Source organism: Rhopalosiphum maidis, chromosome 3, assembly GCF_003676215.2.
Source record: "Rhopalosiphum maidis isolate BTI-1 chromosome 3, ASM367621v3, whole genome shotgun sequence".
Classification (NCBI taxonomy): Eukaryota; Metazoa; Arthropoda; class Insecta; order Hemiptera; family Aphididae; genus Rhopalosiphum; species Rhopalosiphum maidis.
The window spans coordinates 1814766-1949301 of record NC_040879.1 but is presented as its reverse complement, the minus strand read 5'-3'; the positions used below and the strand labels follow the sequence as shown (position 1 = coordinate 1949301).

Below are 134536 nucleotides of genomic sequence, written 5' to 3'. Positions count from 1 at the left end.
ATTTATGTTGTTACAAAACTATGTTTGATTAATTTAGAAAACATGTTTAACTTGGGACTATAGAATAAAATAAATATATTCCTTCTTACTACGCTAATAAATAAATAATTTTCATTTTTCACACTTACTTTTCATTTTTACTCATAACTGTATCGGCAGAAGAGGAATCGTTATTCTTCAGATCATAGAAGTATTTTATAAATAATTTAAACTACCTATAATGTTCTTTAATTTTGTGTAACTTTCTTACTTTGTCTTCAGTTTTCATTAGCGCTAATATATTTCCCGGGTGCTTTTTACGCCTCGATAATAAAACCTTGGTTTTTTTACCTTTTCTCCAATTTTTTGGATTATCCATTATGAGAAATATAAGATGTAATATAAATATAAGAATAATATTAGTTAGTATAATAAAAATCCGAAATACTGTAGATGCATCGAGTCTAATATCTCAACGAGTAATGAAAGAAATTCATAATAATAAAAATAAACAACCGTTTATAATAATAATTATAGCCTACAATTGCGGGTGACAGAAAATAATATTGTTTTTATTACTATTAACATTGATTATAAATACCATAGATCGCTCACTGCCGGGCAAAATGTTCTGTGCGTTATGTGGCGTTTGCCACTATAATCCGCTGCAGTCTGTTCTAAGTACCGGCGTTTCACATTTGAAACACCAGTGCGCATTGATCCCACCCACCAAAATAAATTTATTACACATAAAATTGTATTAACGAAGTGGACGCAAGTTGCACGCGTTACACGTATTAATAATAATATTATTATTAATTATAATAGTCGTATAGTACTTATGAATTATAATCAATGATACTATATGTATTGTTATACAAAATTATATGTTTATCCGTGATTGTTGCAATCACAATGATTATGCGTCGTGTGGCAAGAATATATTTTTGTTAAAATGAATAATATAATACATTTTTTTTTCTAATATTGGAGGAGGGGTGATATAAAGGAGTTATGACTTCAACAAGAATAATTTATTCAATACATTCACGTTTTTTTTATGATAGTTATTAATTATGGTCAACACTTTTTACAAACTCGAGTAGAAATTTGTTTAATGATTATTAATTTTACGGTTGTGATTTGGGTTGTATTTTTTGTAAAACAAATTATTATTTTAATTATTGATTTATAGTTGAAATTTAGAATTCAAAATTGAGACTAACCTCAATTTAAATTATGCTTTAACAGTACTAAATAAATATCACGGAATAACTTATTATATAATTTTATTAATATAATATACTAGACCCTCGTCAATTTTTTTTTTATTCGACTCACTTTTTTACTATCTATAAACTTTTTGTGACCAATGTTGCGACTTGCAACTCACCGGTTAAAGACCGGTGTAATATTGACAATCTACTATACTATATAATAACTACCATTTTACCTTAAAATGATGTTTGTATTTATCACGATTTAAATATCTTATAAAATGTTCACATAATATCAAAAGTGCTCGAATTCCGAGTGGGGACGTGAAGAGCAAAAACGTATACATTATTGAATAATAATATAAGAATTATAATTATTTATACTCGTATACATAACAATTTCATAATTGTATTATTGTAAGACGCGAAGGTTTTGACTGTCTATTTTTACCCATTAATTTGTAAGTTATGTTTGCATTCTATCGTTGATAGTACAGGCATAGTATTTATAACAATAATTGTTATAATTATTATAACCAGTGTTTCTATTTAAAACCAAATAATACTTTTTTCAATTGGTAAATTGTACAATGTATACATTTGACTACCAAATTTCAATTTAGTGTGTCTTTGATGTTCTATCGTTGTGATACTACGAGTATTTTAAAAATGAAATGTCCGAAGGCAAATGTGACTATTTCGACTGAAAAAATAGTCGAAAGCACTTTAAAACATTAAGTTTTCATCATTTGGTAAATGATGAAAAATTATCTAAAATATGGTTAGGAAATTCAGGTATGTATTATACTTAAATAAATTGATACTGGGCTGGTTACTTATGAATATTTGCTTGTTTTGTATTTTATTATGTTTGATAAGATTTTGAATTCCTGACTTGAAAATCCGACTTTTTTAACGTCTACAGTTTTATCCCGCTTTTGGGTTGATATTTATATTGATGTCGAATCCCCTTAATAGTATATGTAATAAACCTCACATTTTTAAGAGTTTAAATTTATTTTTATTAAATGAACTAAATGTTGTTTTTAGATCAATTCAATTAGTTATGTAAACTTAAGTTGTGCCTCTAAATGTATTTTTGTATGCCCATTTCGTTCGATCGCAGATCGCCCCGCTGAAAGTGTATACAGCACTAGTCATAGTAATACTTATCAATTACAAAGACCTGAAGCTATAAGTAATAAATTCGATATTGTTCGACCACGAGGTATATCGGTGATAACTGATAATTATTGTGCCTACTCGCTACAATAACTTAATACCACATTACAAGTACCTAATTGTACTGTTACTTGTCACATGATGCAATGACGCATATTTGCGTGTTATATCCTTGTCTCCACTACAAAATACCTATGGGCGCGGAACAATACGGTGATGCCTGATTAGGCTGATTCATGATAATGTAAAAATCATAGAGTAATTGAGTAATATTACTGTATGGATATAATATACTAATTTTAATCAGCTGTTATTTGTATTGTTCTGTGCACGATCACAGATATCATTGTTCACGTTTACATGTAATATGTAAGTATACCTTATACTAGGTTATCGTGAAGCACATAGGTTATAAACTTATATAAGATTATAAGAAATAATTGAAGCGTCATGGTGCTCGTGTCGTTAATGTAAATAAAGTTTTATTTTTTAATATTACACATGTTTAAATTTTAATGATGCACTTATTATATAAAAAAGCTCAAGTAAAACGTTTTTGTATATATTTTTTTTTATTTACCATATAGTATATTATTTAATAATTTAATAAAGTAAAAAAGTACCTGAATTGGTTAATCACATATCAATTGGATACTTGGCGAGTAGGTTAGGTTAAGTTGTATATGTATTATGTACAATTTGTTGGTAAGTTTTACTAGTTGGTAGTTTCTACTATTAAATAAATCATAGAATATGTCATTAAGTTTAAACATTTTACTACATTATATATAATATTATTGTTATAAGTTTACCTTCTATAAGATAAGATCCTTGTTTTATTGAACAATTATTAATACAATTTTCAGTATTTTCATCAAATAAAATATTAAAAATTAAATTTAAATAACATTAATATCACTGAATAAAATATAAATATTTAATAGTAATAATATCACGAAAAAAAATACAATGTACGAACCAAGATCTATAGATCTCTATAGATCTTGTGTACGAACAGCAGTTATCATCTATTTGGCCGTTCACGGTTTTTTATTGAAGTTATAAGTTATATTTTTGAAGTTTACAACTCAAGTATTGGATACTGAATAGAGATAATCAATTGAAAACAATGTAATCTAATAAAAATCGTATCGACTTATAATTTAAGTTATGAACAATTTGTTCGTAAAAATGTTGAATTCCAAAATATAACCTAACCTTCACTAACCAGGTCCTTTTCGGAAGTCTCGATTAAAATAATCAAACGTAATTTGACCGGCACAATGATCGTCCGTATGTCGATGATTCACTGCTGTCATAATAATATCTAAACATTATAAATACCTATAACCTAATCATCGTCTCGCTTAGACGTCCATGTATAAAAGCGTAATAACAAGATTTATAAACAAACAGTATTATATCCTTAAATTTAATGTGGTATTCGTCTTCTTGTGTGTTTAGTCATCGTGGATAGAACCAAAGATTACTGTCCACCGTTACCAGACAAATATCTTAAAGTGATAGTGTTGGGCAGATTCAATCCACCGGCAGGCGGATGTGCTATTATGCAAGCATACAATGGTAATATTGTAACAGCGTTTGAAATGTGGCTGGGTTATCTCGATTACAGCTTTGGAAGTTACGATCAAGAGGAAGAGGGTACGTATAATGAATTATTATATTGTTACAGTACAATGGTGAGGGGCGTGTTCTGTGCTGCGTCCGTGACTCTAGAAAGCTCTCCCTATCTAAAATCGTGTTTTTGTTAAATATATAGTCAACATCTCTCTTACATAATGAAATACACGCACAATTATCTTTTGATATCATCTCAACTTGTACCACGTCCGTGCCGACAGGAGTTTCCGAAAATACATCTAAGCATCTACTTTCTTTCTTTCTTTTCGTGATTTCGGCCTTCAAATTTTAGGGCTTTTATGTGGTTCGAAATTTCCTCTATCATTCGTTTAGGACATCTTTCTTTATTCGGTTTTTTATTCCCAAAATGGAATGGATTAATGGATTTCCTGCAGTTCCTACACAAATCACAAATTTGACATATATATATTGTAAGTTACATTTCCATGTGTGTGTTCTTTATGTATACGTTTGTCATTATCAATGTAACGAGATATGTAATAAAATACAAGTAAAATCGAACGGGTTTATATTTTCCTGTTGTGTGAAGCGATTGATTATCCTCTTCGTTTTACGCCTCGTAAAGTTTATTTGTATTTTTTTTTTTTACTTAATACTGCAGTAGTGAAACTATATCAACATTATTAAGTTCATCCATTCACCCATAATAATACATTCAAAACATATAATAACAATAAAAATCTAAAATATTACTCAGAATATATTTTAAAGTATTTTAAAATATTTTTATCAATCGTCTGCAGCTCTTATACATAATTAAGTTTCCTTACTAAATAAAATATGTTTTGTAGGAATAAAAATCTTTTTCGGAAAGCGCAATATTATACATTATATTTTATTCGAATGCTATATAGTATAAATTATAATTCATTGTACATTTTACCGTTAATTGACCTATAAATATCCTCAAATAATATATATTATACACAATTCTTGATTGCATTTTTATAATTTAGTAATATAAAATCATACAGGTATAATAGTACTATAATAGTAGAAATACCAAAACACTATAATATCACAAAAACAGATCCCATAAAAATTAAATATTAATAATAGATACTATTAAAATCATAATTCTGATTACCGGTCTTGTAAAGTATTGGAATACCAGTATTTGCATACAAATATTTAAATACATTTTGAAGTATTTTTATGGTATTCCGATTACATTTAAAGTATTTTTATGGTATTCCAAAAACATTTTTTTAAAGTATAATTTAAGTACTCTGAATACATTTTAGAAGTATTTTTAACAAAATTTGAAAACTTGTATTTAAATATTATAAAGAAATCAGTTTTATCAATATCTTATAAAAATAAATTTTAAATATTAAAAAAAAGATCACATAACAATTTTGAAAAAAAATACTATAAAAGAACATTTTTATAACTGTTTTGACCAACATTACCTAAAAATCTTCAAAGACTAAAATTGATTATAATATTTTTTAAATTTACAGTATTAGGTATCGTTTAGGCTTACGTATGTATAGGTATTTGAAAAAATAAAAAATACATATATTTGTATTTTAACAGTTCATGAGTATTCGTAAAATACATTGTTTTATAAGTATTTAAAAATATTTTTTATAAGACTCCTTATAACTCATGTATTTGTTTTGTTTTAGTACTTTCGGAAATGGAGCATTATGTGTTCAAGTGTTCATCAAAACATCCATTCATAGAAAACGAAAATATTAAAGGCTGGTATATACAGCTATACAACCAAGAGGCCAAAAAAAATAACTACAGATGTAGTGTGAGTATACTATATTTAGGCATACCTTAGTTTTGATTAATAAATTAGGGCTGTAGAATGACGCATACAAATGACAACGCGATTTCTCATACATGCACCTGTCATTTGTACGTGGATAGTTGGTGATACAACACATTATAATAAGTGGATAATTCTAAAACATTTCGTACTTTTAGAGATAAAAATGTCCACGTTAAAAATTAAATTAAAAACCTTAAAAACGTCTAACAAGCGTATTATTCTTATCATAAATTCGTAAAATTAAATACCACTAACCAACAATAACAATGTCTAAATTTACCTCCCTTTACTTTACTTAGCTATAAACTTTAGATATCTATAATCCGCGCCACGAGAGAACTACCATAAAAACTTGTCCTGCTTCTATGTATCGAACCACACCGAACTAAAGCCAACCAGTCACGATCACTGAGAAACATCGTTGACATTAGTCTATACGTAGTGGAAAGCTTTATGCATAAAAAAAAATTTGCTACAGTTCAGTGGATGAATGTTCTTTGAATAGCCTTTGCAATTTTTGATCATCTAAAAACATAATTTAAAAATCAGTGGTAAAATGTTTCCATTATATTTTATCCATGAAAATCGAATCAATATAGCGCTGTCCATATAGTGGACACATTTTAAGATTCCATGCGCCTTCCATGTATAGAATGAAAAAAATTTCAGGTAAATTTTTAATTATTTACAAAGATTTTAGAAATGTAATGAATTTATAAATTACATCGAAATGCAATGTATTTGCTGTTTTTGTGAATCACTAAATACACTCTTCCAAGTAGTGGGAATCGAACTATGATGGAAAAAATCCTGCTAGCAGTGCTCGCGATCGACCGTTGATTACGGTCGTTCTCTTGTGGTGTGAATTATAATTAAATTCTAAAGATTCGTGTATAAAAACAAACTAATTCAAACGTTATTTGAGAGTTTGATCGTTTGTATTATATATTTATATATATTTTTTAATTAATGAATGTATGCGTCATGTAAGATATTTTGATGTCCAATAATCAGCTAATCTTTAACAAACACTATTCACTTATTAGGTAATTTAGCCTTTAAAAAAGAAATATTTAACAGGAAAATACTTAAAATTACTATAAATTATATAATTGATCAATGATTATTATTTTCTTTGTCATTATACTTATACTACTCACAATTTAACTTACGCCAAATCTTACAATTTTTACATTCAAATATACAATAAAAACTGCTGTTATCCTAAACATGATGTTAATGATTGGTGATAGGGTTGGTTCTCGAAGTGCTCATATATAATATGTATAATATATATATATATATATATATGTTCTACGTTACTGTGGTTAATCTATTTTTAACTTTTTGTTCACTTACTACAGTTGTACAAAATACTCGATGATAAACTACAAACAATCAAGATTGTGATTAGTGCGGACGAATGGTGTGATGGTCTGTCAGATATGTTGGGAAGAGACGATCACGAAGTACCAGATGGGCGTTCTACAAATGGTTCTCTTGCTCTTTTATTTGCTAAGAGTTGGGTACCGAATCCATTTCCAGAATATCCAGAATATGATATCTTAAGTGACATGTGCATAGAAAGGGGATTTTAACATTTCAGAGATTGTATTTTTAAGTCGTAAATGTGATATCACATAGCCACTACTATGTGAATATATGATTTCCAATAGATGTTACTAAAAAATAAATATAAAAATTACTAATTATTAATTAGTAATAACTAATAATAAATATATTATTTTTTAATTAGTATTTGACTGCTATAGCCTATGGGTGTTATTGTATGCGGAGTCGTATCGATATATCAATTTGCAATAATGAATTTGCCGAATGCGATATCCCAGAGATACCTTGATATCTTGTCATTGTGAGATAATCATCGTTATAATCTAAAAGCATTTAAAAATGGCTGCGTATGAGTGATTCCTAAGTACCTGTTTACCTACACCGATACCGTTGAGTTGATTCCCGAGTCATTATATATTTTTTTTGAATATTTAGTCAAATATTCAGCCAATTAGCGTAATCCAAGAGTTCTAAATTTAGAAAAAAACTTACGGCCAGGTTAATTTTAACAAACTATGGTTGATTGGTGCATCTGCGTTTTCAAGGATATTCGTATAAGAGGCTGCTTTTTAATTTTGGGCAATGTATATTATAAGAAAATTACATTGTATCTCTGAAGTACGAAAAAAATATTTGAAATATATACTGACTGTATTGAATATTTCCCACCCAATGCATTCACTACTCACCAGTTCTCCACGAGCTCAGTCTTTCAACGGTAGCTGTTAGAAGAGTTGACAGTAACTTGAACTTCCTCATAAAAATATGTGTTTATGTTGTATCACTCGTATACAGTATTTTAATGGTTTAACTATAACGAAAGGCAACAGAGGATACTTGTTAAGCACCAAGCAAAATAATTAAACTCGCATTGGATAAAAATTTATTGGATGGAAGTTATAGCCAGGTACAGGTCAGATATGTAAATTATGCTAGAAGAAAAACAATTTAAAAAATACCTAAAAATTCTTTGAACGTTCATAATTTATTAAGTGAAACCCAATGTTTAACGAGTAGGAACGAAAATTTCCTTCAATTTAATAGTACAGAAAAAGGTGTTATTATATTCTGCTGTAAAAAAATTTGAGGTTAGGTGTAAAACAGAAATTGTTTACATGGATAAAACATTTACGTATTACGTAAAGCATTTCTTGCAACTTTTCACTGTACACGGATACTTAAATGGCCATTACGTTCCTTTGTGTTTTTGCGTATTAAAAGATAAACACGTGTCATCTTATATTGAATGTTTTAAAACTATACCTAAATGAAATATGTTTATCCTATAATTTTGTTATTGAACCAAAACAAATCATTATTGATTTTAAAAAAAGCAATACACAACGCATACAATTTAATTTGTCCAAATTCGAAATTAATGGGTTGTAGATTTCATGATACACAAAGTTGGTGGAAATAATATAGTAAATTTAAAATACAAATCAATAAATATATATATTTATATATATATACCTTTGGAATTTATTGTTTGAGTCATCTTCAAAATTTTACCTAAATAATAAATTTTTTTATTAAATTAGTATTTTTATTATAAGTGTTTTGTTTAACTCTGACATTATACTTGTTATAATATAAATAAAAATGAAACAGACATGTTAAAAAGTATTTGAATATATTTAAAAAATAATTAAGTTAAGAAAAATACATTAAAACTAAAATTTTTAGAAATTTTCAAGCTTGCAGCTCTCATAATACTAATTGATTTATCTCAAATATAAAATGCTAAATTCCCAATATCTAAATAAAAATAAAAATATACCAATTTACATTTTTTTTTCAGGTAAAAAAAACTTACCGGTGGAATTTACATAAAAAAGGTCGCTAAAAAAGGTGGAATTTACACTATAACCCACGTGTGTACTGACTCTACTGGCACCAAGCCTAGGACAATGAACAATGTTCACATGGTCGCATTCATAGTGTTTTAAAATATTTTATTTTTATACATTTTCGACAATACGTAGATTTAGATACTAAAATTATTAATATTATTTTTTTCCAACTGGGGTGGCACTTACCTCCAGTGCTCCCCCCCTGAATCCGCACTTGGCCATATGGACATTTGTAGTTTTTGTTTTATAAACGTACAACATGGAAAATTTTACGTTCTTAATAATTAATTTTACTTTGTAATTTACCTTAAAGGAAAAAAATATTTCTAAAGCATCTTGTAGGATAATATTAATATTATTATTTTAACTAAGTTAAGTAGATTTCTAATTTTAGAAATTACATGCAAAATATTATGTTATTTCATTTGTTTCTTCTTGTAAGTAATACAACTTATAGTATATACCTTCAGTGCCCAACTAGATATATTCCTCCAAACATTTAATCAATTTTTTTGATTTTTTAACTTTTTCTTTTGCTAATTCATAAAATTATATAATCAAACAATGGCAAGTTTTGAAATTATTTACAATTTATGTCTGCTCCAATTAAATTATGAATATCTTTGATGCTACAGAAGATAGTATAACAAATGGTTTTTAAACAGTAATTTTTTATCAATAGAAAATCTTTGTGTTAAAAATTCTTGAAGAGAATATACAATTTGTTGTTTAACTGCTGCAAGACTTCTATTTTGTGTAACAAACTTATGATGGGATTTATGACGTGGAGTTTCTATACTTTTTATAGATATTGAATTTATTGTATTGTACATATCGGTTACAATTTCATTAGGGCATGGAACACCTCTAATTGCCATTGGTTAAGCCAGTATAATATTATCAGTAGATTTTTAATTTAATTACTCAATAATTAATGTAAACTAAGTGTAATTATTTATAGAACCTAATAGTATGTAACTATAGTAGTTTATAAAGGGATACATAATATAAATTATAATTAATAATACACGAATTTGAAGTAGGTAACATTACATATAACTTTTAGATTCTGAACGAAGTGAGAAATGTATTGAATTTATAATGATGTATGTTTTTATTTTTTGTGAATATGTCATCACGATTTGGAATAGAAATAATGCTTTGATTTTGAATTCAGCTCCTATTTGAAAAGGTAAATTCATTTAGTTAATACTTTGGGGTCAAAAGCGTCAGGAGAAACCCTAAAAAAGTAACGCAAAGACGGCAATTTTTACGCATTATCAATTTTTGACAAAATCGAATTTTTTTATTTTGCCTTAACTCAAAAACGAATCATTTTAAATACTTGAAATTTTCACCAAATGTTTAAGCTAGTGTTTTAATGATATTTTGATAGGCTGGATAAGTTAATGGTTTTTTTTAAATCAGTTAAGTTAATATGCATCAATAAGAATAAGTTAAAAGTTAATTTAATTTCTTGGTTAACTCAGTTAAGTTAAAAGTTAATACACATTTTTTCAACTTTTTATGAAGTTAAAAAAAAGTTATTTTTTTTATTAGTAAGCGTACTTTATTTTTTAACAATACACAACTAAATTATAGATTATAAAGACTATAATGTTTATACTTCATACAACATACAGTATTTCTATATAGTATGTCGTTTGTGTTTTATTTAATTTTTTTTCGTTTCGTTTTTTAAATAAATTCACAATAAAATATTTTTTGACACGAGAATGACTGAAATAGTGAATGTAAAAAAAAATAAATTAACTTAACTCATTTCTTAAAATGAAAAATAAATTCGTTAATTTCAAGTTAACTAAAAAATTAATTTAGTAAGTTAATTGTTAAGTTAATGAAAATCTAAACGTAACTAGTTAAGTTATTAACCTAAGATGAACTTAACTTTTAACTTATTCACTCTTTAATACTCAGCCTTGATATTTTAACCTTTTTTAAGCTATTTATAGACCATTGAAATTTTCGATTTTTCTAATTTTTTTTTTTTTGAAATGATTTTAAAAAAATATTGGCTCACCAAAAAATTTTTAAAATTTAATACAAGGTTTTTTATAACATGTACTTATCGCAGTAAAAAAAAAAAATCATAAATCGTTAATCAAAATTTTTGTTTATATGCATTTAAAGTTCAACAATTTAATAAATATGTTAAAATCGCAAAATTATTTACGTAATCTTTTTTTTTTTATTTTATTTAAAAATTGTACAATCTATGAATATTACTTTTACAATAAATACAAATGATATTTATGGTAGTAACACAATAATATTAAATTAAATAAACAATTCAATATTTATTACATCAAAGCAGTTTATGTTTTGAGAGAAAGATCCATTGATGGAACTTCATGGCAGGTATGGAGTTTGGGGTTTAGTCCTTTAAAAGGTCATTACACCGTTTTCGTTTTATTTATTTATTTATTTTATTTTATTTTATTTATTTCAACGGATCAGACGATCCAATTACAATAATTTAAATAACATAGTTCATAACTGAATATTAGAATACAATAATAATACAGTAATAATACAATAATAATAAATAATAAGCAGTACTACATACTTAAATACAACAAATTTTGTTTACATAATTATTAAATAATTCTATGGAATTAAAACTAAATAAATCAATGTTTAAATCATTTGCTATTGACATTATCCTATTCATAGGAGAAGCAGATATAAAATTTGTTTTATGTGTAAAAATATAAAACATAGTGGTTGATCTAGTTCTGCACTGAGGGACATAAAAATTAAGAAAACCTAAAATTTCAGGGCAATTGATGTAACCTATGACGAGCTTAAATAAGAATTTCATATCAAATATTTTTCTTCGTTCAGATAAACTACCAATATCAAAATAACGTAATAGTGGTTCATAAAGAGAATGAGGCATACGATTTAAATTACATTTGAAGGCCATAAATCGTAGGAAACGGTTTTGAATATTATCTAAACATTGACTTTGATAATTTAAGTAAGACGACCAAACAACAGTATTATATTCTAATTTTGAACGGACTAAACTAGTGTATAATGTTTTAAAAACAGCAGGATTAGTGAAATCCTTACAATTTCTAGTAATAAAGCCTAAAATCATAGAGGCTTTCCTAACTGTATGTAATAAGTGTTTATTATATGTGAGAGCAGAATCAAAAATTACACATAAATCACTAATATCATGAACACGTGACAAAGGAGACTGACTAAAATTATAAGATGCTATAAATGGAACCCGAGATCTAGTAAAAGATATAATTTTACATTTATCAATATTCAATGGTAGTTTATTAATAGAACACCAATCCAACAATATATTCAAATCATTTTGTAATAAAATTGCATCGTTGTGAGAATTTATTTGTCGAAATACTTTCAAGTCATCGGCAAAAAGAAGTTTTCTTGAATGTAAAAAATTTAAATCATTAATAAATAATAGGAATAATAAAGGAGCTAAGTGAGAGCCCTGAGGTACACCGGATGTTACAACGCAAGGATTCGATTTGTAATTTTTATACTTTATAAATTGTTTCCTGTTTGATATATAGGATGAAATCCAAGACAGAAATGGGTCCTGAATACCCATGTTATAAAGTTTAGATATGAGTATTGCATGGTTTACCTTGTCAAACGCTGTAGAAAAGTCTGTATAAATAACGTCGACATGGGATCTAGAAGCAAAGGCGTCTAATATTAATTTATGAAAGATTAAATGATTTGTAGTTGTTGATTTACCACTTAAAAAACCATGTTGGTCTTCACTTACTAATTGAGATAGCAAAGGAGTTATTTTTCTTGATATAATTGATTCAAAGATTTTTGGAATTATTGAAAGTAGGCTGATTGGACGATAATTTGTTACACTTGATATATCACCACCCTTAGATATTGGTGTAACAAAACTTGTTTTCCAAACGGTTGGAAAAGTACCAGTAGATAGGGATAGGTTATATAAATACAATAAGGGAATAGTTTATACAAATTTGCAGTTTGAAAAAAAAATACTGGGAATCATATCCGGGCCCGGATTAGATTTATAAGTAATTGTATTAAGTTCATTTAAAACATCAGTTATATTTAAGACTACAGAAAATAAGTTTAAATCTGAGGTTAAAACCGAGCGAAATGTAAGTGAATCTGTTGTGAATGTGTCTGAACTGACATAGACATTTTTTTTTTATATATAAAATTTAAGCAACTGATGCTCTGACTTTGGATTAGTTGATGGGAGGGGGTGAGCAAGTAGGTCACGACACCATTTTCGTTTTAAACGTCTGGGTGGGTTTCCAGGAATCGAAAGGACTGTAAGATTACGTATTAGCGGGTTGCTATTAGAGGAAAGACGGGGTTGTGGAAGCGTTGGTAATGAGTAGAGCCCGGATTTATATGCATTTAAAAAGTGTCAAATATGATGCAAATATGCAAAGAAAAAGTGGCTAAATATGCAATTATATGCATTATTTTAAACTTTAAAAAATGTGTTTTTTTTTTAAAAACCCATACTTTTACCCAAAGAAAATTCTAAATATTTTATCAAAAACAAAAAAAAAATTGAAAATATCCACTGCTATATATTAAATCAATCTAAAACTTTTAGGAAACTTAAAAAAGAGAATACAAATAAAAAAAAAACTAAAATCCTCTATAAATATTTTAGATCATTTGAAATTACTCTCAAAAAATAATAGATAACTTAAAAAAATTACAAATATTTTAAACATTAGTAAATAATAATATAAATTTTAAAACTTGTCAGAACAATATAATTAAAATATTAAAATAGGTTCTTTTAATAATTTTCAAAACAGTGAACAATAATATATTTTTCCATATTTTCTGATGTCATTGAAGTTCTTTTTTCAGTTAGAATTGATTTATTCGTACTAAACGACCTTTCCAAATCCACCGAAGTTATTGGTGCAAACTTCATACATGAACACATAGAAGGAGTTAAGTTTGATGGCATGATACTGTTTTCTTTCCCTGACAAAATTGCTGTTATCTGCTTCGCGGTTTGGAATCCAACATTTTTTTCAATTAAATAAAACAATTTTTCTTGAATTATTTTTCCTTTTTGTCCTGGTACTTTTTCCATAGCCAAAATAACATTATTTACAATTTGAGTAGAATCACACAAAGTTAAACTAGAATGTTCCAAATTTTTTATACTTTTCACTATTATAAAAAAATGAGATTGAATAAATGTAAGGTCACTTTTAACAGATTCCAGATTTAGCATATTAATACATTTTTGTATACTAACAACATTTTTATCTTCTAATTTCTCTAAAATTATTTTAAGATCATCAAAATGATCTGCACAAAAATTAGCTGCTTTAATCCATGTCCCCCATCTGGTTAGTACTGGTTCTGGCGGCAAAGGTATACTGGGCATTATTTCTTTGTATACATCTACTCTCTGAGGTGCTTTAAGAAATACTTTTTTTAAATTACTTACCAAAGTATTTACATTGGGGTACATTTCTCTAACTTTTTCTGCTAGACGCTGGATCATATGAGCAAGACATGAAATGTGTATCATATTAGGAAAAAATACGTTTAGTGTTTTACCAGCTTTCATCATATATGGCGCTGCATCGGAACATAAAAGTAATACTTTTTCATCATTCCCACCATGAGGCCACAATATTCTTAAGCTGTTACAAAGCGAGAAATTGTCGAATGATTAGTTTTATCTAATTTTTTGCATGAAATTAAAAACGGTTTACTAGGATTTTGTTCATTTAAAACACCAACTAAAAGGTTTGCAATATAACTACCGTTGATATCTGTAGTTTCATCAACGATTAAATATATATACGAGTCCCCAATTTTTTCTCGAATTTTTTCAATTGTTCTTACATAACATGGATGTAAGAAAGACTTTCGTAAAGTGTTTTCATCAGGAATGTGTTTTTTTGTATGATTTTGTAAAAAAACGCGGAAGACTGGATTTTGTAGCTTAAACCAAGGTATATTTGCTGCTATGAGGCTCAAACACAAATCTTCATTAAAACTTGATGTTTTTGGTTTGGTTTCATCTCCCAACAACATTTGTTTACTATTGTTAGAACTTTTTTTCAAACATTTCAAATGAAACTCGGTAGTTACATGTTACGTTATTTGAAATTTTTTGTTACAACGCACCTGGCGATCACAAACTTGACAATAAACTACTAATCCATTAGTGGTAAATACAGTTTTGTCACGATTGTAAAACTCAACCCATCGAGGTATGGATGAACTCAAATTAGATTTAATTTTTGGCATTTTGTCTTTTTTTCAAACGAGGCAAAACAAACACAACTGCGGACACACACATTGACAGACGAACGATGGTCGATAACTGCGTATTTAATATTAATTAATTGATATCGTGCCGGGTGGTGGCTATTATTAGGTGCCGGTCGACATGGCAGCCGAGAATTTCCGACCGCCGGTATATTGGAATTTAACAAAAGCAGATTTATAAATATAACTTATATAACGATACGCGAATACACGATGTCGATGTGATTATTTATAAAATGATATCGACATAGTAAGCTGAGACGCGAGTGTATATTTATTAATGGTTAATTTATTTAAAACCCATTAAATATTCATGTTATATGCATTTATGAACAAATATGCAATAACCCTCGAAATATGCAAAATATGCAATATAAAATTTGGAGTTTAAATTCGGCGTGTTATGAATCGTGGACATTTTAAAACCCCATAGACGTGCATACACTTAGTGCAAACATGCAAATGCATATAAATCCGGGCTCTAGTAATGAGCTATAGCTTCTTTGCGTACCAATTTCATTTTTAAATCAGTGTGAATAGTGTGGTTTGAAACGCAAAGAGGAGCATTTAAAAGTTTTCTAAGTGCTATGTTTTGAAAAGTTTGTATTTTATTTATGTTAGATTTTTTAGCATTACCCCATAACTGTATGCCATAGGTCCAGACTAGTTTGATTAAGGATTTATATATGAGCAGTTTTGTGTTGATATTAGTGAATTTGTTATTGTTAATAAATGTTTTAAGAAGGCGTAAACGAGAGTGAGTTTATTCGTTTAGACTTAATATGGTGGGCCCAGGTTAATCTACGGTCTAGAGTTAAACCAAGATATTTAACTGTTTGAGAGTTTGGAATAGAGATACCATGGATTGAGACAGCTGGGCAGGGAGTAGGTCTAAGGGTAAAAGTACAATGCACGGATTTTGTCTGGTTTATTTTCAACCGCCAATTGGTGTACCATTCTTCCATGAGGGAGAGGTGATTTTGAAGATGGCGGGAAGCAATAATCGGGTCATTATTTACTGAAATTATAGCTTTATCGTCGGCATAGTCGGCAACTAGCGTATTCGGGGAGGTTGGTTGATCAGAGGCGTAGATGTTGTAGAGCACAGGCGAAAGAATTCCACATTGCGGAACGCCTGCCGATATTTTGGCTATACTGGAGAGGGTTTCACCGAAACGAGTACTGAAATATCTGTCAGAAAGATATGATTTAATAATCAGGAAGTATACAGGATGTAAAAATGTTTTCAATTTGAAAAGAAGCCCTTGGTGTCAGACCCTATCAAACGCTTGAGAGATATCAAGAAAAACGCAAGTGCAATATAATTTTTTTTCTAGTGCGTAAGAAATTGCATCTACAACTCTATGAACTTGGTGGATTGTTGAGTGGGTAGATCGAAATCCAAACTGGGAGTTGGGAAGAATGGAATGTATAGTTAGGTCAGGCAGAATTCGTTTTAGTAAAAGTCTTTCGAGAATTTTAGCGAAAAAGGGTAACAGACTAATTGGTCGGTGAGAGGAGATGGAGTCAGGAGGTTTATTTGGCTTTGGAACAAGAATAATAATCGAGAATTTCCAGAGAGTAGGAAAATATGAGAGCCTGAGAACAGAGTTAAATAAATGTGTGAGGTGGATGATCGCTTTTTTTGGCAGGCATCTGGCAACTTCAGCAGTAATATGATCAAACCCTGGAGACTTTTTGAGTGGGTATTTATCAATAGCATATTTAACTTCATTCGGAGTGAAGTGTTTGACTGGATGTGTTACTGGTAGTGGGGAGTTTAGAAACTCTTCCACAGAATTGATGTTATTAGGAGAGGCAATATCAGGGTGAGGCTGAAAAATTTCGGATAGATGGAGTTTGAACAGTTCGGCTTTATCTGTATCAGATATAGCAAAGCTACCATCGTTTTTTTTTTATTGGGACGTTTGGGGCTTTAGTTTTGCATGCATTTTTTGTAGCTTTCCAAAGACTACCATCATTTGAGAGATTAGTTAGAAAGCTTTCAAGAGATTTTGTTTTGAGTTTGGCTAACAATTTTTTTAGATGGTTGGCTAGTTTGTTGTATTTTTGCTTGTGAGAAGGTAGGCGGGTTCGTTGGAACAGGGCCCTAGACCTAGGTTTTTCAACAATGATTTCAAGAATGTGAACTGGTATAGCAGGAGTTTTAGAAGGGTTGAGAGAAGTGACTGTAGATAACCAAGCAGCAGTTTGAATGAGGTTTGTGAGATTGTTAACAGCTAGATCCAGGTCGTCATAGGATTTTAATTTAATGTTTAATTTGATTTGTTGGTCGACAATGTCATGAAATTTGATTTTGTTAGTGGTGTGATTAAATAATTTCGGGGATTCCTGTCGAAGAGGAGGGGAGACATTCAGAGTTAGCAGTACAGAGGAATGGTCAGAATTTAAGTCGAGTATATTCTCTGTAGTACAGTGAATGTTGTTTGGGATTTTTGAAATGAAAATGTCAAGAATATCTGGGTTTTTACGAGCGGAGGTCGGCCTATATGTTGGGCCTGGTGGAGCAAGAACTTTTAGATTACCTCTAGTTACAAACTTGTGAAGAACCTGACCGCGCGGATTGTTTGCACGGTAACCCCAGGAAAGGTGTTTCGCATTGAAGTCACCGCCTATAATGCAATTGTTATAAATTGAGTTAAAGTAATTAGTATAATTTTGAATTGTTATCTTATGTTTTGGAGGAGAGTAGATGGCCGCAATAGTAATAGGAATATTATTTAACTTTATGATTAGGGCACATGATTGTAAATAATCAAAACAAAAATGTGGAAGAGGTTCAAATTGAATAGAATTTTTTATGAGAATAGCAGCACCACCATGAGCCGTGTTATCAGGATGGTCGGTTTTTAAAATCTTATACCCAGGTATATAAATGATGGAGTATTTGGTGAGATGGGTTTCGATAATTAGTGCTAAGTCAATGCGTGAATTGTATAGGACTGTTTGGTTTTCGTTGACGTGATTTTTTTATTCCGTTTGCATTGAATTGAAGAATTAAAAGTGATTTATTTGTAGCTTTGTCTGACATTTTATTTAGCAAGAAGTTTTTCGATTACTTTGGTGAGTAGGGATATTAGAGGATTTATCAGTGATTTGAAATCCTCAAGGAAGTTTGTGATGGTAAAATTTAAATCAGGAGCGGTTGAAGGAGTTGAATTATTAGCTGACCTACCAAAAGTAGCCTGGGCATAGGTGGGGGAATGAGGATCGGGCTGGATTGGGTGGGTGTCATTTATTGGATGACTATCTTTAACAGTTGTGGTATTAAATCTAGTGTTAGTTGGTACAAAGTTACTTTTGATATATGGTTTTTTGGCACGTTGAAGTTCCTTGTAGACGGAACAGCCTTTGTAACTTGCAGGATGATCGCCTGAACAGAGAGCGCACTTTGGTGGATCCGAGCGTTGATTTGGACAGTCAGGGGACTTGTGATTTAAGCCACAGCGGACGCAGCGTGAGGGGTATCCGCAGTAGGTTTTTGTGTGATCGTATTCCTGACAGTTGGTACATTGGCTGATTATTTTAGATTTGTAGGGCTCTTCGACTTTGATTTTCGTGTGTAACAGTGAAGACAGGTGAAAGATTTCAGCTGACTTGATTGATGGCTCTAAGTCTACGAAAAAGAGTGGAAGTGGAATTTTTGTTACTTTGTGGAGAACATTTGTAACACGTCTTATTTCAAACAAACGAACTTCGAGTTCTTCTTTAATTGTGTCAATATTAGTGGTTGGATGAAGGTTATGTATGACGACACGGAGTGGTTTATCTTGTTTGAGCTGATAAGTGTGAAATTTCGCTTCTTGTTCTTTTAAAAAGTGAATAAGTGCCCTGTATGATTCGGGATTCGAAGTTTGAATTTTTAAACGATCAGCAGTCGTTTTATAGACAAAATTATCTACACCAATTAATTCTATTAAAGCTGTACATAGATCTAAGTAGTTAACCACGCCCCTAACAAAAATAGGAGGTGGTGGTTTGAAAACATCGTCTGAGATATCATTATTTTGTTCGAAAGGCAGATGTTGCGAAGACGCGCTTAGGTCAGGCTCATCAAGTTGATTTAGGATTTCAAACCGATTTGTTGACTTAAACAGTTTAGTTTTTTTTGTTGCAATATTTTGTGATTTATTATTAACCTGATCGCTTATTGATGAGGTTTGAGAAGATGAAGAGAGATTTCTTTTACCTTGTTTTGTAACGATAGTATAATTGTCATTTGGATTTTTATTTGAAGTTGCGTCAACATATTTGGAATTATAAGCGTGAGGGATTGAATTATTTGGCTGACTGGACGTTGTTATTTTGTGTTTACCGATTTGCTGATTAGCTTTATTATTAATATTATTCATAATTAACTGCGGCGGCGGCGTGTGATTGTTTTATCTAGACCGCCTAGCGGCGGTCGCAGATAAGGAGAACTCGTATGCACTATTGCGTAATACGCGTAATGTGAGTACGGCGAACTTAAATAAGGATATTAAGCAACGATTTTGGAGAACTTATACAAGCGACGTAATTAAGTTTAACATAATAAAACCCTGCGTAGGTTGAAAATAAAGAAATTCTAAAGTACGACTAAGATTTACTCATAGTCACTGGACAGTGAACTCTAGTGAGTACGATTTAATTAATTACGAGAGGAGCGCACGAAACACGTGTGTATCGGATGGCTTCCACCGCGGAACTGACATAGACAATAGAAAAATAATGTGCAAAATTACTTACTATTTCCTCACCACCACATATAGACTGATTTTCGTAAGTCATCGAAGTAGGTAGTAAATTGTTTGAGCGTTTATTACTTAAAAATTTCCAAAACTGTTTAGGATTTGACAATAAAGAGTTTTGTGTATCTGTTATATATTTATTATAATCCACCTTACACTGAAATTTAACTTGGGCACGAAGATTAGAAAAAATATTATAATTAATTTGAGAAGGAGATTGTTTATATAATTTGTGAGCAATTTTCTTTTTAAAAATTAAGTCCCTCAATACAGAGCTAAACCAACCTGGGTATTTTCTTATATATATTTTTTTTTTGTACAATTTTTATCAATAATTTCAAAGATAATATTATAGAATCGAGAGACAGCACTGTTTATACATTGGTCTTTGAAAACTATTGACCAATCAATGGATGCAATTTGTGACATTATAACATTAAAATTACATACAGAAAAATCATATTTAAATTCATTATATTGTAAGGGAATACAGTTTTCATTAATAGGGAAGGTAATAAGTAGAGCTGGGTGATACGTATAATCGATTGGTAATAACGTATCAGTTTCACACGAAACTAAAACATCTGTTGAATTTGATAAAATTAAATCAAGCATAGAATTCTTACGATTTTTTATTATATTGAATTGTTGAAGATTGAGATATGAAAAATTTGCTAATACATTTGTTTCTAAATTTGTATACTTAAGTGAGTGAGGGATAATATGGTTATTAACAACAGACCACTGTAGACCAGGAAGATTATAATCTTCTAATAGAATAATTTTAGCATTACAATATTGACTTAATAAATTATTAGCAGTATCTGTATGTAAATTATAAACATTAATATCTGACTGAGGTGGTATATATAGAGTGCCAATTAGTAATATTAATGAGCCTATTGATAATTTTATGTATAATTGTTCAATTTTATTATCTTGAAGTAGGACGTGGTATGAATGAAAGTTAAATGAATATTTTGGTAATAGAACGTTAACTTATTGGACCTTAGGTGCCTTCTGGGGTCACCTGGAATCGTGGAAGTTGACAAGTCAGATATGAGAGGTTTTCGGTGGTTGGAGAGATTGGAGTGGAAGCGTTTATAAAATATTTTGGATGGTTAGAATATTAATATCTCTATGGAGAGTTTTATTAGAAACAGAAAAAGGAGCTTTAACAATTTGGCGGAGGCATTTTGACTGAAATGTTTGGATTTTATTGATGTTGGAGGGATTAGATGTTCCCTAAAGTTGTATACCGTAAGTCCATATCGGTTTAAGCAGGAGTTTGTATATAAGTAGTTTATTTTTGACATTAACGTATTTTGATGTGAGAATAGGATGGAGCTGGTGAAAACGATTATTTAGGGTGCGACGTTTGGTTTGGATATGGGTTGCCCAGGTTAGGCGTCGGTCGAGATAAATAATTTTTAATTTAAATATTTTTTTAAAAAAATGAAGAAATTTAATGACTTCCTTGGTCTTGATGTTGTTTCACCAATGAATCGATTTCTCTTAAAAATACTTCTATTTCAGTTTTTTATTTTTGAGACGTGTTCATTACCGAATATTTCTGAACATATATCGACCATACAATGTTTAATTAATATTTCACCAATATTATATGACTTTTTTGTCTTAGCAATGTGCATAGCTGCAATAAAAGAACATTTTAAATACACTTTGTCAACTGTGGTATATGATTTAATATTTGTTTTTATTTATCTTTAACACATCACGTTTTCTTAAAAAATATCTGTAGTTTTATTTCTGTATTCATTATGATTAGTTTCAAGATGCCGTATAAGTTAATTTGGCTTTAAAGAAGCATTTGCTAGTACAATACCTATATAACACATTGTGGCAAATCTACTCCGTTTTCATTTGTATAAGTAAACCCATAACTAATATATTTATCAATGTATTTATATGTGTAGTGATACAGCTACTGCGGTAGTTGGAGCTGAGTGTTCCGCGATGGGCCGGACAACTGGGAGTGTGCGTTTAACACAATAAAAAAATAAAAATACGAACACCAGTGTAAGTGCAGTACACATTATTTATTAGCACATATATATTCACACAGTAATTACTGATATCGCGCGCGGCGAATGACGGCACAACGACGGTAATAAAAAAAAGACAACGACCACAGTGTCGATGTACACAGCGTGTGGGTATGTTGAGGTCGTTGAATTTTCGTTTTACAACAACGAGTGAAACAAAACAAAAGAAAATTGGTACTCACAATTTTGAGAGAAAAGAAACGTGGTTTCAATAACTTTACTATTCCGAGTGAATAAAATAAACAGACATACCGTGTTGTCAGTGTGCCGGTTGTAGCAAAAAAGAGACCGATACCAGGTGGCCGGTACTCGTGCGAGCCGACTTGTCTTCCCGTCCCGCCCCACGCCTTTGCGGCGACGTGGGTCAGTTGACTTTGTCCGGCCGACTTTGCCCGTAGTGGTGGTTGATCAGGTGTAGACCGGTCGTTGCGGTGCCTGTACTTTTTTCTGGCGACCGTAACGTACCGTGTCAGTAGCTCATAGATATTTTTACCTTTTTTCTAGGTATTTCGTCCATCTCTATTTCTTGTTCATTTGCATTTTATTTTCATTATTTTTAACTATCACAGGTTTTATGAAAAAAAGATGAAAGTGATTTCTGTTTACTCATAATAAATGTTTAAATTTCAATAGGTATACAAAATTATTGGTCAATTTACGAATAACATTATACTAATCCTAACGACTATTCCACACTGGGTATAGGTAGGTTGACGTTAACCTCACGACTACACGAATAAGTATCATACGACGGTCACAACATTGATAATTGATTCCAAAAAAAATGCTGGCAAAAAATTTATCAAATACTATAACTTATAGCTATAAATATACTTTATCGGTTGACATTAACGGAAACGAATAAATTTGATAAGCTTCTATGTACCAATTATCAATACTGTGAATTTACGAAAACGGTTTCATTTATTAATTATAAGACTTGAAAATAAAAATATTATACCAACGTTTTAAATTTTAGCCGACCCATTTAAAATTATTGGAGACCCAAAATTGGGATAGGGTCGCGACCCTATGGTTAAGAACCGCTGTACTACTAGATAATATTGGAAAAATAATCGTTAATATTTTTAAACTGGAACGCGCAGGGTGCCATGGAAAATTAAAATGTGAAAACTGTTGTTTAAGGATAGACGTAAAGGTTTAATTATTTATTTTAAAGGGTAATAAATTTTAAGACTGTACGGCGTTATGATTAGACATTTTAGGTACACCCCTAAAGTCGAGGAGTTTTTTCTGAATATTATGTTGTGTTAAAATCTTTTAAAATCTGAAATAAAACTCATTATTAACATTAATCTACCACAGAAAAATTATCGCCTGTTAATGATAAAGAGCTGGACAAGAGCTCAATTGGAGAACTGAAGAAACTTGCTGGTTCAGTTACCTAAAAATGAGTTTTAAAACTGTATATTAGGGGAAAATATTTATTTAATGAGTAGGTATCAATCAAAATTTAAGATTATAAGTATCAACAATAAATATTATAGAATTAGAACTAAATCTGCTGGATGATAATTTTATCAAACACCGATATTTTAAACATCAATAATTGTAGAAACTAATATTTTAAAATGGTTATCGATATAGCAATAATTTAATTTTATCACTATAATAAAAGTGTTCTGTGTTCCTGCAGATGTTATAATAGTTCTCCACTGGTCTAGGTTTAAAATGAACCGAGCTCAGTTCCTTAATCATTTCTTCTTTTAAAAGAGATAGGGTTTTGATGTCAACAGCATTAGCTATACGAGTACATAGAAAAATGGTATAAGCACAATATTTAATTGGCTATTAATAGTTATTAACATTGATAAAAGATATTATTTATACTTATTTAGAAATCAAAATTGAATAGTATATTTTAAAAAAAATACTTTATTTACGTATTTGTCTATTAAATTTTACATAATTTTACATAGATACCTATTTCATTACCTTATTATATAGAGTATTATATAGGTACAATAATTATTATTTAATTGGATAGCTACCTAAATTATCTACTTTTAAGGACTACAATTGTGTACCTAGTGTTAAAAGTCAAGTTTACAATAAGACAATATAATCTTTAATATAATTCAACTTACCTTTAAATACTTCAATGTATTGCTACAAATCCCAAGCAATTAAAAAATCAACCCCATCATTATCGGACATAATAAACCGTTATAAACTTAATAACGCTTTAAAAATATTTAAATAATCAATAATTAATTAAATAATATAATATTTTTGTACTTTAAAATACTAAATTATTTTAAATTATACAAATATACAATTTAATATTTTACACGAGATAGTACGAGCATACCATACGATAAGTCATTGGACATTCGGATACCGAAAACAGGAGAACATGGATTATGGACTATATCATAACAGAATGGTTCTGGGATAACCCGTGTTTTCGATAAACGTATTATTATGTTATCACAACTAAAAATAGATTATATTTATATACCTATTTGTAGAAAACATTTTTCAGGTTTGTTGTATCTTGCATGATAGATTATATATTGATCGCATTACGATTTCGTTACGTTGTGTACGCTACGAAATGTGTTATGATTGTTAATTTGTGTATGGTTGTATACACCGATCATTATTATGTTGCCCAACTGATACTGATTGATATTTGATAGTATTTTTAGTTATTTCTGTTATAGGTGCTAAAGATTTTGTTATATTATTTTATCTAAATTTATATGAATTAATTTTTAACTTAAACAGATTACTTAGTTGTAACAGATATATACTGTTTAATATATCATATCTTATTAATTATCATATTCTGGTTGGATGAACGATTTACTATATGACAAAACAGTTTTGTTAATTTTGAAAAGTTATTTCTTTCAGTGACAAGCTGTAATAGAAATAACTGACTTTTGAAATAACTATTGTTCTAATTAATATTTTCAATTTTTTTTTTATTTATCATCAATAAATCTTAGTGTAACATGTATAATTTATTTTTTTTTTATGTTTATTTTTTAATACTGAAAATAAAAAAAAAATTAAATTAGCGCCGGTCTCCCCTAACTTTATTTTCATTAAATAATTCTATGAACTGTGGAATTGAAGGTATTGTACATATTTCTAACCCATAGTAACCGAAGAGGTCAACTTCTATAAATATATGTTCATTAAATTCGTACTTGTATACTTTTCACCTCAAACAGTTATCTTTTTCACAGTTTTCAGCTTTTCTTGTTAAACTTTTTATAACTGGTAAACTGTATCCCTAGGATCCCAACTGTATAATGGTGGCATATTATAATTTATGTATAAGCTCAAGTTTTCTGTTTCATTATTCATAGTTGAGCGTAATGGTGATTTTAATAAGTTGCTGGCACTTATCAAACGTTCAACATCAGCACTATGAAGTTTAGCAGCTGCCATTCTTGCCAACATTGTAAAAATATTTGGAAAATATTTTGAGCCACATAATGTTTTTACTAGTTTAATAAGATTCATTTTTCGTAATTTAGATATATTTTTCATTGATATCAATTCATCATACTCCAATGAAAATTATTTTATATCTATGTTTGCTCCAATTAAATTATGAATATCTTTGATGCATGCTACAGAAGATAGTATAACAAATGGTTTTTAAACAGTAATTTTTTATCAATAGAAAATCTTTGTGTTAAAAATTCTTGAAGAGAACATACAATTTGTTGTTTAACTGCTGCAAGACATCTATTTTGTGTAACAAACTTATGATGGGATTTATGACGTGGAGTTTCTATACTTTTTATAGATATTGAATTTATTGTATTGTACATATCCGTTAGAATTTCATTAGGGCATGGAACACCTCTTAATTGCCATTGGTTAAGCCAGTATAATATTATCGGTAGATTTTTAATTTAATTACTCAATAATTAGTGTAAACTAAGTGCAATTATTTACAGAACCTAATAGTATGTAACTATAGTAGTTTATAAAGGGATACATATTATAAATTATAATTAATAATACACGAATTTGAAGTAGGTAACATTACATATTTTAATCAATTACAACTATGAACTAATTGTGTTGCCAAATCATTAGACTTATACTTCATAATTATTATACAATAATTATAAAATTATTTTTCTCATGTACCTACCTACACTTGGTTAAGTTTTAAAATATATTTTTTTTTGTATAATTTATTTAAACAACTTACATTAATTTCTTGTCAGGTGACACTGCTGAGAGCCTTCCTTCTCTTTAACACGTTCACGGCCACTGCATAATTTGAGAAGTAGTTTAATAAAACTACAACATAAAATGCCTACAATGAATATTACTTATATCGTTATCTAATAGTCAGATTTAAAAACCAAATACACCTTTAGATTCGTAGAGAAGTATTTAAAAAAACCATAGTATTATAATATTTGTTAGAATAAACCAGGTTCCAATAAATCTGTATACAAAATAATGGACCTAATGTCAACTATGGTTGACACGTGGCCGTGAACGTGTTAATTAATGTTATATTCTTTAAGTCACCACACTTACTTATTATACATTGTATGTATAGATTGTAAATACACTTTTATTTAATAAAAAGAAAAAAAACAACTTACATTAGGTATTTCTGTAATTTATCCTAGCAGTGATATATATTTTTTCAAATTAGGATAAAATATGTTTAAAAAATTATATCAAATCAAAAAAAAATGTTGCTGAGTAGCCGCTCAAAAAGAAGACGCATAGCAGAAGAGGTATAATATAGTAAGACACCATTCCCAACATATAATATTAATATGTTGAATGAAAATTCAAGAAAATTCACTTGTAATATGTTTACCTACAATAGAATAACGTTTTCTCTCATTTAATGAAACCTAACAATATGATGAAATATTTAGAGCTAGAGTATTAAACTATTAGTATTAAGATTATAATATTATCAAATATTAATAAGTTATATATTATATTATATTAATGCAATTAAAACAACTAAAATCTAATATGCACGTTTTATGACAACCTAATTGAAAAAACAGTTATTAACATTAGAAAGTACATAATAATAAAACATTTCAAAGTATTTTACTATTCTGAACTATTATGAATATAATTCCATAAAAAATTATTATTATAAATTTATTTTAATCAAATTATATCAAATACCTCCATATACACCTTGATTTGTTTACAAAAACCAAACTGTTTCATTTCACGTCAATATTCCAAGTTACCTTATATGGTGTAATTAACATTTTTACAATACAAATATCACCAAATATACACTATCCAATATTGGATTTCATAAACAGTTACGAGGAGACGCGTACCTAAAAAAAAAACCAAACTATTTTTTGTACAAAGTTATTTATTTAATTTTTTTACAAAAAACATTTATTCGCCTTCAAAGTACTCTCTATTGGAGTTAATGCACTTGTTTAATCTTTTTTTCCAATTTTCTAAGCACTTTTTAAATTCATCATAAATACTATATAGATACAGTTGATTTGATTAACTAATTTTAATTAGTATAGGTATCTAAACATAAAATCAATTTTGAAATTACTCACAGTATGTTTCAGTCTGCATTCAAGTATAATCAATTATTAATTAATTTGTATGTACTAACAGAATTGAAAGGAAAGTTTTAAATCAATAAATTAATAAAATATAAAACAAATTATTATTAAATAATTGAATTGATCAGTTTTTATTATACCAGTATAAATAGATAAGATAGTTGAATTAAGTATTTGAATCAATGTTGGCGGTGGGTACATTGTTTTTTTTTTAGCTGTGTAGTAGTTAATAAGCGATCAGGTACATGTTTAAACCAACTTTGAATAGCAGGTTTAACATGATTTTCAGTGGCTGATTCATAAAAGACTCTGACGACTTCTGAAAGGTAAATAAAATAAAAAAAGATTGATATAAAATATAGGTAACCTACATATCATTTCAATTTACTATGTTCAACCAAAGAATTTGTTGATCAAACATTGTTGTAATGAGCAACAGTTAAAAATGTAGGCCATGTCAACCCTCAAGTAGTACTTATGTCTAAGGCTATGTAATACTCAAAGCAAGGGAACCTGTTAAATCATATTTGCTGGCTTTTGATCGAACAGAGCATATTTATTGCATAATATATTATATATAAATACATACAAATAATGTATAAAATATAATTATTTTAATGCAATAGAGTTGATAATATCGTAGATAGATTAATAAATGTTAACATACCTAGTAAGACTTTAAAATAGTTGGTACTGGCAAACCCTGATTTTTTTCCTTTATTACCAGTAAATGTAATAGATGTTGATATTTCGTTGTTTAAAAGTCTTATAATATGACGGGTAACATCATTGATACTTGAACCACCATACATTGAAAGTTTCTTTTTCTGAAAATTGATTAAATCTTAGTTAATAATATTGAATGAACATATTGTACATGAACACCATAATATGTACAAACAAAATAGTATTTACCATAAGACTGTAATATAACTTATTGTTTAAAATCTCATTAATATGATTCAATTGTGTTAATTCTTTTAAAGGAAAAATGTTCATTGAAGTGTATTTCAAATTCATCAATTTGTATTGATGTAATATTGGGTAGGCAGTTATCAACTGAACAATCCTTTGTTAGTAATTTATCCAACTTGTTTAAAATGGTGTTTTGATTCATCAAAAATTTTTGAACCTTTACCTTTACTTCAGCTAAATCTTCGAGAACAGAAAAATAATATGAAATCATGATTTAATAAAATATATTCATAAAAATAATATATTATAATTATAAAATTGAGCACCTTAGTAAAAATAGAACCTAACAAAATTCCCTCATTGGAACAATAAATCTAGAACCAACTAAATGTAAAAAAGATAATAATAAAGATAAAACTAAAACCCAATAATCTACAAAAATAAAAATATAGCCAACTATAATATTCTTAGGTTTAAAAAGAAAAGTATACAAATGACAAATGTCCTATGCAGTTAATTTTTATAATAATTCAGTTAATATAAAACAAAAGTCATTGTAAAATCAATACATTCATCACTCTGTTCAGAATCTAAAATTTTGTGCTAGTGTTAGGTATTATTGTTGTAATATATATTAAACATACATTTACATTGACTTTTAGTCTCAACCAATTCATGGCTTTTGTTTTTTGATAAAAATGTTTTATTATTGTCTAATATTACATTATCAAATTCAAAATTATCATTTTCTGCATGACTCATTACATCTGAACCTACAAACAAATTTTGGATTAAATACATAATAATAACAGTTGTACTATAGTATAGTAGTATGGTTCTTAACGGGGGCGGTACCGCCCCCTTGGGGGCATTTCGGTCTCTCTGGGGGGCGATAGTTTTGAAGGGGGCGTTGAGGGGGCGGTAAGCTTTTTCAAACTCGGAGATGAAAAATAATACAATAATTAAACGTGAAATCAGAATAGTTGTAATTGCGACAATTGCGTACGCTATGTAACGGTATACGGCATGTTATCTAATCGCATTTTACGTATCGGGAACGTCCTGTTTATAATAGATTTATTTTTACATTTTCAACCATAGCTCTAGACTATTGTATACTGTACCTTGCACTCTTGCAGTACGTGATTGATATCGTTACAGTGAACGTCGCGTTTTCGAATAAACTAGTGCGTTTTTCTGACAACACTAATAAATATTTTTATAATGAGTGATCATAGTGCAAAAAAGAAGTGCCGTCAGTATTTAGTAGAGTACCTAAAGTTTGGTTTTATCGCATCACCACTTAATGTACAGTTACCGTTGTGCCTTATATGTGAAAAAACATTTTCGAATGAGGCAATGAAGCCATCAAGAATGAAAGATCATTTATCAAAAATTCATTCCGATAAACTGGAGAAACCACTTTCGTTTTTTCAGGCTCTTAAAGCAAAAATTGAAAAACGGTCTACTGTGAATAGTTTATTTAAAAAACAAACATCTGATCTTGATAAAGGACTTGTCGCTTCGTACAAGGTGTCTTTATTGATAGCAAAAAACAGTAAACCTCATTCAATCGGTGAAACTCTTATTTTACCGGCTCTCAAGGAAATAATCGATACTATGCAAGGAGAGGGTACTAGCAATAAGATGATTAAGTCAATTCCTTTGAGCAATGACACTGTCTCCAAAAGAATTGATGAAATGGCAGATGACATCGAAAACAAACTTATAAATTATTTAAGAGAAAATAATTTTGCACTACAGATTGACGAATCAACTGTGACAGATAATAAAGCTATATTACTAGCTTACGTGAGGTTCATTAATGAACGTAAAGAAATCGTCGAGGAATTATTGTTGGCTACAAGTTTGATCACTGATACCAAAGGGTCGTCGATTTTTCAAGCAGTGGAGGAATATTTTACCAGAAAAAATGTCCCCTTGACAAATATTATTGCATGCGCAACGGATGGCGCTCCTTCGATGACCGGTCGTCATGTTGGGTTTATAGCCCACCTTAAAAAAGCTGCCCCAGGTGTTATTTGTGTTCATTGTGTTATACATCGCCAACATTTAGCTGCTAAAAACTTAAGCAGTGTGCTGCACGAAACCCTTCAATTCGTCATAAAAGCTGTAAACAAGATTAAAGCAAGTTCACTCAATGACCGCATGTTTCGAGAACTTTGTCATGATAATGATGAAGATTTTGAAAGATTACTTTTGCATACTGCAGTAAGGTGGCTTTCCAAAGGAAAATGTTTGTGTCATTTTTTTGCATTATTTGACTCTATCATTGAATTTCTCGATAAAATTGATCCTGTCTTAAAAGAAAATTTGAAGCAACGAAAAATTGAGATTGGGTACCTCACAGATATTTTTGAAAAAATGAATGAAGTCAATTTGAAGCTTCAAGGGAATAAGATGAACTTTATTAAAGCCAAAGGAATAATTTCCTCATTCATTTTTAAATTAGATCTTTACAGAACAAACATAAATCGTCAAGAACTGATTCAGTTTCCGAATCTCAAGTCATGTTCAGACGCAAATGGTTTAATTCCAGAAGACAAAATTCTAATTTTCACTGATCATATTTTGCAGCTCAAAAAAGACATGAAATCAAGATTTCAAGATCTACTTGAGTTACAAATCTGTAATTGGATTTTAGATCCATTTTCGTTTGAATCTGTGGAAGATCTCGAACCTCATTTACAAATGGAATTTATCGATCTTAAACACGACTGTGAGGCACAACTTGTTTTTAAGCAGGTCGGTTACGAGCTTGCCTGGATCAAGCTTAAAGACACTTATCCACAACTATGGCAACAAGTTAAATCGTTGCTTCTCTCTTTCCCGTCAACGTATCTAGTTGAAAAAGGATTCAGCGTTGTTGTCCAGCTTTTGACGAAACAAAGAAATCGGTTGGACATTTGCAACAAAGGTGATCTACGTTTAGCTTTGACCAATATCAAACCAGACATCGTTAAATTAGCAGCTACTCATCAGGCTCAAGGCAGTCATTGATAGGTATAATTTGTATATTTTATAATTTTTTTTTTATGGTTCAGTAAATCTTTTTGTATAGTAAATTATTAAATTGTTTTGTTAAGGGGTGTAAAATATAATCATAACTATCTAAAAATAAGAGTTTTTACTTTAATAGTTTAATTAATAATGTTATAATATACTGATGAATAAATAAATATACAAATATATATATATTTATAAGAAGAAAATTTGATTTTGCACGAGGGGGCGTTAGCAATTAGTTATTACGATAAAGGGGGCGCTGAACTAAAAAAGGTTAAGAACTACAGTACTATACAAATATACTAGTATTCCACATTAGGCGGAATCCACTGTACAAGCCTTAATACTACACATTTTATATCATTACAATTATAAAAACAATTCTGTCACAATAGTTACGAGTACAATAAATTGCTTTTTATAGTGGATCGCTGATTAGAAATCTGTATGGATTGTGTTGGATATAGTGAATCAATTTTAGTTAATTCCATACTTAAATTGGAAAGTAAGCTGTCATCTAAATTCTCATTGGTTAAATCTAGAACAAAGATACATAAATTATTTAATTATTATATAATTATAATACTTTTATACAACTAGCAATTATGATAAAAAATTACTTTTGTCGAGTTCACTTGAATTAGAAATATTACTGATGTTGAAAAAATCTTGGTCGCAAAACATATCTGGTGCTAAAATGAAATGTATATATTGTATAATACTAATTATTTGAAATACATAATAGATATTATTATATTAGATAAGTAAAATGAAAGTTGTGATTATTTACATTTTGTCCGCATACATTGAGTCGATGTAGCAAGATTGTCAAATTTTGGGAGTTTCAGAGTCATTGCATGGATTATAAATTTTTGAATTATTAGATTTTGAACATGACTCTATAATTTAAAATTTAAGTAATTAATTTAATGAAATAAACCAAGTGAGCAAAAAATTCATTAAAATGTTTACAATTGGTTTGAGCACGGAAAAACTTTCTTTTTTTTGCATTTTGAGATGGAATAGATGTATTTCTGTAATACAAATTTGATTCTTGGGCCATGTTAGTATTCAAAACTTGCAAGTCTAATACTAAAATTTAACATATAATTACTTTCTATATTAATTTGAATAAATAAAAATATTATAAATTAATTAATTTAAATATATATTACATTCCATATTTTGGTTAGAAGTTTTCATTTTAAATGTACTTTATGATGCTGAAACATTAGAATATAAAATTAAAATGTTAATAGTTGAATAGAATTCAGAAGTTACCTAAACAATTTCCAATTTTTAACTAATGCAAATATAACAAAATATTTTAGTATAGTTATTAGTAATATTATTATTAATTGATAAATACAATATAAATTAATAAAATAAATAAACGTACCGATAGGTTTAGGAGGATCTGGATACTTTAATCGCTTTGAAGATGACGCTGTTACTGGATGATGTAGTTGTGACTGAGATTGAGTGCTAGAGTCAGAATCATACATTTTTTTGGCCCTTATGCGACGTTGACTTTTGGCATTATTTATATCAGTATCAGTATTCACATCACTATAGTTTTCTGCAATTTGTAATTTTTTTACAGCCTTTTCAAATATATCTGGAAAACCATTCATCACAAAAAGCAATTGTTTATTAACAATTATTATGTACACTATTATTAACATATCTTTAATATGGATTAATAATTAAAGTTTATAACTAATGTTAACCCATATGAGAAAAACATAAAATCATTAATATGTCTTATGGCAGGCCAAAAAAAAGTGGCATTCTACTGGATATTTTTTACTCCACAACATAAGACATATTAATATCAAAAAAAAAATAAAATACTAACCATCAGAACCATAGATTTTTATAAAAATGTATAGTGACCATTTACATTTTTCTGGTTGGTAGTCTGGAGAAACCATTTTTGAAACTAATTTATAGTATTTGTTTTTATTAATTATACCATCGGGATAAAAGAAATCATTATTATTTAACCTTAGCTAAGGTTGAATCAAATCCATAAATTGAAAACATGTGGGCACTTAAATAAAAACACAAAATATAGGTACCTATACATATCCTGATAGTTGATCAATTGATCAATTTATTATTATTATTATTATATATACTTTTAATACCTAGTTAAATTTTAAAACCTATTGTTCTATATACGTTAGATAAATAATAATTTAATAATTAATTAATTTCCAAATAAGTATTTATAATTATAAATATACATGTATGAAAAGTCACCAAGTACCAATATTAAATTTATTTGAATCGTTAAGAACTTTTATTTAAAGTTTCATAGTATAATTAATGATTAGGTAGGTACTGAAAGTAAGAAATGCAGAAAAAACCGTATAAGACAGGGAAGAATGGAGGTAGTATTATAGTATTACAGTATGTTGTTGTGTCAATGAGCCTAAAGACCTGTAGGCTATAATAGTCGAGGAAGAACTACACTAATAATATCTCAAAATAGTTACCTATTATAATATAATTATCATTAATTAACATTAATATATTGACTTACCTTAAATTGTCCATAGTAATGCCAGATTGCCAAATTGAAATGTGTGATTGTCGCTTCGCCTGTCGCGGCGTCAGTGATATTGTGGTATTGTGGTGGTTGCGGTGTGAAAAATGTTATCATTGTAGTAAAATGAACGACGCGTCGCGTTATTAATAACATTTATTCGTTTATTTTTATTATTTTGTATTAAAAGAAAATAATTTGAAATTAAAATAATAGATAACACTGATAACAGTAAATGCAAAACAGCCTTTTTAAATATAAAACACAAATATATATATATATATATTACAATAATATATATATTCCATTTCGAACGGTCTGTGGATGTCCAATGTAGTTCCAAACTTCCAACTAAAAGTATACATAACATATTTTCAATCGGGAAGAAAAAAGTAAATCGTGTTAAATTGGCGATTTTTTTAGGGATAATCATTATAGGCTATCCACGCGTGCTGTTCCCAGTCAGGAAGTAAACAGGAAGTTCCCGTGGACGCCAGGGCCGTGTGTTGTCAGGGCAATGAATAACAATAAACTTGATTATATTTATTTATGTGTTAAAGAATAAAGACCTCGCATTATGATCATAAATTATCAAACTTTTACAAGTAGCTTTTAAAAAATTACATTTAGTATTCTTGAAATAACAATAACAATCATTTTTGAATACATTGTATGTCCCAATACTGCCATGATACGTAAAATAGCTGATATATCATTAATTGTTCACTAGTCTATTAAAGGACATTAAAAATAACAATCCTCCTTAGTTATTAGAACTATACACCCCACATAATTTAGTAGGCATAAGGATGATTCTACTGCAAAGAACATTTTGGACTGACGTTTCAGCATGAACGCCAAAATGTATGTTCACCGAACTATTTTTAATTCATAGGGCATCAAATAGATTCGAAATTTGTAGTTCTAAGGGGGCCACGGTATACTTGGATTCCAGAATTATAATACGATGTTTACGATTTACGTGCCATGCAGCTGCGAGGTGTATTTAAGATGGATTTTTCGAAACGAACACAGAAATTTATGTTTTCTAGACCATTTTTAATCGAACGGCCGTTCAATAAAGATTCGAAATATGTACTTTTCAAAGAGGGCACGCGGTAGACTTACGATGTATTTACGATAATACTGGCCAGTACGCTGTACTGCGTACTTTAAAGGGATTTTTCGTATTGAGTACGGAAATTTATGTTTCCCAAATGATTTTTAGTTTATTTAAGTTTTAACTGTATTTGTAACTTATAAGTTATTATTACCTAGTTTAAAAAATGCCAAAATGTTGTATATTTTTGGTGCCTAAATAAGGTAAAGCTTTCAACGATCGAGTAACAATTACCGATTTATGTATATTATTCCTAATATGAATAATATATAAAAAGGCTTTAAAAATATCAATTTCTTTGAAATCGTTGGGTATATCCTCTAACATGATTCCGAAATATTTTTTCTTCTGAAATACTTAATACTTCTGAATCAGAAGTATTATCGTCTACAATATTATCATACTAATCGCTTTTATCGCCGGATTCAATATTGGTAATTAACTCTGAAATTTGTTGTTCAGTAAACCTCATCGTGTAACAGTACATGTATCTATAGACTACAATACTATAATATATGGAATAAATTAAAACCATACGACAATTGGTAAAATTATTTTAATTTATTTGATAATTATGATTTATTTTGATGACGAGCTTTGATACAATCGGCCGATGTAGTTACAGCTGTCGCCCTTTAGAACATCTTTAGGAGGGTAGGCAATAAAAATAAATATTAAAATCTAGAGTTGAAAGGTTTCAATTTAAAACAGACATTTTCTATTTTTCTTATTTTTCGGGACAGTTCTTTTTTTATTTCTCTGATTTTTAAATGTTTTAGATAACATGTGGTATATTGAAAAATAAATAAAATAAATGATAAATTTATTTTTGATATCAAAAGTTTTCTCCTTAAAACTTTTTTAGTATATTTTTAAGTTTAAAGAAATTGATCTTGAACAAAACGTTTTCAGGAATAAGTCCCATATGAATAAAACACCGGAAAAAACAAATATATTTTTATCAAAATGCACCATTTCCATAAGTACTTAGTTTTTTCTTTTGTTAAAAATCACTGAAGACTCAAATTATTTTAATTTATTTATATAATTTGTAAGTCAAACTGAAGTCACAAAATATCAAAAAATAATTAACAAACAAAAAAACATTTGTAAATATAATAAAAATATAATAATGTAACAAACAAAATAAAATAAAATAATATCCCCTGTTGATACTTACCAATATTTAAATAAAAATAAAATAAAACAAAACAAAATACAAAATAAAAATAATTAATATGTCAGCCTTTTTAGTAACTAATTAATTATTACTAATACTAATTTAACATAAATTAAAAATGTTCACAATATTTTTTTTTATATTTTAATGGTTTTTTATTTTTATTGTTTATAACAATAGAGATAGATAGGCCACCACGATTTTCCCTCCAAAACTGATCTTGTTATATATGATTTCTATAGTTTTATTGAAGTTAGGAATGATATGTAAACATTTTTTTAAATATAAAATAAATATAAATTAAAAATATTTAATTTCTCTGCGTACAAATTTTATATTTTAATTATTAAATATTTAATACCTTTTTTTTTGTTTATGAGATAATGACAAAATAAAATAGGTTAGTTTTGAAAAAAAATCCATAATTAAAATATTAAACTTATATTACAACTACAAAGGAAAAAGAACATTTTGATAAGAAATGGAAAAGGTACGTTTTGCTAAGAAATTAAGGAAATAACACATTTTACAATGAAAAATTTGTTTCTCCTATGCTGACATATAAGGAAAAATTGAATTTTGTAGGAAATTGGACATAGATCATTTTGATTTAAATGTATACCTAGAAAAGGAACGTTTAGTAAAAAAACACGACCAACTATTTCATAGGGAATAAATGAGGTTAGCTAAAAATTAACCTTGCCATTCGATTTCCCTCCATTATTTCTATTAGAATCAATACCTAACTCAATTTTGTTAAAAATGGAAAAAGTCCGTTTTGAATCGAAACCCCAATTATTTACAAATATGATTATAGTTAATCCGTATTGATAAGTGAAAATAAATCGATTGATTGAAATTAAACTTCACAGATAGCAGCACATATTTTATATAAGGTATTTTACGGCAATCTATACTAATATTATAAAGACGAAAGATTTGATTGTTTGTATTGAATAGGCTCCGAAGCTAGGTACTGAACCGATTTATGAAATGTAATTATAATATCCGCATATCGGACTATACCTTTTTCTTAATATAATATATATATCGTAGAACAGTCGAAGTGTGAGTGTACACATGAGTGCACTATTACCAGTCTCCGTGTATCCAAATGTTGTTGTTTTCTTTTCATTAATTATTATTGTCAATAAAATTATTATACAATTAAAGATATAGTCCACTCCATAAACATTAAATCTTAACTTATTATCAAGTTTTTCGTGGCTCATATGTAAATAAGTAACAGCCAAGAAAAACTCACCAGCGTTATATCAAACAAAGTTTTACTACCTACACTCAATGAGTCTCAGTGCACGTCTTTCATAGGCATGTAACACTTAGTAGCTCAGTTAATCATATATTCGTATAGGGATCTCGTCTACATACAATATACTTACGGTAGAAATGACGTTTTTTTTGTCTTCCTCAGCAAAATCCACAACACTTTTGTGATTTGAATTCCGTCTTAGGCACTTCTTTGGCGGAATCAAACTCTTTCGCTTATATTTATTGCTCTTAAAATAAATTAATACAAACTTGCTTAATAAACTTTAGTATAAATAAATTGTCACCCACTGCAGGTAATAATTATTTTAAGGCACATCAAAAAGATTGTAATGAATTTAATATATATACAGTGACTTCTATTAGTAAAGACAGTAAGTGTAATTGCACCTGATCAGGAATCCCTTTGCAATTGCTTTGTAAGTATATCCATCTAGACGTAGATACGTTTTTAAGGTTACCATAAAAATTTAATATAACTTCTATGTTTAATAGAGTGGTTTTTGGTGGTTGAATAATTATATCCATCAATTTCCAGTCTTTTTGGTTAAATAAGTAATCTGGATATTGTGCGTTTTGAAATTTTCGTTCCCCTTTTTTTTTCCGTATTATCGAATAATGTCTTAATAAATTAGCAAACTTTTAATAATACGGTGCAAATCTTATTATTATTATTATTATTATTATTATTATTATTATAAAACCACTTACGGAAATTAATGGTGTTTTTCTTCTTAGCCAATTAGCGACAACATTTTCTGCCGAACAAAAAAAAAAAATTTGACGTATTAAACAAAATATGGTTCCTCGTGGTTTTTGGATTATTTTTAGAAATTGTTCAAAATTGGTTGATGTTAAACAGTTTGATAGTTTGTGTAATTTATTCATTAGGTATTCACTAATAAGTTATTAGTAATAACTAATGTTTCAAGTCTACGAAAGTGTAAAAACATTTCGTGAGCAGTTAATAAGAGACTAAGAGAGACACTCACAGGCATTAGTAGCGCGTGGAAAGTGAAATGAAAAAAACGTGGTTTCAGAATGGATGCATTTAATATTAGAGTAAATTTAGCTATTATAAAATTTAAAGGTAAGAATATTATCTATAAAATTTCATATGCTTTTATTAATATTATAACTTTGTAAAGTAAGCTATAAACATTTTAATGTTGTAGTGTTTTACATAGCTATAACTTACTTTAAAATTATAATATCATTAAAATTATATGACATCTTCTAGATAATATTCTTACCTCTAAATTTGATAATAGGTAAATTTACTCTAATATTAAAACTAACATTACAAAATGTATTCTACTGAACAAAAATTTGCTATGATGTATGTTAGTAAATACTAAATAGTAAGAGAGAGGTAACACATGCATGTATAACGGTCTCTTAACAATATATATTAAACATAAAAAAATCTACAAAAATGAATACAATATTTATAATGATTATATTTGTTTTCTATATTGCTTATTGGAAAATTCTTCAATAATATCTTTGTAGTCTAATTCTCTTGTGATTTGGGATTCAATGTTGAGAATAGCTAATGCATTTAATCTTTCTTTTTTCATTGATGACCTTAAATAGTTTTTAACTCTCCTTAGTGTTGAGAAAGACCGTTCAGCTGAACAATTTGTAGCTGGAGTACAGAGTATCATTCTCAATGCAATATCAATGTATGGATAGACTTCTACAAGGTTGTTGTTTCTTATATACATACTCATTTCCAAAATTGTTTTTGGAAAAACACATTTTTGTTTTTTTAAACTTTTAATATGGCTTTGGAAATGAAAACATTCTATAGAGAATGAGGATCCGAAATCGTTTTTGTATATATTTTGCAATGACTCAGAACTTTTTTTAACTTCAGCAGGTGTTAGCTCTGACAAGTGATAAAAAAAATTAAACTTTGAAGTTAAATTGTCATAGGCAATTTTCCTTTTTTCTAAATCAGATTTAATCTGGTCTAATATCATGAAATAAGTATTTACTTTAAAATTTTCAAATTCATCAAATACATGTTCCACGCTGTTGCCATCATCAAAAAATCTTTTACGTATTTTTTTACGTTTAGTATTTGTATTTTAAACTTGAAATGCCACATTTTTCAATTGCTTGAGTTTTGTAATCATTAAACATGTCATCACACCGAACATCATGTACAAAACCTATCAATAACTGGTAAATTTCTACCACAATACCCAAATCAATTTGAATAGACTGTAGTTTCTTACTACATGCATTAAACCGTTCTAATATATCTCTCTAAAATATTGACATAAATTATGTTTTAAAGCTTTTTATACTTTTCAATATACCTTTTGCTTCGCAGCAAGTTGAAATATTTTCACTTCTATCTTCAGCTATTGTAGTTAACGCTTTTAAAACCGAACACCAATTTTTGTTTAGAGATTTACACGCATCTTCTCTTGCTGACCATCAAGTTTCGGTAAGACTTTTGAGTAACACATTTAAAATTTTCCAACGGTGTATTATCATAAGACTGGCCCCTTAGGTAATTTGTGTTTAAATTGTATTTTTTGAATATATGAATAACTGCCTCCATCATTTCTTGAGATTTATGTCCAATGTTATTAATGAAACACAAAAAGCGTTCAACTGGTTCACCGTGTACATTTACACAATGAATTATAAATGATAGTTGGTCAGTATGTGAAATGTCTGGTGTAGAATCAATTGAAATTGAGAAGTAGCGTGCTTCATTTACTTCTCGAATAATATTATTTACTACATTATCTGCCATTAATAAAATGAATTGTTCATATGTATGGAATGACAAATAAGATGTATGACATTTTCCAAGATTACCGTATTTTTGAATATGTTCTGAAAGAACCACATCAAATTCAGCAATCAATTCAATTGCCATCAAAAAATTTCCATTATTTGAGCAACCAATCTGAGTTGTTTCACCTCTGAAAGGCAAACCTCTTGATGATAGCACCTTAACAGCAACTATACGCTTTAGAATTGTCTTCCAATAATTATTTTCAAATTGCATTTGATGTATCAGTTGCTGATCAATTCTTTCTAGAATTATAGTTCTTTGTTTCATTGTTGAAATATTTATCCTATGTTTGTGGGAATTTTCATGGCTAGATAATTTTTCTTCAGCTTTTTTTCAGTTTGAAAAGTCACAAGTGGCAAGAAGATTTACTGCCAAATAAAGCACACGGGTAATAATAAATATAGCCTTTACTTATTGAATACAAAAAAAAATTCTTTTTATAATCTCTCCATTAACTAAATGGACCCAAGGTATTTCTTACAAAAATATCTGTGTACCGTTTTGCTTGTACCTTTATTATTTACAGTATATGTTCTCTTTGACTTCAAAAAGTTTGTTTCTAATAAGTCTTGAGAAATACCATTAATTGAAATATAGTCTTTTAATGAATTATTAATATTCCATAAAGCGGGGTCCTTCCTTAAAAATTTTATTTTTTTAAGAATTTAAAATAACTACCTACTTAAGCATAATTAATTTTATAGATATGTATATAAGTTATTAAAAGTAAAATAAATAAAATATTATGTAATTAAATATATTATTATATTTTATACTAACAAATAACTTTTTTAAATCCAAATGTTAGGAGTCTAGTCGAAGAATTGAAGATATACAAATATTTTACTTCTTCAGTTTTAGAAGACTCATTCAATGTTTCAATTTCAGCACAATTTTTATCAAACGAATCACCTAAATAAAACATTCAATGTAACAATATGAAATTAGTAATAACATAAAAAAAAATAAATAATAAATAATTCTGTACTTGTTATCAGATTGAAAACAATTAATTTATGCTTCTAATGTTATTTCATTAAGTTTAAATTGAATTTATGTGGAAAAAAAATATTAAACCTTTTTGTAATGAGGAGTTTGTGTTATCAACATCAATTTCTTTAGCAGCATCAGGATTTACAAAATCATCAATTACTATATTGTCTATATTATCATCTTCAACTCCAATAGTATTGATAGTAAATAAATTAACTGAAATTCATAGTGAATAATAAATAAAACTAGTTTTTTTTAAATTTAATTTACCAACCTTTATTAAAATAAGATTGTATATTTGCTTTTTTGGAAATTACAGATGCACATTTTGAAGCTTTTACTTTAGCTTTTTTGCGATAAGCAACTTCACTTAATCTTTTTTTGCCATCCATTATTCAAAAGAAACTAGTAAACAAAGCAATAACTAACTGGCAATGGGCTGTTAAATGTTTATCATAATAAATTAATACAAGATTAAACGCCACTTATTTTTAATACAAAAATTACATTGTATTGTAATTTATACAATTTTCATTGCAGGTTATAACGCATAAGCATGCTCGTGCTGTTTGTAATAATTATATACAGCAGGCATATGTAATATGTACATTGTTTTATGTCCTATAATAGATACTATTTTAATAATTTTTTTATACTTTCATGCAGCTTAATAAAATAAATTATGATAATTTATGAATATTTATTAATAATTTATACTTACATAGTCACAATAGTTACTTAAAACGTTTGTTTTTAATATTAATAACTAACAACCAAATTCAACATTGCATAGTCGTTAAATAAATAGTTCGTTTAATTATAAATTTACAATTATAATAAATGATAATAACTGTGGTTATAATATTATGGTTGTCCTTGTCTATCTACAACCGTTGACTGTGGTTATGTTAAAATAATATATTAATAATATACTACCACTTATCAGTTATCGTTGATAACAAATACCACCATCATATTATTATGGCCGTATCATAGTACAAATTCTTTTCAAAAAAAAATATTTATTGATATGATATTACACCGATTTACAGCGGTGTCCGGCCGCCCCCTCCCTAAATACGGCCCTGCCAACTATAGACAGCTTCCTGATTTCTATTAAATTTGCATTTCATAAAATATTGTTTGTGTATAACAATTTTAAAGTGCATTATAAGTTATCCTTATCTAACGGATTCATCATGTATAATTTTTAGAGCTATAGTCTCTGTCTTTGACCTTTTAATAAAAGTTGTCCCCTAAAACGTTTTATAAGTTGTTGCTTATTAAATATTGGACCATTATATAAATGTGTGAACTTTATTTGTTATTATGGTGCCGTTTTCCAGTTGGATTAATGTGCCTTTACAATATACATTAGGACCTAATGATGAGACGTTACATATTAGTAACTGTAATAAATAATAATTATGTTAATTTCAACCATTTTTATATGTCAAATCACAGTATACCTTACGGACTATACGTTATAGTTATAATTTATAATTCACAAAAAAAAAAATATTTTTTTCAACTACAGACAATTAATATTAATAATAATTTTAATAATCATTACATTTAAATAGTTATTTTTGATAAAATTTAAGTATCTTAAAATAATAAATTTTTTTCACAAAAATGTTAAAAGCGATATAATAAAAAATCCAAAAATTTTACTTTTTATATAAATTTTATTTTTCTAGCTTTTAATGCTGCAAACTCTTCTACTATTTTTTTTATGTCCAATTTGTTTGATACATCCTTTTCAATTGAAAGAGTTACCAGACCAACTAAACGCATTTGACATATTTGGGACCGAAAGTAGTTTTTTATAATTTTTAGTTTTGAAAACCATCATTCAGAACTTGCTGCAGTTATAGGTAATGTCAGTAAAATCTTAAGTGCTATGATTAGGTTAGGAAAAATGGTAGGTACGCATTATTATTTTGTGTGTTCGAAAATCGATGTTTGACCGATGTCGCAGTGGCGTCGCATAGACGACGTTTTTGTTAACATTCTGTATAGGCGCCAATGGACATATTATTACAATTTATACAACAATAATAAGTAGGTCTTCTAATGTATTTTTCTGGTCAAAAATAATCAATAATGGATTTAATAATATAATACGAGTACGCGGAGTACATATACATCTTACCATGCTTGTACCTATATTGATACGTTTTGATAATTTGTAATGCGTCTAGACAACTAATGACCACTGTGAATTGAATACATACCTATTGGCGACACTAAAACACCCATAGAAACGAGATCGCAGTTAGGACAGACATTTTATACAGGTATGAAATGTTATGTATTGTGTTAAACACCAAGGAATGTGATATTTTTAAATCGCATGCTCTTATTAAATGGTGAATACGAAAATGTATAGGTTTTCCATTATGTATAGGGCGGAAATGCCTTCATTTATTATACATTAAGTATTAAGGCTTTAAGTATGGCCCGGTGAGAACACTGCCCATACTGTAACAACAGTGGAACTATAATGGACACATTTAATACGATAATAATATTATTATTATTTTGTGTTTTCGAAAATCGACCACTACAGCAGGGTGGTAGGTATTTGACCGATCGGACATATTTTTGTTAAGTCTATATGCAGTGGCGTCGCATTGACGATGTTTTTGTGAACATTCTCTATAGGCGCCAAATGACATATTATACCACTATCACATTTTGATCATTTGTAATACGTCTAGACAAAAAATGACCACTGTGAATTGAATACATACCTATTGGCGACACTAAAATACCCATAGAAACGAGATCGCAGTTAGGACAGACATTTTATACAGGTATTAAAAATCACGTCTTGTGTGAAACACCAAAGAATGCTCTTAAATGGCGAATACGAAAATTTACATTCGATTTCTATTATACATAGGGCGAAGATGCCTTCGTTTATTATACATTAAGTATGGTCCGGTGAGTACCACTACCCATATTGTAACAACAGTGGAATTATACTGGACACATTTAATACGATAATAATATTATGATCGAACTGCAGCGTATGTATAGTCTTTTTTTTTCAACTGGCGTCTGTCGTCGTAATGGTACGACGTTTATGTTCTATATTATCTATATATTTATATACCTATTATATTAAATGAGTACATTATTATGTGCTTCATTTATGAATGTATACTTAGAAAATATGCTTGTAGAGTCGCAGCAAATACATCTGTATTTATGTATTAAGTGTTTATTTATATTAAATTCGTATATTAATTATATTATAAAACGTTAAAAATTGTACCGGAAATATTATAAAAAGTACTGTTGTTTACCTCTAAATCAGCTAAAACGTAAGTGATTTCCAAAATTATTTAAGTGTTGAGTAATGACTGCAGAAGCCAGCAATTCTTCAGGCGTGAGGCATTTGCTGGTTGATAAAAGTTTTTTATTAGTTTGTAGTTATCATTTTAAAAATGGACTTCGAATTAACGGACCTGAGTTGCAAGAGCACTTTAAAAAGACTTTTGATAATAATTTTCCTCCACCCCCCCCCCCACCAAAAAAAAAAAATAAAAAAAATAAAAAAAAATACGAAATCAAAAAACCAAGAAAGTAATCATACCTACAGATATGCCATCATGCCAAATTAATACACAAAATTCATTAGACGTTGATTAGTACCTATGCAATAAATTTAGTTATTTAAGGATGCATGTCCTAGTGTTCTTAATAATAGTGTTAAATACATAAAATTGTACTCTTTTTTTTGAAAATATTGGCTAATACATGTTTATAATCATTTGGTATTAATTTAATTTCTATAATATATTTTATGATTCGATCTAATGCAATCTAATCGATTGGTAGCATAGTTAATTTAATTTGTTATCTGTTAATGTTTTAGAATTATTTAATTTAAATGTTTGTGTACTTGTATTAAAAACTTAAGTTATACTTATTTATTTATGGCTCCCTTTTATTCATCGACAACCAAGTATTTAAGAGTGTCTATTAAAAGTATATTCATCAAAAAAATGGCATGTCATACATAAGTAGCTCTTGTTGTTACAGGAATATATATCAGCTATTATGCATTTGTATGTTTGTTTTGTTATAAGGTCAAATAACATTGTACTATATGAAGTATACCTTAAATTTAATTCATTACTCATATCTAGGGCTCAGATTTTAAAGCGTAATAAATAACAAAAAAAGCACAAAATTGTTTTAAAAAAGAAAAAATGAAGCATATTTATTAAAAAAAGCATAAATAAAAATTAACATGAATTAATTATAATTTTATAAAACTGAATAAAAAAATTGAAAATTTAATTTAAATTAAAAAAGAATTTACTACCGTGTATTTGGCAAGATTTTCAGAAATGAAACTGACTATTGTCTGAGAGGATGTTTTTATGGGCGTAGACCGTTTGGGCGAATCGACTCAAAATATAGTCCGTTCGGGCGAGAATTATTCAATTAAAAATACCGTTTGAGCGGTATGAAAATGCTTATAATATACACTCAACAAAATTAAACAAAATCATATAAAATATGAATAATTAATAATAATTAGTCAAAATTCATATAAAATATAAGTAATTTACAGTCAAAAATCATATAAAATATAGGGAATCTACAGCCAAAAATCAAATAACACATAAATAATTAATAATAAGTCAACAATTATAAATAAAATTACATATAATATAATCATAGTACAGTTTAAAGTAATTTATTAGCCTGAAATTTTAAACCTAACCATTTTATGTATGCTAATTGGCTAATGTTCCCTCTTTCATATTTATTCCATGTTTCTTGCACAAACTCTTTTTTTTTTTTATAGTTTCTTTTCGTTGAGCGTTAAGGATATTTTTTGAAATGGAATTGATTTTAATCATATTTTCAGTTTGGATTTCTAATAATACTGCAATGACTTGATGTACATGATGGTGTGGTGTGTAAAATTGTTTGTTAAAGTGAGAATGAAATGATTCTGGTCCATTTGTGGTTCTGGGATGGTCAAATATTGATGATGACTCCCACAAATGAGGGGGAACTCTGAGTTTTCGTCTATGTAGGTGTCCAAAATATAATCGGCAAATTGTACACATTCATTGTCAACTGGCATAATTGATAACAACTAGTAAATGCATCTCCTACTTCGGCTGGTGGCAAAAATGACCGAAAAAAAATTTGAGCCACAATCCATCTTCAGAATTATTAATTAAATACGTTTTCATTAAGTTTTTATGTTTTACTATTTGCCTATACCAACTTTGGCCTAAATGAAATGTACATGTTATTAACTGACAGTTAGGAAATGTTTGCGTTGTAGCTAAATGTGCATTTTTTTCAAAATCCAAATGAAAAAAATCTAATTGAAGAATTTTGCCAATTAAGTTCATTACATAACTTAGATATTTCAAACTACATATTCAAATAATTGTTTTTTGATTTTGATGTTAAAAATATATATGCTATTGGTACATAATAATTGTAAGTATAGACATGTAATGTATATAGTTGACAAAAAAACTTGGGACAATACGAAAATGTCCCTTCTCCAAAGACATTTTTAGATTTACACAGGAGTTGTAAATTGTCACGACACGTTATAATAACAATTGACTTTTGTTGATTTACAAAACAAAATTGCTGATCGTTGTATTTAATTGTTGATTGCATATCACATAATTGATCAAATGACTCTTTTTGCGATTTTGGTAATATTGGGTACTGTTGTTTACAACTACGATAAACTGATCGCCTAATTAAATTAATATCAGAATAGTTAAGTTCATCCTGAAGTTCTGACTTATCTACTAATAATTCTTTCCTAATAATTTTATTAGGTTTTTCATGTATTTGTTCAGTAGCTTTTTTTTTAGAAGAACTTCGAATTACATCTATAGCTAAAGATCTTTTTGTATTCGGCTCATGATTATATAAATGTGTTGTCATCTCTAATATATTTTTTAAATGACTATCAATTAAGACACTTATTTTACATTTTTTTTGTTTGTACAACGAAATCGAATTGTTTCAGTTTGAAGAATATTTGATTCCGTGTACTTGAACTGTTCGATAACTATACATTTTTTACATCTTTTCGTAGTTAAAATATGTTCGATTTTTAAATCCATTTTAGGTAAATGTAAAAATATAAAAAAACTTACTACTGACTACTATTGTTGAAATTAATTTTTAAATACTTGTACATGAAAGTATTATTCAAGACACTACACATAGAACACTACAGTGTTATTATGTACAACTTGGACAGTGTGTCTGAATCGTAATCTTATTTTCGAGAATAGTGATTAATAACGATTAGCAATATTGCAATAATATCATCAGTACCAATAATACATCATCTGTCACCCGGTTTTTACCTCGCACGCAGGTAAAAATAATTACACTCACCCAAACGGACTATTGTTTTTTTGGTCGCCCAAACGACCTCTGCCCGTTATTATACAGCAACTTTTAAACTGGTCGATATCGATGTTATACGAGTACTGAGCGTAAGTTCAATAGCCGATAAGCAATCGACCCATAAGCTATATTCTGTAGATCGATAATCTATAAATTTAAGGTCGTTTCACACTAATGGTACGGTCACGATCATTATTACAGGTTTTCACATTTCTTATTAAGTAAATAAACAATTTTTTTTTATATATAGCATAACAGAAATATAAAAATTCCACAATTAGAATAGGCAACTGAAAAAAGCAAAAAAAAGCATTTACACAAAAATAAGCAAAAATAAATTCGTTTAATTGGAATCAGATTGACGTGAAACGAATTTATGTATAATAATTAGATTTCTATCTTAAATATATAAAAAGAATCGTTTCCTTTAAAATCCGAACTCCGATATGAGTCATATCTCTTGCGTTGGGATATAAAGCAGCATATGTTATTCCAGTTAGACCCATAATAAGTCTTCTAAAGGATAGTTTTTGGTCTTTTGACTGGTTATAAGTGGTCTCATCTCTTGTACCATGTACTAATTTTTTTTTTTACTCCATTGTAATAATACTTTTACTAATTTTATTAATTAACTAATGAGTTGGTACTTGGTATATCACTAGTACCTATTTAATATATTTTATGTTTTGTTCAGTTTTCACAATGACCACTATTTGATAAATTAATTTAAAGGTATAATAGAGAAGAAGTATTATTTCTTTCAGCTTAAATCTTAAATAGATATATAAAACCATATATTTATTAATTCGACTGTTAATTATTAAATTTTATCAACTAAGTATTTTGTTAATTGCAAAATATCAAATATAAACTTGAAAATAAAATAATTGTGTTTTAATTTATTTTCATATCACCAAAATTGATGTATAAAAAAAAATTTTGTTTATTTAGAATTCATACAATCTTAATATTTAGATACACTTTTTGAACAATTTAGAAACGTTATTTGTAAATTTAAATTCTGTAATTTTACCAATTTTTTTTTCTTACTTTTTTACAGTGACTGTAATTTAGCTTTTTACAAATTTCACCATTCTGGTGGTGCACCAAACAAAAATGAATAGTCAAATTCTGTTGTTGTTGTTGTTGTTGTTGTTGTTGCTGTTGTTGTAGTTATTTTTTTTGTCGTTGATGATGGTGGTGGTGGAGATGTTGTAGTGGTCATATTTGTTACAACTTCGGTATTCTTCTTCCTACCACTATAAAATAAATTATATTATCATAATATTGATTTTTGGACAATAAAAATAAAGATATCTATGTGTTTTTTTATATTATGTGTATTCTGATGATAAAATTGCATTTATAATCATTAATTTAATACATAGTAATTGTTTAATATTATAATCACCATGACAAATCAAAGAATCCTTCTACAATGTAAAAAGTGTAACATGTACCTCTTCATTGAGTATTTAATTTCCTAGGGACTTTAAGAGCTTGCATATTTTTCAATAATCATTCAAAACATATATTAGTTATATAGGAATTTGTTTCATAATACTAGAAGTTTAAATCAATCATTGTTTTACATTTTTTGCATACCCTTTGCATTCTTTTTTCCCTATAATTGGATATTTTGATAGAGGTATCAAATATTTGTATTTTAAGTAAATATTTCTTATATTTTATTCATACATTTTCTAGAAATTGAAAAAAATATATTAAAATATCTCTTTGTCACCACTCAGAATGGTTTTTGTGTAAAATAATTTATTAACATTGGATTCAATTATTAAATACTAAATTATCATTCAACCATAGACAGTGAACTTTTGGGCGCCTATTACACAACAGAGCGGTACCTACTTACCAAATTTATAAGAAAAATAGTGTATATGTGAGTAATGTAATTACTTTTAATAAATTATTTCTTTGAATCAGTGTGTATAAATTTTATACACAATCAAAATAGTAATTTAATTATTTAGATTTAAAAATTAACATAAACCTATTTTATAAGATTACTTCTCTTTTATCTTCATTAAAATAGGTAAAAAAGACTTTCTATTTGAAATTTGTTGTGATAAGGTATAGCGTAATGTGATTATCAATAATAAAATATATTATACTCATCATAAAAGACCTATCAAGTAACATGTAGTTTTGTAATATTTTAAGACACAGTTATGTTAAATTATACTATTTTCAAAATTAATTATTATAAGTAGAAATAGATATACTTTTTCCTTGTTCTTGGACAGTTGGCTTTTATAAAGTCTAAGCTGCATTGTTCTACACAGCATTTTTTTTGTAAAAATTGTATTTTTTGGCGTCTTCTTGCTTTAGAATTTATAACAGTATCTATAACGGCTATAACAAATAACATATACAACTATATTAAAATTATTAATGTATTATAAAAATATTGTTCTTATAGTTGCTTTCAGCTATAACATTTGCATTTACCTCTTGTGCGCCTTATCTGCATCTCAACGCACACAATCTCTATGGATCTCTCAAGCAATTCTCCACAGTATTTTTGGTTGTTCGTCCACGGATTAATACTACCGCGAACCACGGTAGTATTCTTTGTTGTACTTAGCCCTATATTCCATGTCAATATCACGAAGAATGCGTTCAAAAAATTCCTAAAATACACAGGTGCACGCGTAAATAATAAATGTTATGTAAAATATGCATTGATAATAATTTAAGGGTCGCATACGAATGGAATAGAATATCTTTTTTAAAGTTTTTATGCAATGAGGCGAAGTATAATTTCTAAACTGATTTAATACACTGTCGATCCACAGCATTGAGAAACAAACAAAAATAATTGAACATAAAGAAACTGTTAATAAGTTAACAACAAAATCAATATGATATATGTTGTAAATTGAGTAGGATAACAAAAACAACAGTTAGATAATTCTATTAGCATATTGATTACTATATTTTGAAAAGAATGCTTGACAAATTAAACTAATAAATAATTATAAAGTACTTACATCGTATTCTTAAACAGTATCAGTTCTAAGCCAATTATTTAAGACCTTAAAAAAAAAATGGATAAATAATTTTCAATAAGCTTTCAAAAGTAGTAAATATATAGGTATATGAGGAAAAGAGTGATAACTAATAATTTTAAAAATAATAATAGTTATTTATACTACATCCAATGAAGTTTTAGGTAAATGGTATATCTATTATATATTTACCCATCTAAAATGTTTGATGTGTAATTTTGTTAATATTCTGTATTGAAAAATAATTAGTTGATTACAATTTCATTAAGCTTATAAAATAAATAAAGTAATTTTTCAAGGAAATTCATCCTCGTTATTTGTTAAATTGAAATCATCATTTACTTATTAATTTTTACAAACTTATGGTTTATTTTTTATGTAACTAATATATTATAATTTTAAATTAATTATTTGAACAGGCTTTTTGGCGTAATAATTAAATACATGTATTCGAGATTTTTGAAATTTTTTTGTTTGAAATTTAAAATAGATTAACTAAAAATCAATTTTTTCATGAAATATTTAAGTAAAATCTAACTAAAGAAACATAACCATTATATTTTATTCCTGGCGTAATTTACGTCAATCGTAGTATTTTGTAAACTTGAAAAGACTTTTTATTAGTGAATTTATCAAACTTACAACATGCTATTTTATTTATAGAACGTATAACAAATTATCGAATAATTAAAAAATCTTACATATTATAGTAAAAATTAGAGGGATGATTTAAATATTGATCGAAAATCGCATAATAATACTATAATTAGAATTAATTAATTAAATCGAATTTATCTTATTGATCAAATAGATGTATTTAAACCCACTCACTCTAAAATCATCTAGTTTTTTTTAAATTTATTAAAAATATTATTTTTCCTACATTATAAATAAAAATAATTATACTATTAAATGTTTTGGATAGGTTATCTCAGATTAATTTTATAATGAAATGTAATTAACATCTCGGCCAACTTAAATAATCATATAAGTTATTATTTTACTCTTTAATATCTGTATTATTAAACAATGTATATAATACAGTTATTCATAAATCTTGAAAAAATAAAAGAATAGTAATACATTAAAATTTAAAACGATTATATACTTAAATTTATTACTAACCTTTTCGTAAGAGTCTTATTTTTGAAGATAATTGAAGTCAAAATAATTCAGCGACGATATTGACCCAAGAACATTCACAATCACTGGACAATCGACAACTGTGTTCGTGTAATCCAGTTGTGTGAGCTGTTCATATGTGTGATATCTGTAAAGTAGAGGGGACAAAATGGCGATTCCGATTCGGGGTGGAACCATCAGTAACAATCAACAGGTAGCGTTTGTCCTCAACCAAACAAGTATAACACACAAATATAGACCTGGCGGGGAGTGTAACGAAATATGAGTGGCAAAAATATTTTAAAGTATGTGTGTGTGTGAGTTCATGAACGGGATATAAAAGTAAGGGATGAATTATTTTACGACGGCATCAATTTATGATTTTATGGGCAATTTAAAAAAAATTAATTTTTACAACCACTCAGCTTTTTTTAACCCATCATAATCAAAATAATCTATAACTATAAGTATTAAATAAATATAATAATAAATAAATAATCAACATTCAACAGCGTCGAATAGTAAAAGAAATAATACGTAATCATATTTTGGCATCAATCATAAATACTACGGCTCTAATACTTAAGTCTGTTGAATGTTGACTAATAAGTAGGGCCCGGATTTAAATGCACTAAAAATCACTGAAAAATGCTCTAAAAATAGCTAAAAATGCCTTTAAAAAATACATTTAACCAGAAAAATGACCTTAAAAAATGACTTATAAATTTTTATTAAATTATTGTTTTATTGGTAATTTATAATATTTTAATTTTATTAAAAAAAAAAAACAACTGAAAATCGAAAAAAAATTGACTTGCGACTATTGACGATAAATTTGAGTGTTTGATTGGAGGCTGTATTATTGATTCTAAACATACCAAAATATGCACTTAAGATTATGTTAAATTCTACGTTAAGCTATTTTACCTATGAAATGTTCAGCATTGCATTGAAAAATAATATATTGTTTGATATTTTCAAACACCAATGATCTTCTAATGTCCGAAAGAATATTTTTATATGCTGAAAAACTTCTTTCGATGTCCACGGATGTTATAGGAGCATATTTAAAATGACAAATATCATCTAGTGTTAATTCTCTTGGTATGTTTTTTAGAGCGGTTTCGTTACTTTCTAAAATACTTGAAATCGTTTCCATTAAAGTATAACCATTATTTGTATTTAAAACAATTTCTAATTTTTTCTTTATTGCTTCTCTATAACTGCTTGTATTATTTAAAATACAAGTTTTGGCACTATTTACGATACCAATTGCCTCAACTAGAAATGCTTCAAGGCGTGTTATACAGCTTGGTATATTTCCACAGTTGGCTTTTATGAATATCAAGATAGCTTCAATTTCTTTGTCTGTCATTAAATGTTGCGCTTTTTTTATAGCTATGGCATCGTTTTCTTCAAATCCATCAATAACTGTTTTAATAAATTGAAAATATTCACAGTAGTATACCGACGCTTCTAACCAAGTACCCCAACGTGTCAGTATTGGTTGAGGTGGTAAAGGAATAGTTGGGCCCATACATTTAAACTTTAGAACTCTAGAAGGTGGTTTTAAAAAAATTTTCTTTAGATTTGATATCAATGCATCCATTTTAGGAAAATGCTCTCGCACTTCTTCAGCTACCCTGTGTATACCATGTGTGAGGCATGTGACGTGTTCCATTTTTGAGTATAGAGCTTTTATATTTTTACCAGCATTAACCATGTATGGAGCTGCGTCGCTGACGAACAATAAAACATTATCGTGTTAGTTACTCCGTTTGGCCATTTTATACCCATAGATCTGTCAAACAATTTGGTAATAGTGCTATTATTAGCTTTTTTCAGCACTTCACAGTTTAATAAAAAAGATTTTCCGGACTCACATATTTCTAGTGTACCAACTATTACATTGGCAACATATATACCTTCGACGTCAAAGGTCTCATCAATACTAACTCATATTTTTTTGTTTTCAACGTATTTTTGAATACAATTAATAGTTTCATTAAAACATTTATCGATATAGTTTTTTCGCAAAGTAAACTCATCTGGCATTTTTTTGTCTGTATACTTTTCTAAAAAATTACTAAGTAACTTGTTCTTCAGTTTATTGAATGGAATATTCGCAGATAACATAGCCATGCAAAGTTCTTTATAAAAAATGTTTATTTTATCATTGTTTAATACGTTATTTAAGAGTTGTTGAGGTTTTTCATTTTTTTTTTCATCAATTTTAATTCATTAATATGTTTTTCTCTTGAAATATGTTGCTGAATTGAAAATTTTTTTTCAGCCGCAACTTTAATGTTACAAATTTTACAGAGTAAAATATTCCCATCTGTTGTTAATTCGTCAGATTCATTTACGTAGCCACTCAAGCGCGAAGAAGTAGATTCTTTCATTTTAGGCATTGTTCGAACGAACGAATTAACACAACGAAAAACGAAATAAACGCGACACGAACTAACCGATTATAATAATATTATTTATTATTTGCCAAGTCCGAGCGATTATAAATAAAGATAAGATAGACAATATTGTATGTTTAGAACAGTTTATAAATTGTAAGAAAAACCCCAAAAAACAAGAGTAATATTTTGAGTTAGCTATATTTAAATTATTAAGTCGTATCAGAGATTTAATACTGCTAGTATAACATTTAATCTATGGCCGTAGAATGTATAAATACTATATGTTTATTTATTATACAAATTTGCATTAAAAACGAAAAAATGACCGAAAAATGCTAAAATATGTTCTAAAAATGAAAAAACATTGAAATATGCAAAAAAAGCAAAATAATGCAAAATAAAAATTTCACCTTTGAAGTCTCTATGACATGAATCAAATTATAAACTTGGAAAGCATTGTCTAAGATTAATCAAAAAAAGATACATTTTGCAATTGAAATCCGGGCCCTACTAATAAGTAATATTGCATTTTGTGGAAGAGCACGCCGCACGGGATATCAAATAAATATAAGATAGGTTTTTATTATTAGGTATCTATATAAATAATTCTCGATCGTTGATAGTTATATAATATCTACTCTTATTAAAATAATTTTAATAATAACATTTTCATGTAAAATTAAATGTATCTATTCTTCTTGGTTTGTTCCTAAACATTGATAACATTATAAAAAAAAAAATTAATTTAATTTTTAGAATAACACTTAAAGCAAGAGTCACCTACTAATTTCAATGGGATCAGTTTTTAAGTTTGTAAAGTTCAAACTTCCTAGTCCCACGGACCAATACACATTTTATTACTTTTTTTCAAAAATGAATAATAAGGATACCCAAGAAATAATGCGTGCATAAACATAGTCGTTTACGTTTAATTTCCGTAAAAGAGTACGGAGCACATTTTAAAAACGCTAGCACGCGTACACTGTACGTACACAAGATAAATAGTATATGGTTTACTTACAGCGTAAATGAACATTTCGCATGAATACCTACTAGATTGTATATTATTATTATGTATATTTAAACTATAAAATATCAACTTATATAATTTAAAATGTAATGCCGGTAGTACACATTCGCAGAGACTTCGCGAGAGCAGCCGAGCGCGAAATTGAACTAGACGCGCTCGTGTCACTTCACCTCGCCACGACGGCGCTCGATCGGAAGGCGGTTTTTTGTGCCCCAGTCAAAGGACACGAGGAAATTCGAGTCGCGAGCACAAGAGCACCTAGTTCATACTCGTGCGTTCTCGCATATTCGTCGCTTTTATTTATTAATTATTGTTGTACTTTTCGTCATGTGTGACTGGTCCAACGAATTTACGTTGAAGTTTTTGGAGTTATACCAAAATGAACCCGTTATATGGGACCCAATGCATTTGTACCTCAAAGATAGGAAACAAATCAACGACACACGGGTTCGATGAAGCGAACAACTGGAATGTCCAATAACCGAAATAAAGAAGAAAAAAGACTCGCTCATGGCTACATTTAGGGGCCATTTGCGTAAAAAAAAGCATCGATCAAATCAGGAGCCGGTGTAAATGATATTTACAAGCCAATATGGTTTGCTTACGAGTATATGGAGTCATTCCTATCACCAGTTTACGAATGCCAGTCAACTATAAATACTCAAGATACAGTAAGTACCTACAATATATAACCCGTCGTAACGATAACGATTTTATAACGCTCTAAATAATACACAACGTACAGAAATAACATAAAACCAATAACAATCTATTTTTATCATATTATATTTGATTGCCACAACTTAAATAACAACTATTTATATAATAAATATTACAACAATTTTTATAATTACAATAGTCAATAAGTGTATTTAAATAGGTATTTTATATTTCATATTATTGTAAAACTATGCAGTAAATGCTTCTCTTATCTTGATAGCATTAGTTGTCGGTCGACGAGATATTACTTCCAAAGGTCTAATTGCGCAAGAATCCTGTATGTCCTGTCTCCATGATCCCTCTTGAATTAAAGTACCGTTATCATCATACGTATCAAATGTCCCCGGTGGAGCATACATTTGGTTGGAATTATTTTTTCTGATAAAATTGTGTAATAATATGCATGTCATAGTTAAAAGTGTTACTTTTTCTGTATTTAATGCAATTGGTTTTCTAAATATTCGAAATCTCGAAGCCAATATCCCAAACGTATTTTCAACTAACACACGTGAACTAGATAACTTTTCATTATGTGCGTACTTAACGCAAAAACACCGTCACATAAAAAAACATAAGGTAAAGGTTCATCTGATCCAGGCAAAGGGCATAGCGTCGACAAATTCAAATTATTTTCCGAAATTTTCTGCCATAATACACTATTCCGTAATACACCGCCATCACTAATCCTTCCTTGGCTACCGATGTCAGCAAACATAAACTGATAGTTACTGTCTACTACGGCTAAACGGACAATACTGAACGTTTTTTTGTAATTATAATACTCCAATCCTGTATGAGATAGGCATTGTATGACAATGTGCTTTCCATCCATTGCTCCGATGGCGTGCGGAAAGCTTTTACTGAATCCTTTTTCTACAACTAGTCATTCATCTTGTGTAGACGGAATCTGTAAAAAAAAAAAAAACGTAGAACTATTTGATGTTATTTTTCTACAAGGAAAATCTATGAATCGTCTAAAAAATATAAATATAATTTTTTTTGTTTTGTTTTGTATAGTCTTTTGTAACCGACGAACAAAGCCAACGTGAGAAAATTAGCGCTGTATACGTCAAAGAAAATCAAAGTGTGGTACCTGAGAATAAAACAGAGAATACTACTGTTCCTGAGCAACCACACATAACACCTTCACGACCAACGCCAACGATTCGACGTCGCGGTGCCCCTTCGAGCTTCAAGAAGCAGGAAACCAAATGAATGAAGCATTTAGTTTGTTAAGAAATGTTATTACCAAAAGAAATAGTGACAAAGAAGATGATGAATATGATCTGTTTGGTAAAATGATGGTGAAAAGAATAAGAAAACTGCCAGAACATGAACGAGAGGAATTTATGCATGAGATCGAAGGTCTGTACTTCAACAAACTACGTAACGCATACTTTGCTCATTCAAATACCTCATCTACTGAAATATTTAATCCGCCATTTACAACATTTTCGAACTCTTCATATCAAAGCAGACCTTCATCTACTCTTTCATCATATTCTCATTCGACACATCCGACTTATTCACCAAATTTTGAAGACAACATTGTTAATAGAGCTTTTTCAATGATTGATGAAAATAATCAATAAGCAACTGAACAATAAAAGTTGAACATTACTTTTTGTTTAATATTTATACTACCTATTTAAGAGAAAAGTTGTTAATTTTTTGATTTCAAATAAAGAAATATTTGAAGTTACAATTATTATTATAAGCAAACAATTTGTTTTTTTACCTTAACTTGATCTTTTAAAACTTCCACTAGGGCCATACAGACTTCAAGTACAATTTTTGATATGATTTCACTAGACACTTTGAATAAAAAATGGAGACTTTTAAAACTATCGCCAGTGGCCAAATATCTTAGAGTAATTACTAAGCGTAATTTAGCAGGTATCGCCAATCTCCAATGTGTGTCTTTTTTAGAAATAATTGGTGACACTTTACTTAATAAGTATTCAAAATCTGTATGATTAAGTCGCGTTAAATTTTCGAATTCTCCAGAAGGTTCAAAATTTAATTCCAAAAACTGATTTTCAATGGTTTGTCTACAAAAAACACATTCAAAATACTTAACATAATTTTTAAAACTATAAAGTTGCTACTTAATAATTATTATTAAATAATAATTGATATAATAAATATTATTATTACCATGCGTGTGAAGTTGGGCCCCCCTCATATTTTCCAATTTTTTCCAAACCTACGCCATTTTTTTGAAAATAAATTGAAAACATTTGAAAACCAGTTTTCAGAATCTGAAAACTGTTTTTACCGTGAGAAGATTTTTTGAGCTGGGGCCAACTTCACACGCATATTACTACCTGTTATATTATTTATATTTAAATAACACTAGAATATACTTATTGATAAAAAATATTTTCCGATATTTACGTTGTTATATTTCGATGAATATTTTTCATCCACCATCTTCTTTTTTTTCAAGACTTCTTAATTTTTTTTTTTTTTGCAAAATATGTCAACGTAATTATAATACGCAAATGCACAATACGCTGTAGCTGCAGCAATCTCAACAGCATTCATTTTCGTTCAAAAGTAAAAACTTGAGTTTTCGTTATCTATCTAATACTTAGAGTAATAATATAATAAAATGTGAAAAATAGTTTGTTTACTATACAAAGAATGCGCAACGGTCGCATAGAAAAAAGCTCTATGTCATAAGGTCTATGCGTGTATTGTACGCCGTGAGGTAGATTATATTAATTATTATTATTATTTTAACCATCGTGATTTTTCGAACATTTCCCAATTTTCTCAAAATTTTAACTGGACTTTTCCAGAGTTTATCCAATCCGTTCTTTTCATATTCGCGTAATGTGCGTCTTTTGAAAACCACGCGTGTATAGTTTTTTCGCCGTTTGCGTTTGTAGCGGTCGCGATCGCGGTAACGAGTACGACTGCCGACAACGGTCCTCCGTACATTTTTCTTCGCTTTTTATTTTCTCACATAGGATCGCAAACGCCGATCGATGTACGAGATATTTATTCTATCTTTTTGTCAATATTGGGATACTTTGTGTTAGTAAAACTTTGCTCAAAAGTGAATAAATTATTTAATAATTAATAATCATCAATAAATTTTAGTTTATGGCCTGAATTGTTTATAGGTACCTAATATATTATATTTAATATTTGAGTATAATTCTACAGGTTTTGAATTTAAATAATTATATTCTTATATTGTTGAAAAATAGGTATCTACCTAATGAAACACAATATATGTATTAATATTTAAAATATGTATTTAAATTATACAGATCATGTTTGAGAATTAATATTCAAATCTTTGAATGAATTTGGTACATTAAAATAGTATATAAATATAATATATTATTAGTCATATTATGAAATATGTATGTAACAATGCATATAAATCGGTAATTGTTGACATATACATTAAAAAGACAATTAATAAGAATATTCAAGTTTCATTACACATAATTATATGAATCGCATAAGTGAAACAGTTCTGTACGCAAAATTCGTCACGGCTCAGAAGCGGTTTAAGTGCTCGAGATTCGTCACTGTAAATTCATTATATATAATCAACTATCAAATATAATACTATAATATGTAAGATATGTTTAATAACCTAACAGGTTTTTGTATAGGAACTCTTTACTATTCGAAGTTCGAGTTAACATAAATTTTGATTTCACTTGCTACACGCACATCATCTGCGATCCGACATAGTCGAATTGCTTACCTGATAGGTTTAGATGCGTGTAAATTGAACTTTCCCGCTGATTATGGATTACTAATACTCAAACATGGCAATCGACTTTAACATTTTCTCCTACAAAACAGCTTTCGACTTTCGACGTCAGGAGTGCAGGTATCGGTTGAGGGCTGATAGCTACGGTGGAGTACGATTACGGGCGTTTTACCTTTTTGGGCATACGATTGCGCGTGGTGCCGGAATAACAAAGAACATGCTTTTGACTATTCAAAAATGTACGATTGCGCGTGAAATTGGATGCGACGTTGCCAACTTCTTATTAAAATTTAAAATAATTATTATTAATAAAAAAATTTGTTATTTGTTGTATATGTTGTTATTGTATTTATTTCTAATAACATTATAAACGTGCGTTATACGACAATTAATCAGTCAAAAATAGTACAAATAGTTACAAAAAATAACAGATACTTTATATTCACATTCAGTCTACCTCAAGTCAAAAAATATTCAATAAAAAAATCGTTATAATAAAATAATATAAAATATTCGAATAGATATTGAAAAAAATTTCAATTTTAAAGCCCTAATACATATTTCCAATTATGGCTAAATACTTAAGTAAGTTTTCTGGTCTTTTATTTTTTCTTCGTGTTGTTTACTCATGTATTTTATACAAAAATTCAGTTTTATTATTACAATTTTTATGATTACATTTTAAATTACAAATTATTATTATTATTAAAACATTGCAGTGATTACAAATTATTATTATTATTAAAACATGTATGGATAAACATTTTTTTTATTACAAATTTTTTTATTTTATTTTTATTGTGATAACCGATATGTTTTTCAGTTTTCACTAACTAATTTGTCTATATTTGGTTGGATCTGAGACGATGCAATTCTGAGTGAATTTTCCAAGTGAATGTCAATTAACCGAGCTCTTTGTTTTCGATTTGACAATTTTCATTCGTGAAAAAATATGTTCACAAGTGTTAGTACTGCCAAAAAGAGACATCATTCTTAATGCGTTGTTTCGAAGATTAGGATATGTTTCTCCAGCGAATAAAAAATAAATTTAAAAATTCGTCCTTTTAGTGTACTTTTAATATCAGTTCCTAGTTCTTCTATACGCTTTGCTACAGTTACACCTGATAAACTCAATTTGGAAAAAAGTTGTTTTTGTGCTGGACATAAAATTTCAGAGGTCGCCTCCATGAAGTTTTCATAAATTCATCATCAGTGAATGGCTTCGATTTAGCGGCAAGTTTTTGTGCTATTATATAACTAGCTTTGACATTGGCTTCCGAGTCATTATGACATTTTTTAAACTTGAAGACTGACCTTGTACATTTTTCATTAACAATGTAAGTTTGTCAATTCAAAGTTGTCCTTGTATCATATCATATTTTGCTGCATGTTTGGTACCATAATGTCATTACAAATTGTACTCTTTCGTCACTTCAATCGATTCTTGACAGATAAAACATACTGCCTTTTCTTTAACTTGAATAAAAAAAAATAGTTATTGGACCATTTTTCTTGAAAAACGTGACTTTCATCCGAGATTTTACGTTTTTTACTCACTATATTATACAAATATTACGAAGAAAATGTATGAAATTGAAACTTGTATACATAAACGAGTATTATGATCGTTCCAAAATCGATTACGAACTAATAGGCAACAGCCAACATTTATCTCTATTAGGTAGGTAATTTAATTTATCTTATCGCATATTTCTGATAGCGATACTTAGCCGTTATAGTATTATCAAAATAGAAAATATACATACCAATTTTCAAATTTGATCACGGGCCACATAATTTTCGTAATATTATAATTAAAAAATTAATTTATTATTCATTTATTATGTCACCCCCCTGCACTTCCTAATGGACGCCCTTGCTCGAAACTAATATGAGAAGTGAGCGAGGGCTTGCATAATATTATTAGGTATCTAACTATTTTAACTTAAAATCAAATCACGGCGTGGCGTATAATTTATAATATAATTGTTATTACCTATTTCGTTAATATTTAACCAAAATTAGATATAATTATACGAATAGAAAGATTATGAGGAGGTACTCTTAAATATAAGTTCATTAGCAGTTATTTTACATTAAACCAAAAAATGGATAAATATTGGTATAGAGTTTATGATTATACATAAATAGGTGAAATTACTAAGTAAAATTACTTGCATATGTCGAACAACTTAAGAATATTACAAATAAATAATTAGGAGTAAATATTGATGGATTGCCAATTTCTAGAAGCTATAAATCAAATTTATGGCCAATTTTAATTTCAATAGTAAATATTCCAATATTATCAAAATATGTTATGCTGGTTGAAATATATTATGCTAGATTTAAAAAACCAGAATCAATTTTTGAATATTTAGACTCTTTTATGGCTGAAATGAAAAGTATTATTTCTAATGGCTTATGTTTAAATGGTAAAATTTACAATTTTGTTATAAGCCAAATAACTTTTGATGCTCCAGCAAATGTAATTATGTTAAACGTTAAATCTTGTAATGCCTACCATAGCTGTGCCATAAAAAATGTTGATCAGCAATGATTTGTATATCACACAGAATACTATGACTAAAAATTTACTTATTTCATTTGTTTCTTAATATCCTACTTTATACGATTATGAATATGTTACGTATAATGTACATGGATTAATTAATTTGACTAACTTTGCACATGTTTAATGTATTTAAATATGAAAACTATTAACAAATAATAAATAAAAGTGTTAAAAATTCCAAATATCCTCTACAAGATGTATATAATTGAGACAATAGAGTACCTAATTGAAAAGTAGTGATTGCTTTTCGCAAATATTAATTAAATATTTCCATATGTATGTGTTTTTAAATTTATCCTTTAAAAAAAGTATACCAAAAGTACGTTAACACCGTTTTTATAGCCATGAATGGTGTATAATTGCAAAAAAAAATTTGGAGCCTAGTCGAATGTTCCGTCCGTAAATATATCTGTGCAACTTGTCAAACATTGAAGATTCTCTTCAGTTGTTAAGCAAATAAAAATGCAATCATCGGGTAAATGTATAAATTTTTTTCCTTTAAACATTAAAAAATCTTTATTTTGTAATTCGTTCAGTTGCGTAATGGCATCTTCTAAAGACGAAGGGTAAGGAGGAAAGTTTTTTCTTCGTTGAATATACATAGCCTTTCTAACTGATTTTATATCATTATATTCTAACTCGGTACTCACGCTATTCATAAGTTGACTTCTAATTATTTTTATTGGACGGGTAGCTATGGAACTTATAGCTTAACGTTTACAGTTTTCCCTTAGAACTTGCCTTTCGATTTTTTGAGTAGAATCTATAAGGTGGTTATGCTCACTAGCAATTTTTATCATTATTTTATTGTCACTTGTCATTAAGACTGTACAAGTACACTGTTTTTTACAGCACCTATATCTGTTATTTCCATTTGCCCGCTGTCTGATGTGTCGAAATTTGTTTTTTTTCACCACTAACAAATCACTCCCCCTTTCTGAACTTATTATGAAAATTTCATTTTCCATTTTAAAAAATTAATTATAAAATGTTAACAATGCGAAAAATATACCTTGACAGCTAAAACACGAACACAACTGACATTTCAGTAAATACGTATAAACATACAATGCGAGATCATAGTTTAGGTATATTCGTACATGTGAGGGAATTTACAATAAAGATAAAAGTATGATCTAAAATAAAATTATCTACTTCTTAATGATGGAAAGTTTGTCTGGTATCGGCGGCGATATTAAGTAATAAATAACGTACGGATCGCCACAATCGGAACCTAATCGGATATTTACCATGCACCTATAATCTGTATATTTGGCAACGTTGCTTAGAAGCAAAAATAATTTAGCACACGGAATCGTACACCTAAAAAGGTACCGTTGATAAGGACCGTGCGCAATCGTATTGCAGCCGATAGCTAGATCCTTAATTACTATTTTTCAAACTTATATTTTTTTTATTCATTCAAAAAAAAAAACCGGGCATGCGACGGAACACAGTATTACACCGAATGATAACTGATTAGTTATAGAAAAACTGTTAACTCATGGAAATCGACTATCACATTTTTAGTGACCAATTTCTAGACACCCGATCACCATTCCCTATCAATTTTTCGGTGAAACGATTTTCACTCAACCATCTCGAAGGCTTCTATTCACCGGAATCGAGTTTCACCAGTCCCTAGTACCTGTGTAATATAAATAATGATTCATATAAGTAATATTAATAACATTAAAATATGTAGATTGAAAGAAATTACAGTTGATCTAATGCAGGGGTCGCCAACCAGTCGATCGCAATCGACTGGTCGATCTTTCTAGGAATACTGGTCGATCGTTATAAAAATTAATTTTACCATTATCGGTCGATCGCGTAATAAATAATCGGATAATGTGATTTGCTAATTCGTATCGGTTAAAAATTACAAGCAATAATTTGGATTCAAGTATACAAGCAGCTATTATTAACTATATACCAGAATTTTCAAAACTTGCAGAAAAAAACCAATGCCAGTTATCGCATAAATAAATTAAATTTTTTTTTTACTTTTTCTCGTGTATTGTTATTACATAAATATTATTATTATTTGAAGAAACAACTTTTTTTTTTTTACTCATCAAATAAATCTCTTCCTAGGTCGATCACCAGGGTTTTAAAATTTCAAAAGTAGCTCACTTGTTTAAAAAGGATGGCGACCCCTGTCCTACACGGTAAAAAAAGATATACGTGTAAGTTCCTACACTAGGAATATTATAAGTTATTAATTTATGTTTATATAATACTGTCATACATTTTAACCCTTTATTCTGTATAATATATAATTTATAAGCTATCTATCTAATTTAATTTAATAATTTTAAAAATAATTGTAATTTAATAATAATTCATAATTGTAAAAAAAATATAAGTAATGCATTCTATTTAATGATAATTCATAATTATAAGAACATAAAAGTGTGGAGTAAGTGATGAAATAATGTTATCGCACTCGTTTAAATCTTTATATATGGTGCCTATTTAAAAGAATAAAGATAGATTTTAACGAAAGTTTATCGATAAAGCTGACAAAGTGACTTATAAATTCGATTTTTCGACATACGAAATATTTACGACTTTTCATTACTGATAAAAATTGTACAAAAAACCCAACAGATTAATGTACATTGTCACATTGGATAATAATAGTTATGTTTGTACTGTTCGAAACATTCGTGTGTCTGTACATATCCATTACGTATAAGTCACGATGATTAACAAAAATCGCGTATCCTTTATGCTTAATAAAAAAGGCAAAGACCTATTAATTTTAAATGATTTTAATTTTTTTAAACATCACACATCAAAAAAAAAAAAAAAAAAATGAAAATTCATGGCAATGTGTTATAAATAAGTGTAAGTCAAAATGTGTGGGTTCAAATGTTAATTTGATTAATATAGATAAATCGTGTTTTGACCATCATAGTCACGCAAGTGATGAAACTTTAAAGCGGCAACAAATAAGTAATTCCTGCAAAAGAAAAGCTTCAGAAATGAACCTCATAAAATAAATTTTTTTTTTTTTATTGTTTTATTATATTAAAATTATTAAATTGATAATATTTATTAGGTAAATTATTAAATATTATAAAGAATTAAATATTATATCGAATAAAGGGTTAAAATGTATGACAGTATTATAATATGATATAACTGATATTAGATTGATAACTTATAATATACTTAGTGTAGGAACTTACACTTGTAGCTTTTTTTACCATGTAGGAACTTACACATGTACCTGCTTTTTACTGTGTAAGAACTTCTTACATATGTACCTTATTTTATCGTGTAGGAACTAATATATGTATCTTGTTTACCTGCTAGGTCTCGTGTAGGCACTTACATTTACCCATTTTAAGTAGATACTAACATTTAGGTATATCGACAATTATCCACCTAAATAATTTTATTTAATCAATATATTTATATTGATTGCTTAAAAAAAAATCAAATTGATTTTTTTGTAAAGCAGTAAAGTCTTAATAAGTATATTTTCATAACAGTTAGGTTTGAAATGTATAACTTTGTTTTTATAAGATGAATAAATTATTATCAATGAGTTATTTCAACAATCAATTAAAAGTTTCAATAATAGCTGATGGAATTTATTTAGGATCAAATTTCTTATAGTAGTTAAGATGATTCTATCTTAATTTAATTTTATTAAATAGTTGATTTAAGTTTTAAATTAGAGATATTTAATGATAATCATTAATCAAACTATCATTATAATTTTAAGTTAAATTATAAATTACATACGTTTTGGGTTCAGGACCACAATAATGTATATTCGTGAAATTTCGAAAGTTTGGTCGTCTACATTTGTCGACAATACCTCTTAGCTCTTTGCTTTTAATTGCACTATCTGAAAATGCAAGTATATCATTAATCACGATAAATATGTTTATTTTATAAACCTATTTACATGACTACAATATTATATAATATAATACATTATAAGTTAACATAATAATAATATCCATACATCTTTAAATATTATTAAAACATGAGGCGATTTCATCGGTCAGCTATATCTGAATTTCTACTGTACAGTTTTCATATTTTACTTTCAAACGCAAGTACTCAGAAAAATCCAAAATGTATCAATTAAATAGTTTTTGAAAATATTTAGTTTCTGTGTAAGCGTATCGCGTTCATTGCCGTCCGCGCACACACACATTTTTACAACCCCCACTACTCTTATATATGTCTACTACAGAACTAATACGTCGTCGTTGGTGGCGTGCGTTACTGTCTGGCGTATACATTATGCAGGCACTCATCTTACCTCTACTGTTGCATTATCATATCATTACTAGACGTAAATTTCTGATAATAATAGCTTTTACTATGGTAATAAATAAAGCACAGGGTCACTCATTGGATAAAATATTTATCCCAACCTGTATTTAGTCATGGACCATGGTCAACTTTAAGTTATGTCCAGTTAGATCTTTTTAAAAATTAAAAATACAAAGAATGCTTAACAAAAAAAAAAGTTTATAAAAAAATTCTATGACAATAATAACTAAACTTCATTGAAATTTTCATTTGTTTGTTTTGGGTGAAACATTTGTAGTTTCTCCAAATGAAAATGTCTTGAGTACATCAATAAATGTTATTAAAACTTAAGAAATTAAATTACTTTATATTTTATTTTTCCTAAACATTAATGACACATTATTATAATAATATATGTATATATATTTAGTTATTCAACAATCTCATTTTTTTTAAAGCGATGGGTAATTCAGTTAGTAATACAATAAACGTTGTCATAAAATTCAAAATAGTATGTGTATAATTTTTATACATGCTTACCTGCCTCAATACCTTATATATTATAATATTATATTTACGATTTCAGTAAAATATTTAGTAAACCCTCCGAAAAATATGTGAATTCTGATCGTTACTACATATGATACTTACTATTGTTAGCGAGGGGCGACGACCAACCTTGATATAGGTATATATTTTTATTTCCAAATACTATTATATTGAAACCACCTGTCAGGTTACTAATTCGTAAAAAGCATCGCCTGCCATGAAGATGATTTAGTATATTTTGGAATCCAATTTATTTTACTTATCGTTGGCAGGGTAAGAATAAAAGAATTCTAATCGAGTAAAATGACAAGAGTTTCAAACATTCCTGCAGTGAACGTGCATTGTTAACTATACTAGTCTGTATCTGAATTGCAGCTGTCCTTACTACGTCGTAGGTATTATACAGATGTGTTTTATATTTTATATAAAATATAAGTAAACTGTCGGCAGTAATAATATTAAAGTGCGTCGTGATATATACCTACCAAGTATCCTTTTAAGACGTTTCTATATAGAATGCTCGTGTAGTAATATCAGCCGTAGATAATAATGGCATTGTCCTCATCGTTGGTTTTTTTTAAATTCATTAAAGGACCATCCAACTCAAAAAATCAATAATTATTTTATTACCACAATAAATAGAACAAAGTCTAACTAATAAGATAATTATTAGTTAATTAACTAAATTTCATTTGTGACTATTCGTTCACTAGTTAGCAGTGCCGGATTAAGAAATTTGGCACCCCTAGGCCCGTATAACATAACGCCCTTAAAAAACATTCTTGTTTATTAACAAGTAATAAGGACATTTTGACTCTAGTCAGAACTATTACAAGGGAACGTCAATTTCGTGTTTTTGTCACTTGTACTGGACGTCATAGATGATAGACAGCGCCTTTTATGTGATTTAAAATTAAGGCGCCCTTAGGCCCGGGCCTGCTTGGCCTATACGTTAATCTGGCACTGCTAATTAGGTACAGTTATTTTTGACATTACGCGCGACGTCATGGATTCGTTCGCTGCATCGGCGGTCATATTATATAATACATGGAAATATTTATCCATTTTTGATTTAAATTAAAATAACTACTTATCAATGCTAATGAACTTGTTTTTTCGAATGAATTAATCAAATGTATTTAAGAGTACCTCATAGTCTTTCCATTCTTATAATTGTATCACATTCTTGTTTAATTTTTTAAATTTTTTTTTAGAAAAAAAAACACTTGGTAAATTATATTACGAATTTACTACATATTCACTGTGTGTAATATTGTTTTGACGATCGTGACACTGTGTACCTATAAATCAGGGGTCTTCAGCCTTTTTATGCAGCGGGCCACGTATTATTTTTTTAATAATATTGCGGACCACATTCGTAGTAATAACATGTATTTTATACAAAAATTCAGTTTTATTATTACAATTTTTATGATTACATTTTAAATTATAAATTATTATTATTATTTCAAAACGTTCAAATTAAAACTGCCCCAAATTATCCTATACTGAATAATGAAATAGACTTTGACCCACTATACCATAGAGATCCTAAAGTAACTTTTTAATATGAGCAAATTATTCTTAATAAATTTTTTGTCAGTCGAAGTAATGTTCGTAATAAATATTTTATTTTAGATAACAATGAAATAGTACATATTCAAAAAATAATGGCTTCATTTTTCTAGAGGTAATAAAATACAATTATTTAACAATAATTTTTGAAACACCAATTGTATCTAGTGTTATAGGTTCATTTTATGTTGACCTTACATCTATATCAAATATTTTTCTTATAAATTTAATAAAATTAAAACATAAATGCATTTTTATACCTATATCAGATACAAAGGCAGTTACCAGTTACATCATTAGTATTACACACATAACCTAATTTTATTATATTTGTTAATTATTTTATATGTTGTTAATCATTATACAATGAATTCCGCTTAATGTGATCACTGGTTTATAGAATCAACCGTTTATATGAATCAAAATTGAAATTCCCCAACCAGATCTTATGTTACTAATGTTAAATTAACCTTTTATAAGAATCAACAAATACCGGATAATTGAATCATTTTTAAGAACATTCTTATCGTTTTAATGGTATTCCAATTTTCAAACTTTCACTAAAAAGAAACAAGAATTGTTTTGAAATTTTTAATAGGAGCTATTATAAATATGGTGATAACGATACTTTTCAGTTGTTTCAAAAGTTATAGGTACAATATACATACATTATATTATATTATATTATAATATATTAATTTAATATGGATTTTAATTTCAAATAGATCTAAGACGTAATATATTTAATTATTATTATAACTATATATTATATTTAGGTTCAAAACATACATCTGTATAAAATTCTAAAATTCTTCACACATTACAAACCCTATGTTGATTCAGTGCGGGTTCACTGAGTACGCGTAGGTTTTGTAAATTTAAACAAGCTTCGTCCACTGCATTGAATCGTGATAGGATCGGGAAATACGCCGCCCAGTCACTGCAAATATTTCGACTATACAATACACACCAACTGACCTGTGTATTTGTGTGTATATATATAAATGTAGCTCACAACAGGTGGTGGTCCGACACGGTTGCCGAATAAATTCCGTAAGTGCTAGTGTTGGGTGGTGTGTGTATGAGTGCGTGTACACTTAAATTATATAGTAATGTCGTATACATATCGAAACGTCGATATAATCGAACGTACAAAATAAGTGAACAACCAAAAATATCATAAAATACTTTTTTAAACACGTCCAATGGTAATCGAGTATACGATCACCATCATCTTTATATATTGATCATCTCATCTTTATATTTATATTAATTATATTATATTGTATATTTTATGTTTAGTCTAATCATCTTATTGATCATGCATACAATTATACTAATTGTAATATTAACCTTGTTATCTTACGGTCCAGTGGCGTAGCCAGGATTTTTTTTAGGGGGGGATTAGTAATAAAATAAAATAAATCTATAACCGTGTTAAAATAATAAAATAATCGAATGATAATGATTATTATTACCAGTGCAGTCGATAACGTGAATACGGCATAACAGAATACATTTCACCACGAATAAATGATTATATTTCTATATTATAAACATTATATTTTTGATAAAAATACGGCCGAATGGAGGGAGCATTCAACCCCCCCCTGGCTACGCCGCACCACTGATCTTACCCTATTTACAATATGTGTATTGTAAATTGTCTATTTGAACTCCCTGAAAAACAAAGTTTAGAACTATATTGCTAGATTGACCCAATAAACTTCTACTTCTTTCATTATTATTAAATATTCTTATTGTGCCTTATAATTGTGTTCTTGCTTATTATTATAATGATAATATGTGAGCATAATACAATTACATTATATTGTAATAAATTTTGTATAAATAAAAATAAATATTATCTATAGTAATATATTTTTTATTATTCAGTGGAACAATGAATATGAATTTATTAATTGATTTATCATTATTTTCATCACACACATTAATAATTATAGGCATATTTTTAGTGTTACATGAAACTCCATTAATGATTACCTATAAAAAAAACCTACTTAGGTATCTATTTTATAGATATTAATATATCACAATAGAAATTTTTTAAATTTAGGTATAAATTTATTACGTTATACTAATTATTAGTAATTACAATTATGTAATTACCTATATTGATTCCAAATATTTTATCAAACTCTGTACGCCTATAAACTTTTTTTTTATTTATCAGTTGTTTAAAAAAAAATAATCTTGTATAAACCACCAAATTTGTTCAGCTTCTTGGGGATAATGTATAAAATGCATTATTTTCTTATTTATAAATTAGGTAACTTCAATTTAAATAATATTGAATTTATAAAAATATGCATTGCATATAATATAGGAATATTTACTTCTTTTGATTTTTTTAATTTATTATCGAAGCTCTTTGACCATTTTTGGAATTAAATTTACTAGCATTGATTCCGTTAACAACAACAAATTATTTTCATAAATTTCTTCTTCTGAAAATTAATATTATTTAATAATAGCTGCAACTACATGAAATACTTATCTAATAGGACGTACCCGCATGTAATACCCACTAGCACACCCGTAATTAAATCAATATACACGCACCAGATTATATTCTATATTACATTACTAAATCATTACTCATATGGTATTAAAAAAGAAAACCAAAAATAATACTGAGTATCCCTATTTGTTTTAATTTAAAAATCAAAATACTTTACCTTCAAACCTATTGACTAAATTTTTAAGCCCCACGTCATTTAACCAATTTTTGGTGAATTCATTCATATCTAAATAGTAAATATATGAAATAAAACTTTCACAAAACAAATTACTTTTTACATATTATATGCTAATATATATAAATATATTTGTATATATATTATGTATATTATACATGTGTATAATGTTTGTACTTTATAATGGTCGTTGGTTAATATATTACCTAAGTAGTATAGTAGTGTTGTGCAATATTTATATTTATATGAATTGGTTAAGAATATTAAAAATTCGTTTTTAGCTACTGACCTACTTACCTACAAACCTACGTAATTATAATAAATGTGAAATTAGAATTAGAAATATAATTCGAATTAGAATTCAGAATACTACGAGTGGATGAATTATTACAAATTAGCATTAAATGACATAAAAAAAAGAAATAAACAAATCAATGGATTTAAATAATTAAATAATAGAGAATATATTGAAAAAATTTCGTATGTAATAAATTAAAATATTATATTTTTTAGGTATTGATGTTTAATAATAAAGCCAATAAAAGGTAAAGGCACCTGTTATATTTTATATAATAGATACTTTTTTAAATAGGTACATTCATTGCCTTCTATGCATTGTAGTTATACCTATTTAAATTTTGTAAATAGAGGCGTATTTAGATATTTATTATAAACTATGTTGAAAGTGACTAGGTCACAGAATATTTAGGATCGTGAAGAGTGTAGGACATATATTTTGATGTTGATAAATCGGTTGATATAAAAATGAAATAGGACTGGGATTGACGGTAAAATATCTGTCTTTGTTATTGTAAAATAAGTTATTCTTTAAAATTTAATGATTGGTAGTAATAAACTTTACCCAAAGCCTAATATATATCATCACTTAAATTAAAACTAATTTGAATTTGAATAATGAAAATGAAACAAAAACTTTTCAAAATATCACACTATTTTATAGAATATTGTCGTTGAACTCTCGAAGTTATGATGAATGTTGACTGTTTCTCTGTTTACTGTTGACTGAATAGTGATTACCATAGATGGACCGCTGCGAAGTCGTAGCTTGCCGAAATCGTTTGCTAATAATTGCAATAGTTACAATTTTAAGTACCTACTTACCTAATATCGCGTTCACGTGCCTGCCGAACTGTTGTACGTTATATACTTTACATTCATAGTACTTTTATCTTATACCGCGTAAGCGTATACTCAGTATCGAATACCTAGGTACGTAATAAATGTTTTTGTAGCATTCACTCGACTACTCGAGTAGAATCCAGACGAATATAAGCTTAATCGTAAGGTTTTCAAAGATAATTGGCGATATACAATGATTAATTTAATGAGTAGGTATTATTATATTAATGACATTAACCTGTTAGCTTAGTTAATAGTAATTTAATTTCGTCGACTTTTAAAATAATACTGTTATCGTTTTGATTAACATAGATACCTACCAATACGTAGGTACTATTTTTATTTATTTTAGGTAATATAGTACTCCATAATCGTTTTTCATTTTATTTATTGTTGTTCGACATTTTTGCTATCGGTTATAGGTACCTATTGTTTTCGTATATACACATAATACTACAATTACGAATTATTTTACTGTTACATATTCGTCAGTTTATAATAATTAATATGACAACAAAACGCCCAAGCTCGCCTCTTATGGTCGAAAATATTTTTAAAAAATCGGAAAATTACACCTCTTTGATTTTTCTACAAAAATTGAAATTATAAACACATTTTGAATTCGGCGAGCGAGCGGTGGACATTGTTAATCATTATTGTCTTATACCAAATTTAAGGAATAAATTGTAAATACGTACGTAAATCTGGTTATAATTCGTTAATTTTTAGTATAATATGTAATTTAATATAATTTAATACAAACAAATTAAATTGTGCAATCATAATAAATATATTATATACATTGTTATTTATTGTGGGAAATCCATTATAATAAAGTGTTTCAATTAATATTTTTTTGGTTAACGTCGTGTTTGGACGTTAAACGAGGACTTACTATAAGCATTTGTACTGTTTTAAGTGCATAAGTGAATGCATATTCAGTACCTATTTTTTAAGAGCAATAAGTTCCGATCCCTAGCTGATAACCAATAATATAATACGATTAATACCAATATGACAATATACCATATTTTAAGCAATTATATCTACAGTTAATAAATTTAGTTTACAATTCTATATTATAGTAATTTGAAAAACTTTGGTTGATAACTACCTAATAAATTATTCATTATTTAATCATTATCAATATTTTCTGAGTGTAATCAATATATTATTTGTTATTATTTAAAACCGAACACGTTTAAAAGGAGAAATAATATTTTTCAATATTTCATTATCAGAACCCTACTGTATATATATAAGTATTTACAATATAAGTTGAACAAAGAACAGTCAAAACGATATAGTTACACCCACAATTGAATGCAACGACCCTTCGCTAATACCAACACACACATACACACATATATATGTATATGTATACATGTAATATATCAGGTGTTCAAAATGTTTGGAGACTTAGTATGCATATTTTAATTCTTGCTTAGGTTTTAGAGCAATAACAGACAACACCACCACTGTAAATTTATAACGTAAACCATTTAATAACTTCAATAAGTATATCATAATATTATCGTTTATTAGTTCCAATTCCAACTAGCCTAATACCGATCTCCAAACTTATTGAACATCCTGTATATCTAACGTAGCCTGAGCTCATTTTGTTGCATACAAAAGAAATTCCAATCCCAAGATGGCGATATTATCTATATAAAATATTGTGCCACCACTACCCCATTATTTAATGTGTCGGTCACAAATCCAGAGTGCATGAAAATGGATTTTCGATGAATAAAAAAAATAATTTAACAAAATCAAAAAAATAACTAAGGTAGTTCCTCCAAAGTTTTCTTTAATAGCATAAAAATATAGATAGTATAATATCTTAAATATTGTTCATGGATGATTGAATTTAAAATGTTTACAAGATCGCAGATTATTTTATACGCGTATAGTGAATAGTGAAAGGCTATGTAGATCCAGTGGTGTAGTCGTAAATATTGTTTTGAGTATACACCTAAATTGAGAAATATGTAATACGTGGAGGGCTCTACCCCCTATACCCCCCCTGTATAATAATTAATTAAATTTATCTATTATTATAAATATATTTAAATACATAATAATATATAATTCCATTATAGCAAATGTATTAATTTATAAACTGTTCCGTTTTGTTTTTCTAATGGCTCCACTTTCCTTGAACGGTTATCATTGGCCGATCTGTACTGCAACAGCCAGCTTCCAACATAATTGGTTGAGTTCCCTATACTAAGAGGTGGCCCATTTATATTGATAAACATAAGATTTGTTATATTTTTTATTGTCAATTTAGATCTTAGATCTGAACGTATTATGTTCATTAAACATTAAATTAAATCCCCGTCCACATTAGTATATTTAATTCCTGTATTTCTTCATTAATTGTATTATTATGAATAAAGTTTCTTATTCCTTGTACTAGTATAGATGTATTTAATAAAAATCTACGGCCCAGTTGTTGTATTTCATTTTCTCCATGTCTTATATAATATACTATATTGCCGTCGTCATAACTCATAATATTAATTTAATTTTAAATATTTGTTTTATTAAATTAAATTTAATAAATGACTAGAATATTGTATTATCACTTATCAGTATCTATTACCTAGTATCTACTACCTGCCTAATTTGTTATGTTTACGTAGTATTCAATGTTTATAGTTTATTAATGACTTTTGATGGTAAATAAATAAACCACTTTGAGAAGTTATGACGTTCGGACAATTTTAAATTTTCCTATTTCTTATAATTTTATTTTTAATCATAAATAATTATTCTGATACATCAATTCTCTTAGAGTTATGAGAATGAAAAAAAATCAGAAATGTTCAAATTATATGTATATTATTAATAAATTGTGGTAATTTGGTTATTATCCAAAAGGCTACGACCGTATACCCGCGTATTTGTTTTATTTTCTTTCCTATACGCATTTAAGAATTTAAGTGTTTTACGCGTATACGCGGATACGCGTATACCTTCCACTACACCACTGTGTAGATCGTGTTACTATACAGCACAGTGACTTCATTGGTATAATTGTGGATTGGTAAACACTGTTCGTTCGATGTTTGCGGCGGGGGAGGTGCAGTCGGTTGGATACAATATACCTGCACACAATTTCCCATTTCTATAGTCCCTCATTATGTTTTCGTAAATCGGTTACTGACTGTCTTTTTTTTTCACGTCTGATGATTTTATGTTTGTGTGCACCACGAAATTGGTAATATTTAAAAAAAACTTTATTTCTATTATTACAGGAAATTATTTTTATATTCAATAAGTATTCCTATTCCTGCATTATATTACAATAATTTATAATATTTACAAATAATAATCATTTTTAAAAATATATTCGTCGTTGTTAGATAAATTTCTTCTGTTTTACGAAAATACACCTAAAAGGTAATATATTTTTTTAAATAGTTATTAAATGTTATCTTTCTATTGAACTTATGAAGTTATTACATTTTGTATAATGAACGAGTTGATTTAAATTATTTAGTTGTGGTTAAACAAAAAATATTATAACCAATTATTCAAACTTATACTTTCGAATTGCTTCTCTTGTCATGGTGTCCCCTGCTTCCGTACTTACTGGTTTATCTCCTTTTCATTATTTACAAAAATTATTATGTTTAATATTAATGTATCGATTATTGAATGTCTCGGTTTATTTGTAATTATATTTAACTTTATATAATTGTGTGTATTTCAGAATAATGATGAAGTCTTTTATTTTAATATGCATAGTTGCTATAAATTTAATAAGCCCAAAATCATTAGGTGAACGACTCAAACATGATCCGTTCTGGGACGACTTAAACACCCATTGCGGATCAGAATTGGCAGATGAGTTGGAAGCGATATGTCAAGGAAAATACAATGAGTTACCGGGTTAGTCGAATGTACCTTTGTAGAGTTAGTCTAAGCTTTGTTTGTAGATATTATATCTAACTAAATATAATTTGCAGACCGTGCTTAAATGTTTTAAACGTTTTATTATAATAAATTTATAATGGAAATGAAATTGTATTTTCCGAAATAATTATGTATGCAACTGTAAACAAGACTTAGTTTAAAAGTTTATTATCTCTATGATTTCAATTTTACTTTTACCTTCATTTTTTTCGTTTTTAGTCGGTGTGTCTCAATCAATAGTACATCGTCGAAAAATGGGCATACCACTTATAACAGAGGAGTGCTGTTATAATCCATGCACCCGGCGAACATTAAAAGAGTATTGTGCACCAAATCAACAATAAGTAAAAATCAATAGTAGATATTAATATTAAATAATTAACGTTAAGAAATTAAATTTTAAAATGTCAATATTGTTTATATTGATGTCACAAGATTGTTAAAAAAATAACAATAACAATAAATAAAAACATCTGAAAAATGGTGAATTTTCTGAATTTTAAACTTCATTCTTTTCTCAGAAAAATTAGGGGCAGAAAAAATTTATTTTGATAAAGAAAATTAGCTTTACTTTTTCTTATCGACTTAAATCCTACGTTAATATTTTAAAACTATTTAGAACTTGTTAAGTTTAAGTATTTGGAACTTCATAATTTTGTCAAAGAATGCTAAAATAATTCAAGTATGGCACTAGTTCTAATTTCTTACGTTATTCGCTAAAAGTTTGTTATAAGTAAATCTTACTTATTTTAATTTAGATTTATAATTAATTTATGAAATTAAGATAATTTGAAATAATGCTTACTTAATGAATTGTTCTCATGTAAACATCTTAAATAAAAAAAACAATTTATAGACTTTTGGTAATAGTAACCAATATTGTCTAAAAAATTAAGCTTTTGTATTAATAAAAAATGTACAATTAAAATTATATATTTATTCCACGTATTAATCAATAAAAATTATGTTACCTACTAACTTAATTAATTACACATTTGTTCAATAAGTAAAAGTACAGTTAATATAAGCTGTGTATATAGGGCCTTGCAAATTTTATGTAACAGTAAATTTCACTATGAAATAATGAATTTTAAAATTATTTTATCTATATAAAAAAAATGATTAAATAATAAAATCTTGACATTTGGCAAAATGTCAAGATTGGCAAATTAGTTTTAAATAAGTATGTTGAAATAGGTATTTAAATATTCTGCTTCAAATCATGATATCTAAGACTTCAATTTTGTTGAATCTTGGATACCTTGTAGGTTAAATCTTTTAACCTAACTGTAAAAAATGCTGAAAATTATTTTGAAAATAAAGACAAATAAATCAAAGAATGCAAAATACAATTTCAAAACTGACTGTTGATACACAATTAAAATGTTATAATAAGAAATCTCTATTTTATAATAAGTTGAACAAATTTGCATACTTTATAATAAATATAATTTGTAGAATATTATCAAATAAAACGAAACTTGATGGGTCGCAAAAAAGTTTATATTATTTAAATGTATTTTATTTATAGGTCATATAACAGCAATTGCTGGTGATAATGTAACATCCTTATAATCCGTATAATTTATATATATTGTTAATTTTTTAATTATTTTGTTTTAATTTATTACAATTTATAACACACATTACATAGCCTATTCTCTACAATACCATTGTCTATATCTAAACTCTATGTAATAATAATAATAATTAATAAATAAATCATTACATGTCAAAGCTATGGTTTATCTAGGTTTAATGATGAATTATTATTTGTTGGATAAATTGTTTCTCAAGGGGGTAACCGTGCTTTCTGTAATATTAGATAGGTAGTGTATGAGATCTTAAAAAGTATCTTAATATCATTGGTGAATAATAGAAATCTCACTATTTCCCAGAGTTTAGAAATAATTTAAGAAAAGTGAAAAAATAGAAAATGTCTACTTGAAATTGGTTTTTTCTCTTTATGTTAAATTTAATCCATGATAGTAGGTACTATCATCGATCCCATTTATCAACATCTAAATGATTTAATTTATAAAACTAATAGAACAAATGCAAATTTATAAAATTTTATATATTTTATATATTATAAGAATACATCAATATTTTTTTCGATTGAAAAACAATTAATAAAATGATATGTTTTTTTTTTTGTTGTTTCAGAATTCAAGTAATTTTCAAATACTCATGCAAATTAAAAATTATATTATTGACTGACTAACAATGAAGCTTTTATATATATTTTAAAATAAACTTTTGGTACCTACTTAACTTATAAGATTTTTTTTATTGCTATTATTTATAAAAAACTCATGATCAAATCTACCTAAACCTAATATTCTGTTATAATCTATTATACTTACCCGATCAATTATATATTATGATCTTTAATGCAAAGTATATTGTTTTTATTATATTTGATATTTTATGTCATGTCAATATATATATAATAAAATATAGACCAATGAATGACATTAAAAAATATAGATTAAACGTTTGTTTGTTTTTCCATTGTAATGTGATAATCATATGCACAATTAAATTTTAAAATATTCAATATTTTTATAAACAATTTTTTATTTAAATATATTTATTCTCATACTAAAATTATGCATAGATGAATAATTATATCATGTTTTAATGTAGAGAATATCTTCCACATACTTTATCTGGAGCACAATACATCTTCAGTGCTCTCCTGGTACACGGCTGTTTATGACATTTTTCCGTTGCTAGTAGTATTCCTAGCCTCCTTCTATGAGCAATTAATTCTTTCTTGCCGGCTATAAGTGATAAATGTACATGGAATTAAATGAACAGTTCTTCGCAGGAATAATGTTTGTATGATCCATTTTCTTATCGTATCCAATTCGACGACCATGTTCGTGGTTATGACTTTAAAACTGTATCACTTATCACGGAAAGATCTATCACTCTGACTAAAGGTATTTACAACTACAATTTTGGAATACTACTATATTAGTATTTCTATTTTTTATACATGCAGTCAAGGGTATAGTGTATAAACAGGTAGGTATGAAATAAATTAAATTATCATCATATTATTTTATTTAAAATAAAAAAAAGCATTGTCTTGGCAAATAGTTTCCTTTTGAAAAGATGCCAAAGTTGAAAATCCAGCATTACTTTCACTCAAAAAAATGTTTAGACACAAATAGATAAAAATACACATCATTGTAAACATTGAAAATCAATCCAATCATCTCAGAGTACTAAGTTTGACAATCAATAATACATATTTTAAACAACCAAAAACATCAAAACACCTATTACAATAATAAATTAAAATATAGAAGTTAATATAAATAATATATTTATTGTATTCTATTTTATAGTATTCCTTGTGTTATTTGTTCTACTTATATTTAACGTTTCTTTAATTTTGAAATTATATTATCGCATTGCTCAATGAGTATGTTTTATCAGTCTCTTCTAATTGAGGTCGATTAACCATACTATACATTGTTCAAGCTTATTTTTAATTTCTTTATTGTTTTTGTATTTAAGTTTGATTCTATAATTGTTTGTTTGAAACCATTATTAACAACTAATTTTTGAGTTGGTGTTAAAATCTGATTTTTATCTTGTGGCAAATTATCCACAGTCTCTGTTTTATCACATGCGTGAATATGTTTACAAGTATTAAAATTTAATAATTCATACATGAGCATTTATATGTATATTGTATAAATACATAATATTTTGAATTTATCACAGCACTATACGCATACATTACATGATATTAATGTATTTTATATTTTATATTATAAATTAACTTCTGTCTCAGAACTTATCAACCAGTAATCATCAACTTAAATTATCATATCTGATATTATTTTCAAACTTTTGTTTTGCGTTACAATAATCTGTTTAATTTTATATGACTTTGTTTTGAAATTTTTCTTATTCTTTCAAAACTTTTATTTCTTACTTACTAAACCTATTAGTGTATTAATAGTAAGATCTAATCGTTTGCATTGTTTGCTATTTAAATAACAGGATTTGATATTTTTATGCAGTGCTTCTAAATACATGGATTTAAAATATTTTCCTTAGTCTTTTGTATCTTTATCATTTAATAAATCTTTTAATACTGTCTATAGTCTAATGTAAAAATTCTTTTCATCTGTTTTATATAATAATGATTTTAAACTTTTAAAGTTTTAAAAACAATTGATTTTTTTTTTTATCATTAGAATTAATTTTATTTAAATTCTTCATCCAATTCCTTAAAACATGTCATATACATAAAATTTCTTATTTGCAGGGCCCATTATTTCACTCCATTCATTATAAAATACTGACTCATCATCGGACATATAGACAGCGGCTGCAATGTTTCCGATTAAAATAACTTTATATAACTTTCAGTGATTTATTCTTTTAATACACTGGAATTAATGTTTGAAGAGAGCAGTATTTGATTTATTTGAAAAATAAAAAGCAACCAGATAACTGTTTCTATACTTGTCAACAACAACTAATGAATATAATTGAAAATTATATCCATTTAAGCCATGTGTGCCATTAATACATATTTGGTCATTGCCAAATTTCAAAAATAATTCCGATTGGAATCGAGTCATAATGATCAAGCAAAAATCATTTTTACTGAAACATGAATCATAATTACCATTCTTTTCTTGTTTTTTATAGTATAAAATAGGACTTCTATTGCCTTTAGCCATCATTTCATTTACCCAGATATTCACACTTATTACATAATTTTCATGGTTCTTAGTTTTGTACGCAATATCATAAGACTTTTTAATATTGTGTATATCTTATTTGTCCAGTAAATTAATTCTTATAATCCCTCCTCCAGTATCTGAAGATTGTATATCATTTAGTATCCTATTTACTGGTACACTCAAAGCTATTTTCCTGCACAAAATATTATTTCTTGATATTATAATTATTTTGATAAAAATATATGTACACAATAAAGTTAAGTGCCTACCTGCAATCATACTTCTATCTTCAACAAATAATCGTTGTTATTCAATGTCATGCGTGTGCCATAGATGAGTACTTACTACAAAAATTTACTTTTATATTTTGGTGATCAATATGCACTTTTATGTTAGATGGACAAACATGACCAGTTTTAACTGATCCACCACTCTTTGAAGATCTATATCCCTGTTTTATTATAATATATGATATTATTAACTATTAAAATAAATAAAAAATAGTAATAAAATATTAAAATTACTTTGTTCGTGATTCTTGGAGCAAATAACCTATGGCAATAAAAATAAATCGATTTTTATCTTATTTGTTTTGGATGATGTTGATTTTACATACTGACACAATTCTTTTTCTTCGATATATTTTTTCCAATTGTTAAAATCTGTCATATATTTAAAAATCCATAAATTAATTTGCACATAGGCTTATTAAAATTAACTCCTACAACCTGACAGTAAAGCTTACTATATTCTAGTATACTACATATTTATCATTTATTTATTGCCCAAACAAAAAAAAAATATTTGAAAACCACTTGGAAACTAAACACTGAATTCATTTCGAGAATAAAAATATATATTTAATATTTAGTATGTAGGTCTTGAATTATTATACTTGTATTTGTATTTTTTTTTTTTTTGTAATATAGTTATAATATGGACTACTACCTTTATTTATTACGTATTTTATTGGTAATGGACAAATTTAATGCTTGGTGATATTTTTCTCATATAATGCAATATCCTAACTAATACATACCTATCTATTCTCACAATATATTCATTTAAACCAATCTTGAAAAATAGGCTAAATGTATAATTTTTATTAGAGAAGTCCAACTCCAACATAATCTAAATAAATGCTTTACAAATTATTGAATAAGTAATGTTAGGTTGTATTAGTAATGTTAAGTAAGTGTTATTATTACTGATAATTTTTTTTTAATTCCTACCTATAGATGTTTGTAAAACATTTTTTTTTTTTAATTATCTATTATCCTTATTACTTTTAAGTTTAATAAATTACATTACATTATTTAGATAGTACCTACCAATTTGTTGATAATATTTATTTGTCTATTTTTGTTTTTTATTTTAATTTTAATTTGGTTGAAATTTAAATCTAATTTAATTATAGATTTTTATTATCATAGTTTTAATCACAGACAATTAGCTGTATGCTTATATAGTAATGTTATGTTTATTTCTGCTGGTCATCTTATGATGTATATCTTATTATTTTGATTTTGTTGTATATTCAACTAGGTTTATTAGAGTTAGCTTATTTTTTATTTTATACATGTATATTGTTTAGTATAGTGCCTATTTTTATTTTATATTATTTAAATTATAAATTATAAAGTTGCTGATTTTTTTTTAGACATTTTTGTGTTTTAGTAACATTCATATTATAACTATTAAATCTTAAATGTAAACACATTAACTATTTGGTAATAACCAAGGTATTTTTTTCATCTTTTGTTCAAATTTCTAAGTTGTTTAAGAAAATGTCAAGCAAATTTACCAAACATAGGAAATGTTTAAAATAATGCAAGGAGCTGTAGGTTTTAGTAATTGAAAGTAGTGAAATTATGATAAACATTTTAATGTAACTAACCAGCCTAGCATAACCTATGAACATGAATCTGATCATGAAATATTAAATAATTATATTGGCAGTTAAAGCTATTCCACTAATTTTAATATTGAAAGTAATCACAGTGATAGAATTGACCAAAATTTAACTGTTGACAAAATTATAAATGATGATCAAAATTAGATTATTTTAGTTCCGTTCCTGAATTTTCTTCTAATTCAGATAACAGTAATGGAGGTTATAGTGAAAATTATTAACAAGTATTAAATAATGGGCTGTAGAACATAAAACATAGCATTATCAAATTTGTTAAGTGTTAAAAATTAATCATGATTGTCTTCATTTCTTTCCATGTGATGCCAATCCATTATTAAAAACAAGCTCGAGTAAAAACCCCTTGAAAATTCAAAACATGTGTCTTGGTATATTTCATTATTTTGGATTGGTTAATGGCCTAAAAGCACCTATTGGAACAAATACTAATTTATACTAATTTTCTGATGTTACTATTATATTACATTTAGGAGTAGACGGTTTGCCTTTAACTAAGTCTTCAAGCAGTCAATTTTAGCCAAATATATGTTTTATAAAGAATTTAAATTATACCCGACATTGTTTATTTTTAGTGAGTCTTTATTGGGCATAAAGAAGCCATCGGATAGTAATATTTATTCCGTAAATGAATTAAGGAATTATGTTTTAATGGAATTAATCTAACATTAGGTAGAAAACAAAAAAAACTGGAAGCGATTAGCTGTGACACTCCAGCTAAGAGCTTTGTTTTAAAAACCAAAGGGCACTCAGATTTTTCATCTTGATCCAGGGGTAAACCTGTTTGAGTGTTCTTAGAAAGAAGGATTTGTTTTCCTATATATAATTTAATAAATGCACTCACACTGAATTTCTTAATAGGACAGATGAAGACTATCAAACATCTTCTAGGATTTATATTTTGTCTGAAATTCCAGGTATAGACAAGGTGAACAGTTTTCCATTTGACTACATGCATTTGGTTTGTCTTGGGGTTGTAAAATAAGTAATTTATTGTAGTAAAAAACAGTGTAACAATGGAGTGTATTAAAAACACTCCATTATTAGTTCAAATACCATGTAAAAGTGTTAAGTTATTATCAACAAGACTATTAAATCTTAAAATATCTATCACTTAGTACTAAGGGTTTCATGACAAGTACTTTTTGAACCACTACCATTAAGTTACTATCGATTACAGTCAGTTACCATTACACGTACATTATAAAACCATTCTTATTGTCAGTGTCTTTTGGTCAATATTCAACATGCGATTTTGTACTCTCCAAAGTGGTAGAAATGTGAATTATTGTCTGCGCATGCCTTGAGTGATCTGCTCTAATGCCATCTAAAAAAATTATGACCTTTAAGCGTGTATAATGGTTGGAGCATAGCTTGAGAATACAGTGATTTAAAGGAAGTGAAAATAATGAACTTGTAATAGAAGTGTTAATTATCACATGAAAGCATGTTTAACAGTGCTTTTATGAATTATCAGCTTAAATTGAAATAAATGAAAGTTAATTAATGTAAATACGCATCATTTTCTTAACCTAGTACCAAGGGTTTCATGACAAGTACTTTTTAAACCACTAACATTAAGTTACTATCGATTACATTCAGCTACAATTACACGTACATTGTATAAAACCATTCTTATTGTCAGTGTCTTCTAGTCAATATTCAACATGCGATTTTGTACTCTCCAAAGTGGTAGAAATGTGAATTATTGTCTGCGCATGCCTTAAGTGATCTGATAAACTGCCTTCTTAAAGGTTGTAGTCAGTTCAATATGTAAAATTGTTGGTGGATAAACTGTCACTACTACACACCATAAGGAAAACGAAAAGCTGTATTATGACAACTAGTACGAGGAACACAAAGAATATTTCAGAAATGGGATCAAACAAAACATAAACTAACAGACACACTTCATTTTTATTACGGAGATTGTGAAAACAATTTTAAGTAGAAACTTAAATACAAATATGAATGTAAAACTGCAAATAGATATGAAATTCAATAATATAACACATGATAAGGGATGATAATTATGATAAGCTATAAAATATAGTACAAAAACACCAAAAGATTCTATGGAATTTAAATGTAGAACATGTGTAACTAAATTAAACTCTTGTACAATAACAGAAAATTGCTCCTTTTCAATATGAAATAAATATCAATTGGTATTATTTGTCAAAATTAAATTATTAAATCTTGTTTTGTAGTTTTTTTTGCATGAAAATATCTGGTTAAATGAAACATAAATCTTTTATTTAGATATTTCACGAATCTCAATTGTTTCACCATTATTATATTAGTATCAATTTTATTCAATTAACATTAAACACACTTTGCATAAATCGAATAAATATATCAAAATATTCTAGTTATTTTTCAAACTAGGCCGCTGATACTACCGAAGTGGTAAAAATGTGAATAAATGTCTCAGCGTGCTTTGAGTGTTCTGCTCTAATGCTATCTAAAAAAAAATTATGACCTTTAAGCATGTATAATGGTTGGAGAATAGCTTGAGAATACAGTGATTTAAAGACAGTGAAAATTATGAACATGGAATAGTAGGCTAAATTATCACATAAAAGCATGTTTTACAGTGTTTATATTAATTATCAGCTTAAATTTAAATAAATGAAAGTTAATTATTGTAAATACGCATCATTTTCTTAACCTAGTACCAAGGGTTTCATGACAAGTACTTTTTAAACCACTAACATTAAGTTACTATCGATTACACTCAGTTACAATTACACGTACATTGTATAAAACCATTCTTATTGTCAGTGTCTTCTAGTCAATATTCAACATGTGATTTTGTACTCTCCAATGTGGTAGAAATGTGAATTATTGTCTGCGCATGCCTTGAGTGATCTGATAAACTGCCTTCTTAAAGGTTGTAGTCAGTTCAATATGTAAAATTGTTGGTGGATAAACTGTCACTACTACACACCATAAGGAAAACGAAAAGCTGTATTATGACAACTAGTGCGAGGAACACAAAGAATATTTCAGAAATGGGATCAAACAAAACATAAACTAACAGACACACTTCATTTTTATTACGGAGATTGTGAAAACAATTTTAAGTAGAAACTTAAATACAAATATGAATGTAAAACTGCAAATAGATATGAAATTCAATCATATAACACATGATAAGGGATGATAATTATGATAAGCTATAAAATATAGTACAAAAACACCAAAAGATTCTATGGAATTTAAATGTAGAACATGTGTAACTAAATTAAACTCTTGTACAATAACAGAAAATTGCTCCTTTTCAATATGAAATAAATATCAATTGGTATTATTTGTCAAAATTAAATTATTAAATCTTGTTTTATAGTTTTTTTTGCATGAAAATATCTGGTTAAATGAAACATAAATCTTTTATTTAGATATTTCACGAATCTCAATTGTTTCACCATTATTATATTAGTATCAATTTTATTCAATTAACATTAAACACACTTTGCATTAATCGAATAAATATATCAAAATATTCTAGTTAATTTTCAAACTAGGCCGCTGATACTACCGAAGTGGTAAAAATGTGAATAAATGTCTCAGCGTGCTTTGAGTGTTCTGCTCTAATGCTATCTAAAAAAAAATTATGACCTTTAAGCATGTATAATGGTTGGAGAATAGCTTGAGAATACAGTGATTTAAAGACAGTGAAAATTATGAACATGGAATAGTAGGCTAAATTATCACATAAAAGCATGTTTTACAGTGTTTATATTAATTATCAGCTTAAATTTAAATAAATGAAAGTTAATTATTGTAAATACGCATCATTTTTTTAACCTAGTACCAAGGGTTTCATGACAAGTACTTTTTAAACCACTAACATTAAGTAACTATCGATTACACACAGTTACAATTACACGTACATTGTATAAAACCATTCTTATTGTCAGTGTCTTCTAGTCAATATTCAACATGTGATTTTGTACTCTCCAATGTGGTAGAAATGTGAATTATTGTCTGCGCATGCCTTGAGTGATCTGCTCTAATGCAATCTAAAAAAATTATGACCTTTAAGCATGTATAATGGTTGGAGCATAGATTGACAATACAGTGATTTAAAGAAAGTGAAAATTATGAACTTGTAATAGAAGTCTTAATTACCACATAAAAGCATGTTTTACAGTGTTTATATTAATTATCAGCTTAAATTTAAATAAATGAAAGTTAATTATTGTAAATACGCATCATTTTCTTAATCTAGTACCAAGGGTTTCATGACAAGTACTTTTAAAACTACTACCATTAAGATACTAATGATTACAGTCAGTTACCATTACACGTACATTGCATAAAACCATTCTGATTGTCAGTGTCTTCCGGTCAATATTCAACATGTGATTTTGTACTCTCCAATGTGGTAGAAATGTGAATTATTGTCTGCGCATGCCTTGAGTGATCTGCTCTAATGCCATCTAAAAAAATTATGACCTTTAAGCATGTATAATGGTTGGACCATAGATTGAGAATACAGTGATTTAAAGAAAGTGAAAATTATGAACATGGAATAGTAGGCTAAATTATCACATAAAAGCATGTTTTACAGTGTTTATATTAATTATCAGCTTAAATTTAAATTAATGAAAGTTAATTATTGTAAATAAGCATCATTTTCTTAACCTAGTACCAATGGTTTCATGACAAGTACTTTTTAAACCACTACCATTAAGTTACTATCGATTACACTCAGTTACAATTACAAGAACATTGAATAAAACCATTCTTATTGTCAGTGTCTTCTGGTCAATATTCAACATGCGATTTTGTACTCTCCAAAGTGGTAGAAATGTGAATTATTGTCTGCGCATGCCTTAAGTGATCTGATAAACTGCCTTCTTAAAGGTTGTATTCAGTTCAATATGTAAAATTGTTGGTGGATAAACTGTCACTACTACACACCATAAGGAAAACGAAAAGCTGTATTATGACAACTAGTACGAGGAACACAAAGAATATTTCAGAAATGGGATCAAACAAAACATAAACTAACAGACACACTTCATTTTTATTACGGAGATTGTGAAAACAATTTTAAGTAGAAACTTAAATACAAATATGAATGTAAAACTGCAAATAGATATGAAATTCAATCATATAACACATGATAAGTGATGATAATTATGATAAGCTATAAAATATAGTACAAAAACACCAAAAGATTCTATGGAATTTAAATGTAGAACATGTGTAACTAAATTAAACACTTGTACAATAACAGAAAATTGCTCCTTTTCAATATGAAATAAATATCAATTGGTATTATTTGTCAAAATTAAATTATTAAATCTTGTTTTATAGTTTTTTTTGCATGAAAATATCTGGTTAACTGAAACATAAATCTTTTATTTAGATATTTCACGAATCTCAATTGTTTCACCATTATTATATTAGTATTAATTTTATTCAATTAACATTAAACACACTTTGCATTAATCGAATAAATATATCAAAATATTCTAGTTAATTTTCAAACTAGGCCGCTGATACTACCGAAGTGGTAAAAATGTGAATAAATGTCTCAGCGTGCTTTGAGTGTTCTGTTCTAATGCTATCTAAACAAAATTATGACCTTTAAGCATGTATAATGGTTGGAGAATAGCTTGAGAATACAGTGATTTAAAGACAGTGAAAATTATGAACATGGAATAGTAGGCTAAATTATCACATAAAAGCATGTTTTACAGTGTTTATATTAATTATCAGCTTAAATTTAAATAAATGAAAGTTAATTATTGTAAATACGCATCATTTTCTTAACCTAGTACCAAGGGTTTCATGACAAGTACTTTTTAAACCACTAACATTAAGTTACTATCGATTACACTCAGTTACAATTACACGTACATTGTATAAAACCATTCTTATTGTCAGTGTCTTCTAGTCAATATTCAACATGTGATTTTGTACTCTCCAATGTGGTAGAAATGTGAATTATTGTCTGCGCATGCCTTGAGTGATCTGCTCTAATGCAATCTAAAAAAATTATGACCTTTAAGCATGTATAATGGTTGGAGCATAGATTGACAATACAGTGATTTAAAGAAAGTGAAAATTATGAACATGGAATAGTAGGCTAAATTATCACATAAAAGCATGTTTTACAGTGTTTATATTAATTATCAGCTTAAATTTAAATTAATGAAAGTTAATTATTGTAAATAAGCATCATTTTCTTAACCTAGTACCAATGGTTTCATGACAAGTACTTTTTAAACCACTACCATTAAGTTACTATCGATTACACTCAGTTACAATTACAAGAACATTGAATAAAACCATTCTTATTGTCAGTGTCTTCTGGTCAATATTCAACATGCGATTTTGTACTCTCCAAAGTGGTAGAAATGTGAATTATTGTCTGCGCATGCCTTAAGTGATCTGATAAACTGCCTTCTTAAAGGTTGTATTCAGTTCAATATGTAAAATTGTTGGTGGATAAACTGTCACTACTACACACCATAAGGAAAACGAAAAGCTGTATTATGACAACTAGTACGAGGAACACAAAGAATATTTCAGAAATGGGATCAAACAAAACATAAACTAACAGACACACTTCATTTTTATTACGGAGATTGTGAAAACAATTTTAAGTAGAAACTTAAATACAAATATGAATGTAAAACTGCAAATAGATATGAAATTCAATCATATAACACATGATAAGTGATGATAATTATGATAAGCTATAAAATATAGTACAAAAACACCAAAAGATTCTATGGAATTTAAATGTAGAACATGTGTAACTAAATTAAACACTTGTACAATAACAGAAAATTGCTCCTTTTCAATATGAAATAAATATCAATTGGTATTATTTGTCAAAATTAAATTATTAAATCTTGTTTTATAGTTTTTTTTGCATGAAAATATCTGGTTAACTGAAACATAAATCTTTTATTTAGATATTTCACGAATCTCAATTGTTTCACCATTATTATATTAGTATTAATTTTATTCAATTAACATTAAACACACTTTGCATTAATCGAATAAATATATCAAAATATTCTAGTTAATTTTCAAACTAGGCCGCTGATACTACCGAAGTGGTAAAAATGTGAATAAATGTCTCAGCGTGCTTTGAGTGTTCTGCTCTAATGCTATCTAAAAAAAATTATGACCTTTAAGCATGTATAATGGTTGGAGAATAGCTTGAGAATACAGTGATTTAAAGACAGTGAAAATTATGAACATGGAATAGTAGGCTAAATTATCACATAAAAGCATGTTTTACAGTGTTTATATTAATTATCAGCTTAAATTTAAATAAATGAAAGTTAATTATTGTAAATACGCATCATTTTTTTAACCTAGTACCAAGGGTTTCATGACAAGTACTTTTTAAACCACTAACATTAAGTTACTATCGATTACACTCAGTTACAATTACACGTACATTGTATAAAACCATTCTTATTGTCAGTGTCTTCTAGTCAATATTCAACATGTGATTTTGTACTCTCCAATGTGGTAGAAATGTGAATTATTGTCTGCGCATGCCTTGAGTGATCTGCTCTAATGCAATCTAAAAAAATTATGACCTTTAAGCATGTATAATGGTTGGAGCATAGATTGACAATACAGTGATTTAAAGAAAGTGAAAATTATGAACTTGTAATAGAAGTCTTAGATACCACATAAAAGCATGTTTTACAGTGTTTATATTAATTATCAGCTTAAATTTAAATAAATGAAAGTTAATTATTGTAAATACGCATCATTTTCTTAATCTAGTACCAAGGGTTTCATGACAAGTACTTTTAAAACTACTACCATTAAGATACTAATGATTACAGTCAGTTACCATTACACGTACATTGCATAAAACCATTCTGATTGTCAGTGTCTTCCGGTCAATATTCAACATGTGATTTTGTACTCTCCAATGTGGTAGAAATGTGAATTATTGTCTGCGCATGCCTTGAGTGATCTGCTCTAATGCCATCTAAAAAAATTATGACCTTTAAGCATGTATAATGGTTGGACCATAGATTGAGAATACAGTGATTTAAAGAAAGTGAAAATTATGAACATGGAATAGTAGGCTAAATTATCACATAAAAGCATGTTTTACAGTGTTTATATTAATTATCAGCTTAAATTTAAATTAATGAAAGTTAATTATTGTAAATAAGCATCATTTTCTTAACCTAGTACCAATGGTTTCATGACAAGTACTTTTTAAACCACTACCATTAAGTTACTATCGATTACACTCAGTTACAATTACAAGAACATTGAATAAAACCATTCTTATTGTCAGTGTCTTCTGGTCAATATTCAACATGCGATTTTGTACTCTCCAAAGTGGTAGAAATGTGAATTATTGTCTGCGCATGCCTTAAGTGATCTGATAAACTGCCTTCTTAAAGGTTGTAGTCAGTTCAATATGTAAAATTGTTGGTGGATAAACTGTCACTACTACACACCATAAGGAAAACGAAAAGCTGTATTATGACAACTAGTACGAGGAACACAAAGAATATTTCAGAAATGGGATCAAACAAAACATAAACTAACAGACACACTTCATTTTTATTACGGAGATTGTGAAAACAATTTTAAGTAGAAACTTAAATACAAATATGAATGTAAAACTGCAAATAGATATGAAATTCAATCATATAACACATGATAAGTGATGATAATTATGATAAGCTATAAAATATAGTACAAAAACACAAAAAGATTCTATGGAATTTAAATGTAGAACATGTGTAACTAAATTAAACACTTGTACAATAACAGAAAATTGCTCCTTTTCAATATGAAATAAATATCAATTGGTATTATTTGTCAAAATTAAATTATTAAATCTTGTTTTATAGTTTTTTTTGCATGAAAATATCTGGTTAACTGAAACATAAATCTTTTATTTAGATATTTCACGAATCTCAATTGTTTCACCATTATTATATTAGTATTAATTTTATTCAATTAACATTAAACACACTTTGCATTAATCGAATAAATATATCAAAATATTCTAGTTAATTTTCAAACTAGGCCGCTGATACTACCGAAGTGGTAAAAATGTGAATAAATGTCTCAGCGTGCTTTGAGTGTTCTGTTCTAATGCTATCTAAACAAAATTATGACCTTTAAGCATGTATAATGGTTGGAGAATAGCTTGAGAATACAGTGATTTAAAGACAGTGAAAATTATGAACATGGAATAGTAGGCTAAATTATCACATAAAAGCATGTTTTACAGTGTTTATATTAATTATCAGCTTAAATTTAAATAAATGAAAGTTAATTATTGTAAATACGCATCATTTTCTTAACCTAGTACCAAGGGTTTCATGACAAGTACTTTTTAAACCACTAACATTAAGTTACTATCGATTACACTCAGTTACAATTACACGTACATTGTATAAAACCATTCTTATTGTCAGTGTCTTCTAGTCAATATTCAACATGTGATTTTGTACTCTCCAATGTGGTAGAAATGTGAATTATTGTCTGCGCATGCCTTGAGTGATCTGCTCTAATGCAATCTAAAAAAATTATGACCTTTAAGCATGTATAATGGTTGGAGCATAGATTGACAATACAGTGATTTAAAGAAAGTGAAAATTATGAACTTGTAATAGAAGTCTTAGATACCACATAAAAGCATGTTTTACAGTGTTTATATTAATTATCAGCTTAAATTTAAATAAATGAAAGTTAATTATTGTAAATACGCATCATTTTCTTAATCTAGTACCAAGGGTTTCATGACAAGTACTTTTAAAACTACTACCATTAAGATACTAATGATTACAGTCAGTTACCATTACACGTACATTGCATAAAACCATTCTGATTGTCAGTGTCTTCCGGTCAATATTCAACATGTGATTTTGTACTCTCCAATGTGGTAGAAATGTGAATTATTGTCTGCGCATGCCTTGAGTGATCTGCTCTAATGCCATCTAAAAAAATTATGACCTTTAAGCATGTATAATGGTTGGACCATAGATTGAGAATACAGTGATTTAAAGAAAGTGAAAATTATGAACATGGAATAGTAGGCTAAATTATCACATAAAAGCATGTTTTACAGTGTTTATATTAATTATCAGCTTAAATTTAAATTAATGAAAGTTAATTATTGTAAATAAGCATCATTTTCTTAACCTAGTACCAATGGTTTCATGACAAGTACTTTTTAAACCACTACCATTAAGTTACTATCGATTACACTCAGTTACAATTACAAGAACATTGAATAAAACCATTCTTATTGTCAGTGTCTTCTGGTCAATATTCAACATGCGATTTTGTACTCTCCAAAGTGGTAGAAATGTGAATTATTGTCTGCGCATGCCTTAAGTGATCTGATAAACTGCCTTCTTAAAGGTTGTATTCAGTTCAATATGTAAAATTGTTGGTGGATAAACTGTCACTACTACACACCATAAGGAAAACGAAAAGCTGTATTATGACAACTAGTACGAGGAACACAAAGAATATTTCAGAAATGGGATCAAACAAAACATAAACTAACAGACACACTTCATTTTTATTACGGAGATTGTGAAAACAATTTTAAGTAGAAACTTAAATACAAATATGAATGTAAAACTGCAAATAGATATGAAATTCAATCATATAACACATGATAAGTGATGATAATTATGATAAGCTATAAAATATAGTACAAAAACACCAAAAGATTCTATGGAATTTAAATGTAGAACATGTGTAACTAAATTAAACACTTGTACAATAACAGAAAATTGCTCTTTTCAATATGAAATAAATATCAATTGGTATTATTTGTCAAAATTAAATTATTAAATCTTGTTTTATAGTTTTTTTTGCATGAAAATATCTGGTTAACTGAAACATAAATCTTTTATTTAGATATTTCACGAATCTCAATTGTTTCACCATTATTATATTAGTATCAATTTTATTCAATTAACATTAAACACACTTTGCATTAATCGAATAAATATATCAAAATATTCTAGTTAATTTTCAAACTAGGCCGCTGATACTACCGAAGTGGTAAAAATGTGAATAAATGTCTCAGCGTGCTTTGAGTGTTCTGCTCTAATGCTATCTAAAAAAAAATTATGACCTTTAAGCATGTATAATGGTTGGAGAATAGCTTGAGAATACAGTGATTTAAAGACAGTGAAAATTATGAACATGGAATAGTAGGCTAAATTATCACATAAAAGCATGTTTTACAGTGTTTATATTAATTATCAGCTTAAATTTAAATAAATGAAAGTTAATTATTGTAAATACGCATCATTTTTTTAACCTAGTACCAAGGGTTTCATGACAAGTACTTTTTAAACCACTAACATTAAGTTACTATCGATTACACTCAGTTACAATTACACGTACATTGTATAAAACCATTCTTATTGTCAGTGTCTTCTAGTCAATATTCAACATGTGATTTTGTACTCTCCAATGTGGTAGAAATGTGAATTATTGTCTGCGCATGCCTTGAGTGATCTGCTCTAATGCAATCTAAAAAAATTATGACCTTTAAGCATGTATAATGGTTGGAGCATAGATTGACAATACAGTGATTTAAAGAAAGTGAAAATTATGAACTTGTAATAGAAGTCTTAGATACCACATAAAAGCATGTTTTACAGTGTTTATATTAATTATCAGCTTAAATTTAAATAAATGAAAGTTAATTATTGTAAATACGCATCATTTTCTTAATCTAGTACCAAGGGTTTCATGACAAGTACTTTTAAAACTACTACCATTAAGATACTAATGATTACAGTCAGTTACCATTACACGTACATTGCATAAAACCATTCTGATTGTCAGTGTCTTCCGGTCAATATTCAACATGTGATTTTGTACTCTCCAATGTGGTAGAAATGTGAATTATTGTCTGCGCATGCCTTGAGTGATCTGCTCTAATGCTATCTAAACAAAATTATGACCTTTAAGCATGTATAATGGTTGGAGAATAGCTTGAGAATACAGTGATTTAAAGACAGTGAAAATTATGAACATGGAATAGTAGGCTAAATTATCACATAAAAGCATGTTTTACAGTGTTTATATTAATTATCAGCTTAAATTTAAATTAATGAAAGTTAATGATTGTAAATACGCATCATTGTCTTAACATAGTACCAAGGGTTTCATGACAAGTACTTTTTAAACCACTACCATTAAGTTACTATCGATTACACTCAGTTACAATTACACGAACATTGAATAAAACCATTCTTATTGTCAGTGTCTTCTGGTCAATATTCAACATGCGATTTTGTACTCTCCAAAGTGGTAGAAATGTGAATTATTGTCTGCGCATGCCTTAAGTGATCTGATAAACTGCCTTCTTAAAGGTTGTAGTCAGTTCAATATGTAAAATTGTTGGTGGATAAACTGTCACTACTACACACCATAAGGAAAACGAAAAGCTGTATTATGACAACTAGTACGAGGAACACAAAGAATATTTCAGAAATGGGATCAAACAAAACATAAACTAACAGACACACTTCATTTTTATTACGGAGATTGTGAAAACAATTTTAAGTAGAAACTTAAATACAAATATGAATGTAAAACTGCAAATAGATATGAAATTCAATCATATAACACATGATAAGGGATGATAATTATGATAAGCTATAAAATATAGTACAAAAACACCAAAAGATTCTATGGAATTTAAATGTAGAACATGTGTAACTAAATTAAACTCTTGTACAATAACAGAAAATTGCTCCTTTTCAATATGAAATAAATATCAATTGGTATTATTTGTCAAAATTAAATTATTAAATCTTGTTTTATAGTTTTTTTTGCATGAAAATATCTGGTTAAATGAAACATAAATCTTTTATTTAGATATTTCACGAATCTCAATTGTTTCACCATTATTATATTAGTATCAATTTTATTCAATTAACATTAAACACACTTTGCATTAATCGAATAAATATATCAAAATATTCTAGTTAATTTTCAAACTAGGCCGCTGATACTACCGAAGTGGTAAAAATGTGAATAAATGTCTCAGCGTGCTTTGAGTGTTCTGCTCTAATGTAATCTAAAAAAAAATTATGACCTTTAAGCATGTATAATGGTTGGAGAATAGCTTGAGAATACAGTGATTTAAAGACAGTGAAAATTATGAACATGGAATAGTAGGCTAAATTATCACATAAAAGCATGTTTTACAGTGTTTATATTAATTATCAGCTTAAATTTAAATAAATGAAAGTTAATTATTGTAAATACGCATCATTTTTTTAACCTAGTACCAAGGGTTTCATGACAAGTACTTTTTAAACCACTAACATTAAGTTACTATCGATTACACTCAGTTACAATTACACGTACATTGTATAAAACCATTCTTATTGTCAGTGTCTTCTAGTCAATATTCAACATGTGATTTTGTACTCTCCAATGTGGTAGAAATGTGAATTATTGTCTGCGCATGCCTTGAGTGATCTGCTCTAATGCAATCTAAAAAAATTATGACCTTTAAGCATGTATAATGGTTGGAGCATAGATTGACAATACAGTGATTTAAAGAAAGTGAAAATTATGAACTTGTAATAGAAGTCTTAGATACCACATAAAAGCATGTTTTACAGTGTTTATATTAATTATCAGCTTAAATTTAAATAAATGAAAGTTAATTATTGTAAATACGCATCATTTTCTTAATCTAGTACCAAGGGTTTCATGACAAGTACTTTTAAAACTACTACCATTAAGATACTAATGATTACAGTCAGTTACCATTACACGTACATTGCATAAAACCATTCTGATTGTCAGTGTCTTCCGGTCAATATTCAACATGTGATTTTGTACTCTCCAATGTGGTAGAAATGTGAATTATTGTCTGCGCATGCCTTGAGTGATCTGCTCTAATGCCATCTAAAAAAATTATGACCTTTAAGCATGTATAATGGTTGGACCATAGATTGAGAATACAGTGATTTAAAGAAAGTGAAAATTATGAACATGGAATAGTAGGCTAAATTATCACATAAAAGCATGTTTTACAGTGTTTATATTAATTATCAGCTTAAATTTAAATTAATGAAAGTTAATTATTGTAAATAAGCATCATTTTCTTAACCTAGTACCAATGGTTTCATGACAAGTACTTTTTAAACCACTACCATTAAGTTACTATCGATTACACTCAGTTACAATTACAAGAACATTGAATAAAACCATTCTTATTGTCAGTGTCTTCTGGTCAATATTCAACATGCGATTTTGTACTCTCCAAAGTGGTAGAAATGTGAATTATTGTCTGCGCATGCCTTAAGTGATCTGATAAACTGCCTTCTTAAAGGTTGTATTCAGTTCAATATGTAAAATTGTTGGTGGATAAACTGTCACTACTACACACCATAAGGAAAACGAAAAGCTGTATTATGACAACTAGTACGAGGAACACAAAGAATATTTCAGAAATGGGATCAAACAAAACATAAACTAACAGACACACTTCATTTTTATTACGGAGATTGTGAAAACAATTTTAAGTAGAAACTTAAATACAAATATGAATGTAAAACTGCAAATAGATATGAAATTCAATCATATAACACATGATAAGTGATGATAATTATGATAAGCTATAAAATATAGTACAAAAACACCAAAAGATTCTATGGAATTTAAATGTAGAACATGTGTAACTAAATTAAACACTTGTACAATAACAGAAAATTGCTCCTTTTCAATATGAAATAAATATCAATTGGTATTATTTGTCAAAATTAAATTATTAAATCTTGTTTTATAGTTTTTTTTGCATGAAAATATCTGGTTAACTGAAACATAAATCTTTTATTTAGATATTTCACGAATCTCAATTGTTTCACCATTATTATATTAGTATTAATTTTATTCAATTAACATTAAACACACTTTGCATTAATCGAATAAATATATCAAAATATTCTAGTTAATTTTCAAACTAGGCCGCTGATACTACCGAAGTGGTAAAAATGTGAATAAATGTCTCAGCGTGCTTTGAGTGTTCTGTTCTAATGCTATCTAAACAAAATTATGACCTTTAAGCATGTATAATGGTTGGAGAATAGCTTGAGAATACAGTGATTTAAAGACAGTGAAAATTATGAACATGGAATAGTAGGCTAAATTATCACATAAAAGCATGTTTTACAGTGTTTATATTAATTATCAGCTTAAATTTAAATTAATGAAAGTTAATGATTGTAAATACGCATCATTTTTTTAACCTAGTACCAAGGGTTTCATGACAAGTACTTTTTAAACCACTAACATTAAGTTACTATCGATTACACTCAGTTACAATTACACGTACATTGTATAAAACCATTCTTATTGTCAGTGTCTTCTAGTCAATATTCAACATGTGATTTTGTACTCTCCAATGTGGTAGAAATGTGAATTATTGTCTGCGCATGCCTTGAGTGATCTGCTCTAATGCAATCTAAAAAAATTATGACCTTTAAGCATGTATAATGGTTGGAGCATAGATTGACAATACAGTGATTTAAAGAAAGTGAAAATTATGAACTTGTAATAGAAGTCTTAGATACCACATAAAAGCATGTTTTACAGTGTTTATATTAATTATCAGCTTAAATTTAAATAAATGAAAGTTAATTATTGTAAATACGCATCATTTTCTTAATCTAGTACCAAGGGTTTCATGACAAGTACTTTTAAAACTACTACCATTAAGATACTAATGATTACAGTCAGTTACCATTACACGTACATTGCATAAAACCATTCTGATTGTCAGTGTCTTCCGGTCAATATTCAACATGTGATTTTGTACTCTCCAATGTGGTAGAAATGTGAATTATTGTCTGCGCATGCCTTGAGTGATCTGCTCTAATGCCATCTAAAAAAATTATGACCTTTAAGCATGTATAATGGTTGGACCATAGATTGAGAATACAGTGATTTAAAGAAAGTGAAAATTATGAACATGGAATAGTAGGCTAAATTATCACATAAAAGCATGTTTTACAGTGTTTATATTAATTATCAGCTTAAATTTAAATTAATGAAAGTTAATTATTGTAAATAAGCATCATTTTCTTAACCTAGTACCAATGGTTTCATGACAAGTACTTTTTAAACCAATACCATTAAGTTACTATCGATTACACTCAGTTACAATTACACGAACATTGAATAAAACCATTCTTATTGTCAGTGTCTTCTGGTCAATATTCAACATGCGATTTTGTACTCTCCAAAGTGGTAGAAATGTGAATTATTGTCTGCGCATGCCTTAAGTGATCTGATAAACTGCCTTCTTAAAGGTTGTATTCAGTTCAATATGTAAAATTGTTGGTGGATAAACTGTCACTACTACACACCATAAGGAAAACGAAAAGCTGTATTATGACAACTAGTACGAGGAACACAAAGAATATTTCAGAAATGGGATCAAACAAAACATAAACTAACAGACACACTTTATTTTTATTACGGAGATTGTGAAAACAATTTTAAGTAGAAACTTAAATACAAATATGAATGTAAAACTGCAAATAGATATGAAATTCAATCATATAACACATGATAAGTGATGATAATTATGATAAGCTATAAAATATAGTACAAAAACACCAAAAGATTCTATGGAATTTAAATGTAGAACATGTGTAACTAAATTAAACACTTGTACAATAACAGAAAATTGCTCCTTTTCAATATGAAATAAATATCAATTGGTATTATTTGTCAAAATTAAATTATTAAATCTTGTTTTATAGTTTTTTTTGCATGAAAATATCTGGTTAACTGAAACATAAATCTTTTATTTAGATATTTCACGAATCTCAATTGTTTCACCATTATTATATTAGTATTAATTTTATTCAATTAACATTAAACACACTTTGCATTAATCGAATAAATATATCAAAATATTCTAGTTAATTTTCAAACTAGGCCGCTGATACTACCGAAGTGGTAAAAATGTGAATAAATGTCTCAGCGTGCTTTGAGTGTTCTGTTCTAATGCTATCTAAACAAAATTATGACCTTTAAGCATGTATAATGGTTGGAGAATAGCTTGAGAATACAGTGATTTAAAGACAGTGAAAATTATGAACATGGAATAGTAGGCTAAATTATCACATAAAAGCATGTTTTACAGTGTTTATATTAATTATCAGCTTAAATTTAAATTAATGAAAGTTAATGATTGTAAATACGCATCATTGTCTTAACATAGTACCAAGGGTTTCATGACAAGTACTTTTTAAACCACTACCATTAAGTTACTATCGATTACACTCAGTTACAATTACACGAACATTGAATAAAACCATTCTTATTGTCAGTGTCTTCTGGTCAATATTCAACATGCGATTTTGTACTCTCCAAAGTGGTAGAAATGTGAATTATTGTCTGCGCATGCCTTAAGTGATCTGATAAACTGCCTTCTTAAAGGTTGTAGTCAGTTCAATATGTAAAATTGTTGGTGGATAAACTGTCACTACTACACACCATAAGGAAAACGAAAAGCTGTATTATGACAACTAGTACGAGGAACACAAAGAATATTTCAGAAATGGGATCAAACAAAACATAAACTAACAGACACACTTCATTTTTATTACGGAGATTGTGAAAACAATTTTAAGTAGAAACTTAAATACAAATATGAATGTAAAACTGCAAATAGATATGAAATTCAATCATATAACACATGATAAGGGATGATAATTATGATAAGCTATAAAATATAGTACAAAAACACCAAAAGATTCTATGGAATTTAAATGTAGAACATGTGTAACTAAATTAAACTCTTGTACAATAACAGAAAATTGCTCCTTTTCAATATGAAATAAATATCAATTGGTATTATTTGTCAAAATTAAATTATTAAATCTTGTTTTATAGTTTTTTTTGCATGAAAATATCTGGTTAAATGAAACATAAATCTTTTATTTAGATATTTCACGAATCTCAATTGTTTCACCATTATTATATTAGTATCAATTTTATTCAATTAACATTAAACACACTTTGCATTAATCGAATAAATATATCAAAATATTCTAGTTAATTTTCAAACTAGGCCGCTGATACTACCGAAGTGGTAAAAATGTGAATAAATGTCTCAGCGTGCTTTGAGTGTTCTGCTCTAATGCTATCTAAAAAAAAATTATGACCTTTAAGCATGTATAATGGTTGGAGAATAGCTTGAGAATACAGTGATTTAAAGTCAGTGAAAATTATGAACATGGAATAGTAGGCTAAATTATCACATAAAAGCATGTTTTACAGTGTTTATATTAATTATCAGCTTAAATTTAAATAAATGAAAGTTAATTATTGTAAATACGCATCATTTTTTTAACCTAGTACCAAGGGTTTCATGACAAGTACTTTTTAAACCACTAACATTAAGTTACTATCGATTACACTCAGTTACAATTACACGTACATTGTATAAAACCATTCTTATTGTCAGTGTCTTCTAGTCAATATTCAACATGTGATTTTGTACTCTCCAATGTGGTAGAAATGTGAATTATTGTCTGCGCATGCCTTGAGTGATCTGCTCTAATGCAATCTAAAAAAATTATGACCTTTAAGCATGTATAATGGTTGGAGCATAGATTGACAATACAGTGATTTAAAGAAAGTGAAAATTATGAACTTGTAATAGAAGTTTTAGATACCACATAAAAGCATGTTTTACAGTGTTTATATTAATTATCAGCTTAAATTTAAATAAATGAAAGTTAATTATTGTAAATACGCATCATTTTCTTAATCTAGTACCAAGGGTTTCATGACAAGTACTTTTAAAACTACTACCATTAAGATACTAATGATTACAGTCAGTTACCATTACACGTACATTGCATAAAACCATTCTGATTGTCAGTGTCTTCCGGTCAATATTCAACATGTGATTTTGTACTCTCCAATGTGGTAGAAATGTGAATTATTGTCTGCGCATGCCTTGAGTGATCTGCTCTAATGCCATCTAAAAAAATTATGACCTTTAAGCATGTATAATGGTTGGACCATAGATTGAGAATACAGTGATTTAAAGAAAGTGAAAATTATGAACATGGAATAGTAGGCTAAATTATCACATAAAAGCATGTTTTACAGTGTTTATATTAATTATCAGCTTAAATTTAAATTAATGAAAGTTAATTATTGTAAATAAGCATCATTTTCTTAACCTAGTACCAATGGTTTCATGACAAGTACTTTTTAAACCACTACCATTAAGTTACTATCGATTACACTCAGTTACAATTACAAGAACATTGAATAAAACCATTCTTATTGTCAGTGTCTTCTGGTCAATATTCAACATGCGATTTTGTACTCTCCAAAGTGGTAGAAATGTGAATTATTGTCTGCGCATGCCTTAAGTGATCTGATAAACTGCCTTCTTAAAGGTTGTATTCAGTTCAATATGTAAAATTGTTGGTGGATAAACTGTCACTACTACACACCATAAGGAAAACGAAAAGCTGTATTATGACAACTAGTACGAGGAACACAAAGAATATTTCAGAAATGGGATCAAACAAAACATAAACTAACAGACACACTTCATTTTTATTACGGAGATTGTGAAAACAATTTTAAGTAGAAACTTAAATACAAATATGAATGTAAAACTGCAAATAGATATGAAATTCAATCATATAACACATGATAAGTGATGATAATTATGATAAGCTATAAAATATAGTACAAAAACACCAAAAGATTCTATGGAATTTAAATGTAGAACATGTGTAACTAAATTAAACACTTGTACAATAACAGAAAATTGCTCCTTTTCAATATGAAATAAATATCAATTGGTATTATTTGTCAAAATTAAATTATTAAATCTTGTTTTATAGTTTTTTTTGCATGAAAATATCTGGTTAACTGAAACATAAATCTTTTATTTAGATATTTCACGAATCTCAATTGTTTCACCATTATTATATTAGTATTAATTTTATTCAATTAACATTAAACACACTTTGCATTAATCGAATAAATATATCAAAATATTCTAGTTAATTTTCAAACTAGGCCGCTGATACTACCGAAGTGGTAAAAATGTGAATAAATGTCTCAGCGTGCTTTGAGTGTTCTGTTCTAATGCTATCTAAACAAAATTATGACCTTTAAGCATGTATAATGGTTGGAGAATAGCTTGAGAATACAGTGATTTAAAGACAGTGAAAATTATGAACATGGAATAGTAGGCTAAATTATCACATAAAAGCATGTTTTACAGTGTTTATATTAATTATCAGCTTAAATTTAAATTAATGAAAGTTAATGATTGTAAATACGCATCATTTTTTTAACCTAGTACCAAGGGTTTCATGACAAGTACTTTTTAAACCACTAACATTAAGTTACTATCGATTACACTCAGTTACAATTACACGTACATTGTATAAAACCATTCTTATTGTCAGTGTCTTCTAGTCAATATTCAACATGTGATTTTGTACTCTCCAATGTGGTAGAAATGTGAATTATTGTCTGCGCATGCCTTGAGTGATCTGCTCTAATGCAATCTAAAAAAATTATGACCTTTAAGCATGTATAATGGTTGGAGCATAGATTGACAATACAGTGATTTAAAGAAAGTGAAAATTATGAACTTGTAATAGAAGTCTTAGATACCACATAAAAGCATGTTTTACAGTGTTTATATTAATTATCAGCTTAAATTTAAATAAATGAAAGTTAATTATTGTAAATACGCATCATTTTCTTAATCTAGTACCAAGGGTTTCATGACAAGTACTTTTAAAACTACTACCATTAAGATACTAATGATTACAGTCAGTTACCATTACACGTACATTGCATAAAACCATTCTGATTGTCAGTGTCTTCCGGTCAATATTCAACATGTGATTTTGTACTCTCCAATGTGGTAGAAATGTGAATTATTGTCTGCGCATGCCTTGAGTGATCTGCTCTAATGCCATCTAAAAAAATTATGACCTTTAAGCATGTATAATGGTTGGACCATAGATTGAGAATACAGTGATTTAAAGAAAGTGAAAATTATGAACATGGAATAGTAGGCTAAATTATCACATAAAAGCATGTTTTACAGTGTTTATATTAATTATCAGCTTAAATTTAAATTAATGAAAGTTAATTATTGTAAATAAGCATCATTTTCTTAACCTAGTACCAATGGTTTCATGACAAGTACTTTTTAAACCACTACCATTAAGTTACTATCGATTACACTCAGTTACAATTACAAGAACATTGAATAAAACCATTCTTATTGTCAGTGTCTTCTGGTCAATATTCAACATGCGATTTTGTACTCTCCAAAGTGGTAGAAATGTGAATTATTGTCTGCGCATGCCTTAAGTGATCTGATAAACTGCCTTCTTAAAGGTTGTATTCAGTTCAATATGTAAAATTGTTGGTGGATAAACTGTCACTACTACACACCATAAGGAAAACGAAAAGCTGTATTATGACAACTAGTACGAGGAACACAAAGAATATTTCAGAAATGGGATCAAACAAAACATAAACTAACAGACACACTTTATTTTTATTACGGAGATTGTGAAAACAATTTTAAGTAGAAACTTAAATACAAATATGAATGTAAAACTGCAAATAGATATGAAATTCAATCATATAACACATGATAAGTGATGATAATTATGATAAGCTATAAAATATAGTACAAAAACACCAAAAGATTCTATGGAATTTAAATGTAGAACATGTGTAACTAAATTAAACACTTGTACAATAACAGAAAATTGCTCCTTTTCAATATGAAATAAATATCAATTGGTATTATTTGTCAAAATTAAATTATTAAATCTTGTTTTATAGTTTTTTTTGCATGAAAATATCTGGTTAACTGAAACATAAATCTTTTATTTAGATATTTCACGAATCTCAATTGTTTCACCATTATTATATTAGTATTAATTTTATTCAATTAACATTAAACACACTTTGCATTAATCGAATAAATATATCAAAATATTCTAGTTAATTTTCAAACTAGGCCGCTGATACTACCGAAGTGGTAAAAATGTGAATAAATGTCTCAGCGTGCTTTGAGTGTTCTGTTCTAATGCTATCTAAACAAAATTATGACCTTTAAGCATGTATAATGGTTGGAGAATAGCTTGAGAATACAGTGATTTAAAGACAGTGAAAATTATGAACATGGAATAGTAGGCTAAATTATCACATAAAAGCATGTTTTACAGTGTTTATATTAATTATCAGCTTAAATTTAAATTAATGAAAGTTAATGATTGTAAATACGCATCATTGTCTTAACATAGTACCAAGGGTTTCATGACAAGTACTTTTTAAACCACTACCATTAAGTTACTATCGATTACACTCAGTTACAATTACACGAACATTGAATAAAACCATTCTTATTGTCAGTGTCTTCTGGTCAATATTCAACATGCGATTTTGTACTCTCCAAAGTGGTAGAAATGTGAATTATTGTCTGCGCATGCCTTAAGTGATCTGATAAACTGCCTTCTTAAAGGTTGTAGTCAGTTCAATATGTAAAATTGTTGGTGGATAAACTGTCACTACTACACACCATAAGGAAAACGAAAAGCTGTATTATGACAACTAGTACGAGGAACACAAAGAATATTTCAGAAATGGGATCAAACAAACATAAACTAACAGACACACTTCATTTTTATTACGGAGATTGTGAAAACAATTTTAAGTAGAAACTTAAATACAAATATGAATGTAAAACTGCAAATAGATATGAAATTCAATCATATAACACATGATAAGGGATGATAATTATGATAAGCTATAAAATATAGTACAAAAACACCAAAAGATTCTATGGAATTTAAATGTAGAACATGTGTAACTAAATTAAACTCTTGTAAAATAACAGAAAATTGCTCCTTTTCAATATGAAATAAATATCAATTGGTATTATTTGTCAAAATTAAATTATTAAATCTTGTTTTATAGTTTTTTTTGCATGAAAATATCTGGTTAAATGAAACATAAATCTTTTATTTAGATATTTCACGAATCTCAATTGTTTCACCATTATTATATTAGTATCAATTTTATTCAATTAACATTAAACACACTTTGCATTAATCGAATAAATATATCAAAATATTCTAGTTAATTTTCAAACTAGGCCGCTGATACTACCGAAGTGGTAAAAATGTGAATAAATGTCTCAGCGTGCTTTGAGTGTTCTGCTCTAATGCTATCTAAAAAAAAATTATGACCTTTAAGCATGTATAATGGTTGGAGAATAGCTTGAGAATACAGTGATTTAAAGACAGTGAAAATTATGAACATGGAATAGTAGGCTAAATTATCACATAAAAGCATGTTTTACAGTGTTTATATTAATTATCAGCTTAAATTTAAATAAATGAAAGTTAATTATTGTAAATACGCATCATTTTTTTAACCTAGTACCAAGGGTTTCATGACAAGTACTTTTTAAACCACTAACATTAAGTTACTATCGATTACACTCAGTTACAATTACACGTACATTGTATAAAACCATTCTTATTGTCAGTGTCTTCTAGTCAATATTCAACATGTGATTTTGTACTCTCCAATGTGGTAGAAATGTGAATTATTGTCTGCGCATGCCTTGAGTGATCTGCTCTAATGCAATCTAAAAAAATTATGACCTTTAAGCATGTATAATGGTTGGAGCATAGATTGACAATACAGTGATTTAAAGAAAGTGAAAATTATGAACTTGTAATAGAAGTCTTAGATACCACATAAAAGCATGTTTTACAGTGTTTATATTAATTATCAGCTTAAATTTAAATAAATGAAAGTTAATTATTGTAAATACGCATCATTTTCTTAATCTAGTACCAAGGGTTTCATGACAAGTACTTTTAAAACTACTACCATTAAGATACTAATGATTACAGTCAGTTACCATTACACGTACATTGCATAAAACCATTCTGATTGTCAGTGTCTTCCGGTCAATATTCAACATGTGATTTTGTACTCTCCAATGTGGTAGAAATGTGAATTATTGTCTGCGCATGCCTTGAGTGATCTGCTCTAATGCCATCTAAAAAAATTATGACCTTTAAGCATGTATAATGGTTGGACCATAGATTGAGAATACAGTGATTTAAAGAAAGTGAAAATTATGAACATGGAATAGTAGGCTAAATTATCACATAAAAGCATGTTTTACAGTGTTTATATTAATTATCAGCTTAAATTTAAATTAATGAAAGTTAATTATTGTAAATAAGCATCATTTTCTTAACCTAGTACCAATGGTTTCATGACAAGTACTTTTTAAACCACTACCATTAAGTTACTATCGATTACACTCAGTTACAATTACAAGAACATTGAATAAAACCATTCTTATTGTCAGTGTCTTCTGGTCAATATTCAACATGCGATTTTGTACTCTCCAAAGTGGTAGAAATGTGAATTATTGTCTGCGCATGCCTTAAGTGATCTGATAAACTGCCTTCTTAAAGGTTGTATTCAGTTCAATATGTAAAATTGTTGGTGGATAAACTGTCACTACTACATACCATAAGGAAAACGAAAAGCTGTATTATGACAACTAGTACGAGGAACACAAAGAATATTTCAGAAATGGGATCAAACAAAACATAAACTAACAGACACACTTCATTTTTATTACGGAGATTGTGAAAACAATTTTAAGTAGAAACTTAAATACAAATATGAATGTAAAACTGCAAATAGATATGAAATTCAATCATATAACACATGATAAGTGATGATAATTATGATAAGCTATAAAATATAGTACAAAAACACCAAAAGATTCTATGGAATTTAAATGTAGAACATGTGTAACTAAATTAAACACTTGTACAATAACAGAAAATTGCTCCTTTTCAATATGAAATAAATATCAATTGGTATTATTTGTCAAAATTAAATTATTAAATCTTGTTTTATAGTTTTTTTTGCATGAAAATATCTGGTTAACTGAAACATAAATCTTTTATTTAGATATTTCACGAATCTCAATTGTTTCACCATTATTATATTAGTATCAATTTTATTCAATTAACATTAAACACACTTTGCATTAATCGAATAAATATATCAAAATATTCTAGTTAATTTTCAAACTAGGCCGCTGATACTACCGAAGTGGTAAAAATGTGAATAAATGTCTCAGCGTGCTTTGAGTGTTCTGCTCTAATGCTATCTAAAAAAAAATTATGACCTTTAAGCATGTATAATGGTTGGAGAATAGCTTGAGAATACAGTGATTTAAAGACAGTGAAAATTATGAACATGGAATAGTAGGCTAAATTATCACATAAAAGCATGTTTTACAGTGTTTATATTAATTATCAGCTTAAATTTAAATAAATGAAAGTTAATTATTGTAAATACGCATCATTTTTTTAACCTAGTACCAAGGGTTTCATGACAAGTACTTTTTAAACCACTAACATTAAGTTACTATCGATTACACTCAGTTACAATTACACGTACATTGTATAAAACCATTCTTATTGTCAGTGTCTTCTAGTCAATATTCAACATGTGATTTTGTACTCTCCAATGTGGTAGAAATGTGAATTATTGTCTGCGCATGCCTTGAGTGATCTGCTCTAATGCAATCTAAAAAAATTATGACCTTTAAGCATGTATAATGGTTGGAGCATAGATTGACAATACAGTGATTTAAAGAAAGTGAAAATTATGAACTTGTAATAGAAGTCTTAGATACCACATAAAAGCATGTTTTACAGTGTTTATATTAATTATCAGCTTAAATTTAAATAAATGAAAGTTAATTATTGTAAATACGCATCATTTTCTTAATCTAGTACCAAGGGTTTCATGACAAGTACTTTTAAAACTACTACCATTAAGATACTAATGATTACAGTCAGTTACCATTACACGTACATTGCATAAAACCATTCTGATTGTCAGTGTCTTCCGGTCAATATTCAACATGTGATTTTGTACTCTCCAATGTGGTAGAAATGTGAATTATTGTCTGCGCATGCCTTGAGTGATCTGCTCTAATGCCATCTAAAAAAATTATGACCTTTAAGCATGTATAATGGTTGGACCATAGATTGAGAATACAGTGATTTAAAGAAAGTGAAAATTATGAACATGGAATAGTAGGCTAAATTATCACATAAAAGCATGTTTTACAGTGTTTATATTAATTATCAGCTTAAATTTAAATTAATGAAAGTTAATTATTGTAAATAAGCATCATTTTCTTAACCTAGTACCAATGGTTTCATGACAAGTACTTTTTAAACCAATACCATTAAGTTACTATCGATTACACTCAGTTACAATTACACGAACATTGAATAAAACCATTCTTATTGTCAGTGTCTTCTGGTCAATATTCAACATGCGATTTTGTACTCTCCAAAGTGGTAGAAATGTGAATTATTGTCTGCGCATGCCTTAAGTGATCTGATAAACTGCCTTCTTAAAGGTTGTATTCAGTTCAATATGTAAAATTGTTGGTGGATAAACTGTCACTACTACACACCATAAGGAAAACGAAAAGCTGTATTATGACAACTAGTACGAGGAACACAAAGAATATTTCAGAAATGGGATCAAACAAAACATAAACTAACAGACACACTTCATTTTTATTACGGAGATTGTGAAAACAATTTTAAGTAGAAACTTAAATACAAATATGAATGTAAAACTGCAAATAGATATGAAATTCAATCATATAACACATGATAAGTGATGATAATTATGATAAGCTATAAAATATAGTACAAAAACACCAAAAGATTCTATGGAATTTAAATGTAGAACATGTGTAACTAAATTAAACACTTGTACAATAACAGAAAATTGCTCCTTTTCAATATGAAATAAATATCAATTGGTATTATTTGTCAAAATTAAATTATTAAATCTTGTTTTATAGTTTTTTTTGCATGAAAATATCTGGTTAACTGAAACATAAATCTTTTATTTAGATATTTCACGAATCTCAATTGTTTCACCATTATTATATTAGTATTAATTTTATTCAATTAACATTAAACACACTTTGCATTAATCGAATAAATATATCAAAATATTCTAGTTAATTTTCAAACTAGGCCGCTGATACTACCGAAGTGGTAAAAATGTGAATAAATGTCTCAGCGTGCTTTGAGTGTTCTGTTCTAATGCTATCTAAACAAAATTATGACCTTTAAGCATGTATAATGGTTGGAGAATAGCTTGAGAATACAGTGATTTAAAGACAGTGAAAATTATGAACATGGAATAGTAGGCTAAATTATCACATAAAAGCATGTTTTACAGTGTTTATATTAATTATCAGCTTAAATTTAAATTAATGAAAGTTAATGATTGTAAATACGCATCATTGTCTTAACATAGTACCAAGGGTTTCATGACAAGTACTTTTTAAACCACTACCATTAAGTTACTATCGATTACACTCAGTTACAATTACACGAACATTGAATAAAACCATTCTTATTGTCAGTGTCTTCTGGTCAATATTCAACATGCGATTTTGTACTCTCCAAAGTGGTAGAAATGTGAATTATTGTCTGCGCATGCCTTAAGTGATCTGATAAACTGCCTTCTTAAAGGTTGTAGTCAGTTCAATATGTAAAATTGTTGGTGGATAAACTGTCACTACTACACACCATAAGGAAAACGAAAAGCTGTATTATGACAACTAGTACGAGGAACACAAAGAATATTTCAGAAATGGGATCAAACAAAACATAAACTAACAGACACACTTCATTTTTATTACGGAGATTGTGAAAACAATTTTAAGTAGAAACTTAAATACAAATATGAATGTAAAACTGCAAATAGATATGAAATTCAATCATATAACACATGATAAGGGATGATAATTATGATAAGCTATAAAATATAGTACAAAAACACCAAAAGATTCTATGGAATTTAAATGTAGAACATGTGTAACTAAATTAAACTCTTGTACAATAACAGAAAATTGCTCCTTTTCAATATGAAATAAATATCAATTGGTATTATTTGTCAAAATTAAATTATTAAATCTTGTTTTATAGTTTTTTTTGCATGAAAATATCTGGTTAAATGAAACATAAATCTTTTATTTAGATATTTCACGAATCTCAATTGTTTCACCATTATTATATTAGTATCAATTTAATTCAATTAACATTAAACACACTTTGCATTAATCGAATAAATATATCAAAATATTCTAGTTAATTTTCAAACTAGGCCGCTGATACTACCGAAGTGGTAAAAATGTGAATAAATGTCTCAGCGTGCTTTGAGTGTTCTGCTCTAATGCTATCTAAAAAAAAATTATGACCTTTAAGCATGTATAATGGTTGGAGAATAGCTTGAGAATACAGTGATTTAAAGACAGTGAAAATTATGAACATGGAATAGTAGGCAAAATTATCACATAAAAGCATGTTTTACAGTGTTTATATTAATTATCAGCTTAAATTTAAATAAATGAAAGTTAATTATTGTAAATACGCATCATTTTTTTAACCTAGTACCAAGGGATTCATGACAAGTACTTTTTAAACCACTAACATTAAGTTACTATCGATTACACTCAGTTACAATTACACGTACATTGTATAAAACCATTCTTATTGTCAGTGTCTTCTAGTCAATATTCAACATGTGATTTTGTACTCTCCAATGTGGTAGAAATGTGAATTATTGTCTGCGCATGCCTTGAGTGATCTGCTCTAATGCAATCTAAAAAAATTATGACCTTTAAGCATGTATAATGGTTGGAGCATAGATTGACAATACAGTGATTTAAAGAAAGTGAAAATTATGAACTTGTAATAGAAGTCTTAATTACCACATAAAAGCATGTTTTACAGTGTTTATATTAATTATCAGCTTAAATTTAAATAAATGAAAGTTAATTATTGTAAATACGCATCATTTTCTTAATCTAGTACCAAGGGTTTCATGACAAGTACTTTTAAAACTACTACCATTAAGATACTAATGATTACAGTCAGTTACCATTACACGTACATTGCATAAAACCATTCTGATTGTCAGTGTCTTCCGGTCAATATTCAACATGTGATTTTGTACTCTCCAATGTGGTAGAAATGTGAATTATTGTCTGCGCATGCCTTGAGTGATCTGCTCTAATGCCATCTAAAAAAATTATGACCTTTAAGCATGTATAATGGTTGGACCATAGATTGAGAATACAGTGATTTAAAGAAAGTGAAAATTATGAACATGGAATAGTAGGCTAAATTATCACATAAAAGCATGTTTTACAGTGTTTATATTAATTATCAGCTTAAATTTAAATTAATGAAAGTTAATTATTGTAAATAAGCATCTTTTTCTTAACCTAGTACCAATGGTTTCATGACAAGTACTTTTTAAACCACTACCATTAAGTTACTATCGATTACACTCAGTTACAATTACAAGAACATTGAATAAAACCATTCTTATTGTCAGTGTCTTCTGGTCAATATTCAACATGCGATTTTGTACTCTCCAAAGTGGTAGAAATGTGAATTATTGTCTGCGCATGCCTTAAGTGATCTGATAAACTGCCTTCTTAAAGGTTGTATTCAGTTCAATATGTAAAATTGTTGGTGGATAAACTGTCACTACTACACACCATAAGGAAAACGAAAAGCTGTATTATGACAACTAGTACGAGGAACACAAAGAATATTTCAGAAATGGGATCAAACAAAACATAAACTAACAGACACACTTCATTTTTATTACGGAGATTGTGAAAACAATTTTAAGTAGAAACTTAAATACAAATATGAATGTAAAACTGCAAATAGATATGAAATTCAATCATATAACACATGATAAGGGATGATAATTATGATAAGCTATAAAATATAGTACAAAAACACCAAAAGATTCTATGGAATTTAAATGTAGAACATGTGTAACTAAATTAAACTCTTGTACAATAACAGAAAATTGCTCCTTTTCAATATGAAATAATTATCAATTGGTATTATTTGTCAAAATTAAATTATTAAATCTTGTTTTATAGTTTTTTTTGCATGAAAATATCTGGTTAAATGAAACATAAATCTTTTATTTAGATATTTCACGAATCTCAATTGTTTCACCATTATTATATTAGTATCAATTTTATTCAATTAACATTAAACACACTTTGCATTAATCGAATAAATATATCAAAATATTCTAGTTAATTTTCAAACTAGGCCGCTGATACTACCGAAGTGGTAAATATGTGAATAAATGTCTCAGCGTGCTTTGAGTGTTCTGCTCTAATGCTATCTAAAAAAAAATTATGACCTTTAAGCATGTATAATGGTTGGAGAATAGCTTGAGAATACAGTGATTTAAAGACAGTGAAAATTATGAACATGGAATAGTAGGCTAAATTATCACATAAAAGAATGTTTTACAGTGTTTATATTAATTATCAGCTTAAATTTAAATAAATGAAAGTTAATTATTGTAAATACGCATCATTTTTTTAACCTAGTACCAAGGGTTTCATGACAAGTACTTTTTAAACCACTAACATTAAGTTACTATCGATTACACTCAGTTACAATTACACGTACATTGTATAAAACCATTCTTATTGTCAGTGTATTCTAGTCAATATTCAACATGTGATTTTGTACTCTCCAATGTGGTAGAAATGTGAATTATTGTCTGCGCATGCCTTGAGTGATCTGCTCTAATGCAATCTAAAAAAATTATGACCTTTAAGCATGTATAATGGTTGGAGCATAGATTGACAATACAGTGATTTAAAGAAAGTGAAAATTATGAACTTGTAATAGAAGTCTTAATTACCACATAAAAGCATGTTTTACAGTGTTTATATTAATTATCAGCTTAAATTTAAATAAATGAAAGTTAATTATTGTAAATACGCATCATTTTCTTAATCTAGTACCAAGGGTTTCATGACAAGTACTTTTAAAACTACTACCATTAAGATACTAATGATTACAGTCAGTTACCATTACACGTACATTGCATAAAACCATTCTGATTGTCAGTGTCTTCCGGTCAATATTCAACATGTGATTTTGTACTCTCCAATGTGGTAGAAATGTGAATTATTGTCTGCGCATGCCTTGAGTGATCTGCTCTAATGCCATCTAAAAAAATTATGACCTTTAAGCATGTATAATGGTTGGACCATAGATTGAGAATACAGTGATTTAAAGAAAGTGAAAATTATGAACATGGAATAGTAGGCTAAATTATCACATAAAAGCATGTTTTACAGTGTTTATATTAATTATCAGCTTAAATTTAAATTAATGAAAGTTAATTATTGTAAATAAGCATCTTTTTCTTAACCTAGTACCAATGGTTTCATGACAAGTACTTTTTAAACCACTACCATTAAGTTACTATCGATTACACTCAGTTACAATTACACGTACATTGTATAAAACCATTCTTATTGTCAGTGTCTTCTAGTCAATATTCAACATGCGATTTTGTACTCTCCAAAGTGGTAGAAATGTGAATTATTGTCTGCGCATGCCTTAAGTGATCTGATAAACTGCCTTCTTAAAGGTTGTAGTCAGTTCAATATGTAAAATTGTTGGTGGATAAACTGTCACTACTACACACCATAAGGAAAACGAAAAGCTGTATTATGACAACTAGTACGAGGAACACAAAGAATATTTCAGAAATGGGATCAAACAAAACATAAACTAACAGACACACTTCATTTTTATTACGGAGATTGTGAAAACAATTTTAAGTAGAAACTTAAATACAAATATGAATGTAAAACTGCAAATAGATATGAAATTCAATCATATAACACATGATAAGTGATGATAATTATGATAAGCTATAAAATATAGTACAAAAACACCAAAAAATTCTATGGAATTTAAATGTAGAACATGTGTAACTAAATTAAACACTTGTACAATAACAGAAAATTGCTCCTTTTCAATATGAAATAAATATCAATTGGTACTATTTGTCAAAATTAAATTATTAAATCTTGTTTTATAGTTTTTTTTGCATGAAAATATCTGGTTAAATGAAACATAAATCTTTTATTTAGATATTTCACGAATCTCAATTGTTTCACCATTATTATATTAGTAATTATTTTATTCAATTAACATTAAACACACTTTGCATTAATCGAATAAATATATCAAAATATTCTAGTTAATTTTCAAACTAGGCCGCTGATACTACCGAAGTGGTAAAAATGTGAATAAATGTCTCAGCGTGCTTTGAGTGTTCTGCTCTAATGCTATCTAAAAAAAATTATGACCTTTATGCATGTATAATTGTTGGCAAATAGCTTGAGAATACAGTGATTTAAAGAAAGTGAAAATTATGAACATGGAATAGTAGGCTAATTTATCACATAAAAGCATGGTTTACAGTGTTTATATTAATTATCAGCTTAAATTTAAATAAATGAAAGTTAATGATTGTAAATACGCATCATTTTCTTAACATAGTACCAAGGGTTTCATGACAAGTACTTTTTAAACCACTACCATTAAGTTACTATCGATTACACTCATTTACAATTACTTGTACATTGTATAAAACCATTCTTATTGTCAGTGTCTTCTAGTCAATATTCAACATGTGATTTTGTACTCTCCAATGTGGTAGAAATGTGAATTATTGTCTGCGCATGCCTTGAGTGATCTGCTCTAATGCCATCTAAAAAAATTATGACCTTTAAGCATGTATAATGGTTGGACCATAGATTGAGAATACAGTGATTTAAAGAAAGTGAAAATTATGAACATGGAATAATAGGCTAAATTATCACATAAAAGCATGTTTTACAGTGTTTATATTAATTATCAGCTTAAATTTAAATAAATGAAAGTTAATTATTGTAAATAAGCATCATTTTCTTAACCTAGTAACAATGGTTTCATGACAAGTACTTTTTAAACCACTACCATTAAGTTACTATCGATTACACTCAGTTACAATTACACGAACATTGAATAAAACCATTCTTATTGTCAGTGTCTTCTGGTCAATATTCAACATGCGATTTTGTACTCTCCAAAGTGGTAGAAATGTGAATTATTGTCTGCGCATGCCTTAAGTGATCTGATAAACTGCCTTCTTAAAGGTTGTAGTCAGTTCAATATGTAAAATTGTTGGTGGATAAACTGTCACTACTACACACCATAAGGAAAACGAAAAGCTGTATTATGACAACTAGTACGAGGAACACAAAGAATATTTCAGAAATGGGATCAAACAAAACATAAACTAACAGACACACTTCATTTTTATTACGGAGATTGTGAAAACAATTTTAAGTAGAAACTTAAATACAAATATGAATGTAAAACTGCAAATAGATATGAAATTCAATCATATAACACATGATAAGGGATGATAATTATGATAAGCTATAAAATATAGTACAAAAAACACCAAAAGATTCTATGGAATTTAAATGTAGAACATGTGTAACTAAATTAAACACTTGTACAATAACAGAAAATTGCTACTTTTCAATATGAAATAAATATCAATTGGCATTATTTGTCAAAACTAAATTATAAAATCTTGTTTTATAGTTTTTTTTGCATGAAAATATCTGGTTAAATGAAACATAAATCTTTTATTTAGATATTTCACGAATCTCAATTGTTTCACCATTATTATATCAGTATTAATTTTATTCAATTAACATTAAACACACTTTGCATAAATCGAATAAATAGTGCTCTAATGCCATCTAAAAAATTATGACCTTTAAGCATGTATAATGGTTGGAGCACAGATTGATAATACAGTAATTTAATAGGAAAGTGAAAATTTTGAACTTGTAATAGAAGTCTTAATTATCACATAAAAGCATGTTTTACAGTGTTTATATGAATTATCAGCTTAAATTTAAATAAATGAAAGTTAATTATTGTAAACACACATCATTTTCTTATCTAGTACCAAGGGTTTCATGACAAGTACTTTTTGAACCACTACCATTAAGTAACTATTGATTACACTCAGTTACCATTACACGTACATTGCATAAAACCATTCTGATTGTCAGTGTCTTCCGGTCAATATTCAACATGTGATTTTGTACTCTCCAATGTGGTAGAAATGTGAATTATTGTCTGCGCATGCCTTGAGTGATCTGCTCTAATGCCATCTAAAAAAATTATGACCTTTAAGCATGTATAATGGTTGGACCATAGATTGAGAATACAGTGATTTAAAGAAAGTGAAAATTATGAACATGGAATAGTAGGCTAAATTATCACATAAAAGCATGTTTTACAGTGTTTATATTAATTATCAGCTTAAATTTAAATTAATGAAAGTTAATTATTGTAAATAAGCATCATTTTCTTAACCTAGTACCAATGGTTTCATGACAAGTACTTTTTAAACCAATACCATTAAGTTACTATCGATTACACTCAGTTACAATTACACGAACATTGAATAAAACCATTCTTATTGTCAGTGTCTTCTGGTCAATATTCAACATGCGATTTTGTACTCTCCAAAGTGGTAGAAATGTGAATTATTGTCTGCGCATGCCTTAAGTGATCTGATAAACTGCCTTCTTAAAGGTTGTAGTCAGTTCAATATGTAAAATTGTTGGTGGATAAACTGTCACTACTACACACCATAAGGAAAACGAATAGCTGTATTATGACATCTAGTACGAGGAACACAAAGAATATGTCAGAAATGGGATCAAACAAAATATAAACTAACAGACACACTTCATTTTATTACAGAGATTTGAAAACAATTTTAAGTAGAAACTTAAATACAAATATGAATGTAAAACTGCAAATAGATATGAAATTCAATCATATAACACATAATAAGGGATGATAATTATGATAAGCTATAAAATATAGTACAAAACACCAAAAGATTCTATGTAATTTAAATGTAGAACATGTGTAACTAAATTAAACACTTGTACAATAACAGAAAATTGCTCCTTTTCAATATGAAATAAATATCAATTGGTATTATTTGTCAAAATTAAAATATTAAATCTTGTTTTATAGTTTTTTTGCATGAAAATATCTGGTTAAATGAAACATAAATCTTTATTTAGATATTTTACGAATTTTAATTGTTTCACCATTATTATTTTAGTATCAATTTTATTCAATTAACTTTAAACACACTTTGCATAAATCGAATAAATATATCAAAATATTCTAGTTAATTTTCAAACTAGGCCGCTGATACTACCGAAGTGGTATAAATGTGAATAAATGTCTCAGCGTGCTTTGAGTGTTCTGCTCTAATGCCATCTAAAAAAATTATGACCTTTAAGCATGTATAATGGTTGGACCATAGATTGAGAATACAGTGATTTAAAGAAAGTGAAAATTATGAACATGGAATAGTAGGCTAAATTATCACATAAAAGCATGTTTTACAGTGTTTATATTAATTATCAGCTTAAATTTAAATAAATGAAAGTTAATTATTGTAAATACGCATCGTTTTCTTAATCTAGTACCAAGGGTTTCATGACAAGTACTTTTAAAACTACTACCATTAAGATACTAATGATTACAGTCAGTTACCATTACACGTACATTGCATAAAACCATTCTGATTGTCAGTGTCTTCGGGTCAATATTCAACATGTGATTTTGTACTCTCCAATGTGGTAGAAATGTGAATTATTGTCTGCGCATGCCTTGAGTGATCTGCTCTAATGCCATCTAAAAAAATTATGACCTTTAAGCATGTATAATGGTTGGACCATAGATTGAGAATACAGTGATTTAAAGAAAGTGAAAATTATGAACTTGTAATAGAAGTCTTAATTATCACATAAAAGTATGTTTTACAGTGTTTATATTAATTATCAGCTTAAATTTAAATAAATGAAAGTTAATTATTGTAAATACGCATCATTTTCTTAACCTAGTACCAAGGGTTTCATGACAAGTACTTTTAAACCACTACATATTAAGTTACCATCGATTACAATCAGTTACAATTACACGTACATTGTATAAAACCATTCTTATTGTCAGTGTCTTCTGGTCAATATTCAACATGCGATTTTGTACTCTCCAAAGTGGTAGAAATTTGAATTATTGTCTGCGCATGCCTTGAGTGATCTGCTCTAATGCCATCTAAAAAAATTATGACCTTTAAGCATGTATAATGGTTGGAGCACAGATTGATAATACAGTAATTTAATAGGAAAGTGAAAATTATGAACTTGTAATAGAAGTCTTAATTATCACATAAAAGCATGTTTTACAGTGTTTATATGAATTATCAGCTCAAATTTAAATAAATGAAAGTTAATTATTGTAAACACGCATCATTTTCTTAACCTAGTACCAAGGATTTCATGACAAGTACTTTTAAACCACTACCACTAAGTAACTATTGATTACACTCAGTTACATTTACACGTACATTATATAAAACCATTCTTATTGTCAGTGTCTTCTGGTCAATATTCAACATGTGATTTTGTACTCTCCAAAGTGGTAGAAATGTGAATTATTGTCTGCGCATGCCTTGAGTGATCTGCTCTAATGCCATCTAAAAAAATTATGACCTTTAAGCATGTATAATGGTTGGAGCACAGATTGATAATACAGTAATTTAATAGGAAAGTGAAAATTATGAACTTGTAATAGAAGTCTTAATTATCACATAAAAGCATGTTTTACAGTGTTTATATTAATTATCAGCTTAAATTTAAATAAATGAAAGTTAATTATTGTAAACACACATCATTTTCTTATCTAGTACCAAGGGTTTCATGACAAGTACTTTTTGAACCACTACCATTAAGTAACTATTGATTACACTCAGTTACAATTACACGTACATTGTATAAAACCATTCTTATTATCAGTGTCTTCTGGTCAATATTCAACATGTGATTTTGTACTCTCCAATGTGGTAGAAATGTGAATTATTGTCTGCGCATACCTTAAGTGATCTGATAAACTGCCTTCTTAAAGGTTGTAGTCAGTTCAATATGTAAAATTGTTGGTGGATAAACTGTCACTACTACACACCATAAGGAAAACGAATAGCTGTATTATGACATCTAGTACGAGGAACACAAAGAATATGTCAGAAATGGGATCAAACAAAATATAAACTAACAGACACACTTCATTTTTATTACAGAGATTTTGAAAACAATTTTAAGTAGAAACTTAAATACAAATATGAATGTAAAACTGCAAATAGATATGAAATTCAATCATATAACACATAATAAGGGATGATAATTATGATAAGCTATAAAATATAGTACAAAAACACCAAAAGATTCTATGTAATTTAAATGTAGAACATGTGTAACTAAATTAAACACTTGTACAATAACAGAAAATTGCTCCTTTTCAATATGAAATAAATATCAATTGGTATTATTTGTCAAAATTAAAATATTAAATCTTGTTTTATAGTTTTTTTTGCATGAAAATATCTGGTTAAATGAAACATAAATCTTTTATTTAGATATTTTACGAATTTTAATTGTTTCACCATTATTATTTTAGTATCAATTTTATTCAATTAACTTTAAACACACTTTGCATAAATCGAATAAATATATCAAAATATTCTAGGTATTTTTCAAACTAGGCCGCTGATACTACCGAAGTGGTAAAAATGTGAATAAATGTCTCAGCGTGCTTTGAGTGTTCTGCTCTAATGCAATCTAAAAAAAATTATGACCTTTATGTATGTATAATTGTTGGCGAATAGCTTGAGAATACAGTGATTTAAAGAAAGTGAAAATTATGAATATGGAATAGTAGGCTAAATTATCACATAAAAGCATGGTTTACAGTGTTTATATTAATTATCAGCTTAAATTTAAATAAATGAAAGTTAATTATTGTAAATACGCATCGTTTTCTTAATCTAGTACCAAGGGTTTCATGACAAGTACTTTTAAAACTACTACCATTAAGATACTTATGATTACAGTCAGTTACCATTACACGTACATTGCATAAAACCATTCTGATTGTCAGTGTCTTCCGGTCAATATTCAACATGTGATTTTGTACTCTCCAATGTGGTAGAAATGTGAATTATTGTCTGCGCATGCCTTGAGTTAGCTGCTCTAATGCCATCTAAAAAAATTATGACCTTTAAGCATGTATAATGGTTGGAGCATAGATTGAGAATACAGTGATTTAAAGAAAGTGAAAATTATGAACTTGTAATCGAAGTCTTAATTATCACATAAAAGCATGTTTTATAGTGTTTATATTAATTATCAGCTTAAATTTAAATAAATGAAAGTTAATTATTGTAAACACGCATCATTTTCTTAACCTAGTACCAAGGGTTTCATGACAAGTACTTTTTGAACCACTACCATTAAGTTACCATCGATTACAATCAGTTACAATTACAGATACCTTGTATAAAACCATTCTTATTGTCAGTGTCTTCTGGTCAATATTCAACATGCGATTTTGTACCCTCCAAAGTGGTAGAAATTTGAATTATTGTCTGCGCATGCCTTGAGTGATCTGCTCTAATGCCATCTAAAAAAATTATGACCTTTAAGCATGTATAATGGTTGGAGCACAGATTGATAATACAGTAATTTAATAGGAAAGTGAAAATTTTGAACTTGTAATAGAAGTCTTAATTATCACATAAAAGCATGTTTTACAGTGTTTATATGAATTATCAGCTTAAATTTAAATAAATGAAAGTTAATTATTGTAAACACACATCATTTTCTTATCTAGTACCAAGGGTTTCATGACAAGTACTTTTTGAACCACTACCATTAAGTAACTATTGATTACACTCAGTTACAATTACACGTACATTGTATAAAACCATTCTTATTGTCAGTGTCTTCTGGTCAATATTCAACATGCGATTTTGTACTCTCCAATGTGGTAGAAATGTGAATTATTGTCTGCGCATACCTTAAGTGATCTGATAAACTGCCTTCTTAAAGGTTGTAGTCAGTTCAATATGTAAAATTGTTGGTGGATAAACTGTCACTACTACACACCATAAGGAAAACGAATAGCTGTATTATGACATCTAGTACGAGGAACACAAAGAATATGTCAGAAATGGGATCAAACAAAATATAAACTAACAGACACACTTCATTTTTATTACAGAGATTTTGAAAACAATTTTAAGTAGAAACTTAAATACAAATATGAATGTAAAACTGCAAATAGATATGAAATTCAATCATATAACACATAATAAGGGATGATAATTATGATAAGCTATAAAATATAGTACAAAAACACCAAAAGATTCTATGTAATTTAAATGTAGAACATGTGTAACTAAAATAAACACTTGTACAATAACAGAAAATTGCTCCTTTTCAATATGAAATAAATATCAATTGGTATTATTTGTCAAAATTAAAATATTAAATCTTGTTTTATAGTTTTTTTTGCATGAAAATATCTGGTTAAATGAAACATAAATCTTTTATTTAGATATTTTACGAATTTTAATTGTTTCACCATTATTATTTTAGTATCAATTTTATTCAATTAACTTTAAACACACTTTGCATAAATCGAATAAATATATCAAAATATTCTAGGTATTTTTCAAACTAGGCCGCTGATACTACCGAAGTGGTAAAAATGTGAATAAATGTCTCAGCGTGCTTTGAGTGTTCTGCTCTAATGCAATCTAAAAAAAATTATGACCTTTATGTATGTATAATTGTTGGCGAATAGCTTGAGAATACAGTGATTTAAAGAAAGTGAAAATTATGAATATGGAATAGTAGGCTAAATTATCACATAAAAGCATGGTTTACAGTGTTTATATTAATTATCAGCTTAAATTTAAATAAATGAAAGTTAATTATTGTAAATACGCATCGTTTTCTTAATCTAGTACCAAGGGTTTCATGACAAGTACTTTTAAAACTACTACCATTAAGATACTAATGATTACAGTCAGTTACCATTACACGTACATTGCATAAAACCATTCTGATTGTCAGTGTCTTCCGGTCAATATTCAACATGTGATTTTGTACTCTCCAATGTGGTAGAAATGTGAATTATTGTCTGCGCATGCCTTGAGTGATCTGCTCTAATGCCATCTAAAAAAATTATGACCTTTAAGCATGTATAATGGTTGGACCATAGATTGAGAATACAGTGATTTAAAGAAAGTGAAAATTATGAACTTGTAATAGAAGTCTTAATTATCACATAAAAGTATGTTTTACAGTGTTTATATTAATTATCAGCTTAAATTTAAATAAATGAAAGTTAATTATTGTAAATACGCATCATTTTCTTAACCTAGTACCAAGGGTTTCATGACAAGTACTTTTTAAACCACTACATATTAAGTTACCATCGATTACAATCAGTTACAATTACACGTACATTGTATAAAACCATTCTTATTGTCAGTGTCTTCTGGTCAATATTCAACATGCGATTTTGTACTCTCCAAAGTGGTAGAAATTTGAATTATTGTCTGCGCATGCCTTGAGTGATCTGCTCTAATGCCATCTAAAAAAATTATGACCTTTAAGCATGTATAATGGTTGGAGCACAGATTGATAATACAGTAATTTAATAGGAAAGTGAAAATTATGAACTTGTAATAGAAGTCTTAATTATCACATAAAAGCATGTTTTACAGTGTTTATATGAATTATCAGCTCAAATTTAAATAAATGAAAGTTAATTATTGTAAACACGCATCATTTTCTTAACCTAGTACCAAGGGTTTCATGACAAGTACTTTTAAACCACTACCACTAAGTAACTATTGATTACACTCAGTTACATTTACACGTACATTATATAAAACCATTCTTATTGTCAGTGTCTTCTGGTCAATATTCAACATGTGATTTTGTACTCTCCAAAGTGGTAGAAATGTGAATTATTGTCTGCGCATGCCTTGAGTGATCTGCTCTAATGCCATCTAAAAAAATTATGACCTTTAAGCATGTATAATGGTTGGAGCACAGATTGATAATACAGTAATTTAATAGGAAAGTGAAAATTTTGAACTTGTAATAGAAGTCTTAATTATCACATAAAAGCATGTTTTACAGTGTTTATATGAATTATCAGCTTAAATTTAAATAAATGAAAGTTAATTATTGTAAACACACATCATTTTCTTATCTAGTACCAAGGGTTTCATGACAAGTACTTTTTGAACCACTACCATTAAGTAACTATTGATTACACTCAGTTACAATTACACGTACATTGTATAAAACCATTCTTATTATCAGTGTCTTCTGGTCAATATTCAACATGTGATTTTGTACTCTCCAATGTGGTAGAAATGTGAATTATTGTCTGCGCATACCTTAAGTGATCTGATAAACTGCCTTCTTAAAGGTTGTAGTCAGTTCAATATGTAAAATTGTTGGTGGATAAACTGTCACTACTACACACCATAAGGAAAACGAATAGCTGTATTATGACATCTAGTACGAGGAACACAAAGAATATGTCAGAAATGGGATCAAACAAAATATAAACTAACAGACACACTTCATTTTTATTACAGAGATTTTGAAAACAATTTTAAGTAGAAACTTAAATACAAATATGAATGTAAAACTGCAAATAGATATGAAATTCAATCATATAACACATAATAAGGGATGATAATTATGATAAGCTATAAAATATAGTACAAAAACACCAAAAGATTCTATGTAATTTAAATGTAGAACATGTGTAACTAAATTAAACACTTGTACAATAACAGAAAATTGCTCCTTTTCAATATGAAATAAATATCAATTGGTATTATTTGTCAAAATTAAAATATTAAATCTTGTTTTATAGTTTTTTTTGCATGAAAATATCTGGTTAAATGAAACATAAATCTTTTATTTAGATATTTTACGAATTTTAATTGTTTCACCATTATTATTTTAGTATCAATTTTATTCAATTAACTTTAAACACACTTTGCATAAATCGAATAAATATATCAAAATATTCTAGGTATTTTTCAAACTAGGCCGCTGATACTACCGAAGTGGTAAAAATGTGAATAAATGTCTCAGCGTGCTTTGAGTGTTCTGCTCTAATGCAATCTAAAAAAAATTATGACCTTTATGTATGTATAATTGTTGGCGAATAGCTTGAGAATACAGTGATTTAAAGAAAGTGAAAATTATGAATATGGAATAGTAGGCTAAATTATCACATAAAAGCATGGTTTACAGTGTTTATATTAATTATCAGCTTAAATTTAAATAAATGAAAGTTAATTATTGTAAATACGCATCGTTTTCTTAATCTAGTACCAAGGGTTTCATGACAAGTACTTTTAAAACTACTACCATTAAGATACTAATGATTACAGTCAGTTACCATTACACGTACATTGCATAAAACCATTCTGATTGTCAGTGTCTTCCGGTCAATATTCAACATGTGATTTTGTACTCTCCAATGTGGTAGAAATGTGAATTATTGTCTGCGCATGCCTTGAGTGATCTGCTCTAATGCCATCTAAAAAAATTATGACCTTTAAGCATGTATAATGGTTGGACCATAGATTGAGAATACAGTGATTTAAAGAAAGTGAAAATTATGAACTTGTAATAGAAGTCTTAATTATCACATAAAAGTATGTTTTACAGTGTTTATATTAATTATCAGCTTAAATTTAAATAAATGAAAGTTAATTATTGTAAATACGCATCATTTTCTTAACCTAGTACCAAGGGTTTCATGACAAGTACTTTTTAAACCACTACATATTAAGTTACCATCGATTACAATCAGTTACAATTACACGTACATTGTATAAAACCATTCTTATTGTCAGTGTCTTCTGGTCAATATTCAACATGCGATTTTGTACTCTCCAAAGTGGTAGAAATTTGAATTATTGTCTGCGCATGCCTTGAGTGATCTGCTCTAATGCCATCTAAAAAAATTATGACCTTTAAGCATGTATAATGGTTGGAGCACAGATTGATAATACAGTAATTTAATAGGAAAGTGAAAATTATGAACTTGTAATAGAAGTCTTAATTATCACATAAAAGCATGTTTTACAGTGTTTATATGAATTATCAGCTCAAATTTAAATAAATGAAAGTTAATTATTGTAAACACGCATCATTTTCTTAACCTAGTACCAAGGGTTTCATGACAAGTACTTTTAAACCACTACCACTAAGTAACTATTGATTACACTCAGTTACATTTACACGTACATTATATAAAACCATTCTTATTGTCAGTGTCTTCTGGTCAATATTCAACATGTGATTTTGTACTCTCCAAAGTGGTAGAAATGTGAATTATTGTCTGCGCATGCCTTGAGTGATCTGCTCTAATGCCATCTAAAAAAATTATGACCTTTAAGCATGTATAATGGTTGGAGCACAGATTGATAATACAGTAATTTAATAGGAAAGTGAAAATTTTGAACTTGTAATAGAAGTCTTAATTATCACATAAAAGCATGTTTTACAGTGTTTATATGAATTATCAGCTTAAATTTAAATAAATGAAAGTTAATTATTGTAAACACACATCATTTTCTTATCTAGTACCAAGGGTTTCATGACAAGTACTTTTTGAACCACTACCATTAAGTAACTATTGATTACACTCAGTTACAATTACACGTACATTGTATAAAACCATTCTTATTATCAGTGTCTTCTGGTCAATATTCAACATGTGATTTTGTACTCTCCAATGTGGTAGAAATGTGAATTATTGTCTGCGCATACCTTAAGTGATCTGATAAACTGCCTTCTTAAAGGTTGTAGTCAGTTCAATATGTAAAATTGTTGGTGGATAAACTGTCACTACTACACACCATAAGGAAAACGAATAGCTGTATTATGACATCTAGTACGAGGAACACAAAGAATATGTCAGAAATGGGATCAAACAAAATATAAACTAACAGACACACTTCATTTTTATTACAGAGATTTTGAAAACAATTTTAAGTAGAAACTTAAATACAAATATGAATGTAAAACTGCAAATAGATATGAAATTCAATCATATAACACATAATAAGGGATGATAATTATGATAAGCTATAAAATATAGTACAAAAACACCAAAAGATTCTATGTAATTTAAATGTAGAACATGTGTAACTAAATTAAACACTTGTACAATAACAGAAAATTGCTCCTTTTCAATATGAAATAAATATCAATTGGTATTATTTGTCAAAATTAAAATATTAAATCTTGTTTTATAGTTTTTTTTGCATGAAAATATCTGGTTAAATGAAACATAAATCTTTTATTTAGATATTTTACGAATTTTAATTGTTTCACCATTATTATTTTAGTATCAATTTTATTCAATTAACTTTAAACACACTTTGCATAAATCGAATAAATATATCAAAATATTCTAGGTATTTTTCAAACTAGGCCGCTGATACTACCGAAGTGGTAAAAATGTGAATAAATGTCTCAGCGTGCTTTGAGTGTTCTGCTCTAATGCAATCTAAAAAAAATTATGACCTTTATGTATGTATAATTGTTGGCGAATAGCTTGAGAATACAGTGATTTAAAGAAAGTGAAAATTATGAATATGGAATAGTAGGCTAAATTATCACATAAAAGCATGGTTTACAGTGTTTATATTAATTATCAGCTTAAATTTAAATAAATGAAAGTTAATTATTGTAAATACGCATCGTTTTCTTAATCTAGTACCAAGGGTTTCATGACAAGTACTTTTAAAACTACTACCATTAAGATACTAATGATTACAGTCAGTTACCATTACACGTACATTGCATAAAACCATTCTGATTGTCAGTGTCTTCCGGTCAATATTCAACATGTGATTTTGTACTCTCCAATGTGGTAGAAATGTGAATTATTGTCTGCGCATGCCTTGAGTGATCTGCTCTAATGCCATCTAAAAAAATTATGACCTTTAAGCATGTATAATGGTTGGACCATAGATTGAGAATACAGTGATTTAAAGAAAGTGAAAATTATGAACTTGTAATAGAAGTCTTAATTATCACATAAAAGTATGTTTTACAGTGTTTATATTAATTATCAGCTTAAATTTAAATAAATGAAAGTTAATTATTGTAAATACGCATCATTTTCTTAATCTAGTACCAAGAGTTTCATGACAAGTACTTTTAAAACCACTACCACTAAGTAACTATTGATTACACTCAGTTACATTTACACGTACATTATATAAAACCATTCTTATTGTCAGTGTCTTCTGGTCAATATTCAACATGTGATTTTGTACTCTCCAAAGTGGTAGAAATGTGAATTATTGTCTGCGCATGCCTTGAGTTAGCTGCTCTAATGCCATCTAAAAAAATTATGACCTTTAAGCATGTATAATGGTTGGAGCATAGATTGAGAATACAGTGATTTAAAGAAAGTGAAAATTATGAACTTGTAATCGAAGTCTTAATTATCACATAAAAGCATGTTTTATAGTGTTTATATTAATTATCAGCTTAAATTTAAATAAATGAAAGTTAATTATTGTAAACACGCATCATTTTCTTAACCTAGTACCAAGGGTTTCATGACAAGTACTTTTTGAACCACTACCATTAAGTTACCATCGATTACAATCAGTTACAATTACAGATACCTTGTATAAAACCATTCTTATTGTCAGTGTCTTCTGGTCAATATTCAACATGCGATTTTGTACCCCCCAAAGTGGTAGAAATTTGAATTATTGTCTGCGCATGCCTTGAGTGATCTGCTCTAATGCCATCTAAAAAAATTATGACCTTTAAGCATGTATAATGGTTGGAGCACAGATTGATAATACAGTAATTTAATAGGAAAGTGAAAATTTTGAACTTGTAATAGAAGTCTTAATTATCACATAAAAGCATGTTTTACAGTGTTTATATGAATTATCAGCTTAAATTTAAATAAATGAAAGTTAATTATTGTAAACACACATCATTTTCTTATCTAGTACCAAGGGTTTCATGACAAGTACTTTTTGAACCACTACCATTAAGTAACTATTGATTACACTCAGTTACAATTACACGTACATTGTATAAAACCATTCTTATTATCAGTGTCTTCTGGTCAATATTCAATATGTGATTTTGTACTCTCCAAAGTGGTAGAAATGTGAATTATTGTCTGCGCATGCCTTGAGTGATCTGCTCTGATGCAATCTAAAAAAATTATGACCTTTAAGCATGTATAATGGTTGGAGCATAGATTGAGAATACAGTGATTTAAAGAAAGTGAAAATTATGAACTTGTAATCGAAGTCTTAATTATCACATAAAAGCATGTTTTACAGTGTTTATATTAAATATCAGCTTAAATTTAAATAAATGAAAGTTAATTATTGTAAACACGCATCATTTTCTTAACCTAGTACCAAGGGTTTCTTGACAAGTACTTTTTAAACCACTACCATTAAGTAACTATTGATTACACTCAGTTACAATTACACGTACATTGTATAAAACCATTCTTATTGTCAGTGTCTTCTGGTCAATATTCAACATGCGATTTTGTACTCTCCAATGTGGTAGAAATGTGAATTATTGTCTGCGCATACCTTAAGTGATCTGATAAACTGCCTTCTTAAAGGTTGTAGTCAGTTCAATATGTAAAATTGTTGGTGGATAAACTGTCACTACTACACACCATAAGGAAAACGAATAGCTGTATTATGACATCTAGTACGAGGAACACAAAGAATATGTCAGAAATGGGATCAAACAAAATATAAACTAACAGACACACTTCATTTTTATTACAGAGATTTTGAAAACAATTTTAAGTAGAAACTTAAATACAAATATGAATGTAAAACTGCAAATAGATATGAAATTCAATCATATAACACATAATAAGGGATGATAATTATGATAAGCTATAAAATATAGTACAAAAACACCAAAAGATTCTATGTAATTTAAATGTAGAACATGTGTAACTAAAATAAACACTTGTACAATAACAGAAAATTGCTCCTTTTCAATATGAAATAAATATCAATTGGTATTATTTGTCAAAATTAAAATATTAAATCTTGTTTTATAGTTTTTTTTGCATGAAAATATCTGGTTAAATGAAACATAAATCTTTTATTTAGATATTTCACGAATCTCAATTGTTTCACCATTATTATATTAGTATCAATTTTATTCAATTAACATTAAACACACTTTGCAGAAATCGAATAAATATATCAAAATAATCTAGCTAATTTTCAAACTTGGCCGCTGATACTACCGAAGTGGTAAAAATGTGAATAAATGTCTCAGCGTGCTTTGAGTGTTCTGCTCTAATGCTACCTAAAAAAATTATGATCTTTAAGCATGTATAATGGTTGGAGAATAGCTTGAGAATACAGTGATTTAATGAAAGGGATAATTATGAACATGGAATAGTAGGCTAAATTATCACATAAAAGCATGTTTTACAGTGTTTATATTAATTATCAGCTTAAATTTAAATAAATGAAAGTTAATTATTGTAAACACGCATCATTTTCTTAACCTAGTACCAAGGGTTTCTTAACAAGTACTTTTTGAACCACTACCACTAAGTAACTATTGATTACACTCAGTTACATTTACACGTACATTATATAAAACCATTCTTATTGTCAGTGTCTTCTGGTCAATATTCAACATGTGATTTTGTACTCTCCAAAGTGGTAGAAATGTGAATTATTGTCTGCGCATGCCTTGAGTGATCTGCACTAATGCCATCTAAAAAAATTATGACCTTTAAGCATGTATAATGGTTGGAGCATAGATTGAGAATACAGTGATTTAAAGAAAGTGAAAATTATGAACTTGTAATCGAAGTCTTAATTATCACATAAAAGCATGTTTTACAGTGTTTATATTAATTATCAGCTTAAATTTAAATAAATGAAAGTTAATTATTGTAAATACGCATCATTTTCTTAATCTAGTACCAAGGGTTTTATGACAAGTACTTTTAAAACCACTACCATTAAGTTACTAACGATTACAGTCAGTTACCATTACACGTACATTGCATAAAACCAATCTGATTGTCAGTGTCTTCTGGTCAATATTCAACATGCGATTTTGTACTCTCCAATGTGGTAGAAATGTGAATTATTGTCTGCGCATACCTTAAGTGATCTGATAAACTGCCTTCTTAAAGGTTGTAGTCAGTTCAATATGTAAAATTGTTGGTGGATATACTGTCACTACTACACACCATAAGGAAAACGAATAGCTGTATTATGACATCTAGTACGAGGAACACAAAGAATATGTCAGAAATGGGATCAAACAAAATATAAACTAACAGACACACTTCATTTTTATTACAGAGATTTTGAAAACAATTTTAAGTAGAAACTTAAATACAAATATGAATGTAAAACTGCAAATAGATATGAAATTCAATCATATAACACATAATAAGGGATGATAATTATGATAAGTTATAAAATATAGTACAAAAACACCAAAAGATTCTATGTAATTTAAATGTAGAACATGTGTAACTAAATTAAACACTTGTACAATAACAGAAAATTGCTCCTTTTCAATATGAAATAAATATCAATTGGTATTATTTGTCAAAATTAAAATATTAAATCTTGTTTTATAGTTTTTTTTGCATGAAAATATCTGGTTAAATGAAACATAAATCTTTTATTTAGATATTTCACGAATCTCAATTGTTTCACCATTATTATATTAGTATCAATTTTATTCAATTAACATTAAACACACTTTGCAGAAATCGAATAAATATATCAAAATAATCTAGCTAATTTTCAAACTTGGCCGCTGATACTACCGAAGTGGTAAAAATGTGAATAAATGTCTCAGCGTGCTTTGAGTGTTCTGCTCTAATGCTACCTAAAAAAATTATGATCTTTAAGCATGTATAATGGTTGGAGAATAGCTTGATAATACAGTGATTTAATGAAAGGGATAATTATGAACATGGAATAGTAGGCTAAATTATCACATAAAAGCATGTTTTACAGTGTTTATATTAATTATCAGCTTAAATTTAAATAAATGAAAGTTAATTATTGTAAACACGCATCATTTTCTTAACCTAGTACCAAGGGTTTCTTGACAAGTACTTTTTGAACCACTACCACTAAGTAACTATTGATTACACTCAGTTACATTTACACGTACATTATATAAAACCATTCTTATTGTCAGTGTCTTCTGGTCAATATTCAACATGTGATTTTGTACTCTCCAAAGTGGTAGAAATGTGAATTATTGTCTGCGCATGCCTTGAGTGATCTGCTCTAATGCCATCTAAAAAAATTATGACCTTTAAGCATGTATAATGGTTGGAACATAGATTGAGAATACAGTGATTTAAAGAAAGTGAAAATTATGAACTTGTAATAGAAGTCTTAATTATCACATAAAAGCATGTTTTACAGTGTTTATATTAATTATCAGCTTAAATTTAAATAAATGAAAGTTAATTATTGTAAATACGCATCATTTTCTTAATCTAGTACCAAGGGTTTCATGACAAGTACTTTTAAAACCACTACCATTAAGTTACTATCGATTACACTCAGTTACAATTACACGTACATTGTATAAAACCATTCTTATTGTCAGTGTCTTATGGTCAATATTCAACATGCGATTTTGTACTCTCCAATGTGGTAGAAATGTGAATTATTTTCTGCGCATGCCTTAAGTGATCTGATAAACTGCCTTCTTAAAGGTTGTAGTCAGTTCAATATGTAAAATTGTTGGTGGATAAACTGTCACTACTACCCACCATAAGAAAAACGAAATGCTGTATTATGACAACTAGTACGAGGAACACAAAGAATATTTCAGAAATGGGATCAAACAAAACATAAACTAACAGACACACTTCATTTTTATTACAGAGATTTTGAAAACAATTTTAAGTAGAAACTTAAATACAAATATGAATGTAAAACTGCAAATAGATATGAAATTCAATCATATAACACATGATAAGGGATAATAATTATGATAAGCTATAAAATGTAGAACAAAAACACCAAAAGATTCTATGGAATTTAAATGTAGAACATGTGTAACTAAATTAAACACTTGTACAATAACAGAAAATTGCTTTTTTTCAATATGAAATAAATATCAATTGGCATTATTTGTCAAAATTAAATTATTAAATCTTGTTTTATAGTTTTTTTTGCATGAAAATATCTGGTTAAATGAAACATAAATCTTTTATTTAGATATTTCACGAATCTCAATTGTTTCACCATTATTATTTTAGTATCAATTATATTCAATTAACATTAAACACACTTTGCATAAAGCGAATAAATATATCAAAATATTCTAGTTAATTTTCAAACTAGGCCGCTGATACTACCGAAGTGGTAAAAATGTGAATAAATGTCTCAGCGTGCTTTGAGTGTTCTGCTCTAATGCCATCTAAAAAAATTATGACTTTTAAGCATGTATAATGGTTGGAGAATAGCTTGATAATACAGTGATTTAATGAAAGTGAAAATTATGAACATGGAATAGTAGGCTAAATTATCACATAAAAACATGTTTTACAGTGTTTATATTAATCATCTGCTTAAATTTAAATAAATTTATAAACCACTGCTGCTGCGAAGTTCGGCCATACTCGCCTGTACTGCTGCAGTGATCATGTGTTCAGTGTGAATAGTACAGTGTCACGTTTGCTGTCCAGTCTCCGTTCTCCAGAAGTTATTGGCTTGTGTCTTGTGAGTAATTACTAACCTGCGAGTTGATGATCATAGGTTTATCTAACGTCAAAGTGTATAATATTGT

General features: G+C 28.0%; 4 protein-coding genes, 6 long non-coding RNA genes and 2 pseudogenes across 11 annotated transcripts; 2 read left to right on the top strand and 10 right to left on the bottom strand.

The window, feature by feature from the left end:
• Window positions 1-11862: 11862 nt before the first annotated feature.
• On the bottom strand, window positions 11863-15542 carry LOC113560002 (the record flags this gene model as incomplete). Its single annotated transcript, XM_026965789.1, has 5 exons — window positions 15435-15542; window positions 14995-15371; window positions 14731-14929; window positions 12895-12959; window positions 11863-12673 (listed from the first exon to the last, which is right to left on the bottom strand). Coding segments are annotated over exons 1-5 (1560 nt in total), but the record flags the coding sequence as incomplete, so codon positions are not given.
• Window positions 15543-28902: 13360 nt separating this feature from the next.
• LOC113560001 lies at window positions 28903-32383 on the bottom strand. Its single transcript, XM_026965787.1, has 3 exons — window positions 32308-32383; window positions 29512-29638; window positions 28903-29128 (listed from the first exon to the last, which is right to left on the bottom strand). The coding sequence occupies exons 1-3, from the start codon at window positions 32381-32383 to the stop codon at window positions 28903-28905; spliced, it is 429 nt and encodes a 142-aa protein (XP_026821588.1).
• Window positions 32384-40109: 7726 nt separating this feature from the next.
• Window positions 40110-41115, bottom strand: LOC113560000 (zinc finger MYM-type protein 1-like). The gene is made up of 2 exons (XM_026965786.1): window positions 40477-41115; window positions 40110-40304 (listed from the first exon to the last, which is right to left on the bottom strand). The coding sequence occupies exons 1-2, from the start codon at window positions 41113-41115 to the stop codon at window positions 40110-40112; spliced, it is 834 nt and encodes a 277-aa protein (XP_026821587.1).
• A 15065-nt stretch (window positions 41116-56180) lies between these two features.
• Window positions 56181-58165, top strand: LOC113559999 (annotated as a pseudogene).
• A 5265-nt stretch (window positions 58166-63430) lies between these two features.
• Window positions 63431-77420, top strand: LOC113559997 (insulin-like growth factor I). The gene is made up of 3 exons (XM_026965785.1): window positions 63431-63453; window positions 76874-77052; window positions 77296-77420. Exons 1-3 carry the CDS (start codon window positions 63431-63433, stop codon window positions 77418-77420), a joined length of 327 nt encoding a protein of 108 aa, XP_026821586.1.
• Window positions 77421-79074: 1654 nt separating this feature from the next.
• Window positions 79075-81788, bottom strand: LOC113559996 (annotated as a pseudogene).
• A 4716-nt stretch (window positions 81789-86504) lies between these two features.
• Window positions 86505-89721, bottom strand: LOC113559876. Its single transcript, XR_003406055.1, has 4 exons — window positions 89593-89721; window positions 88035-88163; window positions 87615-87743; window positions 86505-86660 (listed from the first exon to the last, which is right to left on the bottom strand). It is a non-coding gene; the product is annotated as an uncharacterized LOC113559876 (long non-coding RNA).
• Window positions 89722-91150: 1429 nt separating this feature from the next.
• Window positions 91151-95645, bottom strand: LOC113559875. The gene is made up of 6 exons (XR_003406054.1): window positions 95527-95645; window positions 95107-95235; window positions 93549-93677; window positions 93129-93257; window positions 91571-91699; window positions 91151-91279 (listed from the first exon to the last, which is right to left on the bottom strand). It is a non-coding gene; the product is annotated as an uncharacterized LOC113559875 (long non-coding RNA).
• Window positions 95646-96074: 429 nt separating this feature from the next.
• Window positions 96075-117911, bottom strand: LOC113559874. Of its 2 annotated transcripts, XR_003406052.1 has the most exons (19): window positions 117794-117911; window positions 116329-116457; window positions 114771-114899; window positions 114351-114479; window positions 112792-112920; window positions 112372-112500; window positions 109675-109803; window positions 109255-109383; window positions 107696-107824; window positions 107276-107404; window positions 104580-104708; window positions 104160-104288; window positions 102602-102730; window positions 102182-102310; window positions 99485-99613; window positions 99065-99193; window positions 97507-97635; window positions 97087-97215; window positions 96075-96132 (listed from the first exon to the last, which is right to left on the bottom strand). It is a non-coding gene; the product is annotated as an uncharacterized LOC113559874 (long non-coding RNA). The 2 variants fall into 2 exon arrangements; XR_003406053.1 differs by lacking the exons at window positions 116329-116457; window positions 117794-117911 and adding an exon at window positions 115191-115236.
• Window positions 117912-122253: 4342 nt separating this feature from the next.
• On the bottom strand, window positions 122254-124185 carry LOC113560219. Its single transcript, XR_003406092.1, has 3 exons — window positions 124146-124185; window positions 123725-123853; window positions 122254-122294 (listed from the first exon to the last, which is right to left on the bottom strand). It is a non-coding gene; the product is annotated as an uncharacterized LOC113560219 (long non-coding RNA).
• Window positions 124186-124585: 400 nt separating this feature from the next.
• Window positions 124586-126573, bottom strand: LOC113560229. The gene is made up of 3 exons (XR_003406098.1): window positions 126547-126573; window positions 126126-126254; window positions 124586-124695 (listed from the first exon to the last, which is right to left on the bottom strand). It is a non-coding gene; the product is annotated as an uncharacterized LOC113560229 (long non-coding RNA).
• Window positions 126574-126986: 413 nt separating this feature from the next.
• On the bottom strand, window positions 126987-130292 carry LOC113560227. Its single transcript, XR_003406096.1, has 3 exons — window positions 130208-130292; window positions 128527-128655; window positions 126987-127096 (listed from the first exon to the last, which is right to left on the bottom strand). It is a non-coding gene; the product is annotated as an uncharacterized LOC113560227 (long non-coding RNA).
• Window positions 130293-134536: the final 4244 nt, after the last annotated feature.

What these genes read in the sequence shown, in the direction of transcription:
- LOC113560001 (XM_026965787.1), bottom strand. Translation starts at nt 32,383, where the DNA reads ATGGAATTAACTAAAATTGATTCACTATATCCAACACAATCCATACAG. An exon ending in TCAGCGATCCACTATAAAAA is followed by an intron (nt 29,639 to 32,307) that starts GCAATTTATTGT and finishes ATTTGTTTGTAG; the next exon opens with GTTCAGATGTAATGAGTCAT. An exon ending in GAGACTAAAAGTCAATGTAA is followed by an intron (nt 29,129 to 29,511) that starts ATGTATGTTTAA and finishes AATCATGATTTC; the next exon opens with ATATTATTTTTCTGTTCTCG.
- LOC113560000 (XM_026965786.1), bottom strand. Translation starts at nt 41,115, where the DNA reads ATGAAACAAAGAACTATAATTCTAGAAAGAATTGATCAGCAACTGATA. An exon ending in AGTCTTACCGAAACTTGATG is followed by an intron (nt 40,305 to 40,476) that starts GTCAGCAAGAGA and finishes TCAATATTTTAG; the next exon opens with AGAGATATATTAGAACGGTT.
- LOC113559997 (XM_026965785.1), top strand. Translation starts at nt 63,431, where the DNA reads ATGGCATCTTCTAAAGACGAAGG. An exon ending in GCATCTTCTAAAGACGAAGG is followed by an intron (nt 63,454 to 76,873) that starts GTAAGGAGGAAA and finishes TGTGTATTTCAG; the next exon opens with AATAATGATGAAGTCTTTTA. An exon ending in AAAATACAATGAGTTACCGG is followed by an intron (nt 77,053 to 77,295) that starts GTTAGTCGAATG and finishes TTTCGTTTTTAG; the next exon opens with TCGGTGTGTCTCAATCAATA.